Source organism: Alnus glutinosa, chromosome 2, assembly GCF_958979055.1.
Source record: "Alnus glutinosa chromosome 2, dhAlnGlut1.1, whole genome shotgun sequence".
Taxonomy (NCBI): Eukaryota; Viridiplantae; Streptophyta; class Magnoliopsida; order Fagales; family Betulaceae; genus Alnus; species Alnus glutinosa.
This window is the reverse complement of record NC_084887.1, coordinates 36,811,221-36,946,136: the sequence shown is the minus strand read 5'-3', so window position 1 is coordinate 36,946,136 and position 134,916 is coordinate 36,811,221. Positions and strand designations below refer to the sequence as shown.

The 134,916-nt window shown below is 36.4% G+C and overlaps 10 protein-coding genes, 1 long non-coding RNA gene and 2 pseudogenes across 13 annotated transcripts; 6 read left to right on the top strand and 7 right to left on the bottom strand.

Moving 5' to 3' along the window:
• Positions 1–3,564: 3,564 nt before the first annotated feature.
• LOC133861618 (uncharacterized) lies at positions 3,565–5,656 on the bottom strand. Its single transcript, XR_009899045.1, has 3 exons — positions 5,478–5,656; positions 4,523–4,559; positions 3,565–3,717 (listed from the first exon to the last, which is right to left on the bottom strand). It is a non-coding gene; the product is annotated as an uncharacterized LOC133861618 (long non-coding RNA).
• Positions 5,657–13,487: 7,831 nt separating this feature from the next.
• LOC133859906 (chalcone isomerase-like protein 1) lies at positions 13,488–15,617 on the top strand. The gene is made up of 4 exons (XM_062295485.1): positions 13,488–13,707; positions 14,742–14,985; positions 15,102–15,193; positions 15,290–15,617. Exons 1-4 carry the CDS (start codon positions 13,527–13,529, stop codon positions 15,421–15,423), a joined length of 651 nt encoding a protein of 216 aa, XP_062151469.1. The 5' UTR covers positions 13,488–13,526; the 3' UTR covers positions 15,424–15,617.
• Positions 15,618–15,714: 97 nt separating this feature from the next.
• LOC133859905 (putative glucose-6-phosphate 1-epimerase) lies at positions 15,715–19,655 on the bottom strand. 2 transcript variants are annotated; one of them, XM_062295482.1, is made up of 9 exons: positions 19,532–19,655; positions 19,158–19,307; positions 17,972–18,046; positions 17,437–17,493; positions 17,190–17,347; positions 16,928–17,059; positions 16,563–16,665; positions 16,284–16,383; positions 15,715–16,185 (listed from the first exon to the last, which is right to left on the bottom strand). In XM_062295482.1, exons 2-9 carry the CDS (start codon positions 19,248–19,250, stop codon positions 15,968–15,970), a joined length of 936 nt encoding a protein of 311 aa, XP_062151466.1. In that variant the 5' UTR covers positions 19,251–19,307; positions 19,532–19,655; the 3' UTR covers positions 15,715–15,967. The 2 variants fall into 2 exon arrangements, with proteins under 2 accessions (XP_062151466.1, XP_062151467.1); XM_062295483.1 differs by having other exon boundaries at positions 19,429–19,548.
• Positions 19,656–24,986: 5,331 nt separating this feature from the next.
• LOC133859437 (alkane hydroxylase MAH1-like) lies at positions 24,987–26,504 on the bottom strand. Its single transcript, XM_062294844.1, has one exon. The coding sequence runs from the start codon at positions 26,502–26,504 to the stop codon at positions 24,987–24,989; it is 1,518 nt and encodes a 505-aa protein (XP_062150828.1).
• Positions 26,505–27,664: 1,160 nt separating this feature from the next.
• LOC133861200 (pentatricopeptide repeat-containing protein At2g01510, mitochondrial-like) lies at positions 27,665–30,134 on the top strand. The gene is made up of 2 exons (XM_062296925.1): positions 27,665–29,637; positions 29,775–30,134. The coding sequence occupies exons 1-2, from the start codon at positions 27,767–27,769 to the stop codon at positions 29,776–29,778; spliced, it is 1,875 nt and encodes a 624-aa protein (XP_062152909.1). The 5' UTR covers positions 27,665–27,766; the 3' UTR covers positions 29,779–30,134.
• A 2,282-nt stretch (positions 30,135–32,416) lies between these two features.
• Positions 32,417–33,955, top strand: LOC133859755 (alkane hydroxylase MAH1-like; annotated as a pseudogene).
• A 2,693-nt stretch (positions 33,956–36,648) lies between these two features.
• Positions 36,649–38,492, top strand: LOC133859904 (alkane hydroxylase MAH1-like). Its single transcript, XM_062295481.1, has one exon. It carries the CDS (start codon positions 36,752–36,754, stop codon positions 38,270–38,272), a length of 1,521 nt encoding a protein of 506 aa, XP_062151465.1. The 5' UTR covers positions 36,649–36,751; the 3' UTR covers positions 38,273–38,492.
• A 13,304-nt stretch (positions 38,493–51,796) lies between these two features.
• Positions 51,797–53,338, top strand: LOC133859562 (alkane hydroxylase MAH1-like; annotated as a pseudogene).
• A 6,890-nt stretch (positions 53,339–60,228) lies between these two features.
• LOC133859901 (U-box domain-containing protein 7) lies at positions 60,229–62,060 on the top strand. The gene is made up of 2 exons (XM_062295479.1): positions 60,229–60,617; positions 61,148–62,060. Exons 1-2 carry the CDS (start codon positions 60,403–60,405, stop codon positions 61,929–61,931), a joined length of 999 nt encoding a protein of 332 aa, XP_062151463.1. The 5' UTR covers positions 60,229–60,402; the 3' UTR covers positions 61,932–62,060.
• A 233-nt stretch (positions 62,061–62,293) lies between these two features.
• On the bottom strand, positions 62,294–65,651 carry LOC133859900 (altered inheritance of mitochondria protein 32). The gene is made up of 5 exons (XM_062295478.1): positions 65,214–65,651; positions 64,780–64,865; positions 63,923–64,228; positions 63,736–63,819; positions 62,294–63,025 (listed from the first exon to the last, which is right to left on the bottom strand). The coding sequence occupies exons 1-5, from the start codon at positions 65,577–65,579 to the stop codon at positions 62,656–62,658; spliced, it is 1,212 nt and encodes a 403-aa protein (XP_062151462.1). The 5' UTR covers positions 65,580–65,651; the 3' UTR covers positions 62,294–62,655.
• A 4,171-nt stretch (positions 65,652–69,822) lies between these two features.
• LOC133859898 (protein kinase PVPK-1-like) lies at positions 69,823–77,102 on the bottom strand. 2 transcript variants are annotated; one of them, XM_062295476.1, is made up of 3 exons: positions 76,678–77,102; positions 74,822–75,940; positions 69,823–70,905 (listed from the first exon to the last, which is right to left on the bottom strand). In XM_062295476.1, exons 2-3 carry the CDS (start codon positions 75,898–75,900, stop codon positions 70,035–70,037), a joined length of 1,950 nt encoding a protein of 649 aa, XP_062151460.1. In that variant the 5' UTR covers positions 75,901–75,940; positions 76,678–77,102; the 3' UTR covers positions 69,823–70,034. The 2 variants fall into 2 exon arrangements, with proteins under 2 accessions (XP_062151460.1, XP_062151459.1); XM_062295475.1 differs by having other exon boundaries at positions 74,822–75,920; positions 76,678–77,101.
• Positions 77,103–79,893: 2,791 nt separating this feature from the next.
• LOC133859899 (uncharacterized) lies at positions 79,894–84,484 on the bottom strand. Its single transcript, XM_062295477.1, has 4 exons — positions 84,193–84,484; positions 83,978–84,097; positions 81,848–81,932; positions 79,894–80,097 (listed from the first exon to the last, which is right to left on the bottom strand). The coding sequence occupies exons 1-4, from the start codon at positions 84,229–84,231 to the stop codon at positions 79,949–79,951; spliced, it is 393 nt and encodes a 130-aa protein (XP_062151461.1). The 5' UTR covers positions 84,232–84,484; the 3' UTR covers positions 79,894–79,948.
• Positions 84,485–85,220: 736 nt separating this feature from the next.
• LOC133859897 (nuclear pore complex protein GP210) lies at positions 85,221–133,850 on the bottom strand. Its single transcript, XM_062295474.1, has 41 exons — positions 133,414–133,850; positions 132,539–132,804; positions 132,183–132,349; positions 131,861–132,077; positions 122,236–122,582; positions 115,611–115,790; positions 115,260–115,398; positions 115,020–115,168; positions 113,461–113,572; positions 112,781–113,376; positions 112,546–112,669; positions 112,163–112,440; positions 111,120–111,230; positions 110,854–110,916; positions 110,429–110,620; positions 108,456–108,515; positions 108,309–108,377; positions 107,890–108,042; positions 107,671–107,790; positions 107,260–107,379; positions 106,542–106,697; positions 106,407–106,469; positions 106,127–106,260; positions 103,671–104,082; positions 101,384–101,486; positions 101,176–101,288; positions 100,836–100,907; positions 99,590–99,665; positions 98,610–98,717; positions 98,322–98,463; positions 94,412–94,492; positions 94,105–94,321; positions 93,413–93,479; positions 92,762–92,853; positions 90,623–90,683; positions 90,153–90,483; positions 88,204–88,244; positions 87,933–88,096; positions 87,716–87,815; positions 87,454–87,623; positions 85,221–86,245 (listed from the first exon to the last, which is right to left on the bottom strand). The coding sequence occupies exons 1-41, from the start codon at positions 133,596–133,598 to the stop codon at positions 85,721–85,723; spliced, it is 6,876 nt and encodes a 2,291-aa protein (XP_062151458.1). The 5' UTR covers positions 133,599–133,850; the 3' UTR covers positions 85,221–85,720.
• Between the last annotated feature and the right edge of the window lie 1,066 nt (positions 133,851–134,916).

The window sequence follows — 134,916 nt, the reverse complement described above, 5'->3', positions numbered from 1 at the left end:
GGAATTTCTGTTGATAAACACAAAATTCTATTTCTTCTCTATTCGCAGGGTAATTAAGTACCTCATACTGGTTGATGTAGTGATTACATAAGCAATACCAATCCCATATAAGCTGAATTATTGAAGGAAACCACAAAACCTTATATTAAAGGAAACATCAGCATGCATAGATGTTTTTCAAGCCTTTCACATGGCAAGTGTGGGCAGTGCCAGTGACTGCTGCCATCACGTGGCAAGTGTGAGCGGTTCCACTTGCTCTGTTTTTTGTCGATCCTGCATGCACTTGGTTTCTTCTTCATGCATCCACTTTTTTTGTGCTTGTAAACTTCCTATAAACTTCCTTTAGGTCTCTTTTTGGGTCTCTTTTTGTTATTGTGTTTGATGACGAAACTGTACCAGTACCACTTTTTTTCAAATGGTATGATAAAAAAGCAACATTTATGGCTCTTCCAGGTTCTAGTAGCTGGTTTGATTAAACATGTTGATTATAGTTGTGGAAAACTTATAATGACCCAAGCTTCAAGTCAATCTGTTCGTAGTTATACTTTCTGCAATGGAGAAAATGGAGAGAGAGGGATGTGATATTTTCTATTCAAAGAGAGAGACGAGTATGGAAGACTGGAAGAGTAATGGCATTATTGGGTCCCACGCAGAAAAGTCTTTGCTTGCAAAAAAATGACAAGTTCTAATGCAAATGAGGAAAAGAGAAAATGGGCCTTAAAAACTCATCGTTTTGAACACAGGGGCAATTTGGGAACTCTGGGTCTTAAAATGTCATGTGCAACGCACGTGATCTCCTTTCCGTCCAAAGTGACGGACTAAGTGGACAGAAGGTAAATTTTGCCACTCGTTGCCAGGTTCGGGGGATCATATCAAAATTTTGGTACATTAGGGGATATATTGCCAAACCGTGGATAAATCATGAGGGCAAAGTGTCTTTTTTTTTTTTTGTTCATTCTTTAGGTTGTGTCATGTAAACCCCATCTTTAAGATCCCCATTTAGGAAAGTTGATTTTACACCCATTTGATGTAGCTTCGGGGGGTCATATCAAAATTTTGGTAAATTAGGGGATATATTGCCAAACCGTGGATAAATCATGAGGGCAAAGTGTCTTTTTTTTTTTTTCATTCTTTAGGTTGTGTCATGTAAACCCCATCTTTAAGATCCCCATTTAGGAAAGTTGATTTTACATCCATTTGATGTAGCTCTAGATCAAAATGAACTACTATATCACAATGCGAAATTATCTCCACTCATGGCTTGTGAAAGCAATTTTGGATCATCTTTAGGTCTGACGTCAAAATCAAACTCTTGAGGTATACAACATAATCGCTAGAGATTGTTAATCTCCTTATTTATAGGATTTTCTAAATTCTACTTCTTCTGCATTTTGCAAAGTCTAAGTAGATTCAAACTGAACATATTCTTCATGAGTTGAAAATTTAAAAACTGATTGTAGCTCAAACATCCTTCATATGAAGGAGCCGCAGTCAACTCTCGTGTTTCCTTTAAGTAAAACTTTTGAGGATAAACACTCCCACTAGATTCAACATCCTCTATAAATTTTACATTCAACAACTTTAGGATTATATGAAGGATAATAAAACATAAAAACCTTTTAGAGTTTACTGTATAGCCTATAAATGATCTGCTGGCTGTCCTTGAATCTAATTTCCTTAGGCGGGGATTGTAAATCCCATCTTTAGTAAGGCAACCTCATATGTATAAATAATTTAAATTTGACTTCCATCTATTTCATAAAAGGTGTCTTAAGGACAACCTTAAATGGAATCCTATTTAACATATACACAACGGTCTTCAATGTTTTACTCTATAAGGGTAACAACATATTAGTATTACTAATCATTTTCCTTTTATGTGTACCTACCATAATACTCTTTGCCTATATCAGATCTTATGATCTTTATGTTGCTTCTCTTCTTCTTCCTTATAGGTATTGAAAACATTCAATACCTCATACTTATCATTTAGAAGATAGAAATACATAAACCTTATATGATCATTTACTAAAGGAGATAAAAATTTCTCTGACCATTTAGGCAATGAGTATGAAAAGGTCAACATATTTCAATGTATATGATCTCAAGAATCTCAAAAGGCTCTCTTCGACACCTTTAGTGGTTTTGTTGGTATGCTTTCCCTTATGCAGTTCAAACAAGTACCAAAGTCAGTAAATTATTATTTACCGACTTTTATTTTCTGTATGGAAATATATTTAAATCTCCAAAGCTAAAATAAGAGCATTTTTAAATTCACGAAGACTCCACTTTATGTCAACATCAATATGCAGAAATAATTTTGTTTCAAAAGTTGGGATATAGGTCAATTTTAAATAGGCTTTAAATAGACCCTCAACCAATATTCCACCTATTATAAGAAAAATTTCAAGTTAAAAATAAAATCGAAATTTTTAACAAACCAAACTATAAAATAAATTTCTAAAAGATAATGAAATATAAATAATTTTTGAGGTAAAAAGTATAACTGAATTTAAAAAATAACCTATAGATCCTAACAACCTCCAATTATGAAAAACATGTGTTCTGCATTTGTTGACAATGTGGATTGTTAAACCATAACTAATCCACAACATATTTGAATGAATCACTAAAAAGAGATTCACGACATACTAAATATTTGAGATTATCTTTATTTTAAGTTATTTTCCACACTTCATGCAATCTTTATTTATATGCCCTTAATTTTCCTTATTACAGGAGAAATAGGTATCTTAATTGCCATAATACTTTATTGGCATCTTATTCTCATACTTTAACTGTTAAGCATGATTGCATTTATTAGTCATTCCCTTAACATGAGTAACCATGTGAACACTTTATGAATTCTGTCATATTCTTGAACATACATGGTCAGGAGTTTATTTACTAACCAATTATTCTTATGTTTGCCTCAAGATAAAATTCTATATTTAGAAGAGACAATTCAAAAAAAATGAAATAGACCAATAATGACTCAAAATCTCAATCTTTAGAGACTTAAGCTAAGGTATAATATCCTTCATTCCCATAATGAGATTAGAAATACTCAAATGAAAAAACATATCAATATTTTTCCAGTTAGAAAAATATTACCATAAAGTATTGTGTGATGACCTGTTTTTTATTTTTTATTTTATTATATATATATATACACACACACACACAAACATAAAACGAGTCATTACAGTGACACAACTACTTGTCGCTCAGCCAACATATGGTACATATCCCATAATATGTACCTGGTCAATCAGAGTAACGTCTATTTAATTATGAATAAACATGAATAGCAGAAATCACATCATATACATCTATCACAAAGTAATTACAACAAGAGGGATTTAACACCTATCTGTTTAAGTCTTATCAACATAATATTTACATAACAAGAATGGCTTACAAAGAATAAGTGACACATGCGTCATGCCACGCCCCCGTTTTGGGATATAAGGGGAACGCGAACTTGAGCTATAAAACATCTCTATAATTTAAAACATGTACACAATTTCTCAGGAATAGCGCATGGCTATATTTCATTATACATATATAGTAGTTCTTTAGTTATTACATCATATTTTCAGAAATTCAAAATAAATATGCACAATACAAAAGTTAGGCCGGTCTTTATTGATCTATTGCTCGTAGGGGTAGGGTCTATGCCATCCATAACGAAAAGACTCCGGTCTACAGTGTCATCTGAAAAGATTTGGGGAAAAAAGGGGGTGAGTTCGACAACTCAGTAAGGAAAACACAACAATAATAGTGTAATTTTCTTTTCAGGAATTCTAAATAGAATTCAAATAATTTAGCAAGTAAAGAAACAGTAAATTGACATACAATTATATCAAATATAAAATGGTGCATGAATTATTTATGCTACGTGTAAGTTTTAACCACCCTTGGTCCAATATCCGTTAATTAACCATGAGCGGCGCACGTTTGGCTCGTCTCGAAAGACGACTATGAGCCCATCCTGTTGTCACAGGGGAGAGCCGTACCGGGTTGGAAACTTCCCTAGGTGAAGGCCTCCCCGGCCGGTAGCCCACACTTTAGTCCTTCCGTGTGGTTGCCATGCTACCCACATAACACATAGCACATAACACGTAACACATATATGATCCGGATCGTCTATGACATGGTACCGCGGGGGTAAAACTGTGTGCATATAAAACATGTACTATGAAATCATTAACCTTTGCTCATATGGTGCACATATAACACATATATTATGATATCATCAACCTTTGCTCATATGGTGTACATGTAACACATACTATGATATTTTCATCTTTACTCATATGGTGTATATGTATCAAAAATAAACCAAGTATGATCACATGAGATTTCAATCACATGATATAACAAGAGCATATTTATAATGGTAATATAAAAAGACAAGTAATATTAAAAGAGTTGAAAGAGTTTAGAAAATTCTCGACTTTTTCTTTTGAAAGAGTTTTATTAAAACTTTGCCGGGATTTTGAGATAGTGTTTCCCTTACCTGATATCTTCTGAGCAGTATTTTAGCTACCTTCTACCTAAATAAATTGCAAGAAGAAGTTTTAGAGAAATATTCTGAGATTTGAAGCCTGAAACTTAAACTAAGGTATCCTCTCCTTATTATTAATTTTCTTTCATCGATTAATTAAACACACATATATTATTTTTATAACAGATAAACATAATAGCTCTCCAAATATAAATAATGAGTTTTATGTATCAAAATAAATTAATAAAATAATAACTTTATTTTATTCTTATAAAATTCGGACAGAATAACGGCATTAGTATCAATAACATCTAAAATACTTTAAAATATTAGGGCGACGTAATAGCGTTTTGGTAAAAATATTTCTTTTAACTCGGACATCACAACAGCGTGATTTATTATTTAAATACGCCACTTAAAATTCTCTATTTATAAACAACATAAAACACAAAAACATTGGAGTACTTTTAGACTCATAAAACCATAAGCATTTAAAATACTAATAACTTTAAAATCCTGAAATAGGTAAACAAAGCCAAATAATAAACTTACCAAAATTAAAGTAGTATATTTTGTAAAAGGTAGAAAAGGCTTTTTGTTATTCTTTTCCTTTTATTCAATTTTTTACTCATTATATATATATATATATATTTTGGGACACACGTACGGAGAGAAAAAAAAGTCCTTATTCTTTTGTCTTTTATTACTTTTCTTTCCTTATCTATTGAATGTAGAGAGAAGAGCTTGTTCTTGCAAAGTAAGTGAGTAAAAAAAAGACTTACGAGAGAGAGAATAAGTGGGTCCTTTTCTTGTCTTTCTTTTCTTTATTTTATTGCTTCCTTTTTCCCTTAGTTCGTCTCATTACTTGTTTGTTTCTTCTTCTTATCTTTATCTTACACCACCCAATGCACAAGCAAGAAAAAGAGAGAGTCAGTGAAAGAGAGAGGCAAGAGGGAGTGGCTTCTACCTATTTTCTTCTTTTCTCGGTGGACCGAAGGAGAGTGAGGGGGAGACTTCTATTTTTTTGTTCCTGGAAATTGAGAGAAGAGAGTTGCTGCTGTGTACAGAAATGAACGAACCAGAGAGAGAGAGGAGTTCCAGTTTCTGTAGAGAAACAGTGAAGAAGAAGTGCAAGTGATCGAAAGGGCTGCACCTCAATATATATTAGCTTCAATGGTGGAGATTGCATGGATCATACTCATCCAATGGCTGGGGCTGCAAATTGGGCAGCAAGTTGTGATGAAACATGGCAGATTGGGAGAGCTGCACGTGGCGTTGGGTGACCACAGCGAAGGGATAAGGCAACGTCATATGCTGAGGTCCTCTTTGTATTAAATTAAGGCGTGTAAACTGTTTATCATGTATATGTGGGTTGGGCATCTCGTGAAGGTGAAGGCTGGCTGGGTTTTTAAAACATGTGGGCTGATGTATAATGCTTTATATGGGCTGTGCTAGATTCATGGACTGAATTTATAAAGAAATAAAATGGGCCCACAATTGTTAGAAATCAGTTTTCGTCCATAACAGGGGTATTATTTTGCACGGCTGATTTCGTATCTTTAACGAAATTCAAAAATTATGAAATTCGGAGGGTAGCTAAAAGACTTCGAGACAAGCGTTCTGAATTTTGAATCAACCAAAACGGAGTTCGTTTGATCCTATTTTCATTATTCTAAAATTTAAGGTCCGCTTGAACTTTTATTAAACTAAAACAATAAAGGTTCCTTAGTAAATGAATATTTATTTTCATAAATATTCATATTTAAAAAAATACGGGGTGTTACACGTCATAAGCCATATACCAAACCTATAAAATAATGGACACCCGTGGTCCAACAATGAGGACCCGTCGCTGCGAGATAACATTCCAAGTACACTGCTACAAGACCATCAACTATATCGGAGTACCTACAGCCAAAGAAACATCATCTATACGGATGTGGTTGTGGGGGTTTGCCACATCCGTATAGGTGAAATGATAAGTTCACCATCTCAGTACATAATACCGAGACCTCAGTGATATTAAACTGACTGAGTTTTCGCAAAGAACCAACTTTTTCTTTTTTAGTCTTGCGTACACTATAACAGCTATTAATTTTATAAACTTTTGTTTGAAAAACCTCCATAGCTGATATAGCAAACACCGACTAATACAAAACATTTTAGCATACTATGGAGCTGAGATTATACATAGAAGTTCCGTTATTGGAAACAACTATATACATTCTCACCTACTATAATACTTTTGATTAAGTGGCTTATGCTTACATACACACAAGGGCGTTCACATGCACGTAGACCTTAAGTTGGAAAACAATGGCATTTAAATCATGCAACCATCCGATAGAAATATACATAAGCTCTTTTCCATTGAGACTCTTATGCATACTAATACGTTTAACAAAATTACTCATAGTATAAAAACATCACTCATAAAAACAATGCCATACATGCTCATGCAAGTTTTCCTGTATGGGGCTTGCCTCGAGATAGTGAACTGTATGGGGCTTGGCCTGAGGTAGAGAATTGTATGGGGCTTGCCCCGAGGTAGTGAAAGCTTGCAATCACACCCCCATAGAACTTGTCCCTTTGAGATTACCGTTTCCCGTGGGTTGTAAACCTCACTTCGTTCCATGTTCAGCGTTTATATGCTCATGCTTCATGCCTTAAAACAATACATATCTTTTCCAATTCCATGATCATGCTTTAACACATGCTTTCAATAAGATTCCATAAACAGTTTAACACATCAATTCATCAATCAACATTTACGTAATTTAAATCCCAACCACAGCACACATTCATACCCTTTAAATCAATTCGAACACCTTTCATTCATGCATCAATTTCATAAACATCATTGTTATATTTGAACATAATGGGAAACTACTCAAATCATTCCAAAAGCATATAGTCAACATACAGTTGGTTCGAGTATATAAAACAATATAGTATTTGCATTTCTATAACATATTTAAAAGTAGTTTTCTCAGTGAATAGAATACTCACCTTGACTGCATTGGATTCTTGACTCGAACTTCCACTTGATTCTAATCACTTGGACTCTACATTGGAGAACCAATTGAAGTCTCCAATCCGGACACTATCTTGCAAACACTTATGATGTCAGACTATGCTATTAAACTTTATACTCTATGACACAATTACTACCCGCGTGCTCACACGTCGCATTCTCCGCTTCTAAACCTAGCTGGGCACCTTAAACTATTATTAGGTTTACCATTGGTTCTTAGTTCCTATTGTATCTTGTTTATTAACATAAAACATATTTACTCTTTTTACTAGCTTATTTATTATTGTTGCACCTCATTATCTATGTTAACCATTTTTATAGCATGTTGCTTATTTACTAAGTTAACAATATATTTTTAACTCATATACATGTATATGTGTATATATATATATACACATACAATGCTTAAACCTAATCTGATGATACCCATAAATATCATGTGTACACGGATAGGTGAATTAGGTACTTAGTCACCTTATTATCTATTAAGTCTTGTAGTTTGTTTATAAGTGTATTCGGTCCATATATATATATATATATAGACATACATGTATATGATGCTTATTAATGCCAAGCACAACCCCAATACACTTAGGTATTCCATAATACATGGATATGTGCATTAATCATTTAATTGCGTAACAAAATAAATCGCAACCTATTTATGTGTTTCTATAAGCTTACTAACTTATACTTATCATCTTAATGTTATTTGGGTAATTTAAAACTCTTTGTTCTTCTTGTCTTAACCACTATATTTAATACTCACTCTTTATTAATTACTAACCATCTAGGTAGTTTAGATTATAGGACTTTAATCTTATATAGCATACTAATTTAATAACTCTTATTAGTTTATAACCAACTTAGCTCCTACACTAAATCTAAACTGAAGAAATATAATCTAAAGCGAAATGGACCCGATCTCATCCATAGGCAATACAACCAACAACACTTTCCAAAATCACCAATTTCACATACACATACTCAGTCCTTTTCCAAAGAAGATTCAATAACCTTTAGTCTCTATCCAAACAACATTTGGCCTATACAAGGAATCGCCGAATCTAAACTTCAAACCGCAACCCATAGGCAAACTAACCTCAAGATATTAATAATTTCAATTTCCACCAAAGCCCAACATCAATTTATCAATATTCAATGAGAATCAACTCTCAAATATAACATATATCATCCATTCGGCCTAGCTTAGGGAAATACCCATAAAAACCATACAAATCAAACATCAACTCAAAGACATAGCAAAAGTCCCAAAATTAACTCAAACCATATTCAAATGAACTCCTAACTCCTAAGTGAGATACCAATAGATTTTTACAAAATCACATAGGAATACCCATTTATTCCTATATCATTATCAACTAAACTTTACTCCAACCAATACTTTAAAATCCTACCATACACATTAGAGTCAACTTCTCATTTAGTCATAAAAACCCACATCACCCAACAATCCATAACAAGCCAACCTAACTAAAACTACATTATCCAAAAACTAATCCATTCTAGCAAATCAAATACCCATTCGGCTAGCAATCCATGAAAACCCTCATACATAACCCTAATTTCAGACCCAATTAGAATTCCTACAAAACAATTTTATTTCAAGCTTCAAATCCAATGGGTATAATGAAACTACAAAGAAAAGCTTCAAACCGTATCATTCTAGCCTCCATGGATGAAATCATTTAGCAAACAACTCAAAAACTCAACTACAATCTCACAAAAATCGAAACTCATACCCATATAACCTAAAATTCGAATCTAGGAAAATCCCTAATGACCCACATGATTTTTGTGCTTAATACATAATGGGTAACACGAAATTACAAAAGAAAGCTAAAGATTTTACCTCCTAAAGCCCATGGCCGGAATCTTTCCTCCTTTTCTCTTCTCCTTCTATCTCTTTTTTTTTTTTTTTTTTTTCATGGCAGAATCTCTCTCGGTCCACACTGTTTATGCGCCTGAGAGTGAGGAGGGAGAGGAGAAAGAAAAGGGAAAGGAAAGGAAAAGAAAGGAGAAAGGGAGAAGAGGGAGAGTGTGCGTGAAGGAGAGGGAGAAAGAAAGAAAAAGGGAAAAAAAAAAAAGGAATTTTTTTTTTGAAACAAAGATGCTGATTCGATTCATATAACTGAACAGAAAGAACAAACTAGAGCAAAAGCTCTATACAACCAGAGTCCTAGACTCCGAAACAACAATATTTCTAATACAATCCGGGAAACAGTCTACCCAAACATGTTCATGATCATTCTGGATCCCCAACTGTGCAAGCTGATGAGCAGCAGAATTCCCCCCCCCCCCCCCCCTCTTAACATGACAGAACATCAAAAACTGACACGACCGAAGGACATGCTTAATATCTTCCACAATTTGACCATGCATTTTCCATGAAGGATCCGGATGAGTCAAAGCATTTACCACTTGTAGAGAATCTCCTTCCAAAATGATATTATCTAAACCCCGGTCCCTACAAAATTCTGCTGCTCTTAGAGCAGCCATAGATTCAGCAACCACTGGCTCTCCAAAAGAATCCACCGAACAGCTGACAGCATCAAACACCTTCCCGTTAGAATCCCTAACAAGAAACCCAAAACCCATCTTTCGCTTCTTCGAGTCTAAAGCTGCATCACAGTTTAATTTAAACACCCCAGGGGGTGGAGGTCGCCACTAGCCTGCTACTCTCATATCCTGCCCGGTCCTTATATTCCCCAAAGGCTCACAATTCATAATAGCTGTTCGAAAATCAGTAATAAAAGTAGAGGCTAAAAGAATCACAGAATTTGGATGGGTGAACTCACCCCCATGAACCACAATATTGCGTCGAAACCAAATTCTACGAGCAACCTCAACATGCAATTCCACTTCTTCAAGCGAACATCGATCAAACATATATTGGACCACATCTGAAAAATTATCACCTCCCACATTGCTTTTTTGAATTTTACGATCACAAGCCCCCCAAACATCAGAAGCCGAGGGACAATCCCACAAAATATGGCGAACCGTTTCCAACTCAGTTTGACAAAATAAACATAAAGGATCGAGAGCAATACCTTTCTTCTGTAAATTCGATCGTGTGGGAAGAATATTGTGACAAGCTCTCCAAGTGAACATCTTAACTGGATTAGGTACATTCAGCCCCCAAATCAGATTCCATAACTTCTGTAGATCCCCTTGATAAGAGCTCTCCCCAATCATGGACTCATGACGTTCTACCTCCATATGGTACGCACTACGAACCGTAAAAACACCCGTAGAGGTTCCCCTCCACAACAGCAAATCCGGTTGTCCATATTCTTATTTTCTTTTATTAATATCAAAAGATAAGGAGCTTGTTTGATAATCATTTACAAAATTTTCATTTTCATTTTACTTCTCCCAAAAATATCAAATCAAAAACATTCTTATTTTTTTACACTTTTTACATCACATCAATAATTTTTTATTATTATTCAACCAAAAAAACCCACTACAAAACAAAACTTTTTCAATTTTCTATAAAAACATTCTCAAATTTTATATCACATCAATCATTTCTTACTACTATTCAAATAAATATTCTAATTCACAATCACTTACCAAACAAGCTCCTTGTATCTCTCAAGCCCACTACAAAGTGAGACATGGCATTGGATAATATTCTCTTTTATTTTAAGGCTTTATTTTCTATAAAATTACTGCAGTGCCACACCTAATATTTATTATATCTTTTGTTAATTAATATCTAACCCCATTTTTAATCTAACTACAATTTACTCATACAATTAGTTATTTATTACCAGATTACTCATTAGTAGTATTTGGGGTAATTACCTTTTTCCCTTATGAATTACCAACTTTTGCAAAAAGTCTCCCATGAACTACCAACTTGACCAAAATAAAGCATTCAACTACCAAAGTTACACGTTTTTTCTCATTCCATCAGTCAGAGGTGTTAACTTGGACGGTCAACGCCTCATGTGGGCCTGCAAGGGGACGGTTTCCCGTCCCCGTCCCCTGTATATCGCCTCTCCAATTAATGAGATAAATTTCTACACCTACCAATCCATTATCTTCTTGGATACTAATGAAGTGCTCCTCATCCTATCCTCAATGCCCTCTCCCTACAGAAAGTCTTCAGTGTCCTCGTGTTGCAACCACAAGCACTCACTGATACCATCGTAAGAAACCTGTAGCTTTGATATCATGTAAAAAGTTTATGGGCCCATTGACACTGTCAAAAGATGCTTTGAGAGAGGAAGAGACACCGTGTCTTATAAAGTATCAAGGTTATGTATCTCTTGACAATGTGAGACACTTTAACACGCCCCTTCACGTGTGACAACTTTGGCCAAACACATGTTCAACATCAGAAGGAAAATGCCCATCATCGTCCAAGGAACTTGGCTCTGATACCATGTTAAATTACCACTTGTCTTAAAAGCTTAAGCTAATAGAAAGATGTAAATTTAATTACTTAATCAACACTTTAACATTATTTATTAAGAATAATATATTAATATCTAATCTATTATTATATAAAAATTAAAATGAGCCGACTTTGCATTCATGTCGAGGTAGGCCAATTAATGAGATAAATTTCGACACCTACCAATCCACCATCTTCCTGGTACTAATTTAGTGCTCCTCATCCTACCCTCACTGCCTTTTCCCTATATAAAGTCTTTAGTGTCTTCGTGTTGCAACCAAGTACTCATTAATACCATCGCAAGAAACCTGTAGTTCTGATACCATGTGAAAAGTCCATAGGCTCATTAACACTCTCAAAAGATGCCTTGAGAGAGGATAAAACACCATGTCTTATGAAGTATTAAGGTCATGTATCTCTTGGCGATATTGGACACTTTAATACGCCCCTTCACGTGTGACAATTTTGACCAAACACGTGTTCAACATCGGAAGGGAAACGCCCATCATCGTCCAATGAACTTGGCTCTAATACCATGTTAAATCACCATTTGTCCCAAAAACTTTAGCTGATAGGAATAGTTAATCACTTAATTAATACTTTAACATTATTTATTGAGAGTAATATATTAATATCTAATATATTAGGGAAAAATACACATAACCCCCTCAAACTACTACCACATTGTCAATGTCCCCCCAACTACTAATTGTGTCAATGCCCCCCCCTAAACTACCAAAAAATGTTAATGTCCCCCTAATGACAAAAACACCATTCATAAAATTATTAAAATAAAATAAAAACTAAAAAAATTATTTCAAAATATAAAATAACAAAAATTTATACAAAAAAAAAAATTTAAAACTTGTTTTTCTTTTTTTTAAAAAAATTATTTATATAATTTTCAGTTATTTTTTCATTTGTTATTTTTTTTTAAAAAAAATATTTTTTATTTGTTTTTTAATTTAATAAAAAAACTGGTTTATCTTTTATCTTTTTCGTTTTTTTAAAATTGTTTTTATATTTTTCAGCTATTTTTTAATTTTTGTTTTTGTTTTTGTTTTTTAAAAAATCGTTCTTTTTTTTTTTTACATTTTTTTTTTAATTTTTAATTTTTTAGTTGTAGTTATTTTTTAAAAATTTATAAGGACATTTTTGTCTTACTCAAAAAAATTTAGGGTCATTTTTGTCTTTTTGTTGGTCTTAGGATGGACATTGACATTTTTTGGTAGTTTGAAAGGGTACATTAATACAATTAGTAATTTGAAAGATACATTGATAATTGAGTAATAGTTTGAACGGAATATAAGTACTTTTCCCAATATATTATTATATAAAAATTAAAATGAGCCGGCTTTGCATTCATGTCGAGGGAGGCCAATTAATGAGATAAATTTCTACGCCTACCAATCCATCATCTTCCATACTAATTTAGTGCTCCTCATCATACCCTCACTGCCTTCTCCCTATATAAAGTCTTCAGTGTCTTCGTGTTGCAACCACAAGCACTCTCTTTTTTCCTAGTTTCTTTATACAATCTGCTTAATTAGAGAATGGCAACCCAATGCCTTGCTGCTAAGAATGAGAAAGTTACAGAAGAGAAGAGAGTAGTTGAGGTTGAACCCAAGAGTGGGATTTCCTTTCAGGTTAAACTAGATGATGGGAAGCAGTTGGGTTGTGCTGGCTTGAGGAGGAAGCGTGCTCTTGGCATGAATCTCAAGATTTATGGCTTTGGTATTTATTTTTTCTATCAAAACCTCACTTATTTCACATGCAGCTTGTGTTTTAGTCTAGTAGAGTTTGGCTTGCTTCCAATAAAAAATTTACTGGAAATCTTCCGTATAAAAATAAGCGGTGGAGATTGCCTCTAGTGAGAAAATAACTTGAATTCTCCTCCAATCTTTCTTGATTTTTTCAATGGAGGCAGGACAAATTCAGGCACCATAATTCATCTACTTACACAGATATGTCAAAACCTGTAGCAGTGTAAGTAATGCATCATTTGCGTGAGCCCCTGATTTTCAATATGGAAAGCAACTTACTTGGATGTCATAACAATTTGAATAATGGATCTCACACAAAACAAAGTTCCAGTCCGTAAGATGGCAAGATGCCAAAACTTTTTCCTGAGCATATTTTTTCTTTAGAACTTCACCAAATTCCATAGAGAACAATTTTATTTTGAATAGTACTTGTGTAACACCTCGATCTCATATTGGGAAGACAAGTAGCCCACATAGAGTGGGTGATTTATAAAGATGTTCATAAGTGCTAAGTCTCATATTACTTAGTTATTAGGTGAAATTGAGCTTTATAAGAAATTCTAAGAATAACTCCAAATTGATTACTTATTTTTGGGTGATAGCGTAAATGTGACTAATGTTTTTTCTTGGGTTGCTACAAATGGTCACAGAATCACCTAGTAACGCCAGGCTATGTGATACTGGAGCGCTGCATGACATTACCCTGACGAGGATGTCAGGAGTTTAAGAGGGAAAATTTATAACACTCCAGTCCCATATTGGGAAGAGGAATAGCCCACCGAGAGTGGGTGATTTATAAAGATAGTCATGAGTGTTAAGTCTCACATTGTCTAGTTATTAGGTGAAACTGGGTTTTATAAGGAATTCTAGAAAAATTTCAAATTAACTAGTCCTTTTGGAGTGATAGAGCAGATCAAGCTAACTCTTTTTTCTAGATCGTTACAAGTTGCCTCTACTCAGAAATCGTTTACAAGGTCATAAGCCGTGCCATTCTTCAATTTGCAGGGATATATGCAGATAGTGAGAAACTGAAGGATCTTCTGAAGTCAAAGATTGGGAAAGCCCCAGCAAAACCCACAGAGGAAATGTACCAGTTGGTAATCGACAGTGATGTCGGCTTGGTGGTGAGATTGGTGATGGTATATCCTGGCCTTAACATGAGTATGCTTAAAAAGAACCGTGATGATCATCTTGTAGCATCCATAAAAAAACTAGATGGTGACAACAAGAATAAGGAGCTCGCAGACAAGTAACTAGCACAGTCCTTTCCTATCAGTGTCATGTATTCCGAGGAGAAAACCAGAAAAACTTTACCTGAAAGCTTGACTCTTTTTTTTTTTTATTTTTTTTTTCTGTTGATGACAGGGTCCTGGGTCAAGCATCCAGCAGCATTAAGCTACCACCCGGTTCTGTGATGGAGATTTTTCTGCTTCCAGGATATATTATCCAAACAAAAGGTACGAGTAAAGTTGGGAAACTTTATTTTTACTTGTGCCGTATATTCACTATTTAGAGAATTAATGAAATGAAAAAACTGTGTTTGATGGGTGCAGTGCTGGGTGAAGTAGTGAGCCAGGCTGAGGGTGAACTTCTGTGCAGGGCCTACGTACACATGTTTCTGGGAGATGATGCCCTTGACAAAGATGCCAAAGAAAAATTTGGAGCGTATCTGCTTTCTCTCTTCTAATCAGACACTAAACCAAGGTGGTTTAGAGAATAAGGTTTACCTACTAGTGGGCTCTTTGGAGACATCAGATGAAATTTAGATCCCTAGCGAGTGAGAAATTGCTCAATAATATGCATGATAATGAGCATGTGTTCTGGTTTCTACTAGAGGATCCATCTGTCGTAAATGGAACTTGCTGGTTTATTTAGAGATTATTTAGATCCAAATTAAATTACCAAACATTTCTTACTGCATAAACTTGCGTGGTTACATAAACCAATAAACAAATAAATAATGTTAGCTACAACATCATGGAATTAACTTGTTTACTCTTTCATTACCAAGAGGCATTTATCCCAATTACAAAGTGGCAACATACAAAATATTCCTGCTGCTCAACCTTGAGTTAGACCCTGGAATGATATTCTCTCATGTTTTATTTTGAGTTAAATTTAGTGCCAGTCTGGGAATCCTAATTACCACGAACAAGGTAAATACATGAACAAGCAAGTGCATTTTTATTGTACAATAAATAATACAACATTCATTGACTGCATGGATGAGGTCAGTGAAAGCCATGAAGAACCTTCCGAGGGTCCAACTGCCCACTGCAATAGCTTGATGACACGGTCGAGAGTTCTTGATAGCCTGTCCACTCTTCAAAGGGTTTCAACACAATTGGGGTTTCAATAGCACCAGAATCCACACATAACATGGTTTTGTAATCCTCATCCCCAAAATCTGGGAGAGCCTTGGCCTTTTTGTCCCAAGGATTCCAAACAACTGCACACCACAAAGTTTTCAAGATCACAACGAAATAATTTTGATACATTGATGAGATAGAACACTGATGCGAATTTCTTTGCATTAACTATAAAAACCTGCTTCTGGCATGCCGTCTTTCTGCAGTACAAAGGTTCTTTTCTTCTCGTGGTCTATGATAGCAATCTTTGTTGGGGTGGTCAAATAAACTCTGTCAATCTACAGGCGAGCAACAATTTATCCTCAGAGATCATTTGCAAAGGTTTATCAGAGTTCACATGCGAGATTAGCATAAGCTAATTTTAGTTCATTACCTTAAGCACGAGGTCAAATTTAGTTGCATACTACAAATTCACATCCAGAATGAATGGCAAAAGAAAATAAAATAAGGTACATACCTCGCCATCAAAAGTAATAGCATCTGCCTGCTCTGTGAACCTTTGTCTATCCATCAGATTATCCAAGTAATCCAGTGTCTCCAAGCCCTCAACACGCACTTCACTGCAAATAAAAGAGCATCATGCAGTTCCTCTGAAACGGATAGGAAATGAAATATCTACCAAACTCAGCTATTGATAAGGATACACCAAATTACTGGTACCCTATGAGAACGTGGAAGTTCCTATAGGTTAGGATCTTCTTTTGCGTCTCACATAACGGGACATGGTCATTGCATACAAATCAAAACCCCACCAACCCCACTCCTGCAAATATAAACTTTGCTGCATTCAAAACTCTTAGCTTCTACATTTAATAGGCTCACCTGATATCTGAGACTGATAAATAGTTGCGTAGTGCAAACATAAAACAGAAGGCCTTCTTGTCAATATTTCTCACGCGAGAGATCAAAGTTAGCTTTCCTGCGCTGAGAGATACACGGAGCCGCAACTCAAAGCTGCAGAAAGCCACCATGCATAGATTCAAAATCTTAGACTAGTGGTCTATGCCCTTCAACATCAGTCACATCTAATGAAAATGTCTTATAGTTCATCTACAAAAAAGAAGTCGCATAATGCAGAGCGTACCCACGTGGCCAGGTCTTTAGATCCTCTTCTGTGGATTTTAGTATCAGATCTACACATGACTTATTGTTAGCTGGAGGCAAAGGCGAAGGGTCACCATCCAATGACCACAATCTGTTCCTTGCAAATCCATGTTGCTCCAGTGAACCAAGATTTCCAAACTACAACAGGCAATAGCAGCTAAGAATGCCTAATTTTCCAACCAGAAGAAAAGCTAAATTAAGTTTCTGATAGTTTCCTCCTAACCGACCTGTGGAAAGCAGACAGAAATACCTCCCCTGATGGCTTTAGGTGGTTTCCATATAGCCTGCAGAATAGGAGACGCCAACATATAAAATATGAAAAAAAAAAGAGATGAATGGTTCGAACAGTTGCTTTAGCAAAAGTAGAAAACTCAAACAAGGGAAATTCTATTTGAAGCACAATTGCATGATCTTTCAGATAAGTCCAGTATTTCATTCAGTAATAAATAAGAAAAGCATGAATTGCATATGCAGCTAGCATTTAATATAGAATTGAACAAAGACCAAAAGATCATATAGAAAATGAGAAAATTTAGCTTCTAAGTAGTTTTCTTCTTTCTATTAAAGAGTGTTCTGCATGCTCACACAATTAGAATCATTGACGTTGCATTATTTGCTGTCACATTGATAGAGTTGCCTTGTGAATATAAGTTTTTATTCTATTAGTACAATTTTGTTGATTATTTAGCGAGAATGCGCTATTTTTAAATCTAACCAGTGTGTTTCTCATATTAAACGTACAAAATAAAAAAGTTTCTTTACCTTTCTGCTCATAAAAAGCAGTTCATCTCTTCGTTCATTCTTCCAAGACACAACCTGCCCTCCATACAGAAGCACCTGAAACCATTCTATGTCAAACAGTTGATAACTAAAGCTGAGATCACCCTTTTATCATGGTTTAAAAAACACCTGTAACACAAAGTGCTTGATATATCATATATGTTAGAATCATATCTTGGCTCTTAAATTTCTTGATCATTTAAGTGATTTAGATTGCATCATCACCTAACCATGCAATATATAGGTGCAGTTAAACCTTTTGAATTCTGCAAAGTTTGCTATGGTGAGGGCTGACTCTAAATAAAGAATTATACATCTCCATTTATAATCATAAAGTCACAATTTCTGAAAGGATTTAGAAGGATGACTTTTGTTAGAATATATTCTGGCATTTACTGTATATGTCTGATATAATGTATTTGATTTATTCTGTACATTAATTCCAACCTCAGTATTTAGGTCTAAGTTTCCTCACCGTTCTTCCCCAACTTGTACAGAATTATTGAAGGGTTCTTCTCATTGAAGAAAATCATAATGAAATGGAAAATTAAAAACAAAGTGGAATAAAGAGTGAAATTTGAGACAATGATTTACGGTTGATTCGGTGTTACATACCTATATCCATCACTAGGGAAGAGTCCAAAATGGCTATATCTTGCTCTTATTCTCGATGGAATTTACAATACAAAAGACTCATATTTATAGATGAATTGAGGCAGGCAAAGCTAGAGATAAGTATGGCAATTGATTTTATTACCATAAATCTGATAACAATCAATACTCTAAAAGGTAATTATCCTGTTACAGCGCGATATCATAGATTCTAACACACATCAACACAAATATTCTCTTAATTTTAAGTCTAAATCACTATGTATTCACCATTTATGCTATAACTAGCATCGACTCCACCACAAACCACGTTAAATCACAAAATTGTTTCTCTTCTCTTACAATCAATCAACTTCAAAAGCTAATTCAAAAAAAAAAAAAAAAAAAAAAAACTTCAAAAGCATATATAACACACAAATAACAAAAACACCACCTATCTTCCAACTATACCAGTCATAATTTTGCATCCTCTGTATTGTATCATTCATTATCTTGTCAGTTCCACAGCACTAAAGTCAATCAAAAAGGACAGCAAAATAGACGCAATTAAACCAACCTCTGCCGATGACCCAGCTGGCTCAGTTAATATAATCCGGGGCAATCTATTGGCATCGTGAACCATATTTAGTGGCATCTGCCTCGGCCCCATCCTCGCCCTTATGCTACTCGCAAATGGGTTTGCTTTTTTTACTTTCCTCCACTCCAGCTGCACACAAATCAAAGCACCCAGTTTCTCATCTACAACAACCCCAACAACAAAGCAAACATATAGTTCAACAGTACATGCTACGTGTAACCATATGTACGAAATTAAGCAGAATAATTACATCAAACTTGATCTCTGAATACCCTTTTGTCAGAACAAAAAAGAACTAACAAATTTGAGTTCAAATTAAGAGAAAGATAAGATGAAGATATGGGTAAGCTTACGTTCAATGCTAGTATTAATATTATTATAATTGATTATGAAATGTTATCGGCTTCGAGTTTGAAGAAGAAGAAGAAGAACCATCCACACAATATGTATAAATATGTATATATATATATATATATATATACACACATCATAGATTCGATATATATCTAAGAGAGGGACAGGGACAGGGACATGCCTGAAAAGAAGGATATCCAAAGGAAAAGAAAACCCAACTATATTCTATTCCATTACTCTTTCATAGGATGCTCTGGTGGTCGTGTCTCTTTCAGTTAAACGAACTGATCACCTGTGTTTGGGTCCACCTTGTTCACATGGAGCACAAGATTTTTTCCTCATAATTCCCACGTGGCACGTAAACTATGTAAACATGGGACCCGTTATTGAAGGGTCCTACTTGGTGGACCAATTGAAGGAACAATCAATTTGATCCAACAAATTTCAGCTTTTTCATCCACCAATTTTTTTGTATTCGGTGAAGAAATTACAAAAAAATCTTTTTTGTATTAAAATAAGCGGTCAGAATTACAATCAATTTTTGACCGCTCATATTTGCATATAAAATTTTCAATAATTTTTTCACAAGAATCAAGCCAAAGCTCTGTTTGAGGCCTTAGAAGACATTGCTACCTTTGAACCAATCAATTTGATAAAAATCAACGGATTTTTATATTATTTTTAATGGTTTATATTTAATTTTAAGTTTTTTTTATGAGAAAGGGACAATATGAAATTAGATCTGAATTGTTTAAAAACTACAAGAAATATGACGTAATTTTCCTTAAGAGAATCCAAAATCAACCATAAATACTGATAAAAGAACCTCTTTCTTCTTTTTTTTTTACACATAAAATACTAAACGCAAAATTTAGTCTTTTAATTGAGAAATGTTAAAGCATTTACTGTAATCCTTCTCGAATTCTTCTGCGCTGACTTAACACCAATCTTTTAATAAAAAAAATTGCAGCTTGTAACCAATTATTTCTTTATTCAACTTTTCTTTTGTGTTAAGTTAGCATAAAAAAATGAGTAATACTTGGGAGAAGCAGAATTTTCGAATTTCATCCGAAAATTTGGCTTATGAATGGCATTTTTGTAATTATTCTTAAATCTGAAAATTTTGTTAGTGCGTAGTACTGTTCTAAAAATTTTTTTAAAAAAATTACAGTAAATAAATGCTCTAACATCTCCCCTTTTGATTGGACTAGCTTTTTCGTTTCCAATGATTTGGTTCTAAATTTTTGGGAATTCTCGATTGGCTGGGACTTGGTAGTGTACGTAAATAACTGCAGGTGATCAAAAGCCCTACAAATAAAATGCAATTTTTAAGGACCGCTACTAATCAACGGCCCTTATTTAGCGAACGTTTAATCAATATCATTCTTTTTCCCAATATTCCCAGTTGGAATCTCGGCTCTAATCAACCTGAACACTGACTTTTTTTTTTTTTTTTAATTTCTTTCTTATCCTATCTATTTTTATTTTTATTTTTTATAAAAAAGAAAAAGAAAAAGAAAAAGATAATACAATCTGGAGTGCATTTAAAAAACTTGTAGTTAAAATAAAAATAGTAGGCTTTTACCTAAAATTTAGAGGGATCATACTCTTGTGAGGGGCCGAGGGCCCCTCCCTAAAATCAACGTATTATGTGGCAAATGGCAATCGTATAATGGTACGAGTATTATACGCAAGACATTGTGTAATATTTATTTCTTTTATTCTTTCCATGAACTATGATTATAGTTAGGTAGGCTTATTGTCGGTCGTCGCTTCTTGCCGACGAAGAAAAAAAGAACACAACGTACGTGATCCATTGCCCTTCCTTCCCTACTTTCGGTTCCCTAACCTTGTAGGCTTATATGGACCAGAAAATGACCGATGAGTGTACAATGCAAAAAAAAGACTTTATTTATACCGTTTACAGATGAAATATAATTTTAATCGAATCACTTAATTTATGGTGATTTAATGTCATCAAATCTCTAAATTTAAAGTAATATAATCTTTATCAAAAGCAATATAATTCTTACTTTATTTGTTAATGCTTTTTAAAATTTTTTTTTTTTTTTTTGAAAAATATTATGATAGGACATAAAAGTGAATGTAGTTTTGAATGTACTATTAGTCTTTTGTGTTTTTAATTGTTTGTTAATGTTTATGTTTTAAAAATAAGAAAAAAAAAATGTTATCAAATAAAGCCGATTTTTTCCAGATGAAAAAACAATTTTTTTTTTTTTCTAAACATATTACCAAACAAAGTCAATATTATAGCTTTTTACGACTTTAATAATAAGAAAAGGTCGGTCACTACGAGAGGCTTAATTCAATGACACGACCTAAATACCAACTAGTTTATCAAATGTGTCGTGTTAAAATAATTTTTTGTCTTGACTGAAATGACATGATAAAAGGAAAATATATCAACTCTAAGGCCTTAGCCTCAACAATTACGGCATTTTTGTGGAGGATATTGATACGATACCCACAATATTAAAATGCATGCTGAGTTAAAGTTTATTTTATGCTATCTTATTGTTGTTAGTAGTTGAGTAGCAGCAAAGTCTATCTTAATTTCAAATGTCCATCGCTAGTAGGTTAGTAGTTGATACGATAGACAGTGTTATCTTTTATTTCAAAATTGCTAGTGTTATCCTGGCTAGTAGAAGGGGATAGTTATCTCTTAGTGTTATCTTTCAATTAGGACTCATGATGTAATCTTTATTTAAAGAGTTGTCAGTGGATGAATAAAGCATGCAAATTTAATCCCAAACTTTGTGTTTGAAAATGTTTAGGTTCCCTCAGAATCTAAAAGGTCTAGGTTCCCTAAGAATCTAAGGTTTAGGTTCCCTCAGAACCTAACAAATTATCCCGTTGCGTGATCGAGAAATTATTCACGTAACAGATATTCAATCTAGTTTAAACACCCTCAGATCTTATAGTTATTGCACATGTTGAGGCAAAGTTAGTTCGTTGTTTATGGTTTAGCTTGTGTGGCTACCACCCGTGTCGTAAATTATGGTTGGAAGAAATTTTAAATGTAATCTATGGTATTGTTTGTAGGGACTTTTGTATCCTTACACTTTGATCTCCGTTTTTTTGAGGATTTATATAAAAGTCACTTTTATTTTTTTTTAAAAAAAATTCAATTTTTTAAAGGGTATATTATTTAATGCAGTCGTTCTCGTTCACACACAAAATTTTAAGTTTCCAATGCCATTTTCCTTAAATTAAACTTATTCTTTTCGCATTTATTCTGTCCATCTCCCTTATAAAAATCAACAGAATTTTCGATAAATGTATAAAATTTCACATAAGCCTTTTTTTTTTTTTTTTTTGCGCATTCATTTTTGTCATATAAGCACATCCGATCGATCCTCTTTTCTTTTTTTTTTTTTTTCTTTTTTTTTTTTTTTATAAAAAAAAAGGACATAAAAATTGAAAAATAAAAATATTTTCTTTTTTGTTTCTTTTTTTACTTTAAGGTTACATAAATTATAGTAAGAAAAAGAAAAGAAAAGCAGAATAACAATGTGATCAGACGGGAAATAATGATCTTCCTAAATGATATTTACTTGTTACGTAAATTATAATAAGAAGGAATCTTACTTTAGAATTAATATAAGAAAAAAAAATAAAAAGGAAGTTCCACTTTTTTTTAAAAAAAAATATATACGTTTAGATGTTTTGAAAAGAATAATTAATTGTTTAATTTGAAATAGGAATTTGTTCTGCATGTTGGAAGAATAAAAAGATTCTTTCATTTCATCACGTCTGCGTTCAATGGAATATTTGTTCACTAGTTTTCATATCCTCAAATTCAAACAATCAAAGAGTCCATTCGGTAATGGAAGTGAACCTCTCTCTTTTTTCTTCTTCTTCTTTTTGTTTTTGTTTTTGCTTTTATATATATATATATATATATATATATATATATATATATATATATATTGGGAGACAACGTGGGTATTTCATTAAGAAAATGAATAACTATTCATATTCCCTTTCTTTTTTCTTTTTTTTTTTTGGAAGTGGATTTGTAATGAATAGTTATTCATTTGTTTGGTGACAAAAGATATGCCATAATGGAAATTGAATCAAAATTACTAAAAAAAACTCTACATGATTTTTTATTTTTTTCTAAAACTCAAATTAAAAAAAAAAAAAGGAAAAAGAATGAGAAAAAAAACGTTGAATTGCTGTAGCTGGCTGGCCACCCACCACACATCAACGTTTTCAACTCTCTCTCTCTCTCTCTAAAGGGTTGAAAGGTTAAAATTAAAAAAAAAATAATAATAATTTAATTTGAAAAAATGTTATCTATTCCTTTTCGTAATGAGATAATTCTTCGTAATAGAATAATTATTCTCATGAAAATAACTATTAATAGGAGTAAGTCCCTATCAAATAACATAAGAATAATCATTATTCCAAGAGTCTATTATTATGTGAACCAAACTGGCCGGCAATAAATTTTTCCATTGGTTGAAAAACTTTTATTTATGGTTCCCTCGTCCAAAAAGATTAAAAAAAAAAAAAAAAAAAGTGGGGGGGGGGGGGGGGGGGGGGGGAAGAATCTGTAGGGTCCATTAGCTCTATCAAATTTTCCATTTGTCCCATTATAATCTTCTTATTAAGGTATATATCCCTCGAAATATTTTGTTATATCTAAGCTTGTATCACTAGTAATATGAAACAGACGCCAGGCAGATAGCGTAGTAATGGGCCTAATGGCTAATTACTCATGTACTTAAGCAGCTGCCAATGGGCCTAACCCCGACATTGTTCAAATGAAACAAAAATTGAAAAGAAATCACAATTTCTTATAATCGAAACTTTTAAGATAAATAATAGTTTAATATGGTTTCAGAACAGATGCCTAAATTATAAATGATTTATTGTTTCCTTCTAAAATAGTCCTTTTTAGGGACACAGTAAAGATGTAAGCATATTGTAAGAGAAATCGCATAAGGCCCTGTAAATTGTAATATATAACATTATAACGGCCCTAGATCTGCTAACGGGATGACCGAATGGGTGCATGCGAAAGTCTAAGACGACGATTCATTGTAATTAGCTTGAAATTCGGACAATATAACCTACTCGAGACAAGTGGATTTTCTCTCTTAAATTGTCTGAATTTTTATAAATTTCCAAAAGCCTAATTATAATTAATGAATATCAATCGAAATTAAGTCCACACGATCGAGAAAGTTGATTGCAAAAAAAGATGATCATAGGTTCGTGAGCAAATTAATTAAGCCACGTTCTAATATCCTTAACATGCCCCAAAGAGAAATTGGATGCATGGCAGTAAAGTAATAATGTCCAGTCCACACATTTATTTATATCAACAATATATTGTTTTTCCCTTTTGGTCCAGGGATTGGATTACCTAATTAGAGGCAGCTGGCATCTTTATCTTAATTAAACAGAGGCTTAATTAATTGGTCATCAAAGATCTCTTTTGGTGACCCTAACCTTCAAACCATGTTTCATATGAAGTACGACAGAGATGCTCGGTAAAGCAGGATGTCCTTGAACTACTTGAACATGATAATTCCAAATGATGGAGCTTGCAACCATTTTCATTTGAATGAAACTCACGTCCTTACCTAAACAAGTCCTGGGGCCTGCATTAAATGCTATGAACTTGTAAGATGGGACATGCACAATCCTTCCTTGCTCCGAAATCCATCTCTCTGGCTTGAACTCTAAGCAATCTCCGCCCCATATGCTTTCCATCCTTCCCATTGAGTATAGAGAGCATAACATTCTAGTACTTGGACCAATACGGTGGCCGCTTGGGAGAATGTCCGAGTCAATTGCGCACAAATGCTCGAAAGGTATAGGTGGGAAAAGCCGTAAGGACTCACATATTGCTCCCTCGAGATAAACTAGCTTACTTAGCTCCTCCGTACCCCACCTGATCTCCTTCTTAACAAGCAAATGCTCTCTCATCTCTTCTATAATCTTGGCTTCCACTGATGGGTGTGTTGCAACGAGCCATATAAACCAGGTAAGGCCTGAACTTACGGTGTCCCTGCCCGCCGCTATGAGAGAAAATGCCATGTCCCTCAGAAACTTGTTGGATTTTGTAAGACCATCCATTTCTCCTCCTTCATCTTCTTCTATACAAGCTGTCAGCAAGTCGAACTTCGCTTCCTCCACTTTCTGGGTCCTTCTCCGGCTCAGTTCTTCACGCTTGGATGAGATGCATTGGTACACGAATTGATCAAATATTTTACAAGCATTGCTCAGCTTCTTTTCTTCTCCTATTTGAAGCCATCGCTGCAACTTCCAATAACTTTCTGGCACAATGTGTCGGTAAAACACACTTTGTTCCATTTGATCAAACGCTTTTGCATGTGCAACTTCGGGAAAGTAAATCGAAAGGCAGTTTGGATCGAAACCTAAAACCATGAAACAAACATTATCGAAAGTGTAGCGCTGGAAAACATCTTGTAAATCCACCTCAATTCCCATACTTGAGACGTGATCAAGAATCGGAATGAGGCCGCTTTCGACCTTTTCCCGGCAGACTTTCTCCAAGAACAACTCGAACTTTTTGTTCTTTATCATTGACTGAATCAGCTTCCTCTGATATCTCCACGAGTCAGAATCAGCACTGAAAATCCCATCTCCGACAGGTTCAAAAATCTCCCGAAACTTGGGCCCTTTTTCGTAGTTGGAAAAGTTTCTGCTCAAAATGTGATGGACGTTGGTGGGATCACAGGTGAGCACAAAGCCCATGTTGGTGAACCAAGGGCCCTTAAACTCGATAGTCCCCCCGTTATCTTTTAGGAATCGGGTTGCATGCTCGTGGACATCCGATGCATTTCGAAGAAGCCTCGGAAGCATTCCGACAACAGGCCAGTTTTTGAAGGGTGAGTGTTTGTTCCATCTCCATTGGCAAAGGAAAAGGAAGCAGAGAAATGCTACAAGTATCTCTGCGTACCATAGTATGGCCATTGGATCTCTATGAAGCTTTGTCGCTTTATGATTAAGGTCCCAATTAAAGGTGCAAGGCTTGGTTATGATGCGACAAGAAAATTTGGTTGGGGGAGGTGAGTGTTACGACTCTCTCAATTCTGGTTCATGAGGTTGTTGTGACAATATCGATCGTTTAGTTGAGTTCCTAGGAGTTATACATCTCCTCCTTAATTCAGTCCCTCTTCTCTTCTCTTCTCTTCACTGCCGCACTGTTGGATCACGTTTTACCTACGCTAGCTTTCCGTGCCAAACTCTTCTAAATTTGATAGCATTTCTGCCCGGCTCATCCATCTATGACAATATAAGCACTACCAGAGATATGATGTTTATACAATGATGATCCGATTCACAATCTTCATTCTTCCAAACGAACTAATATTTAATGGCATTATGACAATCTCCATCGATTTATGCTTACCATCTCAACTTAAATGTCTCTCTTCCAGCCAAGATATACCTTACCATCTTAACTTTGTTTTATCTAAATTTAATTTAGCCCCGTTGATGTTAAGACCGTAGAAAATAATATATAGATAGACGGTATCTATGCGGATTGGGTAAGATTCAGCTCTATTGCGAACGTGACGACCTTAAAAAATTGTTTGCACCTAAAGAGATTCAAACTTTACACCTGATCACAATTTTCATCAAAGTTTATGATGGAAATTTTTATCACACTTCTTTTCTTTGAATTTTCAGTACCCTCATGCCAATTCTATTCGAAATCAATAATTGATATATGAGTGCTAGTAGGCCTAATTAAACGCAAAGATTAGTAAAAATTGTTCAAGTGTCTATTGCACAAAATATAGTCACCAGCATCTCACACCTTGTAAACAAGGGTGTGCCCGATATAATTGCAAAATTTTAACATTTTTAATCAATATGCAGATGCTGATTCTTTTAAAAGGACCATTCAAAATTAATTGATTTATGATGCAAAACTAAAATTTTAGGTGTAGGGGCAAAATTAAAAACAAAAATTTAATTTTAAAAGGGTTATTTTATTTATTTATTTATTATTATTTTTTTTTAAAAAAAAAAAGGAAACACCTTGATGAAGCCCCCCAAGCCTTAAACAGGCCAGGGTATCGATATATTTTTAAATATGAATTATATATGTTTGTTTAGAAAGTAAATAATAGCTCATCGTACCGCTCACTGCCCGGCCGGTGCCCTCAGAATTCTAAATTTCCACCTTCAATAGCTCTTTGTGAAAAGATCATATCATATATGAATGAATGAGAGCCCTCTTGAACCCAATCAAACACTTTAGCATCATAACCGTTATACGTCGCAACGGTTTTTTGAACTTCAACTTCCTCTGCACCTCCATTTGCACATCCTCTACAGAACCACTGGAACTCATCCAAAGCAAGCCCACCAACCAGATAGCCGCCCTCGGTCTCTCTTTCGGCTTGCCAAAATGCACCAACCTGCGCTCTGTCAAGCAAACCCATGCAAAGGCCTTTGCTTGTGGGATCCAACATGACACAAATTTATCAACCAAAATCGCCATCTTGTATGTTTCATTTGACAATGTTGACGCCGCAAATAGTGTATTCGAGTCTATACCCAACCCATGTAGCTACCTTTGGAATTATATGATAAGGGGATACGCCACTGAGACCCAGTTCGGCCGGTCTTTGGGACTGTACAAGGAGATGATGCAAAAGGGTCTAATACCGGACAAGTTTGCGTTCCCTTTCGTGCTTAAATCTTGTGCAGGGTTGTCCAATTTGGAGCTGGGGAAGTTGGTTCACCAGCACTCGGTTTGTTGTGGGTGCAGCAATGATCTTTTTGTTAATGCTGCTTTGGTCGACATGTATGCGAAGTGTGGCGATGTTGAAACTGCACGGTTGGTATTTGATAAAATGTCCGTGAGGGATTTGGTTTCTTGGACTTCCATGATATCTGGGTATGCCCACAATGGTTATAACAGTGAGACACTTGAGTTTTTCGATTTGATGCGGGGTTCAGGGGTAAAACCCAACAGGGTAAGTCTTTTGAGTGTTTTTCTAGCTTGTGGTAGTCAAGGAGCTTTGAGGAAAGGCGAATGGTTTCATAATTATGTAATCCAAACTGGTTTTCAGTGTGATATCCTGATTGTCACAGCTCTAATGGATATGTATGCGAAGTGTGGGAGTTTGGATTTGGCTCGTAGGTTGTTTGATGAAGAAGCAGGGAAAGACGTTGTTTGCTGGAGTGCTATGATTGCGTGCTATGGAATTCATGGGGATGGAAGGAATGCAGTTGATCTTTTTGATGAAATGGTAAAAGCAGGAGTGAGGCCAAACCATGTGACATTCACCAGCGTCCTTTCAGCTTGCAGTCACTCAGGGTTGCTAGAAGAAGGTAAGAGGTACTTCGAATTGATGAAAGAGGTGTTTTGGATTGCACCGAAACTCAGTCATTTTTCATGTATGGTAGATCTTTTGGGCCGTGCTGGACGACTATATGAAGCAAAAACCCTAATAGAAAATATGCCAGTTAAACCGGATGCAACTATATGGGGATCTTTACTTGGTGCATGCCGAATATATGGAAATCTTGATTTCGCTGAGAGAGTTGCAGATATTCTTTTTCAATTAGACCACCTACAGTCTGGCTATCGTGTTCTACTCTCTAACATCTATGCAGCTAAATCTAAATGGAATAAAGTTGAGATGGTGAGGAATATGATGGCTAGAAGAGGAACCAATAAGATTCAGGGTTTTAGTTTGATCGAGTTTGATAATACAGTTCATAAATTCGGTGTAGGAGACCGGTCTCATCCTCAATCAGATATGATTTATTCTGAGCTTGAGGAGCTGGCTACAAAGATGAAACTCTTGGGTTATGTTCCCTTTACAGATTTTGTCCTTCATGATATCGAAGAGGAAGGAAAAGAAGAAGCTCTTTCTTACCACAGTGAGAGGCTGGCTATTGCATTTGGCCTCATTAACACCAGCCCAGGGACAACAATTCGTGTCACAAAGAATCTAAGGATATGTGGAGATTGTCATAATGCCATTAAGATTATTGCCAAGATTGAAAAGCGGCTCATCATCGTAAGGGACATGCATCGGTTTCACCATTTTGAGGATGGAGCTTGTTCTTGTAGGGATTACTGGTAATCATATACTTATTTCTGGTTGTGCCTAATTATATTGTTGAAGGTGCATGGTTGAGTCCTGCAAGTTTTCTGTCAGTTGCTTAAAGAAACTTAACCCAGAAATGTGAATCCTGATTTATCGTACTCTTCTTTAGGTAAAAGAATGAAATTCAAATACTGACCGAAGAAACGAGATCTATAAACAAGGATGCATGTGGAAGGGAAAAAAACGTAGCAAATATGAAGTTGAAGCAAGTTAGCTGTTCAACTGGCATTAGAAGTGTTTGAAACTAATAGATCTAAAGATGAAGCACAGGTATTAATGCTTCCACATTCGGATTGTGTCATGACGTACTCATGTGATTAATAGTGGAGGAAGTGAGAGGGAATGCTTCCAATAGAATGGTTGTAGCTTGGAGTGTACATGCGGTTGCGAATGTGGTTATTTGCAATATCCGCATCCGCAAAATGCGAAAATCACTTTTAGATATTTGCATCCGAAGCATGTTTTTTTACTAACCGCGTCCGCTTGGTTATTGTGGTTATTAAATGCAATTATTATCTACTATCTGCATATTAGGTGATAGGTCTTTTGGGCCTTCTTTGGGTCTCTATTAGAACCTGTTTTAAACGATTTTGAAAATGATTTAGGCCAATTTTTAGTATTTTTAAACTTGTTTATAAAGCCCTAATCTTTTGAAAATATATTGATTTTACATTACTTTTATCTTTTCGTCCAAGTATTACACGAGAACGCAACACAGCTAACCAAATCAATGTAAACTTAACCTATACCTAATTCAAAACAATGTCTTTTTTGTGAATTTATTAAATATAAATATAAAACACATATTTTATGTAAAGGGTATGCGAATGCGGTTAAAAATTACATCCATGTAGCTTAAAACAGCTATCCGCATCCGCATTTGTGGACAATTATTTTTGCTAACTGCACTCGCATCCGTATATACGGATGCTGGCAGATATTATCCGCCCGCATATACACTCCTAGTTGTGGCGACCCAATTGGTGGAGTCGTCATATTCATCTTGATTTTTGACCAACTCCTAAAAGAGCCGAGGGGACCAGGAAAGACTATATAAAAATAGGATCGCCTACAAAAGTTGAAAGACAGAAAAAACACCAAAGGTAGTATATAGTGAGGCCCGGATTCTGGATTTGGAAGCCCTTCCATACATCAAAAGGGGACACCAAGTGTAGATCCAAAGGTGCAAGGTTGGAGGACAGAGGTTGAGATTTGCTGCATAACAGCAAAAATGGCGATGAAGATGGTGCGTGTAGCCCTCATGCACCGCAACAGTGTGTGGGGAGCATGTGCAGAGATAGGAATTGGCGGAGGGTGGAGGAGGAACTGGCGACGGTGGTGGATGGAAGCGTGCATGGGTGGAAAAAGATGAGAGAGTGCAGTAAATTAATGTGACTTCTAGTACTAAAAAAAAAAACACTAAAGAAAATTATGAAAGGAAGAGCAGAGAGATGGTGAGAGAGGGAAGTATCGGAGACATTTGTTGTATTGACTTTCATGCTCATACTGGCATGCATAAACACTCGACAAATCGCGGAGAAGTTGATCAGATCAGACACCGCATATGTGAATATATTTGATGTGTGCCCCAGTAGAGAATCTTCAACATTTTCAACCTTCTATAATGGCAATGCAGTTGGCTCATTCTGTTCATATATATAAAGGATGACAGTACGTAGTATGTACATTTTGTGATTCCTTTTGCTTTCAAAGCCTTTAGTTCCAACGTACTATAGTGTGTTTAATTTTTACAAGCCATTTCCGAGTAAACTTTTAGTGATCTTTCTTCCCCTCCTTCGATGACTATTAACTCTAAGGGGTTGGCTCAAGTACGCGATAAGGACTTTAGTTTTGGTGGTATTCTTATTAGGTTTAAGATTCGAATCCTCTTTAGTACAAATAATTTTTTTGGGGCCACATCCGCGGTGAAGTCAGAGTCTTATAGTTTATATAGAGTGAGCATTTTGCACATGTTTGTGGGATCGGTTATGAATGCCGAGGATGGACTGGGTTTGCCACTCTGCCCGACAGGAATAAGTATACGAAATAATCTTGCTTTGAAAGAATTATTGTCATAAAAAATAAAATAAATTCTAATAGTCATCGATGACAGAACGGTAGGACCAATTATATTGTACGTAAGAACGGACGAAAATCAATATATATATATATATATAATAAAAATAAAAAACCCGATGAGGAACCACGTTGATGTGCTGTTAGTACTCTAGGTGATACCCCTAACTAAATATTATTATCACTTCAACAGATCGATGCAGCTGGAGAATGAGGCAAAAGATTTTGAAATAAGATGGTCGGAAAGAATCATAGAAATGAAACAAGTTGATGAGCTGTCACCTACTTTTAATGAACTCGATGGGCTGTTACTCTAGGCAAAAGATTTCAAAATTATTTTTGGAATAAGATCGTACGAACGTATATATAAGAATAAAAAGAATTATACAGAATATTTGAAGATTATATTTAGAATAATATATTTTATTTGGTCTACAAATTTAGACAATATATTATTTTAAAAATAATCTTCAAATATTTTTTATAATCCTGTACATTTTTGTGCTGATCGATTTTATTTTGAAAATAATCTCAAAAAATTTTATATTTGATTCTCCTAGCCTGCATCATCAACCATCATCCATCATGCTCTAAGAAAAACGTGCATGCGCGCCTACAAAAGCCATGCACCTTTGGAACCTTAATCACAAAACCACAAAGCTTCATATAGATCCAATGGCCATGCTTTGGTACGCAGAGATACTTGCAGCATTTCTGTGCTTCCTTTTCCTTTGCCATTGGAGATGGAACAAACACTCACCCATCATAAACTGGCCTGTTTTCGGAATGCTTCCGGGGATTCTTCAAAATGCACCGCATGTCCACGAGTTTGCAACTCGAGTTTTAAAACACTATGGGGGGACCTTCGAGTTTAAGGGCCCTTGGTTCACTAACATGGAATATGTGCTCATCAGTGATCCCACCAACATCCATCACATTACGAGCAGAAACTTTTCCAACTATGAAAAAGGGCCAAAGTTCCGGGAGATTTTTGAACCTGTCGGAGATGGGATTTTCAATTCTGATTCTGACTCGTGGAGATATCAGAGGAAGCTGATTCAGTCAATGATAAAGAACCAAAAGTTCGAGATGTTCTTGGAGAAAGTCTCTCGGGGAAAGGTGGAAAGCGGCCTCATTCCGATTCTTGATCACGTCTCAAGTATGGGAATTGAGGTGGATTTACAAGATGTTTTTCAGCGCTACACCTTCGATAATGTTTGCTTCATGGTTTTAGGTTTCGATCCAAATTGCCACTCCATTGAATTTCCCGAAGTTGCACATGCAAAAGCGTTCGATCAAATGGAACAAAGTATCTTTTACCGATACGTTGTGCCAGAAAGTTGCTGGAAGTTGCAGCGATGGCTTCAAATGGAAGAAGAAAAGAAGATGAGCAATGCTTGTAAAATATTTGATCAATTCGTACGTGTACCAATGCATCTCATCCAAGCGTGAAGAACAGAGCAGGAGCGGGAGCGGGGCCCAGAAAGTGGAGGAAGCTAAGTTCGACTTGCTGACAGCTTGTATAGAAGAAGATGAAGGAGGAGAAATGGATGGTTTTACAAAATCCAACAAGTTTCTGAGGGACATGGCATTTTCTCTCATATCGGCAGGCAGAGACACCATAAGTTCAGGCCTTACCTGGTTTATATGGCTTGTTGCAACACACCCATTGGTGGAAGCTAAGATTATAGAAGAGATGAGAGAGCATTTGGTGGTTAACAACGAGATCAAGTGGGATATAGATGAGCAACTAAGTAAGCTTGTTTATCTCCACGGAGCCATATGTGAATCCTTAAGGCTTTTTCCAACTTTACCTTACGTGCATTTGCAAGCAGTTGACTCTGACATTCTCCCAAGCGGCCACCGTATTGGTCCAAGTATGACAATGTTGTACTCTCCGTACTCAATGGGAAGGATGGAAAGCATATGGGGCGAAGATTGCTTAGAGTTCAAGCCAGAGAGATGGATTTCAGAGCAAGGAAGGATTGTGCATGTCCCATCTTACAAGTTCATAGCATTTAATGCAGGCCCCAGGACTTGTTTGGGTAAGGACATGAGTTTCATTCAAATGAAAATAGTTGCAAGCTCCATCATTTGGAATTATCGTGTTCAAGTGGTTGAAGGTCATCCTGTGTTGCCGAAGATCTCTGTCGTACTTCATATGAGACATGGTTTGAAGGTTAGGGTCACCAAAAGAGATCTTTGATGAAGAAGACTGCTTAAGATAAAGATGGCAGCTACCTAATCTGTGCGTACCAAAGTTATCTCTAAATTAGATTAGACTTTATCTATATATCTATCTAGATAGAAGTCTTATCTATTATTTAGAGTTAAGAGTCCGAGTCTTTTTTCTTTTCCTAGTTCAAGTTCTATTCAACTATTTGTAATCATATGTGTGGCTCCACCTCAATGTGTCTTGGTGTTATGTACTTGTTGTAATTTGAACATTTCCCTTATATAAAATATGAAAATCAATAAGAGGATTGTCTAAATTAAATCATGACATGTGGCATTTTCTCCTCCTCCCATGTGTAGCTACTCTGCGTTGCTGTTAGTGAAACGTCGAAGCTTTACTCAAACGTTCAAGTCAGTTTTTTGCAAACAACAAGATAACTGTTTTAATATTTCGTAGATATTGGCATTCTAAGTCAAACGTACACTTTCTTTTGTATTTCGTATATATTGGCATTCCATTTTTAAGGCAATCGCTACATGTGAAAATACCATCAGGCAAGCGATGTGGTTCGTCCAATTTGTTGACAGGCAAGTAAATTTTCCATATATTTGTTGGGTTATATTTGTAAGTTATCAAAATATTCCAGTTGAACCGGATGCAAGTATACGGGGATCGGAATATATGGAAATCTGGATATATCTGAGAGAGTTGCAGATATTCTTTTTCAATTAGACCACCTCCAGATACTTGGTTGCTCATCTATATCCCACTTCGTTCCTTTCCGCGGAGCCAGATACACGTCCCTCGATCCAGCAAATATCAAATAGCATATGTGTTAAATATCAACCTCTTGTGTTTCTAGTCGGTTTATCACTCGATCTTTACCGTCAAATTTGTAGGGGCGTGTTAAAATACAGATCTCATCAATAATGACAAACTAGAGTCATTATAATAATTGAATATTAATTTCATAATATTCATGAAAAAAAATATATATAATTCTCAAATCTTCCACACATGTACTCTAGATAAATATCAGAGAAGAACTTGATGGACACCACAAGTGTGAAAGAGATATCGATCTGATGTGTGGGCCAATAGAGAATCTTCAACATTTTCAACCTCTTCTTTAAGGACAATGCAGTTGGCTCATAGTACTGTTTATGATTGAAAAGGATATGAGGCCCATCACCATTATAATATATATATATCTATAATATGAACGTAATTAATGTCATGTCATGTCATCTTATACATGAGAAAGTACAATGAGATATAAATTTAATTATTTAATATATTTATGTATAGGATAAAACTTCAATTTAATATGTAAAATGTAATACTTGAAATATTTTGTTGAATGGATAAATGACCGACAATATTCAAATTCACGAGGACTTTAATTTGATTACTATATCATGTTAAATAAGTAAGAAAACTTTTGAACATAAGGTAAGAAGTTGCCCATTTAACTAACAAATGTACTTTAAAGTTAGCACAAACAACAAACAAGAAACTTTCAAAACTTTTTAGCTTTAAAGAGAAATTAAAAGAAAATGCAAATCGTCAATAATGCTGGAAAAATTCCAATCCGTAAATAAGTTAGGGCTTTTAATGGCAATTAAGAAAGATAGTTTGAGCATCGATCACCTTCAATAATCACGGAATTACACCCACAAGATGTTGCAAGATATATGCAGCAGGTGCTTCACGGGCCTCACCAATATTGGAGGCATCAGAGGTTTGGATACGCTTTGTCACAGCTTCAGCAATGTTTCCCTCTGCATTATTGACTATTGAGAGCATATATACCCATTACTTTTTTGCATTTGTCCCTATTTAAATGCCCTCACAATCTCTTGTGATTTGAGTCTTACACTGAAATCGAAAGAGGGAGGTGCCTGACTCCTGCTGATACCCCTTACTAAGTGTTATTATCATCACCTCAACCTCTGGAAACATATATACATAAACCCATAGAATTAGGATTTTATCAAATTATTTGTCTGAATTTGACAGAAGTTGAGCAGGTAATTTGACAGAAGTTGAGCAGGTAATTGTAAGAAATAACCTATGAAACCCACTACTCAACTTTTTTATTTGGTTAAATGGGTCTTATAAATAGTCTCCCACAATCAAGCAAAAAAATGCCTTGAGAGGATCCTAATCCCAAGCGGATGACTAAGCAAAAAACAAAGGCCTTGAGGTCCCAGCAATTCCTTGGAATTAAGGGGTGCGCTCGCAATTCCAAGGAAACGGTTTGCATAAAGTACGTAGTATCAGTAATAAAATAATAAAAGAACAGAAAAGTAAATAAATAAATGTGATCGCTTGTGACAACGTAAATTTTGTGTTCTTTTATATATGATTGTTTCTTTATCTTTCTTCTACTTTATTCTTTTTCGTATCTCACAAATCTTGAAATTAAAATAGGATAAATTAATTTCTAAACACTAACTATAGTGTTTTTTACATGTCATTCCTCGTAAACTTTTAGTGATGATTTTTCTTTCTTCACCTCCTTTAGACTAGCTATATGCATGTAAAAATTAGAAAAATAGGACAAAATAGAATGATATTTGGTGTTAATAAACATGCAAGAGTAAGACAATCATAGACATGTCATTCAACCGTGCGACAGAGGAAAAAACAAAAGATATCGCTAACCTCCCAACTAAATGTTGGTGTCTCGTAAATTAAACCTCTTGACATCGAGAGATGGAGATTGCGAGAGATATAGAACCCACTTGCTCCAAAGATATAGAAGTACTAGAACCCAACTTGCTCCAAGCAGATAGCTAGGCTCCAAAAACACAAAGCTTCAAACAGCTCCGATGGCCATACTTGGGTACGCAGAGATACTTGTAGCCTTTTTTTGCTTCCTTTTTCTTTGGCATTGGAGATGGAACAGAGACTCTCCCATCATAAACTGGCCGGTCGTCGGAATGCTTCCGGCGCTTCTTCGAAATGCGTCGAATGTCCACGAGTTCGTAACCCATGCTCTCAAACATTACGGGGGAACTTTCGAGTTTAAGGGCCCTTGGTTCACTAACATGAACTTTGTGATCACCAGTGATCCCATGAACATCCACCAAATTATGAGCAGAAACTTTTCGAACTACACTAAAGGGCCCGAGTTTCGGGAGATTTTCGAACCTCTGGGAGATGGGATTTTCAATTCTGATTCCGACTCGTGGAAGCACCAGAGGAAGCTGATTCATTCGTTGATAAAAAACAGCCAGTTCGAGTTGTTCTTGAAGCAAGTTGTGCAGGACAAGGTGGAAAAGGGCCTCGTTCCTGTTCTCGATCGCGTCTCTAGTCTTGGAATCGAGGTGAATTTACAAGATGTTTTTCAGCGGTTCACTTTTGATAACATTTGCTTGATGGTTTTGGGTTTTGATACAAACTGCCTCTCAATTGAATTCCCGAACGTTGCGTATGAAAAGGCGTTTGATCAAATAGAGGAGAGCGTCTTTTCCCGACACATAGTCCCAGAAAGCATCTGGAAGTTGCAGAGATGGCTTCAACTCGGAGAAGAGAAGAAGCTAAGCAAGGCCTGGAAAGTTCTCGATCAATTTGTGTACAACTGCATCTCATCCAAGCGTGAAGAACTAAGCAAAGACACGACCCAGAAATCAAAGGAAGCAAACTTCGACTTACTCACAGCTTATATAGAGCAAGATGGAGGAGCAGAAACGGTCGGTTTCACAAAATTTTCCAACAAGTTCTTAAGGGACGCGGCATTCAATCTCATGCTGGCAGGTAGGGATACCGTAAGCGCAGGCCTCACCTGGTTGCTATGGCTTGTTGCCACGCACCCATCAGTGGAAGCTAAGATTGTGGAAGAGATCAGAGACCATTTGCTCGTTAACAACGAGATCAAGTGGGGTATAGACGAGCTAAACAAGCTTGTTTATCTCCACGGAGCCATATGTGAGTCGTTACGGCTTTTCCCATCTGTACCTTTCGAACACAAGTACGCAGTTCAATCCGACATTCTTCCCAGCGGCCACCGTATTAGCCCAAGTACGAGACTGTTGTACTCTGCATACACAATGGGAAGGATGGAAGGTATATGGGGCGGAGATTGCTTGGAGTTCAAGCCAGAGAGATGGATATCGGAGCAAGGAAGAATCGTGCATGTACCATCTTACAAGTTCATAGCATTTAATGCAGGTCCAAGGACTTGTTTGGGTAAGGACATGAGTTTCATTCAAATGAAAATAGTTGCAAGCTCTATCATTTGGAATTATCGTGTTCAAGTAGTTGAAGGTCATCCCGTTTTGCCGAGCATCTCCATTATACTCCATATGAAACATGGTTTGAAGGTTAGGGTCACCAGAAGAGATCTTTGATGAAGAAGAGTACTGTTTAATTTATGAGGAAGATCTCAGCTAGCTTTGTCTGTTATCCAATCCCTGGACCCCATGGGAAAAATAATTGATGGGAGAAATAAATGCGTGGACATTATTGCTCATGAAATTGAATTTTTCTTTTGTGGCTTAGAGGTTTCTCGAGATCCAAATTTTTAGGATATGTACAAATTTGTCAACGTCAATAAATTTTGAAGCATAACGCAATAAATTTAAGTGGGGGCATTTTTATTATATTTAAATATTAATTAAATAATTTTAATTTTAATTTTTATATTAATTAAACTTTTATGTTCAATTTTTTTTAATCCCTCGGTGATAATCTTTTCCGTGACATTGTCAATTAATTTTAAGTAGGATTTTATCAATTGTAAATTTGAAAAATTTCTTTTGGCTGAAGTAATTGTAACAAGTATTGCTAATTAATAAAATTATGTAAGTGATACATGCGTTTTGAAAAAATAATGTAGTCTATTTATATATCTTGCTTTTTTATTGGGGAAATTATCATCCCCTAGGCAAATGAGCCAATATTCGAACCAGGACCCAGTTGATCTTGTTGGCCCAACTTGACCCGCTCAGTAACTAAGATTTAACAGAATCCTATAACACATTGAAGGCTATATTTGAAACACATAGGATAAGATACATGATTCAAATATCCTATGAAGAGTAAGTGTCTCACTCTCCCGCTCAACCTCTATCTCATCCCACTAAGGGTCCATGACATGAAGGTGAAACAATGCGGTTGATAACTATGTGCCTATAAATTGGCTGCTATCCAAAGCACAAAATGGACTCTGAATAGTGAAAATATACTCTCTAAAATTGTCCACTGACTTAGGCATCGAAGATGGGACGTCGGGAGACCCTCCCTCTGACGTTTTGTTTGTTCTTTCCTTGCAGATTATAAAAAACACGACGAATCAAAGGTCCACACATCACCAAACTGAAAACTGTTCTTACACTCTTATTAAATCATTTTTATCACTTTCAATTGATAACTGTATCTTTTATCATAACCTGGCCTGTCGGGGGGAATGCTTCCTGGGGCTTCTTCTTAACGCACAGCATGACAGCATGCATTTCCACGAGTATGCAACCGGCCGGCTTCTAAAACATTATTGGAGCACTTTCGAGTTTAAGGGCACCTTGCTTCACTAAGTTGAATTTAGTCATGATCACCGGCGATCCCACGAACATCAACCGTACATCTTGAGCATGCAGAAGCTTTTTCAACTGGCCGGAGAGATGGGATTTTCAGTGCTGATTCTGACTCGTGGAAGTACAAGAGGAAGCTGCTTCGGTCAATAATTTGGCAGGAAAAACAAGCATGAGTTAGAAGACATGTCAATATTCAACGGTGCCGTGCCGTAGAGGAAAAAACAAAAGAAGGAAACGTAGGTCCGTTTAGATTTGCGATTCTAAAAAGTGCGATTTAAAATAATGATTTTAAAATGTGCGATTGAAAAATATGATTTTTAAAAATGCAATTAAACATTTGAAAAAATCCCAATTTAGTCTTTAAAATTATGCGTTTTCAAAAAAGTATCATCTTACCTGCGACTTAAAAAAGCTGATTTTCTATGATTTCAAATCACAATTTTTAAAAACGCAGTTCCAAACATACGAGTTATGTTCTACGATTTAGTTTAAAATCGCACTTATTATCTACGAAATCGCAATCTCAAACGCACCCATATATGGTATGCTAAAAATAAATATCCCACCTAAATGTTGTTGCCTCCTTATACATTTTACGATTAAGATTTTATATAATTTCATCTAACTATATATGTGATGTTAAAATATTAAATGGAGAGTTGCCCACTTAAACTAGCTACTCATCCACAAAGTATGGCGATTTATAAGATAAGAGCAGATTACAAACTCAAAATATTAAATGCAATCTTCAAATTAAACAAGCTACTCAGCCACAAAGTAGGCTATGACTATTTATAAGATGAATGTAGATTATGAACCAAAATTATTAAATGGATAACCGCCCACTTAAACCAACTAAGCCACAGAGTAGGGTCATTTATACAATTAGAGCAGAATACGAACCAAAAATATTAAATGGATAACTGCCCACTTAAACCAACTACCCAGTCACAATATAAGAGAAGATTATGAAATTAATCAAAATATTAAATGGAGAGCCACCCACTTAAACCAACTACTCGATCAGCCATAAAGTAGGGCTATTTATAAGAGTAGAACTGAATATAAACAAAAAATATTAAATGGAAAACCGCTTGCTTAAACCAGCTACTCAGCGACAAATATGGCTATTTATAATATTAAAGCAAATTATGAGCCCAAAATATTAAATAGAGAGCCACCCACTTAAACTAGCTACTCAGACACGAAGAGAGTTATTTATAAAATAATAGCATATTATGAATCCAAAATATTAAATAAAGTGCCACCCACTTAAACCAAATATTCAACCACAAGTCCTAAGGGGTAGCTCAATCGGCTGGGGACCACGCCTCATGAAGCGAAGGTCACTAGTTCAAATCTCTCCTCCCCCTCTTATGTGGACATGTTAAAAAAGAAAAAAAAAAAAAAAAAATTCAACCACAAAGTAGGGCTAGTTATAAGATTCACTACAAAAAAAAAAAAGGGTATTTATGGACGGTTTTTTTTTAGACTGTTTCTAAAACCGTCTAAAAAATAAAATTTGAAGACAGTTTTCTCGAAACCGTCTGTAAAAAATTTATTATGGACGGTTTGATTAAACCGTCTATAAAATTACAGACGGTTTTATAAAAACTGTCTCTAAATTTTTAGACCCTTTTTTTTTAAACCGTCTGTAAATATTATTTCCAGACGGTTTAGTTAAAACCGTCTGAAATTTTATGGACGGTTTTTACCAAACCGTCTAGAAAAAATTTTCACATGCCATGTCATCGATCCGCGTGATACCCCCTTATTTCACCACATCCATCCGATTTCTTTCTCAACCAAAATACAACCGTCCAATTAAAACCTTCACGCACACTGTATTCTTAAAACCATTGATCTCTTCTCTCTCTCTAGCTCTCTCTCTCTCTCTCTCTCTCTCTCTCTCTCTCTCTCTCTCTCTCTCGTTCTTCTTCTTCCTCCAGCCCAATCCCAAAATTTCTCGTCTCTCTCTGTCTCGCTATCTTACTAATCTTTCTTCTTTTGTTGTTTGTGTTTTCTTTCTTTTTTTTTTTTTTTTTTCCAGAAGACGACGACCCACCCCACTGCAACATGACTCGGTCGCCGGTGACGGAGATCTAGGCGTCGAGGTCTCGCCGGGGGGGTGGTTTTGACGTCGTGGTGACGGAGATCAAGGCTTCAAACTCCGATCCGCTCCAGGCCAGAGTTTTGGAAGATCAGGTTCGATCTTCCACTTTTTCTCCCCTTTTGAACTCTCTTGGAACTGTGTGTTGGCCAGATTTTAATTTTGGGTTGGATTTCATGGGAGGAGGAAGGGGAAGATTTCGCCGGTCCTTGAAGAAGTTTCCGACGAAGGAGAAAAAAAAAAAAAAAATGTTTCCGGCAAGGGCCAGAAACAGAGCATCGCCAGCGATGGGAAAAAAAAAAAAAACACAGTTAACGCCGGAAACGAGAAAAATTCTAGACGTATTTAGACATTCTGGACAATCCTAGCTGAAATATTAACATATATATATATATATATATAAAAGAAATAAATCAAGTCATTAGACAAAAAAAAAATAATAAAATAAAATAAGTCTGGACGGTTTTTCCCAAACCGTCCAGAAAAAAAGTTTACCGACTTTATATATTGGACGGTTTAAAACCGTCCAGAAAAAACCGTATGAAATTGATTTCAGACGGTTTTTTTTGTATTTAAACCGTCCAGAATTTGGTTTTTTTTTGTAGTGATTAGAGCATAATATGAACCAAAAATATTAAATGGAGAACCACCCACTTAAACCAACTACTTAGCCACAAATTTGCTATTTATAATATTAGAGCAAATTATGAACCCAACATATTAAAAGGAGAGCCGCCCACTTAAACTAGCTACTCAGCCACAAAGTATGGCTATTTATAAGATAAGAGTAGATTATGAACCAAAAATATTGAATGGAGAACCGCCTGCTTAAACCAGCTACTGAGCCACAAATTTGGGCCATTTATAAGATAAGAGTAGATTATGAACCAAAAATATTAAATGGAGAGCTGCTCACGTAAACAAGCTACTCAGCCACAAAGTAGGGTTATTTATAAGATAAGAGCAGATTATAAACCCAAAATATTAAACAAAGACATGCCCACTTTTTTTTTTTTTTTTTTTTTTATATATCAAAATAGAATCTCATTGATAGAAAAGAGCTAAACTTACTCTGCTACAATAACATAGGAGGAGGGCACATCTCCCTCCAGGCTAGTGAATCATTACAAGACAAAGCAAATTTTGCTAACAAATGCTCTCCTGTATTGGCCATTCACTTAATTAACATGTCTAACCTCTATAGTATTGAACCTGTGAAATAAAGTTTTTGTATCATCAATTAGAATCCCTTACAGCTCCAATCCGGCCCAGTCTTTGTCAGTACTGAAACTACCTCCAGGGAGTACTCTCGCTCAAAAATCATATTTTGAAATCCCCACTCACTACTAAGACCTAAGGCTTCTCCTATCGACGGCTCCGCGCACAAGAAATGGAAAATGCCTTGTAGATGCTACCACCACCTGCCCATTTGAATGAGAGGTGCCCACTAGCTTAAACCAACTACTCAGCCACATAGTAGGGTTATTTATACTATTAGCGCATAATATGAACCAAAAGTTTAAAGAACCAAAAATATTAAATTTATAACCGCCCACTTAAACCAACTACTCAGCCACAAATAGGGCTATTTATACTATTAGAGCACATTATGAACCCAAAATATTAAATGGATAGCGGCCTATTTAAACTAGCTACTCAACCACAAAGTATGACTATTTATATGATACGAATATAATAGATTATGAACCAAAAATATTAAATGGAGAACCGCATGCTTAAACCAACTACTGAGCAACAAAGTTTGGTCATTTATAAGATAAGAGTAGACTATGAACCAAAAATATTAAATACAGAGCTACTGACCCACATAAACCAACTACACAGCTACAAAGTATGGCTATTTATAAGATTAGAGTAGAATATGAACCAAAAATATTAAATTAATAACCGCCCACTTAAACCAACTACATACTCAGCCACAAATATGGCTTTTATATTATTAGAGCAAATTATGAACCCAAAATATTAAATAGATAGTAGAGTTGTCATCACTAATAATGTTTAAAATGGTCACTAAAAATACCTCCCACGAGATGACTTGTCGTTAATAATATGGGCTGGTCAAGATATTAAATAATTATATTTTTAGTGATGATATTGATAAGGGTTAAATACAATTCACTCCCCCGAAGTTGTCACCCATATTCACTCTTGCCTCCAATCTCTAAAAAATTATAATGTGCCCCAACGAAGTTTCCCGACTTTTCAATGTCACCATTCCATTACCCTTTTCCATCATTCCAAACGGAATGTGCATCATGTGCGTGGCACGTGATTTTTTAGATGCTAATGTCTCCATTTTACCCTCATTTTATACCAATCAATTACCGAATTACCCTTAAAAAATAGACAAATAGACCACGCCGGAGACACCAGAGCACGCCGACGACAACTAGACCACGCAAACAATTGACCTTCAACCATTTCATGCATTTTACCCTCTGTTTGATTTTGGTCAGATGGATTTCAGATGTATATGATACTAGGAAAAACCCGAATTTTGGTAGAAATCCCAAGGAAACACTCACAAATCCTCGAATTTCCTCGGCTAATACACAAATCCACACGATCCCTTACGGCGATTTTGGACGGTCTCCTATGTTCTGGCCCTGATCGATTTCAGGGACTTCTGAAACAACACCGCCAAAACGTCCATCTTTTGTTGTTGAATCGATATTTCTCTATCGTAGATCAATTGCGACGACTCAAGATTTGTCCTCACAGTGTCCCCCCCCCCCCCTTGGGTCTCTTAGAGACACTGTCAATTTTAACCAATGATGACACTTCCGTTTATTCGATTGAAGAGTTACTAGCTAGCGAGGATTTTGGGTTACGTGGTGAATTTGGCAGAGGTTAATTGGAAAGTATAGGTGACGGACGCAGCGATTACAATGCCACCATGTTTTGGGCAAGCGGAGCGGAGAGGGTGCTTCAAGCGGCGGAATGGGCTGGTCTGAGTTATCGGGGTGGATGACGAGGCCTTGAGAGAGGTCTTGGAGGCCAAAGTTGAGGCTCTCGCGACTAAACTTCCGGCAAGTGGACTCGTGCCCCCAACTCGTAGGATCAAACCGAGACTAAGCCCCAATGAGTCGCCGTCAACGTTGAAAATTCCGCGACCGAGAAGGTCATCAAGGGCATGAACGTGTATAGTCTCAGTTGGTGAATTCCGAAGAAGATGCGTAGACCAATCAGAAGAATAAACGACGACGTTTTTGAGTGAGGGTAAAATGGAGACATCAACACCTAAAAAGTCATGTGACAAGCACGCGATGCACATTCCGTTTGGTTTGACGGAAAAGGCTAATGGAATGGCAACATTGAAAAATCGGAAAACTTTGTAGGGGAACATTGCAATTTTTTAAAGATTGGAAGCAAGATAAAAAACATGTGACAACTTTAAGGAGGTGAATTGTATTTAACTCTATTAACAATCATCACTAATAGTCTAATATTAGCGACCGCAATTGTCGTCGTTAGCCATTTTTGTTATTAGCAACTAGTGGCGAAGCCAGATAATTGTGATTAGAGGTAGGGGTGGTCAAAAACCAGTAGACCTACCCCGCCCTGCCTCGAAAATCCAGGTTTTTAGTTGTTTTTTTGTGGGTAGGAGTCCAAAAACGGTAGACCCGTGCAAGGCTGGTTGTAGGTTGGGGTTTTTTAAAACCCCGAGGACTCGCCCCACATGAAGAAAATTGTAAAACAAAAAACCCCTTACTTGCATAAGTTCAAAACCCTAGAGCCGCCCCTCTTCATTTTTTCATTCTTTTCTTCCTAGTTCCTACCCTTTAGCCCTAACGCTGCAACTTGCACCCCGTCCTTGTCCTCCGTCCCCGTCCTTCGTCCCCATCCTCCGTCTTCCGTCTTCCGTCTTCCGTCTTCCGTCTTCCGTCCTTCGTCATCCATCCTCTTCTCTTCATTTTGGTAATGACAGGTACTGGTCGCCGGTCGGAATCGGAGGATCTCTCATTCGCTTGTCCTTGTCGTCGATTGGGATCTCTCATTCGTTTGGTCGTCTATGGGATTCTAGAACGTCGAGAGCAAATCTCTCTTCATCTTCCTCTTCTTCACCCAAACTCACCTCTACCCCGCTGAACCCACACCTCCTCCCCGCGTCCCCCCCTCCCCACACAAACCCACCCTAGTATGGATTCCCCTTCTTTTATGCGGGTTGCGGGTGAGAAATTCACAACCCGCAAGGGTGCGAGGCAGGGGCAAAATGAGGGGCCATATATACAAAATACATAACATTATCTCTTAGACTTTTACTCTTTCCACATAAAAATGAGGGGCCAAATAATCGATTGTTCATTTGCACTAGCAATTTATCATTTTGTTTGAAGAAAATTATTTGACATGTGTTATATATACAAAATACATAACATTATCTCTTAGACTTTTACTCTTTCCACGTAAAAATTTTATTTCCATAATTCTATTGCCTATAATTAGATATATTTATTTACATAATTTTGTTGATTTTCATAGGAACAATTCCGAACAAAACTAAAACAACCAAACAAGAAGAAATTTACTACAAGTCTACAACTTTAAAAGTCAAAATTAGGCACTTATGAGTTATGTACAATAATATTTTTTTTTAAAAAAAAAAAAAAACTTAAAAGATTAAACTCACATTAGAATGAGATTAATAATAAGGAATGACAAAACCTTACCTTTGTTTTTAACAAATTAGTCACATCCCACAAATGCTTTGTTTGAGAATTAGGTAATCTAATATTATGAATTACTACTTCAAAACAATTTAAATAAGATTATAAAGGGAGTCAAATTACCTTTAGAGTAATTAATAAATAAAAATAAATTTTGCTAAAGATTTCATATACTTCATACCGGTGACAATATATGGGCATTGATTCTTGAACTTCTTTATCTTATAAGAATAGAGAACTAAGAAGAATGAAGAGAAAGTTAGTTATAAAAACTGAGAAAGTATATATAACAAAAAAAATTGACAAAGAAAAAAAGAAAAAAAAAAACCCTAATATCGATCTCTAAATAACTTGTCAAATTATGAACTGAAAAATAAATTAAAAAATTAGAACAACCCAGTCACCCAAACCCTAAAAGCAATTACCATAATAGTTGTCGCACAATGGCTACCTCTCTAGTCTCCATGGCGTGCACTTCTTCAGTCTTGTCTTGGTAACTTGTTAATTCTACAAAGTGACAAAGAGTTAAAGACATTTTTCAACACATTTTTCACTTCTTCCAAAAAAATCAAATAAAAAACATTTTAACTTTTTTTTACACTTTTTACATCACATCAATAATTTTTTATACTATTTATATAAAAAAAATTTACTACTATTAGAATATACGGAAAATATCTTGTGGCCATCAATAAATGTTCTTGACGTTTCTAGGCGTCCTTCACGTTTTCTACGACTATTTTATAATTTCAGTTGTCCACATGTCGCTTCCCGCTTTTAAAATTGCTATCAGTCTCTTCCACGCCTTCAACGTAGCCACATCTGAAAATAATAATAATAATAATAATAAAAAAAAAATTAAAAAAAATTAAAAAATCTAAAATCAGGTCTGCAAGGTCTAGATCTAATGATCTGGGGAAGATCCACTGCCGACGACAGCCGCACGTGCCTCCACATGCCCCTCGAGCACACTGTCTGTACTGTCAACGTGCCTCCATATTCGGCCAATTGCCTCTGTGACAACACCAATCAACAAATCAAGAGCTGCCCAGTCCAAAATCGCAGATCCTAGCCTCATCGAAGTATCAACGCTCCTCCACGCGCCGCTCGCTTCTTCTGCCCTACCATTCACTCACCGCCATGTTCAGTTGATTGTCTATGTGACCACGCCAATCGGCAGATCCGACGCCGACGGTTCTAGATCAGCCTTGATATCCCCCATTTGATGCTTCACGCGCGTATAGAAAATCCAGGAACTCCTCCCACGCGCCTCCAGTCCATCGATCGAGTTCAACCCGTTATCCATTCAAATCAAACCGGATCTCCACGGAAAGCGGCCCACCACTATCAACCTGAACCAACGGGTTAGACCTAGTTCCTCCACCCGGTTCAGCCGACCAGGCCAACCGGATCGAATTCCCTCCCGGGTCCAGTTCCAGGATCCGATTCAAACCCGGACCAACAGGATTTCAGGTCGGTTCTCTGTTCGGGTTTCAGGCCTCATAAGACCCAGCCTAGAAGTTAGACTCAGTTCCTCCTCCACATTTGCTAAACCGGCCCAAATTCGTCAACCCAGCCCATCGGGTTAGACTTGATTCACTTAATTTTGGTTCTGACCATATTTAATGGTCCATGGGTTTTGGTCTATTTGTAGCCCAATTAAACTGGCCTAATTGCCTATTCTATTAGGCTCCATTCTCAGCCCAATTCAAGGACCAAGCATTCACTGCGACCAGTAGCCACCACCATCCGCTGCCGGCCGCCAGAAGCTGCCGTCCTCTACCGCCTGCCGCCACTCTCCGACAACTTTTCTGGCGACTTTTCCAGCGAACTCAAAAAAAAAAAAAAAAAAAAAACCCTCTTTTGGATTGCATGAGAGAGAAAAAAAAATAAAAAATTTTCATTGTTCGGTCTATAACCTATGTCCACAAGGTAAAGTTCAAAGAGCTATATTGTGCTCTTATTAACTTAATTGTCTACAATTCAAATGTCCCTATTTATAGGGTTTGGAGTAAACACTTGATTACAATTTACCGTAAACAGATAATATTACAATATTAACCAAATATGGAATATACATAAAATATATTATATTTTTTTGTATATTCTAACAACTATAAAACAAAACATTTTCACTTTTTTATTAAATATTTTTAAATTTTATATCACACCAATCACTTTTTATTACTATTCAAATAAATATTTTATTACACAATTACTTATCAAATATCTATGTATTTCTTTTACTTCTTTGTTTTATTTTTTTAAGCATAGAGCACTTCTTGCCTTCCACTTTCACCACACGATTGACAGATTGAGACGTTTTTTTTTTTCTTCATTTGCTATTTAATGATGATGTAGAGTTCTTGACACAATGACAGTAGTAGTGGGCTGAGGCGCTGAGCATGGACCATAGAAGAATGGAGAAAAAATAATTTCTACAGGAAAAATGTTAGAATAATAACTAGTGGACAACTTGTGCACCAGTAGTGCACCAATAATTTTCCATTTCTACGTACGCAGTCTTACACTTACAGAGTTACAGAAAGAAAAACAAGGAAAAGGCAGTGGGGCTAGGACTGGAAAGAGGTGGGCTGTAGGGTAGGGGCTATAATTTATTTGTTATTTTTTATTTTTTTTCAGCAAGTGTCGTGGTCCTGGCCTTGCTGGCCTAGGAATTGCTCTGCCACTATTGGCAACTACAATACACGTCGCAAATAAGCCAAATTCCGTCGCTATTGCTTTTCCATATGAAAAAAAGTAAAAAACCATCACTTCACTATTAGGGATACACATTCTTGTGTGACGACCACAAAATATCGTTGCTAATAATCACTTATTAGCGATGGCTTTTAGATCGTGTCTAAAAAAAATAGTTTTTAAAGATAATTTTTCCTGTAGTGTTGACGCTCAAGTAAACCAGTTACTCAGCCACAGAGTAAGGCTATTTATAAAATAAAAATAAATTATGAACACAAAATAATAAATGAAGAGCCGCCCATTTAAACCAACGTACTACTCGATCTGCAACAAAGTAGGCTAGGGTTATTTATATGATAAAATATGACTATGAACAGCCCATTTAAACTAGCTAATCAATCAACCACAAAGTAAAGCTATTTATAAGATAAAAGCAGATTATGAACCAAAAATATTAGATGGAGGGGCGCCTGCGGTGGGCGTGCCTCTTTATGCTTGCCAAAGCTTACATGATGTTATACTTAGCTTTGAGAGCTAATAAAGTTGGGTGTAATTAGCGTAGAGTCAAAATTTTGGTTCACAATGAACAAGATTAAATGATAGAGTTGAAAAAAAAAAATTAATTCAAATACTAAAGAATATAACTAACTAAATAAATAATTCAATAAAAGTGTTCGTTTAAGATTCAACTAGGGCTCAATATAATCATGATGCTCCATAATTTAAGGTAACTACTATATATTTCGTACAATATATATATATACACACACTTAATAAAGACACACATTAATTAATTTAAAGGGAAAAATATAAAAATGTTTTCTGATCTAACAACCGATTTTAGAATAACCTTCTAAATTTTCAAATAAACTAAAGTGACTCATCAAACTACCAAATTAAAGTGTGCCAAAAATGCCATTTTTTTTGAAATATTCTTATAATACCCTTATTCTCTTAAAAACTATTTTTTTTTTTAAAATAAAGAAATTTTAAAAAAATTATTAACATAAAAATATAAAGTTAAAGAAATCAAAAAATTAAAAAATTTAAATTTTTTAATTAAAAAATAGAAAAAAAACAAGAAGAAAACGAATGGCAGTTTTAATTTCTTTAACTTTTTTGTTTTATATTATATATGTAACGGCATCTATCAAGTATTTTGACGAAATTTGACTATAATGACTAAATTGTTATTTAATTTTTTGCTTACCTTGATTTGAATTATTTTTTATTTCGCAGTGAGCAATTTGTAATATTTAGGCCAACTACATGGCGGATTGATTTTGCTTTTATCTTTTTTATCTTTTTTTTTTTTTAAAAAAAAAAAAAAAAAGTTTTTTATTATTATTATTTTTTTAAAGTTTTTAATAGAATAAGAGTATTATAAGAATATTTCGATAAAAGTGGCCTTTTTGACACACTTTGATAGTTTAATAGGTCAAATTAGTATACTTGAAAATTATGGGACTTTTCTAAAATCGTCTATTAGTTTAGGGGGCTTTTTTTTTTTTTTTTTTTTTTTTATATTTTTTCATAATTTAAAAGACAAGGTGATAATCTCCTGCTCCTGCACCCACTAGTGATGATATGTTTTTTATTTGTCTTGTTTTCTGGTTGATTCCTGAGAAATGGTTAAAAGCTTAACATGTTAATATTCGACAAGTTTTAAATACTTTTACTAAACTTATTTTTCTTCAGATCGATAATCATTGGGATGCCATGGTTTTAGTTTTTGGTCATATAAACTATATACAAAATTGCTTGCATATTTAAAATAGATTTCACTGCTCATCTTAGAATATTAATGAGATATAATATATATGTCAATTATCTTCTATAATTTTCCTATTCTCGAAAGAAGTTTGAATAGTACAATACTTAATCACACATAGAGAGAACAAAATATTGTTGCATTATGTTTCTATAACATTTCTCAAGAGCTAACTATAGGCTAGGGACATGCATAAATCAGGTTATTTGGGTCCATCAATAATAGCTTACCACATCAGACTGGAACACTAAAACATAACCCAAATGAGAAAACAGGGTTAATTAGTTGTTTGTTCTTTGTTCGGTTTTTTGGTTGATGGGTTTGGTGTGTGGGACCAGGTATTTTTAGCTTAAAGTATTCTTGTATTCCACTCTGATGCGACAAGTTACTATTGGAGGGCTAAAAAACATGTTTTATGCCAGGTCCAGAAGTTAAACTCTTTTTCGAATAGCATTGATAATTAAATGTATCCACAAAGAGTAGCTAAAAATTGTTCATCTCTGTCTCTGCATGCATGGCTCAAGCAACATATGCTAAAAGCTTGATATGAATTAATTGTTATATATAAGTGAATAATATTTATTAGAGAAAAATACAAAATCAGTCATTTTGTTTCACTGATTTAATTGCAATAAGCTTTATGTGGTTTTAATTAAAATATTTTGAGAGCTTCGTGTGCTATATGCAAAAACAACAAATTAGTAAGAGGTGGTTGGGGTGGTCGCGAGCCACCCCAAGTTGTCACCCCCTCGATCTTCGAGCTTCTCTTTTTAATAAAATTAATTTAGTATTTAGTTTTTTTATTATATATATATATATATATATATATATATATATATATATATATATATATATATATATATATATATATATATGAGTGAATTTAAGGAGCTCCGTTCTCCTTTCAAAAAAAAAAAAAAAAAAAATTTGCTTGCTAGCTGCATCAGCATGGACCCAGCTAGCCATTACCCAGTCGTCCGTCTTAAAGAGCCACTAAATATAATCATCATGATGAACCCAAAAGATCGAATAGAAAACGATCCTCACAAAACCACAAAGCTTCATAGAGATCCAATGTCCATACTTTGGTACGCTGAGATTCTTGTAGCGTTTCTCTGCTTCCTTTTCCTTTGGCAATTATGGACATGGAACAAACACTCACCCTTCAAAAACTGGCCTGTTTTCAAAATGCTGAGGCTTCTTCAAAATGCATCGCATTTCCACGCGCACGCAACCCAATCACTAATAGATAAAGGGGGGACTATCATGTATAAGGGCCCTCGGTTCACTAACATGGCCTATTTGCTCACTAGTGATCCCACCAACATCAATCACATTTTGAGCAAAAACTTTTCCAACTACGAAAAAGGGCTCAAGTTCCGGGAGATTTTTGAAGTTTTCGGAGATGGGATTTTCGGAGCTGATTCTGACTCATGGAGATATCAGAGAAAGCTGATTCACTCAATGATAAAAAACAAAAAGTTCAAGTTGATCTTGCAGAAAGTCTCCCGGGGAAAGGTGGAAAGCAGCCTAATTCCGATCCTTGATCACGTCTCAAGTATGGGAATTGCATTGAGATAGATTTACAAGATGTTTTTCAGCGCTACACCTTCGATAATGTTTGCTTCATGGTTTTAGGTTTCGATCCAAATTGCCTTTCCATTGACTTTCCTGAAGTTGCACATGCAAAAGCGTTTGATCAAATGGAACAAAGTGTGTTTTACCGACACATTGTGCCAGAAAGCTATTGGAAGTTACAGCGATGGCTTCAAATAGGAGAAGAAAAGAAGCTAAGCAATGCTTGTAAAATATTTGATCAATTCGTGTACCAATGCATTTCATCCAAGCGTGAAGAACTGAGTCAGAGCAGGACCCAGAAAGTGGAGGAAGCTAAGTTCGACTTGCTGACAGCTTGTATAGAAGAAGATGAAGGAGGAGAAATGGGTGGTCATTCAAAATCCAACAAGTTTCTGAGGGACATAGCCTTTGCTCTCATATCGGCGGGCAGGGATACCATAAGTTCAGGCCTTACCTGGTTTCTATGGCTTGTTTGCAACACACCCATTGGTGGAAGCCAAGATTATAGAAGAGATGAGAGAGCATTTGCTAGTTAACAACGAGATCAAGTGGGATATAGATGAGCAACGACTAAGTAAGCTAGTTTATCTCCACGGAGCCATATGTGAGTCCTTACGACTTTTTCCACCCCTACCTTTCGAGCATTTGTGCGCAATTGACTCTGACATTCTCCCAAGCGGCCACCGTATTGGTCCAGGTATGAGATTGTTTTACTCTCCATACTCAATGGGAAGGATGGAAAGCGTTTGGGGCGAAGATTGCTTAGAGTTCAAGCCAGAGAGATGGATATCGGAGCAAGGAAGGATTGTGCATATTGTACCATCATACAAGTTCATAGCATTTAATGCAGGCCCACGGACTTGTTTGGGTAAGGACATGAGTTTCTTTCAAATGAAAATAGTTGCAAGCTCCATCATTTGGAATTATCGTGTTCAAGTGGTACGGTTGAAGGTCGTCCTGTTTTGCCGAAGATCTCTGTTGTACTTCATATGAGACATGGTTTGAAGGTTAGGGTCACCAAAAGAGATCTTTGATGAAGAAGACTACTGCTTAAGATAAAGATGCCGGCTACCTAATATTAATATGTAATCCAATCCCTGAAGTACGTACAATAAGAGAAAAATAGTTTGAGATAAATGTGATTTCCAGTCGATCCATTTAAGCTTATACATATTTTTTTTTTTCTAAAGTTGAATTTGTCTTTGAGGGTTAGTGGTTTATCAAGATCCAAATTTGTAGGATATGTAAAAATTTGCTCTTGTGAAGAACTCCTCGCAATCGAATTTCACATGCACTGACAGAACTCTTTTTGGCCGGACCTTATCCACTAATTGGTCGTCCGATCCCTTTAGCCGATCGATCTACGGGGGTTTGAGATCCTGCAATAGTACTAGCTAGCAAGGGTACGTATTATATATGTGGAATAGGATCCTAACTAGGAGCCGGTTAGTTGAAGAATGAGGAGCAAAATTGTCAATATGTTGAGACAATTTTGTCCCTCGATCATTTTTCAAATAACCGGCTGAAATGGAGAGATCCTTCTCCGTATTAGGTAGGGTGTATATATTGTAAATGAATGATCGAACTAAATAGATTATTTTTTAAACAAAAAAAAAAAAAAAAAATTGGATGAATTATAAGCATTTCATTGAAGAAAACACATAGTGCAATACACTCTAGCTATAAGCTAGATACAAGTGTCAAGCTGCAACACAACAACACAACAGCTAGCTCAACCAGAAAGAGCTAACCCAACATGACTCTCCAACCAACATTACAAACAACTTTGTAGGAAACAACTTTCCAGCAAACACAAGAAACTAGAGCAATATTCCTTGCTTCAACCTAGCTAAAACCGGCAAACGTACAGTCACACAATTACGTGACCATCAAGGCGAGAAATCGACACCACAAAGAGGCAATCTCCACACATCACCGAAAATACTCTCAAGCAGATTCCATCTTCTGCATATTTCTGCATTCTCCTTAATTACTTCTCAATAATCTACCTCTATCCAAGATTCTTATTCTACCATCCTAGCTAGTAGATTTGCCGAACAAGTTGCTCCTCATGCAGTACGAATAAATATGGTTGCCATGCCGAGTTCGATAGATCACGATTGTTTGATTAAGATCTTCCGATCTGAGCCGCTTAATTGCGGAGCTTCTCATCTTCATCATTCTCTACAATTCTTTCCAGTTAGTTTCCAATTTTTTATTCCAATACACCCTTAAAACAAATCGTCACTTTTGCTTTGTCATCGCAATTCATATTATATTCTCGATCAAGCATTCAGAAATCAGAATTCATCCTGCATCGATCACATACGGCTTTTTTTTTTTCTTTTTTCTTTTTTTAATTTATATTGGGATATTTTTGTCTTATTGATAGGGATACATTACAAATTTTTGATAGTTTAGAGAGAATATTAATGCAATTTTTAATTCGGAAGCATTGCAAATTAAGTGTTAATTTGACGATGGTATATATATATATATATATAGTTTTCCCTGAATATTCATGTCCTCTAGTAATTATTTCGAATAAGTGGGATAATAGAAAAATATTTTCAAGAATTTATCTTCCTTAGAAAAATCTGACCATAGCTTACTTTTTTTTTTCCTAATTGAATAAGGAAATGGTTACAAAAGAGGATCATACTAACTCCTGATCTGAATGAAAGAATGAGTAGATGATCCTAAAAATAAAAATGGGGGTGAGCTCCCCAACAATAAACCTAATAAAAATTAAAACAATACAGAAATAATTACAAAAGATAGGAAATTGGTCAAACAAGTGACCCGATTTTTTCAAGAGGCAACACAAGGTGGTTACAAAAGCAAAATGTGCACATATTAAGGCGAACATATCTAATCCACCACTTGAAACCAGCAACAACCATTGAAAAGAGGCTAAAGCCGAATATTTACTGTTGTATTCCGATGTAGCTTATTTTACTTTCCGGCAACCAACTATTCTATATATTAAGACCTTTTTGACTAGTATAGGAGTTTTGCTTGGGCCAGTGTGGCAAACTAATCCTTTACAAATTGGTCTTCGGTTTTGGACTAGTTGGAATTTTGATCTCATGTAATAAATTAATTTGTTCTAATACATACATGGCAATAGGACAGTTCATGTAAGAGCTTGTTCAGACTCTACTTACTTAGGCAAGTGCCGAGATAGTTTGGGTCCTACTTATTCAAGTTGTTCGACAAGTAAGGTCTAAACAAACTCTCACATGAGACTGTTCTGTTATAACATAGGACAAGCCAAACCCAAGTGTTTTTGCTCTAACCCTACTTTCAATTAAACCCAAACCCTAAAAACACATACCCAAAAAAAAAAAAAGAAAAAGAAAGACAAACAGATATACCTTTTCTTTTAAGCCAAGTATGCATGTGATATAAATTTTTTATTATTATTAGTAGACAACGTGCCTATTCTTTTATCATGAATTGCGCTAAATTAAAGTTGATAGCATTATTGCAGGTTGTTAAAATTATGGCAGGTATTAATTTGACCACAATTTCATACTTTAGTAATAATCCCACTTAAAGTTGACTATCTTAGTTTATTCAAGAACCTTTAGAATGGATTTTAATTAGGTTAGAAAATAAAAATATCAAATTAAAAAAAAATTTGAACAAAACTCATTGTGCCAAGAAAAGAAAGAGAAAACTCTTGGTTAAATTCTAAAAAAAAAAATGGAAATATAAAAGGGCAAATGCACTAACACCTTATAGTTTAATGATATTCTACTAAGGAGAGTACCTCTTCAATTTTTTATTATCTTTTCAACCACACCTCTAATAATATAGAATTGTTCTAGTAAGATCTCTCAATCCATTTGTGTTTAATGATCGGAATGATCACGTGACGTGCACTTAATCGATCTATTGACCAATAAAACCATATCATATCAATATTTTTACCTCTTCTTTCATACTATCTTCTAACATGCTAAATAACATATGTCAATCTGTAAGAATTACCTACAAATCAGTTCTGTAGCTAATTTACGAGGTTAAGAATTCAAACAAACTTTATTTTTTGAAAAGAATGATTTGGATAGTAATCAAATATTGGGTCCCAAAAAAAAAAAGGTGAGGAGAAAAATGGAAAAGGAAAAGAAGTGGATCGGAGCATTCAAATGATCACGTACCATGCCAACGGGGAATCATGATGAAAGTTTGTGGCCGCCCGGGAAGCATCCGTAAAGGCAATGCCGCCGTATAGCGGCCGCCAAAGCAAAGTAGCTAGTGAGATTCCTTTAAAGGTCCCCGTGGATATAATTTTAATTTATTTATAATTATATATATACTTCAATTCTTTTGGCCGAAAGATGTTCCATGCTTATCCCAAAGTCATGTACTTTGGGAATGAAAATTGAGAGATACGTTATCCATGCTTCAGATTTTCGCACAATTTGTCAGCTTTGGCTCACGAGGGCTGCAGAGCCAGCAATCTCAACCAGGGTAACAGGAATAACAATTACCATTGTTAATTATATATGTGGATAGTTTTCTTTAAAAATCCTATGTCCTTCTTCCTCCGAATACGATCCCTTGCAATTTGGAACAATGAGACTCACTTGTTCGGACAACTATTCGAGCAGGTAAGCCCGTTATGGTAAGTGGGCTCATTAGCTAGGAGACTCTAAAAATTACATACCTGCTCAAGAGGATCCCAATCATCTTCTCCATTGTATATGTATTGAAAAGCGAGATTATTAATTTATATGAACCTACTTGAAACCTGCATAAGTTTCACATAGATGTAAGTACCATTGGAAATATTAATTAGATTATTAAATTTATCATTTTTTGTTATATTAAACTTTTAGCATAATTGGTGATTTAACAATAAAATACCCATATATCGGAATAACAATAAAGGAGACACATTAAAAGAGGCTGATGGCAAATTTTTGAATTTTGTTGGGACATTGCAAAAGCCATAGCAATTGGAGAGTGGGGGTTAATTAGTGAAGTTTCTAAAGACAAAAGATTTAAATCCCTTTTATATATCATCAGGCCTACATATATAAGAAAGTTTCAAACCCAAAGTTTAAATATTTCTCTATTTCAATATAAATAAAATTCATAATTATAAACATTCCAAAAAATAAACAAAATTTTTTTTATGAATTCAAAATAAAACAAAATCTTTCACTTAATTGGTGTGATACCTATTATATTTCAATACAAATAAAATTCATATAATTATGAACATTCAAAAAAAAAAAAATCTTTTATGAATACAAAATAAAACAAATCTTTCATTCAACATTTAACACAATCAAATAAATCCTCTCACATGCATTTGGTTCAATACTTAATTATCTATTTAGTGTTTCCAAAGAGTTTATGTCCATTTTCTGCATAATAATCAAATAAAATTTTGCCTTATTTTGCTTTCAAATGCCGAAAAAGCACTTCCCAAAAATGCATAAAAATTCGAATAAATCACTTAATCGGGAAAAAAAAAATTCTCGTAAAACATATATTCAAATGAAGAACAACTCAACCAAAATTTCACAAACAAAACATAAACATATTCATATTCAGATCTCAATCCAAAACCAGTTTTCGGATCATGTCTAGTACAAAGAAATTTTCTCGAGAAACAAATATGCATAAAAATAATCAATTCATAGCTATGGAAAATTTATGCATAGAAGCATGCACAAACACAGAGAAACATCTACACAACGAAATTTTAGAATAAATAGAAACCCTAATCTGAATCAATGTCAAATTTAGCCTCCATAGAATTACCAAAAAAAAAAAAAAAAAAGAGAAAAAAGAACAGAAAATTCTTTACTTAATTCAAGCTAGCGATAGTAAACTGTACCTATAGTAATAATAAAATCTCATTAAGAACGTTGTATAGTTGTTCTACGATTTTTTCTAAACTCAAAGATACATTTAAGCAACAAAAATTTTAGATAAAATAAATTAAATCCGTCAAATTCAACTTCCACTAAATCACCAAAAAAATAAAAGTGCTTCAAAAATTTTTTTATTATTTTCTTCAAACAAAATTATTTGCTCGCTATATACGGGATTCTATAGGAAATTAGGAACCATATATATATACAGGATTCTATATAAGATCTTTTTATTCCATTAACATATAGCTCTTGATTCTATATACTACGATTTTTTCTATATATGATTTCTTTTTTAAAAATAAAAATAAAATAAAAAATCCTATATATAGTTTTTTTATATACGGGATTCTATATATGGGGTTTTTTAAGTAACATATTAACACAAATAAATCTTGATTCTTTCTATATATGTGTGTTTTTTTTTAGAGATCTATATATGTGTTTTCAAGTAAACTATTAACATATATTAAATATATAGACCGGTTTTGTTTTACTTAAAGAACTAGTTTAGTACTTAAAGGACCGGTTCACTCACTAAAAATTATGGGTTCACGCCACAGGCCGCAATTCACAGCCTATGTGGAAGGATTTTTTATATATATATATATGATGTGAATTGTCCCTAGAATTATGCTTATTCTATTTCAAAATAAACTATTTTTTTCTTATTGGCATAATAATTGAGCAAAACTTATCAATTTTGTAAAACCGAGGACATTTTTAAACTAAATTTTAAGGAATACTGTTTGTCACTTAAGACTTATCGCATGACAAATTCTATGATAATTTACTAAGTCACCGACTTACACAGTTACTTTTTCACCTGTGAAATACTTTGGTGTGTTGCATATTAGTAGGTTTGACGGACCATTGGGTTAGAGCATTTTGTTGGGCTGAAGATGCTAAGCAATGGACTCAATTAGTCAAGTTTGCACAACATAATCAAATGATGTTGATTATTGTAGTTATATTTCATTGGAAGTTTTGTGTTTATATTGGCTAATAGTGAATAAAATTATCGAAATTAGTTTAGTTTGACTTGATCATTATTATTCCGATTTTCGTTATATTTTATTCTAATAGTTAGTGTTTAAGGTAATAAATTCAACTAATTACGAGTTCCTTAGTATTGAATCACTACGAGTAACAATCTAAATTAATTATTTTACACCGAACCACTCCCAAATGGCCCGTGGCGGTTCGGCCACCCCCTTTGGCCAAAGGCTATAACCTCCTCTCTTTTTTTCTTTTTTCATTTTTTTTTTCGAATTTATAAGAGTATTTTTTTTCTTATTAAAAGAATTTTTAAAGTGATAATTTAATGGGCATATGTACTTTTACCAATATATAAAGGGATAATTGCATCACTGGTCCTTTGGGTTGGCCTAAATTACAAATCACTCCATGTGGTACAAAAAGTTTATGGAGGGTCCCTGTGGTAAACTAAAATTACGAATCATTCTCTGAACTCGTTTTTCGTCCACCAAGTTAACATATTCCATTAGTTTGTTATGTCATACTTAGTAGGAAATCGACATGTGACCACTCCAGGCCTAGGGGAGGCTGTGCGCCACCCTCAGAACGTGGTCAGGCCACCCCCGACAACCACCCCTTCGCTATTTTCTATTTTTTTTTAAAAAAAAAATTATTTTTAAGTTTTATTTGTTTATATTTTTTTATTGTAATGGACACATGTCAATTTCTTATTGGATATGACGTGACAAACTAATCGAATCTGTTAATTTAATGGACGAAAACGGATTCAGGAAGTGATTCGTAATTATAATTTACTACTGGAACCCTAGCCTCTATAAACCTTTTGTACTACAAAGAGTGATTTGTAATTTAGGTTAATCCTAAGAACTAATGATGCAATTATCCCTTATATAAACCTGCCATTCGATCGTTTAAAAAAAAAAAAAAAACCTGCCATAAAGCATAAAGAGCTTGCTTCTATAAAATTAAAGGAAAGTTAAAGATTCATTCTTAGGGATCGTTATTGTATTTCCAAATCAGACATTCACAAAAAAGCTGACCAAAGAATGGGAAGTTGCTTCTAAGTGAAACAATGAATTTTGATACCCACAAAAGCCAAAGATTGCATCTTCAAGCAACCAATCCCAATACCAACATTATCACCTCTACAAAAGGAATTTACTTGTACAAGTTTGGAGAGCCCGAGAGAGATCGAGCTTTCTCTAATGGAGGAAGTGGTGATAGAAAACCTTTTCAATGGTGACACAGAAGCGCAGGTTCAAGCAGCTAGAGACCTTAGTAAACTTAGCAGTAAGCAGAGGCACAAGTTGGCTGAAAGAGGTGTCACGGCGCCTTTGATTTTGATGCTTCAGTCGCAAGATTACGACGCCATTGAAGCTGCTCTGTTTGCTCTGCTCAGTCTTGCCTTCGGCAGTGAACGGTTTGTCTATTCATTCTAAAATAGTGTCAATTTTCCAAACTATGTTCATAGATATAAAATCTTTAATATAATTATCACCATTGTAACAAATAAATAATTTTTTTTTTTTTTGTGTGGGGTTAAATCATTGCTTATCACAAGAAAAGTTTCATTTAATTAATATTAGCCGAACGAATGAAATATTTAATTGAATTGAAATATAAATTAAGGAGATAGGGTTTGAACTTCAAATTTATATTCTGATGTCGTGTTAAATTACTATTTATTTTAAAAAATTAAGCTAATAAAAAAAAAGAACTAAATTGCATCATTTAATTAATATTCTAATATTTTTTACTTAAAACTGTTTGTTTGATTGATTGATGGGACCAGAAAAGATGATCCTGTACTAATAATTGCCATTGGTGTACAAAAATGATGATTCTGTACCAACATTGACGTACAAAACACATCGATGAAATTGTTGTACAAATTTTTTTAATATTATTTACTTGGGGGAATTATGAAATTAATTTCCACTAATTTTACAGAAACAAGATCCGGATCATGAGATCTGGGGCTATACCAGTCTTGCTAGGCCTCCTTCAATGCCAAAGTGAGGCACTGATTGAGCTCACAATAGCAGCCATGTTGATCCTCTCCTCCTGCACAGCAAACAAGCTAGCAATCGCATCTCATGGAGCGATCCAACTCTTGGTGGAATTTCTCAATATGAGTGGCAGCAGCATCAGCATCAGCGTGCAAGCCAAGCTCGATGCAATAGCCACACTCCACAATCTCTCAACTTGTCAACAGATCATTCCTTCAATGGTCTCTTCTGGGGTCTTATTTTCCTTGCTTCAACTCATCCACGGCTCCGAAAAATCATCCGAGTTGGTCGAAAAGGTAATGGGGCTGCTGGAGAACGTCGTTTCCTTGTCAGAGAGTGCCCTTTGTGAAGCTGCTGGCACGGGTGGTGCCATTCGTGCATTGGTCGAGACCATTGAGGATGGTTCCCTGCAATGCAAAGAGCATGCGGTGGGGATTCTCCTCCTCATATGCCAGAGCTGTAGGGAAAGATACAGAGGAGTTATTTTAAGGGAAGGAGTGATGCCAGGGCTGCTTCAGTTGAGTGTAGATGGGACGTGGAGGGCTAAAACTATGGCTACACAGCTGCTGTTGCTTTTGAGGGATTGCCCAAGCTACGGTTCAAGAAATAAACAATCAAAAAATGAGCTTATAGAGCAGATTATGCAAGAAATTGATGCGGGAGAGAGCGTCGAGGGGACGACGCTGAGGCTGTTGGAGGAGATGATTGCAAAGCTTAGTACATGACATCATATAATTTTTCCTTCTAAAGCATAGAAGTCGTGGTTTCTAGGTGATGGGATTAGTCATTTTGACAAGGATATTTGTATGTGTATATAGGATTGGTTCGGGATTATTCAGCTAATTTTTGTCCAATCTTTGTTCTTTCACTAACAACGCCTCCTCCTTGTTCCCCGTGTTTTTGGTTCTGACGGTTGAAAGGGGCAAGATAAATACATTGACAAACAAATCAGAACACAAAAAACAGAAAACTCCCCCAACGCATACTAACAAGCTAGGAAGAAATTTTGCTTAGGCTTGACCATATTCCCGGAAGGGAGTATTCATCCCTGATGAATCTTTACATTTGTCATATGCACTACCCCATATTCAAAACTGTGATCTAATTAAATATTCCAATAAAATCAGAGAATCATCTCCAGTACATTTTAAGCAAGCAACTAATAAGAAACTCCAGTATCAAAAAGCCCAGTCACCAAGAGTAATGAAACAACAATTTCGGTTGGGCAGAATCAATTACAAGGGGATACAAATTTCTTCATCTTTAATCGGCTAAAACTTTTAGTCATTCAGTCCACCTGCTAAGCAGAACATATACCCTATAGTTTTCCCTCCCTGCAACATACATTGTTCAGGGGATTATTTTAAAGATGTTATCACATCTCCCTACAAAAAACCAGGGTCTACAGACCCACAAACAAACTTGAACGCATGGATAATATTGCATATTTCACCCAGACCTCCTATAAAAGCTATAGGCCACGGCAACTGTTGCAACTGCTCCGACCACAGCAGCGGCTGTGAGAACATCACTTTGCTCCCATGATCCTATCCAGCTTGACACTTTGCCCACCCCATTCTTTTCATTCACTCCTATGGTTTCTTTCAGCTTCTTTTCTTCATTCACACTGCTCTGCTCCAAACTTGTGTCTTTGCAACAAGTAAACCCATTACCAACCTGGCAACAGCCGGCCACATTATCCTTAGTACTCTCAGTGTTGTTTTCTTTGTGCTTCTTCTTGCTTTTCTTCACATCCCCATTAGGAAGCTTCTGTTCATCCGCTTTTCCACCTTCCTCGGTAGCTGCCCCCATTTGCCCTCTGCAATTAATTATTGTTACTTTTATGTTCATATATAGTTCAGAATAATGCCAAAGATTGAAAGATTGATCACCAATTGGCAACTATAAAGATAAACAGGGTGATTCTCATTAACAGCAAATGTAAGAAAAACCTTCCTTTTTTGACAAGTACAAACATAAGAAACCTCCAAAAGACTTTTTCTTTTTCTGTTATCTTTCAAAAATTAAAAGAACCACGCACAATTACAAAAATAATAATAAAACGCGTCCAGAACTTCAACAGGGCCTTTTCACAAGGTATGGTAAAGACACATAGAAGCAAGGAACCAAAATTAAGGCTAAACTTTGACTGTCAGAATCAGAGTCGAAGCAAGAAATTTAAACAGATTTAATGGACTACATTGCAAGTGGTAAGGGCCTTGGTCTAGGTGATAATATAGGTAATAATTGAAGTTAACTTCAATTTCTTGATGATAATCCAGGTAATAATTCAGGATCAACCACAATGCAAGTTGACATACTGAATAACATATGTTCACACCCAAGACTAGAAATTTCATCCATCCACACATTTCACATATTGATAAAACCAACATCATTCTTGATAAACAATTCATAAATCTAGTATCTGATACAAGTACTAATTTTTGATCTGTAGAATTGACAACAAAAAAACATCAAATGAACATTTCACGAAAAAAGAACATGCAAAACCACAAAAGGACAAACCTCCAAAGCCGTTCTATGATCTCTCCCTTTCCAATATGCTGATCAAGCAATGCAGGCACATCATCAGGAGTAACATAGCCATACCTATCATCATTAATGAGAAATGTTTAATACTACCTAAACAAATTATATGAAATATTTTATCAATTTGCAGAATAACAAGAAGCAGCTATGAATTGGATCTTACCAATGACCCATAATCTTCCCATCTGGATCCGGGCTGTAGATAATCACATTCCCAGCATACTTGTGCCCCCCAATATGTGAGCATGGATTAACGAAAACCTGATCTTTTAATCCTCGCAACTCAATCTCCTCATTAAGCTTTTCAATGAGAACAGGTCCACAAACACCACACCTCCGATCACGACTACCATGAGAGCACACAAAAACATGAGAACCAGCCAACACCTCCTGCTCTCCAGAAGCCCATGCTTTACCGTTAACAAGAACATCCTCGACAAAGCTATCCATTTCCGAGTCCTTCAAACCCCTTCAATAGTGAAAATAAAACTCAGACTCAACAAAGAAATTAAAAAATAAAAATAAAAACAACTCATTTTGACAGCACAATCACAAACCAAATGAAAACTTCTGTAATTTATAAAATTCAAATTTTGCACTATCATAGAATCTGGTAATTACCACAACATTGGACTCAAGGAAGAAATAAACAAACAATGAATCCCGTAATTTAATCATATATCATTACCACTATGAAAAACAGAACCGGGGTCCATAGTAAAGCTGTAGGTTAATCCTATCTTAAACTCTAACAACTCGTCCTTATCCAATCTATCCTCTGAAAATTAATAGAATCTTGCGCTTGCCCAAGCACAATTTCAACAAACAAAACCCTGACCCTTGTAAGTTGTAACATAGCTATATCAAATTATTTACAATAAAAACTGCCCAACTCAAGTAAATGAAACAAAACCTCTCGAAATGAAACCCTAGAACAAGAAACTTAACCACATCTGTCATTTCAAGGAAAATTAGCAAAACCACAACCAGAAGAAATCCTATTTAACCCTCGCGATTTACCTGTACTTGATCATATCCGGGAAAATCAACACGTCTCCTTCAGAAAAGTCAGTCCCCTCGCGCCCCTCGCATATTGTCAGGTTCGTCTGCCATTTCCAAAAACCAAAACACAAGTCAACGAAACTCCCATCGAATCCGAATCTCAAAACTCGCAGCAAAATCACAATTACCGTTATCATTAACCGATCAATCTGAGTTTTACATTATAATCCGAGTTCTCGATATAGCAAAATCACAATTAGCACAAACGATTAATCGATCAATCCAAGTTTCAGATTAAAATCCGCGTCTCTTAAAACTCGCAGCAAAATCACAATTACTCCAAACGTCAACCGATTAATCCGAGTTCTAAATCTTAATCCGGAACTTAAATCGCAGCAAAAATCATAATTACTGCAATGATTAACCGATTTTTTTACAGCGATAAAGCTGACCTTGAGAGCCATATCATTCTTGCGAGCCTTGAAAGCCGCATAGAGAAGCTTAGGGAGCGGATCGGACTCGGGGCCCTCGACACGCGACGGCCAGGCCTCGGGGCTCTTGTAACAGAGGAACACGTGGCGGTCGTACGCGCCAATGGTGCCGGACAGGCTCTCCTTGTACATCTCCGGCCGCCGGAATCCGTACTTCTCTTCGTCGTCGTCGTTGTGGCCGTTGCCGAGGGTCGAGAGGTCGTCGGAGGCCATGGTGGAAGCTAGGGTTACGGTTAGGGTTCGAGCCCGAGAGAGTGGGAATGTGAGAGAGGCTATGGGGAAGATCGCAGCGGAAATGAGAGAACGAGAAGTGTGCCCAATGCGCATATGGGGATTGGGGACTGTGTGGGTGCCGGTGACGTTGGGGATTTTGGGCTGTGGGATGGGTTTGGATGGTGATGGTTGCTTGGGCCGAAAGATTGAAGCGCGGAAGGGGCGTGTAGTGCACGCGCTATTTGTAGATGGATCATTGAATGAAGTTATCGTGTGGTCGTGGACTCGTGGGTGAGAAAAGGAAAACTCTATTAGAAATGAAATGTTATGACCATCCTTTTTATTCTTCTAAAATTGACGTAATTTGTTTTTTTAAAATAATTATTGAATTAGATAATTTTTTATTTTAATTTATTAAATTGATATGTGTTTAAAATGTATAAAATATATGAAAAAATTACATATTTTATTAAAAATACATGTAATTTTTTAAATGCTTAATTAAAGAAAAACTTTGTTCAAAGTAAAATAGCTTGTGCTGTGTCATGCCTTCTAAGTAGGGCTTACAATCTTTTGACACGATCCGTGATTTGTGAATTCAACATAAAATTATCAAGTTAATGTTGAAAGGTTTGACCTATTTGATTAAATTGGTCGGATTATGGTTGACATTTATAATTTTATATTAATATCTTGTTACGACTCGAACCCGATATGAAATATTTAAGATTGTCAATTTTTTATATGACTCGTGAACTCAACACGAAATTAACAGGTTAGGATTGAAAATTTTTACCAGTTAAATTAAATTGGACAAGTTATAGTTGACATGTACAATTTTATATATATATATTTCGACACAATCTAAATCCGACACGCGAACACAAATTGTCATCCATATTTTTAAGGAGATTTCAATATTAGATAAATTGATATTATTACATATTCATCAATAGAATTAGTATTTGATGTCTTTTCTGTTTGCAAATTGCTGATTAAATAAGTAATAATGTTATACACTTTCTGATTTAATGAAGGACCCGTTTTGTCTTAAAAAAATCTATAGATTCCTTATTTTATATCATCATGCTCGATAACGATATAGTGAAGTGTTTATTACATAAATAGTTCTTTTATTGTCGCTATTAAGAATTCACTCTATCCTACTTAAAATAAAAAAAATAAAAAATCACCCCACATCTTGAGAAAAAAGTAAACGTTAATAAAAATAAAAATAATATTTATTATACAACTCTTATACAACTCTAACAACTTTTTTTAGAGATCAACTATTAAATATTTATGATTCACATGTTGAAAAATAAATCTAATAATTTATCAAAAAAATAATAATAATTAAAATTGTATAAAAATTATATAAAAATTGTGAAAAAAATATTACTTTAAAAATAATTTTGACAAAAGCCAAATAATGTGTGTAGACTATCCTTAAACCAAGTACTATACGTTGCTTTTTCTTTTTTTCGTTTGTTTTTTTTTAAAGCAACAAGGTACGTTGCTTGACAAGCAATGAGACGTGACTTTTGGCTTAGAAGAAAGAAAAATGATACGTGACTTTAATTGGGTTATATATACGTAGGTGTGATATGTACAAGCTAGGTGATGCCTTAAGTTGAATAAGGTATAGATAGGGGCTCAATAAATCCTTTTTTTTTTTTTTTTTTTGAAAAAAAACATAGAGAAGAAGAGAAAGGTATAAAGGGCTTAAGAGTTTGCATACACAAGTGGAAAGAAAGCATATGTATTAGGTTTATCATCAAACGGAATCAAGATTTTTCACAGCAGATGAACCAAAATATTAATGAACTATTTTAAGTTCCCTCATTTAAATCATGGTGTCATTGTCATGGCCACGCTATGTAATGCTCAAATATCACATTAAGTTATAACCTTACTCTGATACCATTTGTAACGATACACACAAGAAAAACGCTAGTTACATATGCATTATCATTCCAAAAAGACTAATTAAGTTGCAATTGAAACTCTCTAAAATCGCTTATAAAACTCAATTTCACATAATGAAGAATCAATGTGGAACTTAACATTAAAGAGCTCATTTATAATTCATTCACTCTAAATAAAATTAATCATCTTCCCAATATGAAATTGAAGTGTCTAATTTGTATAAGGTATAACCTTAACTCCTCAATGCCTTCTTAGAAAAAGGTTGCACTTTTTGGCTATGATGTGATCCAAGTGGCCATGACTTTTTCTTTTTCTTTTAATTTCTAATTTTTAATATCATATAGTATCATGATAGCAATCGGTTGAACTGCAACATAGATTATGCTTAGGAACGGTTACATAAAGTTTTCTTTTAAATTGAATTAGATAAAAAAAATCTTCAAATTTAATTTATTAAATCAACATATATTTTTAGAACATATAATGTACAATGCATGTGAGAATCAAATACTCTATAACAATTTATTATAATGAAATAGAATTAGAGTTTTTTTTTTTTTCAACTCAATTTGGAGTAAAAACATTTTATCCTTATTTTTAGGTCACATTCATCCTTTTCCTAAGTTTTCTTCTTGAATTAACTTACTTAATAATAATAATAATAATAATAAATAAATAAATAACGTTAGTAGACAGAAAGGCACTACATTAGCCGCCAAAATGTTCTCATTCACACACGAGATACCCTTTATTGCCGCGTACTTGATTGTTATTTGTATCTCTCTCTATCTTTCGCGTACAAGGAAGGCTCAGTGAATGGAAGCGCGTGTAAGTACAAGTAGCGGCGAACCCGTTAGATTTATATACTTTTTTTGGGGGTTTGCTGAAGTGGCCAGCCATGATTGGTTCTTCACTAACCTTTATGAAACAGACGGTAACTTTCGTCACTGCTCGTTAATCATTGGTTCAAGTCAATCCTCCGTTTTTTGGGCATCTTACATCATTCATTTGCAACGTGTAAACTAAACTTTAGTTGATTAATAGAAAATAATTAATTTCCTAATATAAGAGCACTGTTTGGTTACAGAGAAAATGAGGGAACAAGAGGAAGAATTTTAATTTTGGGTCTAAAAGAAGAAATAAATTGAAATTTGGGCCTAATAAAAAAAGAGATCTAGACCAAATCAAATGCTAGTTATTGAGCACTTAAAAACCGTTAGCCCGTGAAATATTAATTATATAACAGCATGTTTAGTATAAGAGTAAAAGTAATGTTAAAAATTATATTTTTATTTTATAATTATTCTATAATGCTAATATGACAGTCTCAACCAACACACGGATTAGTTCTTGTTAAAAAGAAAAGAAAAGAAATCAATAGTTGATTAGTATTGCTAGGTTAGCATTGTGAGATAAAAACGTGACATATAACATTTCTCTAGCATAAATAAATAATCTAAATTATAAAGAAAAATGCTTAAAATATTATAACTTTTATTATAATTTTATTACAAATTAACATGACAGTCTCCATAAGGACCACATTGTTAATAATTAACGTAGTAAGTGTTCCAACAATAATGTAACGCAATTACCATGTACCAGTTACCACCGGTGGCAGGAGTAGGAACCCACTTTTTAAAGGGCACTTTGTGTGTAGTATTTTGCAGATGCTGATTGCTGACGCATGCTCTTACGAATAGGAATTCTAGGTGGGCCTTGGGTGGACTTACAGTTGTAGGAGCCCAACAAAATTTCTTTGAATCACAGGCAACCACTCACTCACGTCAGGTGTACCCATCAAAGTCGTATAAAAAACCATGATTTGACGCATTTTAGCATCCAAATCAAGGTTACTTTCCTCCTAAAGAATGCAGCAAATAAATCAAACTCTCTAATAGCTTAACTGTAATTTTAATTACGTTAATATAAATTTTTGGGTAATTTTTTTTTTTTTTTTTTTGGCAAGTTGGTTTTCGGTTGTGAAGGAAGAATTAGCAGTTCGTAGAGTAGGAAATTGAATAAATTACAGTTTTGTGACCGAGTCATATAAGAGGCAACTTGAGGAGGGCTGCTACACGTAGAAGACAAGGTTCACGAAGTCACCCACCTGAGAATAACGGGTCGTTGAGACGTCGGTTGTGAAGCGTGGTCGTATGTTACGATCATAATTCCTTAAGTGTTATACATCGGTTAAGTACAATTTTAACCTTGTATAAGAAAACTCTTTAGCATCTTCTTCTTACAAGTCAATTTTAAAGAAGAAATGTCCACATTACCCATAAATATAGTGTAGGGCTTTCTAAAGAGAATGAACACACCTCCGGCTCCGGAGCTAGATTTTCAATTTCAATGGAAAAACATACTTGCAAAGTAGGTATTTGTCAATCTGAAAAATTGGCCACAAAAATTAAACAGAAGCAACAGGTGTAATAAAGAAAGATCGGCGACTTCATTCCTCATTTTTTATGCCTTTGCTTTTCTTCCTCGCTGATGTTTTATCATGTGCCTAGCACTAGGGAGAAGTTACAAGTGCCATTGAAAGGAATTACAAATTTGTATCTTTTTGCAATGGAAAGAAACCATTGAGGCACAATACAAACGAGGTGGTTCTCAAAGAAAGAAAAATGGATACAAGAATCAAAAGAAATCAATCTCTAGATAATTACCTGAAGGCTTCACATCAACACCAGGCACCTCAGTTGTGGGTGCTTTTGGCACATCTGTTCTTGTAGGGAAGTCCATAACAACCTGTCTTGGCACCTCTGGTGGACTTGTACAGCGAATAAGAGCCCAATTCACACTTTGAAAGAAGGGATGCTGTTTAACTTCTGTAGCACCACGCCTATAAGCAAGACGATGCTGTGGCTCTTTCACAAGCAGACCCCTGATCAAGTCCCTGGCAGCAAAGCTCACGGAAGGTGACTCTGGAAATCTCAAGGGTTGGCCAACCACGTTAAATAGAGTAGCTCGGTTCCCTGCTCCCTTGAATGGTGTTTTACCAAACAAAAGCTCATAAAGAAATATCCCAAATGTCCACCAATCTACAGCACTACCATGGCCTTCACCTTTAATGATTTCAGGAGCCAAGTACTCATGCGTACCAACAAAAGACATTGATCGAGCATTTGTGGGTTCGGCCATGAGCTCAGGGAGAGGGGACACTTGATGGCATGTTTCATTCTTTGGCTTGTTCTTTTTTTCCTTCTTGGTCTTGCTTGAAAAGAAGCGGGGTGCAAAACATGCAGGTTGGATGCAATCTGGCTGGATTACACAAGTTGGCTCTATACAGGAAGGTTGAACGCAGTATCCCGAGTTTTTTGTCTCCAAGCTTGAGTTTGAGGATCTCACCAGAGTTGGGCAGACAGCACATCTTAGAGAGAGGTCAAAATCTGAAAGCATTATGTGTCCATCTTCCCTCACCAACACGTTTTCGGGTTTAAGGTCTCTGTAAATGATCCCAAGCATGTGCAAGTACTCCAGAGCAAGAAGAACTTCAGCCACATAAAACCTGCAGGGTGGCGTTAGAGATTAATGGGCTGAAACTACAATCAGGGTTACCTAATCATTTTGTTTAACTGTAAGTTCTATTATATTGCATACAACATTGCCCCTTTATCTTAGTTCATATGTCATATTTTGTGATTTCTATAAGACTCTGCATAAAGGAGACCTCATACCTACCAAAATATCAAACTGGGACAAACGAAAATCCTACCACAAATACTTTTCGACTCTTCCTTTTTTCTCCACCACCCACCCTGCCCCGGGGGGCGTGGTATTAGTTGAGTGCAATGTCAATGATGCACAAACTTAGCTTATATTTGCTGGATGATTCTGAACTTTTATAGCAGAACGACAATTGAGGACTTTAATATATGTTGACTTGTGAAACATACTAATAATAATATAACAATTCTTTTTTTTATAAGTAATCAAAATTTATTAAAAACCAAAGGGTGCACCCAAGTACACCGGAAGTATACAAGAGAAACACCTAATCAAAAAAATAAAAAAGATCTAAAGAGTCCTGAAAATTAGATATATGAAAACAATCATAAGCAGCCATCCATTGGCAGGCAGTTCTCCGCCACCATCCTCTCACGATCTTCAAAGCTTCAATCATGTCTTTCTCTCCAAATACACCACATCATGCATTGCCGAATCATCTTCCAAACAGCTTCGCTTTGAGGACTGATAAACTGCCCTCTCCAACAAGCAAGAGATCTCTCACTCAATGAGACATGACTTAAGCTAAACTGAACAAGCCAAAGATAAAATTCCATAAGGCACTAGTTGTTTTGCAATGAAGTAAAAGGTAGTCCACAGTTTCCTCACTTTTCATTTCTTTTTTTGATAAGTAAGTTTCCTCACTTTTCTTACACAAGCAACACCAATTTACCACAATAATATTCCACTTCCTCAAGTTATCCAAAGTAAGGATCTTACCCAAAGCGGTCGACCAAGCAAAGAAAGCCACTCTCAAATGGCCCTATTTCGGCAAATACACCTTCAAGGGAAATGGTTGTTGTCATGGGGGATTAAAACATTATAGAGCAATCTTACATCAAACAACCCTTTCTTGGAGGGGTTCCAACAAAGCTTGTCTACACGGTCATATTTCAATCTGATGGAATACAACTGATCGAAGAACAAAGTAAAAAATTCCAACTCCTAATCATGTGCCGCTCTTACTAAATTAACGTTTCACTGATAAAAGCCATTAAGGAACTGAAGATGATCTACCACGAAAGCATACCTTAAGCAAGCAATGCTAAACAACTCCGGAAACGCTTTCTTAAGGGGATGCTCCCCACACCATATATCATGCTAAAAACTGATCTTGAGCCTTCACTCACCTCAAATATAGTAAAGTTAGAAAACTCCTCCCAACCTCTCCTAATGAACTTCCAGAGACCCACCCCATAACACCCCACCCATTTACTCTATTAGAGCACCACCTGCCCCACTGACTCCCATGTTTGAAGTCCACTATCAATCTCCATAAAACCTACCTATAAGAGCTTAGTTGAGCATGAGCAAATTTCAAAACCCCAAACCCCCCCCTCAAAAATCGGAGAACACAACTTAGACTAGCTTACCATATGAAATTTAATCCCATCACCCATACCTCCCCACAAGAAATCCTGTTGTGACTTCTCAATTTGGTTTGCAACGTTAGCCTGGAGGGAAAATAGAGACATGAAGTAGGTAGGCAAGTTAGAAGGGTAGAAGGTACTTCAAATTTGAGAATGTGTGGCTTAAATATGAGATTTTTGTCGATAGGGTGAAACAGTGGTGGAATTCTTAAATGTGTGGCTTTGAAAAATGATTTACGAAGCTGGAATGAGGAGTTGTTTGGCAATATAGAGAGGTAGAAAAAGCTTATTTTGGAAGAGTTATGAGGTCTTGATCTTGTTGAAGAAAAGTGCCTTACGTGACGAGGAGAGAGCAAGGAAGACAAAAGTTATACGTGATTTGGCGAGGTTCGCTCTCATGGAGGAAAAGAGTTGGAGGCAGAAATCTAGGGCATTGTGGCTAAGGGAGGGGGACAAGTGCACGAAGTTTTTTCACTGAATGACCAACTCTTATAGAAGATATAACATCTCTTTTAGGGAACAAAAGTCAAAAACATCATCCAAAAGTCCTTTGCCTTCCCTCGAGCAGACTCCATCAACAAAAGAAGGGGGATTTACTGACCCCCAAATGCAAATGCAAACCCAGATGCCACCTGCCTAGTCACAATCTATCCCATTGGTGCAAACACAACATAATTTCCAACTATACCCCTCAAGGGTGAGGACGATGCCAGAAGCTTCCTCAGTCCCTCAAGCATCTCCACATACGACCTGGTCCCCACCTCCTCCACCGGAGACTTCAACAACGGCACCGACTCACTACCGCCCAAACCCAACAACGAACACTTGTCGTTACATCTCCTAGCTGACCCACCAGCATGCGACAATTGTTTCTTTTTAAAAAAAGAGCCATCTGCAACTCAGAGGCGAAGGACATCCATCCTATACCACCCCTACCTTTAGACACAATGATAAAGCCCTTCCGTCTACCTCCACCGTACCGCCACAACCAAGAACCGCCCATGCTTATTCGATCAACGCTAGGTGAGGAGAACTGGAATTCCAACTCCGGAGCGTCTCTAGAACACCTTCGCCCACTCCTCTAGGACCAAATCATCTATGCTGGCTAACAACCAAGAAATATTGGCTTTGCCCAAGTTGATTGATCGAACGATACCCTTGCTCCTTTCAATAATCCGTAAAATTGAAAACCCACCCTCCACCACCAACTCAAACAATTTGGACTCAATACAACACTGCCTCGACAGCCCCATAACAAAATAGACAAACCCACCCTTTCCTTACATCTATGATCTCAACTTATTTCTAGAAGAATTTTGGGGTTTAGATTTTGAAAACCCTAAAATAAAAAGAAAAAGTATATATAGTATAAAACTTCAGTTGGGTCAGTATAGGTCAAATTTTACATCCAAAAGCAAAACCTGACCCAACTTATACTTTGCCACATGTATAGACAAGCCAACCTTCATATGATGACATTGCGAAAGGAAGGCAGGAGTTGAGTTAATGCAAAAAGATTGGCACCCAAGAATTAAAATAACTTAGGGCAAAATCATAAAATGAGCACTACTTATGAATGCCAAAATCAGCATGATGAAGAAAAGGGAAGGGGAATTGAGTTTGAAAGAGATCATAAAAAAGGTTGAAGTAGTTGAAAAAAAAAAGGTGTAATACCAACTTCATGCAGGTGGGAACCAGGGGAGAAGATAGAAAGCCGGATTGGACTGAGATTATTTTTGGGGAGGGGCACCACTAGTAAAGTCACCAAAATAACCTATAAACTTTTAATAAAATTACAAGAAAATCTACGAAAAAAAAGTTGTTTTTCTCAAAGATTTTGCATGACCCACTAGACACAAATGATTAGTATTATTTTTTTGATAAGTACAAATGATTAGTATTATCAAGTTAGTGTTTGCAGCTCTAAAGCCAAAAGTATCACATCTCTCCAAGGTTTCTATAGTCAAAGATGATGCCTCTTAACATAGCCAGCCAAACTATGAGAACGAGTCTTTTTACACCACTGAAGTCTGGTGCAAAGTCCACTGAGATATTTCGGTATTATTTAAAATAAAAACAACATGAAAAGAGAGTCTACTGAGACATTAGGTTCGAGAAAGGCAGTGTTAACTGGAATTGGACTCATTAATTTTCCTGCATAATGTTAAGAGAACCAACAAATTTTTTTTCTCACTACTAGTATTAGTATAAATATAATTGTTGTAATGGTAAGGCATTAGACTGTTGACAGTTTGTATAAATTCAAATGCATTGTGTTAGTCATTAGAGCAACAGGGAAAGGAAAAGGAGGAGAAAATAATTCCTAACCTGGCAGAATGCTCTGGAAAATACTTCCCAGGTTGTCTTTGCCTTAGTGCATGCAGGTCTCCACCAGGACAGAACTCCATTACCAAGCAAGAGAACTTCTCTGTCTCAAAATGTGAATACAATGTTGGTAGGAATGGATGATCCAAAGATTGCAGTATTTCTCTTTCCGTCTGAGCTCTCAGAAGTTTCTTGCGACTTGCCAGAGCTGCTTTATCCATCACCTTCATGGCAAAATAAGTTTTAGTGCCAGTCAACTCTGATAGATAAACACTGCCTATGTCTCCACATCCCAGTCTCCTCAACAATCTAAAATGTTTCATTTCCAACATCCCATCACGAGATCGAACGACTTGAATGGCTTCCCATCTTACATCATTTGCCTTGTGGGGCTTGTACATAGCACTGCTTAAACTACTGGAGCTGCTCTCATCGCTAATGTCACTGCCAGTGCTGCCTCTATAGATGCTGGTCTTCCTGCTCTCGACGAAATCGCAAGAATTAGTAACTTCGCCACTTTCACCAGACTTCTCAATGCTGCTTGTACATTCACTAACTTCCGTATTTGTGAAACTCTGTTTGGCTTCCGAATACAGGGTGGCTGCATAGAGACTGTTCTGAGGACTTGGATATAAGGTTACTGCTGACTGAGATGTTAAGTGGCTGCTTACTTGTGCGGCACCTCCATTAATGGGATTCTTGATAGAAGATTTCATTTTCACAGCAGAAACCTTCTCCTCATGAGAAGTTTCAACTGCTTTACAATGAACATCATTGGGGCCAGCATATTCGAATTTCCCCTTATCTGAGTTGTAAAAGCGATTCACCGTACTGGGAGATTCTTCTTGGGCTGCCTTGTAGGAAGGCTTTTGATTAATCACATAGCCATTTGGAAGGCTGGTCGTCTTCATGCCATTATTATGAGCAGTATCATAGGAATTGGAAGAAGCCACTTCATTTCTAGTTTGTTTTGGAGATGCAGGACGAGAGGAGCGAGGAGTCCCAGATCTTGGAGGGTTGTTGCCTATTGCCAAATTCTGAGTCTTTGATAAAGAATTAACTCCATCAGTACGTGACTCCATTCAGCAATTTCACACAGGCACTGTCACACGAGAATCCAGACTAAGCACAGTGATTTTGTGAGATGTAGCCGTTGAAATGATAACTGATAAACCCCCCCTCATGCAGATATTATGTCAAAGCCATTAATTACGAAATCTTCTGACTTAAATGGCTTTCTAAATTTTGAAACAAGGAAAAGCTGTTTTTATGACCATGTGGTTGAAACAAAGGCATGAATTTGAATAACCCTGTATGCAAATTCAAATAAATACAAACTTGACAGGATTTCCGGAGACCCATTACACAAAAATTCCATACCATTAATGAAAATCCCCAAGATTGCGGAGAAAACAAGAAACCTATAGCTGACCTGAGAAAAAAACAAGATAACCCATACCTGACTCGAGAATCAAGATATTGAACGTAATTAATACACAAATTATGTCAAAAGCATAAAAAAGTCAATAGTATCACATGAAGACCCAAGAAAAATTACATTGCTTTAACACTCCAACGCCGCCATCAAGAAGCTTCCCAATAACCTAAATATGCCCCTTTTGGTTGCTGGGAAAATGAAGTAAAAGAAAAGAAACTAGAATTTTGACAAAACAATCAAGCTCCAAGTTTGATTGTTTGGCAACGAAGAAAACCAACACCTCCATTCATTTGGAGCAAAATACAAATAACTAGACTTTCCCTTCTTTTTCTTTCCCTATAATCTCTCCGCAACTAAACAAGCATCAAAGCAAGAAAACCCACAATCAAAGAACCAAAAAAGAAAGTCATAAAGGGTATACCTGATCAGAGAAGAGAGGGTACAATGCAGAGCAAGCAATCCTTCATGACAGTTGGAACACTCAGAGAGAACCCAAAACCTTTACAAAGAAAGTGAAACAACCTTTGGTGGGTAGTGGGGGGGGGTGTCTTTCTGTTCCTCTGAAGTGGTGCTTCAGATCCGATCGAAACGAGGGAGAGAGAGAGAGAGATAGAGAGGGAGCAATAGTAATCCTAATCACAACAACAAGAACAATAATTTTCTTGGAAAAGTTTATTTCCGTTATTTTTCGTCGCGTTGTTATATGGGCTTTTGCGGGAGACAGGATAATAAGAGTAATCCAAAGCCAACTTCACAAGCAAAGCAAAGCAAAGTGAAGGCAATAGATATTAGAAAAGGCCTCTTCCATCTTTGGATATTCATATTCCCCCTCCAACAAAACCCTCTTCCACTATTTTATTCTTCTTTGTTTTCATCAAAATTGTGTCTGTAAACTGTAAAGGGGTGCTCACCTCACTTCTGATTCATGGGGCGCGCCACTCCTCCTTTTTATTTTATTTATTTATATATATATATATATATAATATTTTTATCTCATCTTATTTTTAATTTTTGTTTTTAAAAAAAAATTGATTCAATGATGGATTAAGACAACTACGTCCATATTATTAAATAAAAATATAATTTCTAACATTACTCTTATTCATCACGCTCATGGGAGAACATAAACAAAAGAGTAATGCTATAAACTATATTTTTATCTTATAATGTTGAGTCATAGCTAACCTTTGGATGAGTCATTAAAAAAAAAAAAAAATCGATGGTTGGTTGTGACTTTCACGTCAGCATTGTGGGATAAAAATAGAGTAATGTCAGAAACTACATTTTTAATCCACAATGCAGACACCTTAGTTCAAACAGACACTTTTAAAAATGTAAATTCTAGCATTACCATTAATCTAAATATAATACGCATAAAAGAGATGGGTTTTTTTTTTTTACCCATCTATTTTATTGCTTATCTTAAATGAGATTTTATTTAGGATAAAATTTTCCTTCAAATTGGGTTGGACGAATCATATATATTTTGTTAATCATATTAAAAATGTACGTGAGAATTATATATTCTAAAAACATCTCTCAATCTGAAAAGATTCTTCCAATCCAATTTTTTTTTTTTTTTTAAAAAAATCTCTTTATTTATGGCAAGTGTTTATGCTAAGTGAATCGATAAGCATCTCATAGACAATATTACGTGGTATAATTACACTATACGTAATTCTATTGTTGTATATGAAATAGACACAGCTGCATATCAATTGCACAATAATATTGATATGTCCAGCATTTTCTTTTTTCTTTTTCTTTTTTTGTTTGATCATGGGAGTTCAATGGGCCAATTAAATCAAAATGGAAATTTGAGAATTTTTTTTTTTTTTAAAAAAAATCAAATAATAATAGCGTGGCTGTGTTAACAATGGTAATTCTCTTTTTTGTTAAACGCTTTCTTCTTCAAGTGAAGACAAGACTCGAAAAAAAAAAAAAAAAAAAAAAAAGTAAGAAATCAACCCCAACATGAAAGAAGAGAGCCAAAAAGGGGAAGTTAAAAGATTAACACAAATTTTTGTCTTCTACGATGCTTTCTCCTTATTTGATAAGGGTGTCAAGTTTTGCTCTTTCGGTCGTTGCCACATTAGTCAAATCCAATGTTTTTGGACAACACTAGAAAGACGCCTCTTTCTCAATTGAGCCACAAGGCGGCTTTCTTGTTAATTTATTTTCTTTTTCATTTTTTTATTATTATTATTTTTTTTTTAAAAAAAAAACAACGTAAAACATTCCTAATTATTTTAACATTTATGTCACACTAAAATACTCTTTTAAATAAAAACATAAAAAAAGCACTCAAACTTATTTGAAAACATTTAATGCACTGAAAATTTACTTAAAGAATTAATACATAACAGCATTGAATTAATTGAGAGCGAGTGTGTTCGTTAAAAAAAAAAAAAAAAAAAATTGTAAAATGTCTCTCATTTAAAAGTGTGTTTGAAGAAAATAATGGTTAAAAAGGTTAAAAGAAAATTAGCGTTTTTCAAGCTTCAAACATAAAGGTACATTTTTAAAAGCACGCGATTTTAATAATTCAACCTCAATTTTATCATTTTCTTCTTTAACTAATTAAGCTTTGAAATCACTTATTTATTTATTTTTTTTTTTTAAAAAAAAACATTCTCCCATGCACTTTTTTCATCGGCTAGTGGGACGAAATTCATATTTCCCGTAGTTTATCACTTTATTGTAAAACTTCGATGGTAATTAATAGTAATCACATGGGGGTTAAGCCACCGCACCCAATACCATTAACTTCGTTCGCGGGAAAGAAGGAGGTGTCACATGCGCGCACGTGAACCTGACCACGAGCACGTGGACGGCTGTCATGCTCGGCGCATGATTCTATCCTACGCCTAGAGTGAGCTAAACCCCCATCTATCAAAAATGGTGGACGTGTCTGTGGGGTCCATTCCATTGCTATAATGATTCGAGGTGCCCATATCAATGTTTAAAAACTTTTTTATTACGAGGAGGCGCCCAGACACGTGGGGCCGGAGTGCCACTCTGGCGGGTCCTACACCGCTTGCACTTGGGTTCGAGTGGGACCCAAGTGGGGACCATTTTATGTAGCGCAGAGGGTAGACACGAAGGGAATACGGTAGTTGAGTAGTCTTCATGATGGTGAGCACATAAAATAATAAAAATATATGGCTTTCCCTTCTATTGAGACTAAGGTAGCGGGGCTCATCATGTGGGCACCACTAACATTTTTCTTCGATTGATAATTTATCATTTTGTTTTTTTTAATAGATACTTTCAAAGAAACAAGCAACAACAAAACAAACTAGAATAAAATGAGATACTTATTGATATTGACATGATTAATTTAATTTGGGTCTGGCATTAATTATTTTTTAAAATAATTTTTTCTTTTACTTTTATGTATTTGGAACTGCCAGAAAATTTTGGTCCAACAAAAAATACTTTCGATTGGTCCAAAAAAACAAAACTAATAGAGCGTACAATACTTTTTATTTTATTTTTAGTATATATATATATATATATAAATTTATAAAACGAGAAATCCTTTTAAAATAGGATCAATTCATATGCCCACTCATGTTGAATAAATCTCAAACCTATACAAAGAGTTTCCTCCACACAAATAGAGTAATACTCGCCTGTGACCGGGCCTTAAAAAGTTATTTGCACTCAATTAATAGAAGTGATGTCTTTCCTCACTGCATGCCCTCATTCTTTCTCAAGTTCAGCCGCCATGGCTGCCTCATTCTCACCAGTACCCATAAACACCATTGCAACCACCACCAACCCCACCGGTCCCATTGCCGCCACAACCACCAATCCTCTTGGCCCACCCCTTGCGGACCTGCGGTCCCATGAAAAAAAAATTCATTAAATTTAAACATAAAGATTAAAGTTTAAAAAAATTGAATAATAAAAAATATCTAGAAAATTTTAACCAAATGATCCAATAAGAGGGGTGATTAAGAGGAGAGGGACATCCAAGTGGGACCGGTCGGCAGAGGGCATGTTTCCAACTGTCCCAGCGCAGGCTTTACAACTTGACTCGCGTGATTATTAGGTGGAGCTCAGACCAGGATGTCCCGAATTGTAGTGACAAGTGTCACCAATCAGCAAAGCATGTTTCATCAAATCTTTTTCAGTGTGCAATGTAAAGCTATCATTTTCTCTAGCTATCCATGATTTTAATCTCGCTAGGCACTCACCTTCATGTTTCCTGTCTTCCTAGGATCAAGTGCAAAGCCCCGAGATCTTGGTAACTTTAGCATGAAGAATACTAGGCTTGATTTGTGACCCAAGGATCCGTGTAGATTTGTGGTTTTAAGCTGTGTGAATTAAAAAATAACAATTTTAAAATATTTAAGAGATTGATAAAATTGAGATTTGATTTTTAAAATTGCAGTTTAATATTTAAAAAATAGTGTTTAAAAATGCACACATTGCCTGCAATTTAAAAACGTATAATTTTCTACGTTTTTCAAACTGTAATTTTTTAAAAACGCTTTCTTAAATAATAACTTTTCAGAGACTGATATGTTTTTGAAAGTGACATCAATCGAAGAACAAAGAGTGACTGACTCAACGTATATAAAATTGTGAGTGCACAATTTTTATTATAAGTTTCTTATAATATGACATAATAATACACATGACATTTATCATGTAAGTTATTAAAATGTGAGCCGTCACGTGATAGTTTATATGACACTTATCATGTTTTACAAATTGAAATGACAATCTACATGATACTTACCGGTTACCACGTCAGCCACACGACGGCGATATACATAACACTCATTTCTATAAAATGTGAATTTGTTCGTCATTTAGAATTGCAAGAATTATAGCTCATTGCATTTCAAGTATAAAAGGGGTTCGAGTCTTATCAAGTCAGAAGTTTGAATTCCTAGAAAGATAGATATGGTGTCACTTTAGCCCAAAAGTTAGGCGAGAAAAAGGATAGGTTGAGGTGGTGGGTGGTGATCTAATAACTAAATGATAAAGTTTTCTTTAAATTGGATTGTAGAAATTTCATTTACTTTATCTATTAAATTGCATTTTGGACAAATATTAGTTTAATAAACTGGGTTAAAAAACTCCTCCAAACCAATTTGAAAATAACGTTGTCCGTAACTAAACAAACTAAAAGAAAGTACAAGTCAAATATACAAAATGAAAAACCATAGAGGTTCAATAAATTACAGATGTACAGGAAAGTAGTGACATTTTCATCCATATCAATGTGTGGAAAAGGTATAGTAATTTTGCACATAATTAAAGGGATCCTGATCCCAATCCCGTATAATAAAACCGTCTTAAAAGAAATAATAATTTTGCACATAAAACTGATACAACTAAAGGAATCCCACTGCAATAGGACAACTATATTGTAAGGGATCTAACTAAAGCATTACGATACAGTTAAACAATGCGGTCCCTATACAGTTTAGTGACTCGAGGCCTACTAAAAATAAATGGAACACATTCAGAAAGTAGACATTAAGATTGTTCTAGTAAACTTTCTAAATATAAATTCAAGATGTATCTCCCTGTGGACAAAACGTCAAGCCTCTTCTCGCTTGGTTCATACTTACCCTTGCGAAGCTGGTACCGATGAGTTACAGCTGAAATAGTGTAGGTTTGGTCTTCTATTGTTACACTCTCTCCACACTGCAAGTTCTGCAACAAACAAGATGCAATGGAAATGGACAGTTAAACACAGATACCCTGGTTGCAAAATTTTGTCTAGCTGTATCTAAATTCACAAGTTATGCTGGGCCTACAGATCCAGGAATGAATCAACAAGATCTACATTGACAACATGACAGACAGAACATCAAACTTTTTGTTTTGGGTGTAAATAGAATTTGTGGGAAAGGTCTATTCTAGTGTTCTGCCCTCTGGATTTGTGTAGAATGGCACTTGAACTTTTTTAGATTATAAATTAAATGATTAAATTAACCATTTTTCTGTTAGTTTAAGCTTTTGAGATAAGTGATGATTTAACATGGTATCAGTTTATCAGAGCCAAATGTCATGAATTCGAACATTTTTTCTGTCATTCACCTTTCATTTTAATTAAATATTTCACGTATTGGGCATCATTAATTCAGAGGGAGTTTGAACCCACACGTGAGGGAGAGTGTTGATTAAATATTTCCCATTAATTTAAACTTTTAGAATAAATTGTGATTTAACAAACCTCACAATTGATTAAGAAAATTTGATGCTATATGGGACCATCTCTCTTCCCTATAGCATGTTCTGGCATTGAAGCATTAAGGTTGAAAGAAATCTTAATGACCCCAATGCGCATATCCCTCAAACTATTTCACAATACGCAAACAATGATGTCCAAGAATTTTCTCTATCCTAATCCAAATATTTCTCTATCTCTGCCTCTGGGATGGCCCCAGTCCCCAGCCAGGCAGCCATGGAAGTGCACATGGCATAAAAGGAATATTTGCTTGACCATGCTTGAGCAACAATGCTTCTTTATCACTTAGTTGCATGCAATATTTTTTGTCCTGAACCACGTTTCTTGCAATAATTCCAAACCCCATTTCTTTGTTTCATTTATATGTAATTTAACTCTGATTCCAATAATGCTTGGCCTATTTTGGAATGTAATAGTTTACTAACTTTTATTTTGGCCATGAAATTATTCTTTTTGTATAAGGATGCTATCATGCTCTAAATGCCTATTAGATGTCAATCTATATATTTTACCAATTGCTTGTTCTTTACTCCTGATCTGGCTTCTAAAGTTAATTGATGCCTCACATTCTTCATTAACCTAATTCGTGCCTGGTCATGAATTTTGCTGAATTTATAAGATACTGCCTACTTATAAGACATCCAACAAGGCCTAACACATTGGTCAAAAAAAAAACAAGGCCTTACATATCAGATACAGGTTGTTATTTCGCTACATACAAAATAATGAAGGTAAGTTTTACTGTCACTAAGGTTAATGCTATATATCTATTAAATCAGCCAAGCCAACATTTTTCATGCTTCCTTATTGTCCTCTATTACATTACTACTACGACCATTGTAGCGATCAAAGAAAAACGTTAATCACATCTACGCTATCACTTCAAAATGGCTATTCAAGTTAAATTGTGAGCTCCTTAGAATCGTTTATAAAGGAACCAATGTAGAACTAACATTCATAAATGCCTTTATAATCCACCCATTCTATGTGGGTTATTCATCATCTTAATGTAAGCCTGAGGTATTACAACCATACTACATTTATATGTCTAGAGTGCTGCTAGGGGTACTATAACTTTTATTACAAGTTTTCTTACAAACTGTCTTGACAGTTTATAATGATTAAGCTAAAAATTTGAGTTGTCATTTTACCAACTATGAACTATCAAGCCAGTTTGTAAAAGCATTGTAGTAAATGCTGTATCCAAGCATTTTCGATAATACTATACCATATTTGTTTGATGTATTTCCAAACTAAACACTTCAATTCGCAGAAAATAAACGATAAAAAAAAAGAAAAAAAAAGGATTTATTATATGCCATGTAAAATAATAAAAACCATTTCCAAGCTGTCAGTCTAAAATTAATTGACCATTTCCAGTGCAATTAAAAGTGCCACTTTGATTATGCAGTAGGTAAAGGAATCTAAACGAACAACAAAAAGAAAAAGATAATTATAGACCAAAGTCGAAAAAGAAAAAAGAAAAAAGGTGGAAAACGGTGCGTACGGAGGGGAAGCAACGAATGCCAAGGCTCTTGGGCGGAGGCGTAATTTCGATGACTTTGTAGGGGTGGTAGTTGTCTCGGTTTCTCTCTTTCTTTCTGCAGAAAACTTGGAGGGCCGGTCTCTAATTTCAAAACACACAGAATAAAAATTGAGTACCGGTAAATTCAAGAAAAATATATAAGAGAGAAAAAAAAGAAGAAAAAAGGACGAAAATACCTCAGAATTAATTGCCGAGTTCCACGACACCATTGCCATTCTCTCTCTCTTGGTCGCCCTTTCTGTGTGGCTGATTTGGAGGAGAAGAAACAGGGAAAGCCAAAAAAATAGAAGATCTTTTTTTTTTCTTCTGGACAGGAAAAGGTAAACAACAACAAAATGTTTATTTTTGGAACTTTTTTTCTTAACAGGGTTGGCCCATGGGCTTCAGGCTGGCCGACCCAATTTCAGTTTCAAGCCTAGAATTGACATCCCCGGCCCGATCCTTGGAAATTTTTTCTGTTCACGAACAGACTTTTTTCTTTTTAGTTTGGCTTGCTTCCTTGAAGAAATCACTAAATATCTCCTATGAAAAAATAAACAACAAAGATTGCAAAATTTGACAAGAAATCCGTCACTTTTTCACGGGAGAGAATCTCCACAGTTTATTTTGTGATTTTTATTTTTTTTTTTAATTTAATTTTTTATTTTGCAGGCAAGCCAAATTCCTTTTTTTTTTTTTTTTCTGAGGATATTTGTTTTTTTGGATAATTTTTCACTAATCTGAATTGAAAGAAATCGTTCAAACTCAATCTCTTAAGCTAACACCTGTCCTTAAAGCACGAGATTTTCATATGTATTTTCTTTTTACAAAAAATGCAAAAAGTATCGAATATTTTACCAAGAGATGGGTACCAAAATGATGTGAAACTTATTCATTAGTACTCGTAGCATATCTTTTTATTAATTACTTTGATCATTTCCAATGAATAAACTCTAATAATCTAAGGGCACTATCATTTCAGTTCAGTGACATGAAAATGTGTATATAGCATTACTAATTTCAGCAAAAACTGTGGTTTTAAGTATCATCTTGTTGGTCTAGTTTTAGAATATTAGATCCCAAGCCTGACATGAGACATTCTTCTGTGGTCTATCAAGTGCTTGGTATGCCCTCCATGTCCCTCATATTATACTAAGCAGTTATAATCTTTCTACAGCTTCCATTACAGGCATCATGTAGTCAGGGTTGCAATCTAACAATCATATGCAGAAAAGAAAAATTCTGAATTAAATAAAAGCAGCAAACCCATTAGATCATTACAAGTTACACAACCAGGTAAACAGTCACCTGTGTAAACGCAGAACTGAGATGATACACTAAACTGAAAAGAAATAAATTGTGTGCTTCCTTAAGGGGCAAGAATTGGCCTACTAAAGAAAATGAGTCGACAAGAAGTTCGAAGACTAATTGCCACTTGTGTCTTCAGGTACCCCTTTTAAGGACCAGTGCGAATACAATCATCTGCACAATTTGCAGAGATCAAACCACCAAGTAAAGTCCGATTTTTATATCTTTTACTCCTTGTACATAAGGGTAAACATTCAAATGATAAAAAAAAACGTACGAAGCACCTCCTTGATAAAACAAAGAATCTGAAAACATAGGCCAACAAACTTGAAACTCAATGCTACAAACTGAGACAACTTCGCATTTGCCCGTACACTTATAATCCTAAAAATTCCTCCTTGAACGACCTTCTAACTTCTACCTTGCATAAGGATGATATCGGCCACTTCCGGCACCACCATACCCGCCTCTACTACCATAGAAGGAGCCACTACCCCCTCCATAGCCGCTACCAAGGCTGGCATCATAGCCACTTGCATAACCACCAGCCGCACTGCCACCACTACCATATGCCCCGTAACTCTCACCAGGTCCACCATAACCGCCTCCTATATCATAACCTCTGCTAAAGCCTCCTCCATACCTACCTGAGTATCCTAGGTAGGAGTCTTCCCTGTAGGCCCCCATACCACCACCAACACCATATCCTCCATAACCACCAAATTCACTTCCACCGTAAGCACTGTTCCTGCCACCATAGGGCGCACCAGACCTATAACCACCACCACTGCCACCACCACCGCCACCACTGAAATTACCTTCTCCAAATCCACCATAGCCGTCTCTGAACCCACCACCAAATGAGGGCCTAGAACCATTATAACGCTTGGACGGGGCAGGTGGTGGGTTTGGCTTCTTTGGCTCTGCCTTCTTGATCTCCACCTACAAGAAAGATACATCATACGTGGACCTAAATCAAAATACTTTGTAATTAATTAAGGTTGTGTTTAGTAAGACGAAAAGTGTAACCTTAGTGGAATTTATGAGAACAATTTCTTATTCTACAAGTGGGCACTAAAGTAAGCCACCGCTAGTGCTAATTTCTATGGAAAATGCTTCATTAACAGTATCCATCACATCAAGAAACAAAAAAAGAAGAAGAAAAGCCTACCAAAACAACATTGTTGGTGTCAAATCAAAATCATGCGTATAGAACTCTATGGAACTCCACCCAAAAGTACAAGGCTTTTGCTGAGTACCCAAAAAAATAATTGTGCACCGGTATGGATAAAACATGATACCTTGACAACAAATATATGTTATGAAGTTGACTAACAATTAATTATTCGGGAAAACTTCACTTATAACCCCTGATCTTTCATAAGTTTTGAAAAAATGTACTCATACTTTGAAAATATCAATTTAGGATATCCATTTTTCATTTTTTTTTTTCAATTTCAACTTTCTGTTAGAATTTTCCATTTAATTTTATTAAAATTTCCAAAATACCTGTGTTTATTTTTTTAAAAAAATTTATAAAAATTTTCAAAGATTCAGGCATGAGTATTATTGCAAATTCCATTAAATTATAACCAATACTTCAATCCTAGCAATTATTTTCGTTTTTTCCTGAAAAAAAAGGGGGTATTTTGGAAATTTTGATAGGATTTAACGAAAAATTCTAACAAAATGTTGAAAGTAAAAAAAATTGAAAGATGAATACCCTAAATTGACACTTTTTAAAATTTGGGTACATTTTTTCAAAACTAATGAAAGACCAATGGTTATAAGTGAAGTTTTCCTTAATTATTAATAAATCAAAGTACTTCTTGAGAAACCAACGCGGTTTGGCACACAACTAACAATTTACAATATCTCCGTTTAGATGTTAGTTTCGGTATTGCCTCACAGTGGACATATATATATACAGTTCTCTGAAAATGTTTAGAAGTTCTCTGCAAACTCTATCTGAGGTGTTTATAGGCAAAAAATTGTATTTGAGTAAGAATTAATAATCTACTAACCAATAATTCGGGTATTCCCTAGCTAGTAGTTATACGGAGGATGGTCATAGAAATAGGGAAATCATCTTTAAGAAAAATTTAAAGAAGGAAATTAAAAGCGTCCATTCCAGTGGGCACTAAGCTCACCTGAGCTCCTGCAAGCTCCAGTCTGTTACCCTTGGCCAAGAGATCATCAACTGCTTGCTCTGTGTCAAAGGTAATAAATCCAAAGCCACGTGAACGACTTGTGGAGTGGTCCCGCATGATCTGGTGTTCCCTGACCTCTCCAAATTGTGAAAAGAAGTCCCTGAACTCATCTGCCCATTTGCCAAAAACACATAGCCTCGTTACAATTGAATAACAAACCTTATTGTTGCAAACAGTAACAATAAAACAAAAGAAACATCACCTTCATTCACCGTTGTAGGAATTCCCCCCACAAAAATCTTCTTCGTCTTGAAATCCCTAGAACCCATAGCTCCCTTCGGAATAGTCCGCTTAATTTCCACCTACACAAGGGGTTCCAAAACCACACCAAACACCAATAGACCATGTCAACAACTGAATTACACAAAGAGAAAACTTATAGCCTAGCTTAATATCCGCTATTGAACACAAAACCTTACTTGTTTCCCATTAATAATATGAGTTTCCTCAATGACTTGATCAACCACAGAGGGATCTGCATAAGTCACAAACCCGAATCCACGAGGCTGCCCGGTCTTCCGGTCCTTCATTATAACGGAATCAATAATTTCACCGTATTTACCGAAATGTTTGACGAATTGAGCTGCATAGGAGACAATTCCAATCAAAAGCGCAAAAACGATTAAAACCCATACAAGTCCCACTAAAATTAACAAATACCAAAGAATCAGCACACTGTAAAGAACTAACCATCAGTTGTCTCTCGCGCTAAACCCCCTATAAAGATTTTTCTGCAAAAAATTTACGCCGCAAATCGGGCAAAAATCACAAACAGATCAAACACACAAATCCTCTACAACTTCTAGCAAAATTGAAAAATCATTTCCTTTCTTTTACTTCCATTTCATTATTCCTAAGAATTAAAGGGAAATAAAATAAATGAAGCAGCAGAGACAGTTACTAAGTTTTCCAAGATTTGACTAATTTTTCTTCTCTTGCAATTTCTTAGCAACCAAACAGAGCTAAAAAGAAATTTACGAAAAAAATAAAGAGAGAGAGAGAGAGAGAGAGAGAGAGAGAGAGAGAGAGAGAGAGAGAGGGAGAGTTACCCGGCGCTGGCACCGTCGCCGCTGTGAGGCTGAGACTTGTCGTCCTCTTCTCTGAGGTCGGAGGACTTGACGTCGTCAGCTTCTCCGTCGAAGACAGTTTCGTTGGTTTGCGTGTCCATGGGCTCTGAACTCGACGGGAGTCTATCGGCGTTGAGCGGTGAGTACTGAGAGGAGATGGTGAGGAAGATGAAGAAGAGAGAAAATGTTGAGCCCTAGATGTTGTTTTTAGTACGAAAAGCCCTAAAACCCCTTTTATGGCATTTGGGCGTTGTGATTGGCTGGAAAGGAGTGGTTATAGTGGTCTTGGGGACACCATTGTAGCAGCTCCTCTGTCTCTTTACGATGGGCCGTCTGGCATGAAAAGCCCAGCCCATAAATAAAAGAGTTTGGCATTAAGTTAAGCCCCCGTATTGACGTAAAATGTTTTTTTGAAAATAATTTCGATAATGTTATTAATGAAAAATAAGGAAAAAATACACGTAACTCCCTTAAACTACCACCTTATTGTTAATATCTCCTTCAAACTATCAATTGTGTCAATCTCCTCCCTAAACTACCGAAAAATGTCAATGTCCTTCTAATAATAAAAATACCCATTCATAAAATTATTATTATTTTTTTTAATTTTATAAGAAAAACTTTAAAATAATTTAAAATAACAAAAAGTTATAAAATAAAAAAAACTAAAAAACAGATAAAAAATAATAACAGTTTTTTTTTTTTTTTTTTTTTTTTCGTTTAATTGTTTATATATATAATTTTCAATTATTTTTTCGTTCGTTTGTTTTTTATTTTTTATTTGGTTTTGGCCCTTTCATGTGTTCCGCGGCCAATGAGATTTAAGTTTTTTTCTTTGTATATTTGTGTGTATTGTAGTAGTTTCTAATGCAACATGCTCTTATTTTAGATCCAAACATGGTTTATAAAAGCTATTTTATAACTCACAATGTGTGCCCTTACTTAGATCAAGCAGGGGTTGTCTAGGTACTCTTTTAGTAGCTGTGATCTGTAATGGTCTAAGTCTGTTGGGTGGAAAAAACTCTACTCCTGTGCCTCTAACTTAGTTTATTAAGAAATCATTATAACCCTGAACATTAGACCATTTGGTTTATTTTAATATATTGGAAGGCACCTTTGAACCAAAATAAAAAAAAAAAAAAAAAAAGTCTCAAATACATTGGCCAAATTATGGCAGTTCATTGTTTTTATTTTTACTTTTGGGTGGACTCATTACCTTAGTCGCTAGTGCGGAGTTCAAACAAATAGTGAGGAACTGTCAAAATCCATCTCTTATTAAGGAAATAATCACCAACGATGGTTTTTTTTTTTTTTTTTTTTTTCATAAAAAAAGAAAAAAAGAAAAAAAAGTACAGCATCAGCTTCTAGCATAATCCGAGAATCCAAGTCCATTGCTTTCATGAAAAAGAAAAAAAGAAGCAGATCATTGGATTCCTAACTGGTATAATACAACAAAATTTTGTTAGGCAAAACGCCAGGTTACTACATGAATTTACCTGATCCTCCGAGAGTCGCCCCATCTAATCTGACCCTAGCAGGCCATAAAGCTATAATGTGTTCTGTAGATTAAACCTCCTCCTTCCCTCTTGCCTATAGTATGGAGTTTCATCTATTGTTCTTCTCACATAGTCAACGAAAGGCTTAGGTGTTTGAGGAGACTGTTCGTTCGGAACAACAGCACTTCTACGATCGGGAGTCGCGGGTGCCGGGGTACCTGGAGGAGGAAGTGGAGTGGATGGCTGATATCTATTGGGCCTGTCCAAGTAACATCTGAAGATGGCCACTGTCAACACCAACAGCGCAAAGCAGCCAACTACGCTTGCCCAAAGGGTTTTATTTATTGTAGTTCCTGATGCTGCTTTTTGGATGGGCTCGTAGTCAAGATCTATATACACTCTCTGACCTGTAAAAAAGAATAATAAAGATGAAAATTTGATCCTGTAAGAAATACACTCTCCATCTATATCTCTCAGAGATGCACTCTCTGGATTGCTGAAAGGAGTAGTGAAGTTGTATTAGGATTCAGGACTAAGAAGGCTCACCACTGGCTGGGAGTGTGATGATGATTTTATCCGCGAACCTCACGTCTCTTAGCACTTTGATCTGAAGACATGGAGAAGAGAGATGATCAGTATAGAGTACTAAATAACAGCTTTTAGAGATGAACCCGGTGCCAGGGACGGAGCCAGACATTTTAATGGGAGGGGCCAAATAAATTTTTTTCTTTAGTAGGGGTTAAAGTATGAATATATATTAAGGCAAATTTTAAGTAAATTAAACATAACCCAATTTTGATATTTTTATTATTCCCTTCAAATTTAAAATTAATAAGCAAAATTGAAAAGAGTTTTTTAGAAAAGAAGAAAAAGTAAAGAAAAAGATTCAGAAAATAAAAAATAAATAAAATAAATAAAAAAAAAGATCTCAGTTTCTGTACTAAAATTGAGAAATTTGAACTAGATGAATTGTGAGTTTCTCGGCGTTCTCGCAAAACTTTACTTGAAACTAACATTTTCTTGCTCCTTTTATTAGAACAACCCACTCTAACTAACATAATAGCCCACTAACTGTTATACAAAACACACTATATTCTACACAAAACACATTATGCTAAACACAACACAACAAATGAAATGCATATCTTCTAGACTTTTCTAATGTTATCTAGTTATATTGAAATGAATCTCCATTTTACGTTATCTTTGACCACACATCCTTAGGAAATTGAACTTTGTCATGCGTGCGACTCCTCGAATCCACATCTGTCTTCTTCCAATGCACTGATTTATTAAACCATTTTTATTTACTTTGAACAAAATCTCTACAACTTTATAAAGCTCATTCCATTGTTACCATTCTCAGACATGCATGTCCGTTGCTACCCGTGAAATATTAAAAGAATTTTTTTTTACAATGAAGCGATCGTTCCAAATGAGATGAAACTAGTTGAAAAGATGATAAAATGGAAGGGGCCAAGGAGCCACAAAAATTTCTTACTATGGGCCAATAGGCAAAAAAAACCTTAATTTTTTTATTTTTATTTTTATTTTTTATTTTACCTTAAGTTTTTTTTCCTCAAGAGTTGGGGGGGGCCATGGCCCCCACCGCCCCCCCCTCTCCGTCATTGCCCGGTGCACTAAGTATTATTATTTGCTTAGCTAGAAGTCGGCTGCAAATCAAGAGGGGTGTTAGGATTTTGGAAAATGATATCATCTGCATTTCTGCATATTTTACTACAGATAGTGTTCCTGAGGTTGATATACACATTATTGACCCATTCCCTAATAGCTTCAACTTTGGAATTGATGGTCATTAACATTGTATAAAAGTTTTGTTTGATTCTTGAATCTTGCGTTTTAATCATGAGAGCTACCAATTGTTTCAGTTTTTTTTTTTTTCAAATAACTTTCAGTTTCAGTTTTGGTGTTATTTCTGTCAAGGTTCTACATGCCAAAGGCACACAAGCGAACAAGCCCACAGTTGAAATGCCAGTCAGGAAGGCTCTTGGAAGGTTAGGAAGGACAGGGTTTATTGGGCTGGCCAGCCCATGAATGGGGTGCTTGAGTTGGTGTTTGTGATCTTTTCATATATATTGCTGGCGCGCTTCCTAATAGCCCAAGTTTTTTAAATTGATTATAGCTACCACTGTATCAATTTCAAGTTTAACTCCGTCCTTTTTATTCTCTCACAATAAAAACGGATTTTTGCTCTGCAAGAACTCCATTCCAAATGAAGGATTTTACCTTCAAGTATTACAAAGAACACATGGAACCATTTTTTTTCTACAAGCCATCAAACATTCAAACGCCTTCTATAAAATTCAACTTGACTAGCATTAAATTATCAGTTGTCCCTAAAATTTAAGTTGATAGGAAATGGTAAATTTAATTATTTAATTATTTAATAAATATTATAACACTCGTAACGTGTGGGGCTCAAATTCCTCCTCAACAAATGAGATCTAACACTCAGAATATTTAACTGAAAATATAGAGTAGAATGTAAAGGCAAGGTTCAAATTTAGGACATATGCTCTAACACCAAGTTAAATCATCTTATGTTCCTAAAGTTTAAGCTACTAGGCAATGGTAAATTTAATAATTTAATCAATACTCTCACAACCAGTAAATAATTTTCAAATTAACTTGCATTATAAGTAATCACATTAAATGAAGTCTCACCTCATACTGTGCACGTCCACTGATCCCAGATTCTTCTCTATAGATGGGGCTGATCATCATCAGATCATGCTTGTGCCAGTGGATTTCGACATCTAAAATGAAACAATAACAACCAATGAAGTCAGTGCCGCACTAATTACCATATACCGGTCATTGAAAAACACAAATATTAACGACTTCCATTTTATAGGTTATTGAAATTCATATACATGTATATTAGATTTGTTGAACAAATAATGTGAATGGTGCAAATAGATATGTATGATGCAAACATGTCATTAAGAATAAATAATTATTGAAATACATAAATCATACACAGATTTGCAGTAACAAGAATTGATCTCAACAATAAAGATGGCAAGTAAGGAAAGTCCCCTAAAATCTAACCCAGACTACCCAGTACAAGAGTAAATTAAATTTCTTGAAAAAATAATATGAATGGTGCACAAAAGGGGATACACTCAATAACCCAGCTCATCAGTTGTGATGAGTTTCAAAACTGAAATTTGTAAGTTCAAAATCAACAAACAGTGTTTCATGGAAGAGGGAGAGAATGAAAACCCACCTCCATTAGCAAGTTAGAGCTCACACCATGTTATGAAGACCATGTCTAACACACACACACACACTGCAAAATGTCTACCATTATACCTGTATTCCCCAAGATGGTTATGATTGTCTTGTTAGAGTCTGGTGTCAGATTCAACCGCATCAAATTCTGAAACATTAAGAAATTTGCAATATCATACACTATTAAAATTGAGTTGGTTTAATATTAGGGATAATATTCCAAACCTGTGTGTTTTTTCGTATTTTACGTTTTAGACCTTTAGTTTTTAATTTGGCCAATTTAATACATGAGCTTATGAAGATTTAAATCTAAGACCTCTAGCTATTTCTTCCTCAATTAAATACAAAAAATGACTTAAAAACCCAATTATTATTATTATTTTAAAAAACCAAACAGTGTGGCTTGCGGCCACCTCCTCTATGACCCCCAATTTTATTTTATTTTAATAACTTTTCAATTCTTTAATGGGAAGCAAATAATAGTATTTTCATATCAATCTTTTTATTTATTTGAAAAAAAAAAGAAGAAAAGAAAGAAAGAAGAAGAGGGAAAATGGCTAGAGGCTATATAGTCATGAAGCTATTAGGGGGTAGGGCATCAGTCATCTAAAGTGATTGGATGCTGAATTAAGGTTCCAGTCTCAATTTTTATTCTTCCCAAAGACAATAAGATGTAAGTTATAGCTCGGCTATAGGTGAACCAGGATGCCCCGATAAAAATAAAAAATAAAAATAAAAAGGATGTAAGCTGCTAGAAATGACTATATCATTACCTTGCCCATCTCCAATACCGAAAACCCTCCAATAAAAAGAGCAGATGCAGAGCCAGAGACATAATTAGCTTCTCTCAATGAAGCAATTATGGAAACCGATATATCTGGTCTCATGTCTTTTGACCTGGGTCTAGAGTGTACCAAATGCTCTGGCGAGTAAGGGAAAAAGAGGCAATATGAGCTACCGGTGTCAAGATCCGTCCATGGCTTTGCATACCTTCAAGCCCACAGATAGAAATCAATATTAACTGATGAAAATATTATTCAGTAGATTTGCAGCCAGAAAAGACAAGAATATGAAACATACCCAACAAAAGGAGGGTCCACAATACAGTCATATGGGACTTCCTTCCTGTTTCCAATCGCTCCAAACTTGTCACATGCATTACTTTTGAAGAAAAAGAGAAACAAAGAAAGGCATTAACAAAGTACCGTCATTTATACGCACCCATTTCCAAAAGAATGCTAGCAAAAATGAAAATCAAATCTTTACAACATTATAAAGTACACAACATTATTAATGACAAAGTTGAAAGGTGGTCGAGCCATAAGCATCAAGATAATAATATATTTTCCAAAGCATCTCCAAATTTGCACGTCAATAATCACAAAATAAAAATATAATTTGAGTATTGAACTAACATCATCGATATAAAGTTGTTAAGTTATTTCAAGCAATGAATGAGTCTACTACTAGCATATGCACACACTAATGTCAATTTTCATCAAGAAGCATTGTGGAAATTATTATATTACCACTTGTCCCAAAAGCTTAAACTGATAGAAAATGGTTAATTCAATCATTTAATTTTTATTCGAACACTCATCTCACGCGTGGGCTCAAACTCTTCCTTAATTAGAGAGACTCAACACGTGGAATATTTAACTGAAATTGAGGGTGAACTATGAAGTCAGAATTCGAACTCAGGACCTCTACTCTGATATCAAGATGAAAGATAGAAATGAAGAATTCTTATTATTTCTCAATACCTCAATGATGCATCTAAACTTGTTTATATAAAGAAGCAACACACTCTAATATGAAATTAAAACAAATGAGAACGTGTATGGAAAGGAACTCAAATCATATCAGCTGCATATCTTTAACAGAAATGCAAACTGGAGTTGAGGTGGTATAACCACTTATTTTTTTTTTTTGATAAGTAAAATTTTATAGAAAAGCGTAAGGCGCCCCTATGTACACAGGAAGTATACACAAGAGAGCCAAAGTTGACCCGAAAAAATCCGAACAAAAACCCACGGAAAGCCCCCACGACAAAACCTAGAAACTTGAATAACACCCAAAAGACAACCCACAAAAGAACCCAAGCAACGCACCCAAAAAAACCAAGAAAAACCTAGAAACTGAAGAATCACCAGCGAACAACCCACAAGAACCCCCAAGGCATACAACCCTACGACCTAATGGCCTTGACTTTCCTACACCTCGAAGAAGCTTTAATGTCACCGTAATTGACGGAACTTTGTATATTTCGAAGCTCCCTCTGACTTTCGTGTTTCTTACGCTCTATATTTTGCCTCATATTTCAATGAGCCTCTGTCTCTGTTCCTCAGTCACCCCCGGATACATCTCAGAGATACTCTCCCAAAGCTCTGCCTCCTTTTTCCAAGCCTCCTTCTCCCAATTCTGGTCGCAAACAAAAGGCGGATCCTTCACCTCTGAAGGCTCTGAAACTGCTTATTACTACCCACACAAAATAAGATGCAACTATTAAAGGAAAGGAATTAATTTCTTAGAGGGTGGCTTTCTTTGTTTGGACAGCGACGATAGGGAGATTATTGACCTTGGATAATCTAAGAAAAAAGCAAAGTCATAATAATGGATTGTTGTTGCATGTGTAAGAAGAGTGGAGAATCTATTGATCATTTGTATTGCGAAGTAGCTAGAGACTTGTGGGCTTCGATTTTTCGTCTTTTCGGGATTGAGTGGGTAATGTCCCAATGGGTGGTGGAGTTATTGGCGAGTTGAAGAGGCCAGTTTGGTAGTCATCACAACTTAAGAAGCCTGGAGGATGGCCCCCCTTTGTGTGATGTGGTGCATCTGAAGAGAATGCAACTCTCGAAACTTTGGAAAATGTGTGAGAACAGTGGCAGAGTAAAAAGATTTTATCTTCAAAACCCTTTATGGGTGGATGATTGCTACACATAGGTCTCATTTTTCTAATTTTCTGGAATTTTTGAATTTGTGTTCTTTCTCCTCCCCCTAAGCAGGTGTCTCTCTTGTATACTCCATGTATACTTGAATTGCTTCCTTTGAGCTTTCTTATAAGATTTAATTACTTATAAAAAAATAAAAATAAAAATGAATAAATTTCACAAATTACTTGCAAAATACTATCTTTTACATTAAAGTACATCTGCCACATTTTCAAAATTGTTTTTAGGTCATAGAAAGATGCATATGATGGCACAAAAAATGCATCACTTTTGGCAACAGATATGTATTGGTCCTACATACATGTACACATAATAGATTTCAGATTTCTTTCTTTCTTTTTTTCATTAATGTAATAGCCACTACAAGGGAGTGTGTGTGAGAGATTAACCCACTCTTTTCTCTTTCTTTCTTTCTTCTTTTTTTTTTTAATAATATTTTATTAAAATACGCAAATTCCTCATACCCAAAGTGTATACAAGAGAACTAAAGCTCTAACTACTACTTCAATTTAGAAAACAAATCAGATCTATCAAATTCCCTGAGGGAAAGTTAGGAACATTAACAATAGCCCAATCTAGAAGAGGTCTCAAAAATGAGGATTTAAGAAGAAGCACATTGGTCTCGCTATCCACAAAGAGCTAATGATTTCTTTCTCCCCAAATGCTCCACATTAAAGAGGCGGGAATAACTTTCTAGATAGTTTCTCTAGGATGTTCTCGCCCAAAAAATTTCCAACAATGGTGAAGTAGAAGAATGTTACCAGGCATGGCCCAAGAGACCCCAAAACTGTTAAGAACTAAGTGCCAGATGTCAGCGGCATACGCACAATCAAGGAGAAGATGATTAATAGTTTACTCATCCTTCTTACAAAGGCAACACCGGTTAATAAACTAGAACCCTCGCCTTTTAAGATTGTCCATCGTGAGGATTCTACCCAAAGTTGTTGCCCATAAGAAGAAAGCAATGTGAGGAGGGGTCTTCACCTTCCAAATGCTTTTCCAAGGGAATGAACTATGCTCGCCTGAATGTAACATAGTATAGTTAACTCTTAACTGCAAAACCATGGCAGCTTGCGTCCATACATGCTATCCATTACTCCAAGAAGGGAATTCACAGAGTATAAAAGAGAAAGAAAAGAATCTAGAGATTCACTTTCCCAATCATGAGCATCTCGAATGAAGCTAAGATTCCAAAGGCTGTGGGAATTGGAGCGATCCAGTGATTAAACCCAGACTCTAATCTTATTTAACTTACTCCCATGAGTTGACAAGGCATTAGTTTTTTCATCAAGCATAATGAAGCATTACTTGCTTTGCAAATTTTCAGAAGTCACAACAGGTTTACTGAGGGAGGAAAAATGAAAAAGAAAAGAAATTCATAGTGGGTTCTAATTGGGTGCCTGAAGTACCGAACCCTGATCACAGGAAGAATTATATTTCTTTATGTGTTCAAAACCTAAACATATCATAATATTGGTCTTCCCAAGTACTTTAAATTTTATTTGAACTATGTTAATATAATACATCAACCAGAGTTTCACGAAGTAAACTTGTGCAGCATCAACCCAGGTTCCACAAAGCCATCACTAAAGGTTTTTTATATTTCATCTCCATTGGCATAGGACTGGCTTATTTACAAACCATGACTTGCGGGACATTGTCTACTATTGAAATTGGCATGTTGGATACCTGAGGACATGAAATTTAAGTCCACCAGTATCCCACATGCATTCTGATATTTGTAAAAGCACCTTCATTTACCTATTAAATGAGGAGAATTATAAGGGTACTAAGAATTTCTAAATTTTGTCTAGAAACATAAGAAATTTTTATTTTCCTGATGGTTTTTACCAAGTATTATTCTTCTCCAAGCAAACGGAAAACTCAAAAGACACACACACACACACATATAAGTCAACATTATAGATCTACTAAGACACCTATATAGCCGTGACTATGTATGTGTCTCAATTATTGGTCCAATATCCCATTCCCATATCAAAGCACAGGGGTAGTCATCCACAACTCAGTTTACAAACCTGAACTTCACAGAGAAGTTATATCCTTTTGTGGGGAAAGGAACATTTGTCAGCATCTCTTTTGGAGCATCCACAGAAATAATAACACCCGTCAGCACTGTACCCGTAGTTCGCAGTTCCAAACTTGAACCCTTGAAAATAACTGTTCACAGGTAACAAGTTCCCACAGTGAAAAAGGCTACCATCATTTATTCAGCGGAACTCATAGAAGCATAGAGAGAAGATATCTCACATTAAATTAGTTGGGACCAGCAGCTTCAACAAAGTTAAAAGGTTTTTATTCATTACCTTGGGTTGAACCTTCCCCAACTGCTTCAGCTATTCCAGATAGCGTGTCCACAGATATAATACTTGCATTAGCAGTAAACCACCGGCCAGAAACTTGATCATTTAAACCTACCATATTAAATGCAGTAATATTAAACTAAACAATGCAACATTAACTGCTAGAAAAAAAGAAAGAAAGATTAGAAGGAAAGGTTACTTTGTGCTCAAAGTAAATCCATGGATATTTGGAAACGGATTTCACAAGAGAAAATAAATATATGATTATTTGTCGTCAATACATGAGAAACGCTATGATACAAGAAAATACTAGAATGTCCATTATACTTCATAAAGAAAGCTATGCTAAGAATCTGCATTCATTTCATACAGTATCTGCCACCCTAGGACACAAGTACTCCACCCCTCGAGTAGCACATGCATTTGGCACATATATATTTTCATACAATGAATCTATATCCATAGAACCTAAATATATCCATCCATTCGAGAGAACAATAGATAACATCTCAAATGCATAACAGTATGTGACGAAAAGATGTAGAGAAAAGTCGGGCAGATTTCAAAAGAAATTTGAGTTGAGAACTGTTTATTTATAACTGCTTCCGGTTCCTTATGTGTGCATGTGCTTATACATGGTTTTGTGCAATAGTCCCAGGGGTTTCAAAAGGTTCCCATAGAACATGAACCCAAAAGTCCCAAATTCCAAGCTGCCTGGAGTGGACTGAACAATGTTAAGATAATTAGATAAGGTTCTTGAACATAAACCCAAAGGTCCCATATTCCAAGCATTAATAGTTTAGAGTAAATGACGTTTAAAGTAATAGTATTATCATTTACAGCTATGAAGTGCTTGAAGAAGAATGCTACAGACACTGAAATTGCATATTATTAGCAACTTGACGACAGATCTCACAAGAAGATACAATAACTGTAAATTAGTCGTGAATAATATGAAACAGAAGTATGTTCACCCTGGGTACCTTCTATGCTGAAGTTAAGAAAACCTCCTTTGTGCAGGACTGGGGTTTGAGGGTGTATATGAGCACCAACTGAAATCTGGAGAAATTAACTGATCTTAAACTCCAAATAGGACTAGTGAAAAACAAAAGCGGGAATCAAAGAAGAAAGTAAGAAAGTAAAATGCATATAGGGCTTACTTTTCCATTTTATGATGAGAACCATTATTTGGTTAGTAAATAAGGCTTATTTCTGACATCAGTCTTAGGGAGTTGCTATGAGGATTTACTAGAAACCAATAATTGGTATCCTATGATGATTGACCTAAACAATGTATTAGGTGTGGCTATGCTGCAAACGAGCTGAGCCTCAGGCTCCCATACAAACTCGAGTCAAGCTAATTAACTTGGCCCATGAGGGATCAGCAAAGCTCAGGTCTGGGCTGATCTTAATCTTTTGGTAATGAGCTCGATTTCAGCTCAAGTTATGCTTGGTACATTTAACAGTGATTAACTATATATATGAGTGAGTGGAGGGTCAATGACCAAAAAATATGATTTTTAGGTCATCTTAAGAACTTGATTAATAAAAGAAACTCAAAAATTTCTAGGTATACTCAAAAACATAAAACAATAGCCTGCTAAGTAGAATTACATTTTTATTTTCCAAATCCATCTTAATCAAGCCCATTAAGCTGTGAGGTAAATTATTAAGCCTTAGGCTCAGCTTCTCCAACAAACAAGCATAAAAACAAAACTCAAGCTTGGTTCAGTATTGAATAAGCCAAGCCAAGCCAAGCCAAGCCAAGCCAAGTGCTAGCTGTTCATGAGCAGATGAGTTCATTTACAGCTCTAGGTGTGGCCCATCTAGTTGTAGTCTCAGACCAACTATACATGGGTCATTTATTCAGTAATGGTTGAATAAAAACTGAGATCTCCTTTTATAGTAAAAGTAACAGGCAAAAAATTGTGGAAAGAGAAAATTCGAAATAATAGTCGGCAACATTCCATTTAAGATCTAAAATAACTTTGAATCATAAAGGTAAGCATGCTTGAGTGTTTAAGCATGAAAGAATCAACCCCTTTCCACAGTATTAATACCAAACATATTTTGATGAAAAAAAAAAAAATTCAAGCCCTTTATGAAGTTTTTCTGCAGAGCTTAGCTTTTAAGCATTAGGCAAGAGATGTACGATTTACAGTGGATAGCAATTAATCACTTCTTTAGCACAGACATTCATGGGTTGTTGAAGAAAAGGATAGTACATACCAGCATATAGTCTGACTTCAGCGGTGAACCACTCATTGATACTCGCACAAGAGCTCTACCATGCCGTATTGCCTTCAACAAATATTTGTACCATGAGTTACATTTAAATGATATGGCCAGGAATAAATTCAATTACTAAGATAAGTATTGTCGTTTGTTCATCAATTACTGAAATAAGTATTGTTGTTTGTTCATCCAGATGTGATTTACCAAATGAACAACTTTACATTATTAAAATCAATGAGAAAGAAAACAAAATTGTAAAAGCAATTCCTCTCCAGTAGCTCGCTCCTGGAAGCTTGGACTATTGAAACTTAAAAGTTTATCTAATAGCACATACCTTGAGATGAATATTTCCGTCTTCATAAAGTGTATTGTTTATGGAAACAACATCTTGATAGTTTGTTTCAGCATAAAAGAGAATTGCGTGATATGCTTCATAAAAAGGATTTCCTGGTCGACAGCAAAATCACAAGCAGACTGATTAGGACTTAAATCCAAAAGATATAATTGCCAATTAACATTTAATATCACTGAAACTTTACTACCTAGAGCATCATAGCAGCTTATTGGAAGTTTAAGATCAGCACCAACTGCAAGATTGATCACATGAAAAGGGAACTCCCTTTTTGTTATCCTTATTTGAGCCACCTGGTCAAAATGCAGAGACATTGGGCTATTGAGCTCTGAAATTATAAACAAAGTTGTCAAGGTAGTAGACTCAAGTGCCAATGAGAGTAAGATGAGGGAAAGGTACAAGACACAACCCAAGACATCATACATAATTGCCAAAAGCTAAAAAGTCACTACATTTTCAACAAATAGTATGCACTCTACATGCATGTACCACCTTAAGAAATGATAGCAGATAGCATTAGCTGACACATGTCAATTGCTTTCCTTATGATGTCATAGAAAAGAAATGGTTAGTTACTGCAAATGTTAAAACTGGGCAGGGCCTATCTGTTTGGGTTAAAATTAGTTTTATTTTTTAATTTTTTTAATTTTTATAAGTAAATTTAGTATTATTGAAAGCATAAGGCGCTCCTAAGTACACTGGAAGTATACAAAATGAAACACCAAACTAGGAATAGAAAAATGAACAAGGAAATCAACAAAGATTTCCAAACTTCAATTTGAATGCACATATTTGACATATTGAATGACACATACACTTCAATTTGATCCAAACTATCAAGGAATTGGAGAACTTCCGTACATATAACACTGCAATGCAAATGGAGCCTTGTTCTCACATTCTGTGCTAGAATTTTTTTTTATTTTTATTTTTTTATAATTAAATGATTAAATTTAATCTTTCTTATCAGTTTTAAGTTTTTGAGATAAGTGGTGATTTAACATAATATCAGAGTAAAGGTCCTGAGTTTGAGCCTTGTCTCTATCATTCACCTCTCATTTGTATTAAATATTCCACATGAGGCTTTGTAGAGCTTGGTGTTAGAGACTAAATATGACAGCTTAAGGGGAGAATGGTGTTCCAAGGAGGTAATAGGGCCATTTGGAGTGCGCATCTGGAAATATATGAGGGGGTGGGAAACTTTCTCAAATTTATTAGATTTTTGAGGTGGGTGATGAGTCTAAGGTCAGTTTTTGGCATGACGTGTAGTGTGAGGAACAATCATTGAAGATATCTTATTCGGATATGTTTAGTATTGCACGTTGTAAGGACGTGTGGGTAGCGGATCCCACGCAGCTCCAAAATGGAAGTATTAATTGGAATATAATTTTTACTAGACCTTTATAGGATTGGGAGGTGGAGTCGGTTCCTCTTTCTTTGAGTAAGGCAAGGAGATGTGGATAGAATTTGTTGGATCCCTTCTAAGAGGCACAAGTTTGAAATGAAGTCGTTTTATAGTGTTAACCATATATATGGGTTCCTTGTTTCCTTGGAAGTGTATTTGGAGAGTTGAGGCACCTTCGAGAGTGATATTCTTTGTGTGGACGGAGGCATTAGGAAAAATATTGACGTTGGATAATCTGAAGAAGCGGAACATCATTGTGGGATTGGTGTTATATGTGCAAGAAGAGTGGGGAGTCTATCGATCACCTTCTTCATTGTGAAGTAGCAAGAGATTTATGGAGCTCACTATTTAATTTGTTTGGTTAATTGGGTTAAGCCTAAAAGGGTGAGAGAGTTGTTGATGAGTTGAGGAGATCAAGTGGGGCCTCGTGACATTTTAGAAATGTGGAGGTTGGCTCCTTTATGTTAAATGTTGTGTATTTGAAGAGAGCATAATGCACGAAGCTTTGAAGATAGAATAACTTCGGTGGTAGAGTTGAAAAAGATTATATTCAACTCCCTTTACACATGGATAGCAACTCATAATAGTTTTTTTTTCTTCTTCTAGTTTTTCTCTTATATACTTCCCATTTACCAGAATTGTGCCCTTATACGCTTATCAATGAGATCCAATATATATATATATATATATATATATATATATATATATATATATATATATATATATATATAAGGAAAGGGAGGGGAAGGAAGAGTTTAAGTCCACACGTAAGGGAAAATGTTATAATATCAATTAAATGACTAAATTTACCCTTTCTTATCAGGTCAAGATTTTGGGATAAATGGTGATTTAACACTATGATGTGGAGGTTAGACAAATCAAACACTTGAGACACAAACATGGACCCCACACTCATACCAGAATCATGGAACATTTTTCTTTTTTCCCTCTTATGCAAGAGGAGCCCATGCAAATTAGGTATCAACAACACAGATATGGAGAAACATATTTGAAGTAATATAGCCTACATCCAGCACCAATAATCAGCCCTACATAAATCAAATATTCATACCTCAGCAACCCGGACACAAGATGCAATCTCAATTCTTCCTGTTGTGCGATCTTTTGCCTGAATGCATGCAAGATTGTTGCTGTCTGTTGTCTTTATCCTAGCCCCATGAATGGAAATTGAATCTTTCTGCAGAGGCTCCTTTTCACCACAATATCTTAATAGAGAATATACAATAGTTCCCTTCAGACTCTGACTATCCCATTGGCCATATGATTCTGAAGATGAAGGCAATAGATTTGTTGTAGTATAATGGGGAGGAAGAACCCAGGTTATCGGAACTCCAAGAGCAAGAGGGAGATCAGGCACCACCAATAATGATACAGATGCACTATAGAACCTTGACCCTGAATTAGAACCAGGAGATATAAAATCACATGAGAATGTGACATTGACGTTTGTCCTGCCTGCAGATCTGGAATAGAGTAATAATGGCATATTAGAAAAACTTTAGGTAATTAAGATTTGTCTTAGAATAGACAGAAAGCAGATGTAGCCACACCACAAGAGGTTAAGATGAGAAGATATTAGAAGCACAAACAATCATTAGCACATTACGGTTATAAAACCAGAAATTACAAAATCTTCGTAAGTAATATTTACTGGAGACTGCCAACTGAAAATAAGGTTACAAGCAAGTGCCTAAATCTAGTCATGAAAAGAAAAGCTGAGGAACCTCTTTTGGCTTCAAAACTTCTGCCAAAACAGCACAGCTCCATAAATCTCTCAGCCCTCTGTTGTTAACACAGCAAAATTACGGCCCCAAATTTTCCTAGATCTAGCAATTCTTTTCACAAGTCCTAGATTGCAACAAGAAGAATGAAAAAACAAACAACAAGACTGCAATTAGGCTCAAATGTATCTGGTAGTTAGAATAGGTACTGACATTCCTTCTGGTGGGTACTGATCACCATCAGCCAGCTGCATACATCACTACCACACTACACTGCTGGTGTCAGTAACCAGCTGGAAACTGAATCTTCCATAATCCAAAGACATACCAAGTAGTTCGACTAAAATGTTTTTCCAAAGAAAAATGATTAAACAGACATATATGGAGAAGAAAGTAATTGCCTGAAAGCACTCTGTTCTCTCCTTCCATCTGTTAATGTTTCTTAAAGGAGAAAAAAGCAATACACGTATCTCAACAATAATAACAAAGATCCAGAGAAACATTACTCCAACACAAACGCCTACCAGTCCTTGAGGATTGCAGTTGAAGACTTCGATATGATGCCTAGAATGAAACCACAGTACAAAAAATTCCCCTTATTTAAACTCTCTGCACTCCCAAAAGAATTTCCTTTGACAATCAATTTACCATCCACCCTCAAGATAAGCTTCATGAAACAAGGAGCCTAAGAGAATCCCATGAAATGGAACTATAAGCCAGGCGTAAAAAAGAATTCCTAAAATAACAAAAATGATGCTTCTTAGTGAAGGAAAAGTGGTTAATACACAAATTGTACAGATGGCATAAGTTTTGGGTCAGTTATTGGTGAACCCAAAACATTTTCATATGATTTCAGATAGTTAAGATGACACAAGATATATTTACCCAAACAAAAAAAAGATTGCATGAGAAATTAATCAAATGCAATCATCCTTTTAATGTGATAAATCACCAATTGTCCCAAAGGTTTAAGTTGATAGGAAATAATGAATTTAATCATTTAATTAAAAACTAATACTCCCCCTCACGAATGGACTTAAACTCTCCCATAACAAGTGAGACTCTAACACATGAAATATTTAGTTGAAATGAAAAGTAAATTATAAAGCCTATTGTTTCTTCTCCACTGCAACGTGGCTTCTGTCTTGTGGAATTCTCTCTTCAGCCGTTTCGGGATGTCTTGGGTTATGCCTAGACAGGTTATTGACTTGCTTGCATGTTGGTGGTCATCTGGTAGATCAAGGAGTGTTGCTGTTTGGAAAATGACGCCTATTTTGTATCTTTTGGTGCTTAGGGTGGGAAAGAAACAATAGGAGTTTTGAAGACTTGGAAAGATCCTTAGAAGAGATCATTTCTTTGCTCTATCACTCTTTGTATTGTTGGACTTCGGCTTATGTCCATCCTTTTGTATATTTCTTTTTCTGACTTCTTCACTCGCTTTTCTATTTCTAGATAGGTGTTTTCCCCGTATACTACTAGTGTACTATGGGGCGCCTTATGCTTTTTATATAAAATTGATTTCTTATCTATCAAAAAATTATAGAGCCAAGGTTCGAACTCAAAACCATTATTTTGATACCATGTTGAATCATCAATTATTCTAAAAGCTTAACCTTATAGGAAATGGTAAATTTAATCATTTAATTAATATTCAAAGAAGATGAAATATGTTAATTCACGGTTCAAGAACAATTGCTTTGTCAGTTCAATGCAAACATTTTCAGCATAAATTATGACGCATAACATGGAGAACACAAAATCCATTGTTGTAGAAACTCTAGTTTACCTTCCATACAAAACCTTGATAAAACCAAGCTCTTTCTCATCCAAATAACTAGTGACTTGAACTTCTTTTGAACTAGCTAGTGGAGATTCATACTTCTCACCATGTAAATGCTCTGACAAGTGGAAACTTAACACCTAAGCAGGTAAAAGAAAAAAGAAAAAAAAAAGAAAAGAAATAGTCATTCCTCCCAAACAATGAATACACAATATCACTGATAAACACAGCTAAATGACCAGGTGGAAAATTCACAAGGAGTAGTTAAACACAGAACTTATCCAACCTTTTCATCTTCTACAGTCCACTGATAATTTTTGCAGAGCTCATAAAAAGAAAACAAATCCCCCTGATAACACACAGAAGTCAATCAGTATTCTTATAAGAGAAAGGTCAATTATTGTTGGTTTTCAATTCTTACCTCAGGACACACAGGATATATTGGCATCTCACGGCCAATACCAAGCTGTTCACTTTGTACGTTCAAAATCATTACAGAAGGAATTCCTACTTTAACACTGCCATATGCTTGACAAATCACAGTATCTCCTTTGCCAAAAAATGTGGCAAGAACAGTCTGCTCATAGCAACAAATGCACTGGATTAGAGGAATGCATTACATCTGCACTATATGCAGTAGAGACGTAAATAAGATATACTAAGGAAAAAATATATATACCTATAAAAAATAAAAAAAATTAAAATTAAATTAAAATTAAAATTAAAATTAAAAAAAAAAAAAAAAAAAAAAAGAATAAATTTGTACAGGCAACATCTTCCAGTCTTGATTAGATAAAGCCAATGGTGAATAGGTTCAGGAGGAACAGAACCACCCCTCCTGAGACCCTCATTTATAAGGGTGACCCTGTTTACTACTAGTATAATTTTCAAAATATGTTCATCTGGCTTCATAATAACCCAAAAACATTTATCCATTTATGAGAAACCAGATCCATGCCCTGAATATGCAGCTGACTGCAAATTATAGGATCTGTTTCTTTAAGAAAATCAAATGTCTCACCGCTAAAAGAAACTTTAAAATCTAGAACAGTAATAAACACTAGTGTTACGTAATCAAGGCAAAAAAGTAGCTAAACAAAATACTTGACAGTAAGCATTGGCAGGGCATCATATCTTACAATATTGCCGGGTGAATTTGCAGACAATCGTCCCGAAGATCTCTGAATTGTTGCAATCCCATCATCCATACTAGCATACTCGACATGTACACCGATGGTTGGACCTCCTTCAACCGTAAGCTAAGCATATAAAAATAGAATGTCCTCAAACCAAAAAGAAATGTAAAAACAGCAATGCACACAAATACACACACACAAATACATAGAAAATACACATGATAGTGTCTGCGTGTGTAGAAGGTGTAAGCTAATAAAGGACTTCCAAAGTCAATGGAGAAGGCAGAATGATGACATCTTAGCATCCACCGTATCAACTAATGAATTTCTATTTATCTTAGCATTTCCAACAAAAGCTTACATCCAATAAGAACAAGGAATAAGCAAGCAAATAGTAGTATTTCCAGAGCATACCACATATGATGCACCTGGTGCCAGGAAAATATCAGGAGGGTGAATTGTCGGTGGTGCATAAACTTCTATCTTTATGGGTTGACTCAAAACTTCATGTCCAGATTGCTGAGAAGCACTGACCTGTTATCAAGTATTATATTTAAACTCGCATAGCCCCAAATTCTCGACAGAGAAATCTGACAATGAGCACTAATTCACATAGATCAACAGTGAACTTACATAAAGAGTTGTAATCCCAAGATGTGCACCCATAATTTTAAAATTTGGCGCGTTCACTTTCACATATCCATCACGAGGACTTGACGTGTCATCGATGTCTATGAGCTCAATTATATGCTCCTCAATATGCACATGAATATTCATGTAAGCAAACTGCATCACAAGTTCCCAATCACTGAGGTTATTATCTAGAACAGATAAGAAAAACCATGACTCACACACAAACAAAACCTTTTTGAGGATGGAAAGGATCAAGGTCAAGAATATCGATAAAACAACAGGCTCTATTTTCCACAAGCAAATCACTGCAACTTTCTAGTAGATGTGTCCCGCTAAATTCAGTTTAAAAGGGTTTGGAGTAAAAGAAAATTTGAAATACATAGGTCCCCTGAAAGAGAGTGAAAAAAAGACATTCAAACCTGAGAAGAGTCAAAAGTACTTCCGTCATTAATCCCAGCCATTATGTTGATAGTTTGAGAGCTTCCTTCCTGAAAATATCAAGATAGCTTGTAATCAATGCCTGCAGCCCAGCTTATAAGAAAAATACATCAACAGGAAAGACGAACCATAAGGCTTATCTCCTCTTGTGACGTAATCTTAATCCAGTCAATATCAGCAACTTGAACCTGCAAAACATATATACATATCCATGGAAACCACACACAAGTGGATCAGGAATTTGAACATGGAAGATGAAGGCTATCATAACCAGTATAAACAATAACAGAAAGAGGAGAAAAACAACAGCTCACAACACCCTTGTGGTTTGCCCGTAAATCACAAGGCAGGAATCTTGAAGTTTGAGTGTGTGAACTTCACTCCCCCCAACCAACAGCCACTAAATCTCATAGACTATTGCCGCCGCCACCTGTACTCTCTCTAAAATCTTTCCCCAAATGATTTCATTTTTATAAATTTTTAATTGCTCCAAAATTTTACAGGTTGAATTAATCAGATTCAATTTTTCTTGTTCTATATCAGAGAATCCAGCCACTCAAAACAAATCTGCTTTTATGTCCACTTTCCTTAAATGTGCCTGGGCTTTTTGGATTTGCCCAGACACTTTCTCCCTACCTCCCTCCCTCCCTCCCTCTTTAAGAAAACAATGGAGCACTCAATCTCTCTCTGTTCTATTCACTTTCCTTTTCGTCTTTTCTCTCTCCCACAAATTCATAGGCAATCTTCAGATCATAAAGTTGTATCTGCATTCTGCGCTTGGAGTGCTGGATTTGTTGAATGGTTGGGACACTTCGCAGGGTCGTGGTCAAGTTCAGCAAATTTGAAAGCAGGTTCCTTTGTGTGTTATGTGGAGACTTTGGCGTGAGAGGAATGTAAGGCTTTTTGAAGACGTGGAATTACCGGTTTTGGAATTGTGTCGAAATGTGCGGGTCTCGGCTCATAGCCCGAGTCGTATTATGATTGCTGAGTTTTTACATTCATGTTCTTTTGTTTCTTCTGATTATGGGCACTGTTGTATATTTCTTGTATCCTAGGGTTGCGCCCCTTTGCTTTTTAATGAGGTTTTATTACTTATCGAAAAAAAAAAATTAGTTGATTAGATAGTTTATATATATAAGTAATAAACCAATCTCATTGAAAGTGAAAGGTGCATTCGTTTCCCAAAGATGACCTCAATATCATTGATCCGTGTCGCCTTAACATGGGCGCTATGGCAACCACTGAAAGTGAAGGCCTTGCTGGCCTTGTCTTAGGCATGGCAGTGCTGGTTCTGCCCCAATTCACCATCCATGACCACATGGATGACAACCACGAAAGTAAAACAAATTGATGACAAGATGGTTTGGCAATTTCATTTATTTGTATTGTTCAATTGGTGAGAAAGTCTGGGAAATAGGAGAGGAAATTTGGGTCTTAATTTTACTTTAATCTGGGTAGAAATCAGTCCTTGAAATTACAAATTTTGAACTTTGATAAATTATTTTTCACTATGATTTACAGGCAATTTTTCAAACCTGAATGATTGGTTCTATGATTGTTTTATTTACTGTTATGGTTTTCCAAACATATATTTTTCTTTTGTTTTTGTTCTCTCCTAACTTTGCCGGTTAAGATGAGAGCTCCAAATTTCTTTCATTTTTTGGTTATTGGACTGGATTCAATTGTTTGTCTGAGTATTTTTTTAGGGTTGCAGGTGATTGATTTTGGAATTTTTTGTGCAGTGACTGGGTCATTTCATGGGGGGCTTGTTAGCCCCTCTGCAATCATATCCAGCTCACAAGAATACGATCCAAAAACTCTTTTCAGTACTTCTGTTTGGGGCTAATAAATCTTCACTGATAATTTTAATGGACATCAGGGGATTTAATAATGCCTCTGTGAATCAGGTTGGGAATATCTCTTTCCACCATAAATTCTACTCGAACAAACTCTCATCAACAGTAGAAATTAGACTGAGGAGTCGGTTCAGGTGGAAAAGGCAAGAACTAAATTATAATAAAAAATTAAAAATTAAAAAAAACCGACTGAGCAGTTTCTTCAGCAAACATGCAGAAAGAAGAGAGGGGAAGAAAAGAATTACCACAGCAGAAGCTGAAATTGGAGGAGCAAGCCCAATATCACGAACTGTCACAAGTGCATTACCCAACGCTTTTGGAGAAAGCATCACTTGTAAGCATTGTAAGCCCGGTGGGTGTGGAACAATTTCTACTACCCGAGAATCATTCACAACAGGATCCAAGAAACAGCTTCCGCCAATAATTGACAAATTTAACTGAAATAAGGTAATAATTGCATTGTTTAACAGTTATATATAGCACTTGGAATATAACTAGGTTACTCTAATGTATGACTAGGTTACTCTAATGTATTGAATTTACAATATATATAGTAGCGTGCCTCCTCTTTCTATATGATATTTTCATGCAAACTTCACAACACTATTAATGCATTTTTATTTGAAATCAGGCTAAAATAGTAACTAAGAACATTAGGATTAGAGTCTACCTTAGCGTCAGGATTGAAAAATAACAAGTTGAACTCCGGTTTGACACTAATAGTAGAAACAAGCTGCATATTAGAACAAATCTGAAGGTAAGAACCAAACTTTGGAAGACAAAGTAACAAATAGAACAGCATGCCTACTAGAATACACAATTAAAAGAATAAAAAAACAGGGATAACAAACTCCAACACGAATCTTATGAAATTAATGCAGGGAAAAGATAATACATAAGCTTCTCTTTGAGAAAAGAAAATACAAAACTTCACACCTGTAATCGTATTGCATCTGTAAGAACATTCTCTGAACTTTCTGGCAGTTGAGCAGAATAATGATTAGTCACACCATCAAGGAAACCAATAACGGTAGCACGAACTATGCACTGAAAAGCAAAGCATTTAACATCTCAGCTTAGAATCAACATTATAATTTACTCATCATAACATTGAAAATATAAAAAATTGTATTTTGCTAAATTGAAGCACAACTAAAAACTATAGTCTAGATGTCAAAAGGCTATCTAGGCATAATAGATCATAATTTAGATCCAATATCTACAGATAACACAACTAATCTAATAAAATGATAGCAGAAATTAAATAATCAGATAATTAGTACTGAAGAGCAATCATGGACTAGGAAGAATTCCTAATTCTGTGACCTGCATGACTTCTAAGCAAAAAATGTCAAATAGTTGTGATAACTGTACTTAGGGGCGCCTTACCCTTTCAATGATGTTAGTCAGATACAGATAGCATATATTTGATACAGCATATATTTAGCCATAATTATAGCTGTAGATATTCTGTAATTAGTCGTATTGATTATAGTTGCCTTATTTGGTCTCCTAGATTGCTGTAATTGCTAATATTCAGCCTTGTAATTACCGATTCAATTTCTATATAATACGGTAACCCTAGCAATGAGAGGTATTCAGTCCAATTGACAAATAAGACTTGATTTACTTATTAAAAAAAAACTGCACTACTGTGCCATCATCATCCCATAAAGCAAAAGATTTGCCCTTAAAAGCCTTTATTTTCAGAGCATAGATATAGTGTTCCATATTATGAATATTATAATTCTAAGGTCACAGAAATCAGGCATGCTGTGCGCTACTGACAAGGTTTCAGAAATTGAAATAAGAAACCAATGCTTTATCCATAGAACCTAAAAAACTAGATATGTGGCTGCAACCTTTTCCTAATCATCTACTAGAGTACAATCTTAAACCAAAATTGTTAATGAACAGCTAAAGGGCATAATAACATGATATGGCAATATGAAGATGAACCATTAAATTTTAGGCAGTACCAGTCCTGATTCATTTTGCAAGACCAAAAACCTCTCCCAACTGCATTTAGACCTATCTGAATCAAAAGCGTCATCCCAGTGAGCTAGCCCATTACAACTGCTTAGTTCCCACCTCAAACAAAGAGAAGATGAATTTGCAAAAGCTTCTCCAGAGTTACTAATGCCAACTGCAGCTATTCGAACAGTTCGTCCATTTGCCACAGTAATAGGAATAACTTGAATTCGCTCGGGATTGCGGTCAGCTTGAATTGCAATCCTTATAACATCACACTTGTTTACTTAACATTGGCATCAATTCACCCAGAAACATAAAAAGTTAATTTCATGGAATATTAAAGTAAAGTGGGTGCAAGCAACTTTGATATAAAGGAAATAATTTGTACCGGGTTCATCAGCTATTAGTGCAATTGAAGAAGGATAGCTACACGAAAGTAACGACAGAACTTCTGCTATTGCCGGCAGAGGATGGTCATCCCCATCCAAATTACCACGTTTGAAAACAAGTTTCTGTGTCATTTTAAAACATAAAGAAACAAGAAAAGACAATACATCATGACTTTGAGATTTAGAGAGAGAGCCATATTAAACATAGAGCAAGGAGAGAATACAGGAGCTTACAAAGTTTCCCAGAGTTTGACATAAAACTCTGTACACACTTCTGTTCTTCCCAGATACCTGATGCACAAGATCTCCATTTTTAATGTGATTGTGCCCTTCATCCAAAATTTCCACAGTTTCAATAAAGTCAACACCTTTGCCCCACTGTTCAGGTCCACCAAGAAGCAAGATATCTAAATGTGTTCCAGGAACAAGATATAACTTATCCAAATTTTCCAATAGATTATCGGCTTCTGCTTGAGCCAAATCAAACCAATAACCACCAAATTGGCTTCCATCCCTAGCCTGACAAGCGATAAGTGGTGGGTACGCTGCAATACGTGAAGATGCTTTTAAGACAATAGGCCCATGTAAAGAGTTATCAACGTGGTGATAATCTTTCGACAGAGTGGCATGCAACATAGCTCGACCAGGACCAGAAGCATAAACATAGGTCCAAGAGCACGGAGGACCACTTAAAGATGCAATGTGCCCGACATTTTCTAGCATGCCTAAGACAGGTTTCTCCACTGTAACATTGACGATAATGAAAGACTCGCGTCCAGCTTTCCACTTAATAAAGGATCTAAAAGCATCACATCTATAAAAATAGGCACCTGCAGTTGACAAATCAACTTTAACAAAGAGTTAAACCAGCAACAAAAAAGGCAAGTTCAGATAGTTTCAGTATATGGCATTACCACTAGATGCTTTCATTGTCACTGCAGCTTCAAGATGTGATCCCACAACAGTCTCAACAGGGAAGCTATGAAGCATAACCATAGATGAGGGGATGGAAACTTCAATCACCACCTATCAGTAATTATTTAGCATTATGAGTACAAGAAAGTGTTAACAAAAGGGTGGAAGGGAGTAAAAGAGATAAGAGCCATGCAGAGATTGCATACATCTAGAAAAACAAACATATTAAAACTTTGTGCACAGAAAACAAAAGGTGTAAAGGAACACCAGTGTTTAAGGTATGTCCCTTGTGCGAGTGCACCAGCTTATAAGATTTTCTCAGCATTTTTAGACACATCAAGCACAATCGTAAGCGAACTCTTACAACATTATTCATGAGAAAACTCCCCATTAGTTACCTGCAGAATGATCTCACTAACATCTTCACAAAATAATGCCGCATGGATTTCTGCTCAATAGGAAAAAAGAAAAAGAAAAATCTATATTTTTCAAAGCCACAGTCACATGGCTTGTAAATGCTTTCTTGTCAAGTTATCATAAATACTTCATGGAAGATGGTGGAAAGAACTCGTCCAATGTCAGAAAGATAATTAGTAGGAATTAGTGGATTCTAATGGACCTGCAAAATTACTGATCTCGTCACAGATGCAGAGAGGCAATAATTCTTCAATGTTTGGCCTACTAACACATAAGTCCTTACAAATAAAAATTAATTAATTTTCTAAAAATTAAAAAATAAAAAACCTCTCCTGTGCCAATCAATAGCTCTAGCTCAAATGCAACCTCCTCCCCCTTATGAAAATAGAGTGGAGAGTAAGGTCGTGCACTCAAAACCCACTGGATGCATGTGTAACTTACCAATCAGAAAATTGAAAATGAAAAAAGGCTCTTGCTAACCCTTTGAAAGCTATTTCTTTTAATTAGTGACTGCTCATTCTGAGGCTTTGGATATGAAAATATATAAAAATAAAATAAATAAAAAGTGCATACATAGTAAATTTTGTTCAAGAATAAAACGATTTTGAAATCCTAAGGAAATGGAAGTCTAACTAAGCAGCTGTAAAGCTCATCCTCATGCTACCAGAATTAAAAGAACACTGTTCGCGGTAAATGTAAGAATGAAGAAGCAGTAACTTTGCTTTTTACACCATATATTGCTTTTTTACATGTAGAAATAGAGTCCAAGGTAAGAGAAGATATAATAATACAAAATATGAAAAGAAAACATATCTTAGTAACAGTACAATCTTGAAACTTCCAAGAAAAAAAACTAACCAATAATTAATTAACTAGTTTCATGTCTTACATTTTTAAATTTACCTTCAACTTTGAGCACTTCAGAAATAAGATTTATTACTAAATACATGCAATAAGTATATAATCTAGGTTTATAATGAACTCCACATTTTGAGATTCAACTTCCTGTCATAAACTCCATATTGGAAGTATTTATTGCATGCATACGGAATTTCAAGTATATCTAAAAGCAAAACTTGTAAACCAAAGAAACTCATCAGGAACAAGATAAGTACCACTGTGACCACGGTATAAACATTACCTCATCATAATTCAATGCATCAAAAACAGATAGCACTTTAACAGTAGCTTTACCAGGCTTCTTGGCCTGGACAACCCCTGAAGCAGATACTGATACAGTAGTTGTGTCTGAGGAAAACCATTTATAGTCACTAGATGCCTTTGCACAACCTACACAATCTCATAGAAATCAGAGCTGATCAACAATGTCAGTAGCAAGTTAAGCAATTTACAAAAGCTCAGCAGGTAGAAAACTACCAACCTCCTGTAACCTTTAGCTCCACCTCCTGATAAACAGCAGGGGCCCAGGGAAGGAGAATGCTTTGTGTTATACCACTTCTTTGATCCAAACTAAACTTTACTTGATCACAAACCATGACCTCCTGCACAACCTTGAGAACCTGAAAGGGAATATAATCAGCAAAGACAAGTAAAATGTTACTTGAAGATTACTTCCTTAACAACTAGGCACCCCATCCACAATTCAAAAGGAGAAAGAGGAGCAAGAAAAAAAAGAAATTAACAGACAACAGATGCATGACAAAGGAAAAAAGAAAAAGAAAAATAAGCTTAAAATAAAAGCACAAAATAATGAACTAATACAAGGTGCCACCTCTTTTTTTTCTTGATGCCCACTAAGATATGTCAAAGAAGCTGTCAATTTTCCTAGTCCCTGTGAAGTTGCTTTCAAGATTCTAGAATTCCCCCAGCCATGTTTGACTGCAATATCATCTGACACCATGAAAGTTCTCCAGTACTCAGACTGGTTATCGTACAACTTAACATCGTCACTCTGCAATGCAAGGAAGGAATTTCTGAGGGGAAGACAGACAAGAAAATAATGAACTAATTGATGTAACAGAGTAAAGTGAATAAATTTTAATGAGTCGAAAAGGCCAAATGGTAACCCGCATATTATCCACAGATGGAGCAAAGAAAAATGTAAAAACAAATAGTAAAATAAGGTAAATCAAACAAGAAAGCAGAAAATGCAATTACAACATTTTGACACATAAAACTGACAAAATCTTAAAAAAACTATAAACATTGTGGAAATGCAAAAACAAAAGAAATTTTAGAATAAATAAAAATCAAGAATATAAAGAACACAGTATAAACAAAACATGAAGGGCTTCGGAATTTGTAACACCCAGGAAAAATTAAAGGATGCAAATAATAATAGAGTATTAAGAATAATAAAATATATGTATCGGTCATGACAAGGTTAAATGTGGTTAGAGCTAAAGGTGTCAAAAATCTAAAATTGAAAATAAGGCTCAACACTTGAAAAAATTTAGAAGGAACCAACCATTCTGTTCGACCGGCAGGTGACCTCGTTTGAATGGAGACCGGTGACACATGGCAGCATGAGGCAAGCGCAAGAAAACGAATGGTTAGGATCGAATCTAAGAGATTGCATTCAACCGGCGTAACGTGTCATTCGACCGGAGAGAATCTCCATGTGTCAACCCGCGACTGAGTGATAGAAGAAGATCAACGGTCCAAATCTCTTCAAGTGCCAAAATGACTAATGGGATGAGTGTTTTAATGCTCAACGTTAGATTGCATTCAAACGGTGGAACGTGTCATTCAACCGGGGAGTTTCTCTACATGTCAATCATTGTGCGGTGAGACGTGACACTGACGCGACATGAATTTATTGTAGCTAACTTAATGCCAGATCGAACGGTGGTATATCCCGTTTGACCGGTAGTGCACGGTAACGAAATTTCTGCCTATTTAAAGAGACAAACGTTGAAGGCAAAAGCTTATTTTTCTTCCACTCATTTTAAACGATCATTTAAGAGGTTTTGTGAGGGTTATTTAGGGTTTTTGAGTGTAGAAAGTGAGAGAATTGTGAAGGAGCTTGGAGGACAGCTAGAGGTATACTTCCTTTACTCTCATTATGATTTCACTAAGTTTGTAGATATTGATATATGCATTGAGGATATTGGGAAATTATTATTTTTTTGAAAAGTAAAGTATATTTCAAAAAAAGCGCAGAGGGGCGCAACCCAAAGTACGCAGGATGTATACATTTTGAGTTAACCAAATCAGTCTCACAATCTTCAAAACTGTGTGGATTATGTTCCTTCCATAGACACCAAATCAAACACAACGGAGCTATTCTCCTAATCGGCACCAACAACCGATTGCCCCTTTGCCCCCTCCAACTCCCCAACACCTTTTTCACTAGTCACGACATTACCCACACAACACCAAACAGCTGCAATATCGTATTCCACAATTCTGTAGCAACCATACATTGTAGGAGCAAATGATCAATGGACTCTCCACAAGTCTTACACATATAGCACCACTCCATCACAATAATATTCTTCTTGCGTAAATTATCCAAAATTAGAATTTTTCCTAACGTCGTTGTCCATACAAAGAAAGCCACTCTCAAAGGAACCTTAACTTTCCAAATACTCTTCCAAGGAAAAGAAGAGTGTATAGGACTAGATAATACCTTATACTAAGACTTCACTTCAAATGATTTCCTTCGCGCTGGAATCTAACAAATTTCATCATCTCCTTCACACCTTACTTTAAGAGAACACAACATCTCTAAAAATCTAGAAACCACTTCCACCTCCCAATCATGTACAGGTTGAGTAAACAAAATATTCCACAGAATGTTACCATTTTGTCTCTACATATTCTCCTCCACCCATGTATCCTTACCACACGCAATAGTAAACAATTCTGGAAAAAGAAGCTTGAAAGGTAGATCCCCACACCACACATCATGCCAAAACAAGATTCGAGAACCATCTCCGACCTCATATCTCACATGAGCTGCAAAAGCATCCCAACCCCTCCTAATAAATTTTGCATACTCCCACTCCAATAGAATTCCCAACCTCCTTTGAGCACCAACCACCCCTCATACTCCCATATTTAATATCCACCACCTTTCTTCAAAGAGCATTCATTTCCATGGCAAACCGCCGTAGCCACTTACCCAGCAAAGCTCTATTAAACTGGATCATATTTCTCACTCCTAACCCCCCCCTCCCCTAAACCTTCGATGAACAAATCGTAGACCAATTAACCAAGTAGAATTTATTACAATAGTAGATAGAAGTTTTAAAGTATTATTGTTGTTATTGCAGGAGTATTGGGAAGAAGAGAGAGAGAGAGAGAGAGAGAGAGAGAGAGAGAGAGAGAGAGAGAGAGAGAGAGAGAGAGAGAGAGAGGACAAATAGGGTTACCAGGAAAAAATGGGATTTTTAACGTAAAAATTTGAATATATTAGCTGCATTTTGAGCTAGGAAAGGTTATATGGCGTAAAAAGTGGTTTCGGAATAATGAGAATGGGTTATACGAAATTGCACATTATCATTCAATCGGCTAGCAACCGAGACAGTATCTAAGAGCTACGGTCGAATGGAGGCTGAAAACCAAAGAGCCCCAGTCGGACTGCGGTCACAGTTTGTTCAAGCGAGATTGTCTAGAAATGAAAGGTTGAGGCTTTTTAAAGAGGAAAAGAGGACCATTAGGGTTCAAGAATATTTTTGGATTCTAAATAAACCTAGAGTCTAACGCATAGTCATAACATGGATGCAAACAAACGCGAACTTAAATAAGAGTATAAGCAAAAAGACAAGTAAAACATCTTAACCAAGCTCAACTTAAATGTTTTACATGTCATAAACTTATATGCATAATTTACTCATGACTCTGAGCCCTGTAATCTGAATATGTTTATGTATGAACTGTATACTACAGTGAGTTTTCCATTGTCTAAGTGGAAATTTCATGTAAAAGGAATTTGAAAGCAGCGGTTTTAAGAGAAAAATTGATTTCTGGAAATGGAATGACTGGTTTTGAAAGATTGGAATTTCTGATTTCTGAAAATGTTTTTGTCTGGAATGACCCAATGTTAAGAGGGGCTTAAACACTTGATTCATGATCCTGTTAGTGGGGGTTAAACACTTATATAATGACCCAGAATTGAGTGGGGGTTAAAAAATTACATAACAACCTACTGTTGAGCGAGAGTTAAACGCTTGACCCATGATACTGTGAGTAGGGGTTAAACACTTACACCATGACCCAATGTTAAGCAGTGGTTAAATGCTTAAGTTTAACCCATGATCCTGTGGGGATCATGTGTGTGTGGGGTGGGGGCGGGGGGTTTAACATTTACACCATGACCCAATGTTAAGGGGGGTTAAACAGTTACACCATCACTCAATGTTAAGCGGGGGTTAAACGCTTGACCCATGATTCTGTAAGTGGGGCTTAAACACTATATCTGTTTTGTATGTATGATTATTATTTTGTACCATACATATGTTTATGAATCTGCTTTACGCTCTAAAATGTTTTGATTTAACTGATGTTTACATTATTATCTGATATCAACTCTGATTCTACGAGTATTTGTTATCTAAAATCTATTATGAAAGAAAGGTCTCTCTCAAAAGATCGAAATGTTTTTACATTGACGCTTTCCGTTAAAGCTCGTTGATACACACCAATATTTTGAAAACCCTGCATTAGTTTTGGAAAGTCGTTTTAATGTTTGAAAACCATTTTTAAAAGAAAATGAGAGAGAGAGAGAGAGAAGAGAGAAAGGCTAGCATCACATACAAACTTGGATGGATAGCTTTTACTTATTGAGCCATGGACTCACTGTTTTGTTTTCCACCTGTAAAATTGTTGATACGGTCGATGTGGGCAAGGAAGAGCCTATCTAAACCTGGACTATTTCCCTTAGAGTCTGCATGGGATTCTAGCTTTTGAAGTATGGCTAAGTTTTGTGGAAATCAGTCGTAAGGAATAAGTTGCCTCCTATGGTGTTCTTGTAAGGAGACAATGTTTTTTTGTCTTCATATATGTAATGACTTTATTATATAAATGAAGTTTATTCATTTTAAAGCTCGGGTGTCCAGATTATATTTTGTGAGGGTGAGTTTGTGGTTTCAAAAAGGAAGAGGAAAAAAGAAAAGAAAAGAAAAGATGCAATTTCTGCTGTGCGAACCAAAGATTACTGTAGTAGAGCCACGTGGACCATGTGGTTATTCTGCTTATCGACTTATTATTTATGTCCGCATTACAGAATTGATTCCCATAGCACTTCCTAGAAAATTTAGTTCAGCCTTTTACCTTTATCTGTTATTTCTAATTCTTAAGATATAAGAAATATATAATTTGGAGGAGGTGATTCCCTACCAAGTAATTGTTATTGGCAGATAAGACCACCTTGCAGATGCAGTTATCCAACGAAACTATATAAAGGAGAAAATACCCGCTAGAAAACAAACATTTTGGTACTATCTCTTTAGTACTTCTAGACTACAAAGAGGAGAAGGCTTAACCTTTTGCAATACACCAACATGGTTCAAAATTGAAATTTAGAACATCTTAATTCTGCAAAACTATTTCATTTTTTTGGGGACCCACGAACAAAGCTAACTGGACTTGATAATCAATCCAATGGCTTCTGTAAACCCCTAACAATTTTATTTTTTGATAAGTAAAAAATTCATTAAAAAGAGCATAGAGGCGCAACCCTAGTACACATGAAGTATACATAAGTGCCCCTAATTAGAGGAAAGAAACGAACAAGAAAGTAAAAAATCAGCAAACGACATACTACCCGGACTATGCGCCGACACCCAAAGATATAACATATGAATCACATTTCTACAAAGAGCCCCAACCGGTACCTCCACATCCTCAAAAAGCCTAGAATTTCTCTCATGCCAAAAGCCCCACAAAACACATAAAGGAACCTGCTTCCAAATACGGTTAACAGTACCACGACCCAACAAAGTACCCCACCCACTCAATAAATCCAAGACACTACTAGGCATAACCCACTCCACCCCAAACAAGCTATAAAAAGAACTCCAAACAACTCGAACCACGTCACAATGAAGAAGAATGTGATCAACAGATTCCCCATGCTTCTTACACATAACACACCACCCTATCAACCTCTCCATGTTGAACCCGAATAGAGTATAACAGTTCATAGAAGGACATTACCATCTCCACCTCCCAATCCTGAGCATAGTGCGTAAAGAGAACATTACAATGAGCCACGCCTCCTACCACCGACAAGTTATCCACCACCCAAGCATCAGGAGAACGCGCAATAGTGTACAAAGCTGGATAACAGAGCTTGAGAGGCCTATCCCCACACCAAACAACATGCCAAAAGCGAATATGAGACCCGTCACCCACCTCAAAACCCAAATACTTGGCAACATTATCCCACCCCCTTCGAATAAACTTCCAAACACTAACACTATAAGGCCCCGTCACCGGTAGTGAACACCAACCTCCCCTCACACTCCCACACTTCACCTCAATCACCGATCTCCACAAAGCATCGCGCTACTGAGAAAACTTCCAAACCCATTTCCCCAATAAGGCTTGACTAAAATAATAACATTGCGAACTCCCAGTCTACCAGCCTTGATTGGAGTACAAACCCGATGCCAATTTACTAAATGCAATTTAGTCTCATCCTCCATACCACTCCACAGAAACTCCCTTTGGAGCCGCTCCAGCTTCTTAGCTACACTCACAGAATAAGGAACATAGATAAATAATAAGTAGGAATGCTAGAGAGAGTACTGTGAATCAATGTCACCCTACAACCCTTGGATAAATAAAGTTTTTTCCAACTAGCCAACCTTCGTTCCACCTTCTCAATAACCCCATTCCAAATAAAAATAGATTTAAACGGCGCCCCCAACAGCATACCCAAATAAGTCATCGGCAGAGACCCAATTCTACAACCCAGAATATGTGCCAAAGACTCCACATCTTCCACCTCGCCAATAGGGACCAATTCGGATTTGCCTAAATTAATCCTCAACCCTGATACCGCTTCGAAACATACGAAGGTACACCTCAAATTTCGAACTTGCTCGGCCTGTGCTCCACAAAAGATTAAGGTATCATCCGCAAACAGCAAATGATTCACCACTAAAGCTTCATTATCCCTAATGCCCACCGAGAAACATGACAGCAAGCCTTGGAGCATAGACGCATTCAACATTCTGCTAAGCGCTTCCCTAACAAATTATTTCTTTGATAGGTATATTACATAGATATATACCAGATAAAACCATATTACTTTTCCAGTCTCATGTAAAATTTGGAAGGCCAATTAACATAGGCATTGTAAAAGGAAAATCCTACAAGCTACTCATGTATGTTGTGACTTTCATGCATAATATTAAAGAGGTGAAACTAGAAGATGCATGACTTACCTTTGTAATGTAGATTTCTTGTGCACTAGGTCCTCGTGAGAAAACCTTCATTTGTATGAGATATTGACGGCCCGAAACAACATACCAACGTGCCACAGGCGGAATTACTTCTGCTTCTTCATGAGGATCACCAGAAGCAGAAAACGAAGCAATGTATAAACGTAAATTATCTGGTACGACAACGTTAAGTGATGAAACTTGTATGTGTCCAGCAACCCTTGTATCTTCAACCACAACAGTTGTTGCCCCTAAGCCCAGTGCATTTGTTAATCCCATCATAGAGTCCACTTGAGCAACTGAAGAGTTTGAAACAGACCATCGATGATGTGGAGATGGTAAAGCGACCACTGAAATTCCAGGAAAACAATGGTAAGGCCATTGAAAATATGCTGATAATGAAGCATTATGTAGTCACTCCATGCAATTCTACGTAAGAGGCAAATACCAGTACAACATTAAAGAATCAATGTAACACAACTTTTTTTGATAAGTAGAATCAATGTAACACAACTAAAAACATAAAGCTCTAAACTAAACCAATATCCAACAACAATCCCTGAAAACCTCTATACATGCATAATGCCAAAACTATTGAATATTGAGTCACAGCTAAAGAAACTTAAGTAGAAGAAACCTGATCTGAAACTAGTTCTTCAATCAAGGGTACATCCAACTTTCAGTGAAACCAAGGTAAAAAGACTCAAAGCCCACACTAGTTTACTGCTACAGTGACAACCCCACACACAATATAATTCCCAGAAGAGTTTTGGTTGTTCTTGTTAAGATGCTTGGAAATCAAAGGTCATCAATAATCATCCATCTGGAGAGAGAGAGAGAGAGAGAGAGATCTTACAGCAAGAGATGAAGTCGTTCACCCAACTCTTCTACCCCTGAGGAAACAAAAAACTAGATCCGGGGCAAGTGAACCAAGGCCCTGGCTCAGCAACTCCAAAGAAGAGAGGGGAGGGACCAGTGAAGAAGGTACTAGGCTCTGGCTAATAGTATCCCGATTACTTCTTACTTCTTACTAGTGCTCTGCTGCAATGACATGAACATGAAGGGCATAAGGGCTTTGAGGGATGGATAGACGATTTCTGGTGGAGGCAAAAGCGTTTGTCTTCTCGGTTATTGAAGGGGCGTCAGTGCTAAGGGTGGAAGAAAAGCGGAAATTTTATTCCGGTGCGGTAATCCTGAGCAACCAGTGCATCGAATGGCTGGTTTCGACTATGGAGGTGCTGATGGGTGGTCATGGTCTGTCTGACTTTGTCAAATCGTTCAGGGAGGGGGCGAAGGTGACGATAGTTCGTATTGGAGGTAACAATAATGGCCAGTTTGTGGAGGCAGCGGTCTATGGGGTGGGCGTTCAGAGAGGGTTTCTTCGTATTCCTGAGGGGCGGGGTGGATGGGGTTGGCTCAAGTTTCTTAGTGAGCTGCATAAGGCTTTAGAATTTTTTGGTTCTTCGGTAGGGTGCGGGTTCGGTGTTTCCTCGCCGGATGAGAAGTTAAGGGGAAAGAAGGTGGGGGTTGGCTTGGGAAAGGCAGCGGGACCACTGTCTTTCACGGAGGCGGTTCGCTCGACGCCAACCATCCCTGCGTTTGGTGGTCGGAATCTGGTCTTGCTGGAGGAGGTGGCCTGGTGCGAGGAGGAGCAGTTCCCGATTAAGGAGCGGTCTTGCGAGATTGTCCGGCAGGCGGTGGACTGTTCAGCCTGGGAGAAAAGCCTTTTGGATCCGGTGGGTAAAGACCACTGTGGCGATGGCTCCAATTTTCGAAAAGGCAGAGAGTGCAGTACAAGGGACTGCGACGTCTCAGTCTGCAGAAAGATCCTCGAACAGGTTGGAGTTTGGCTGGATTGGGTGAGTGGGTCTAACGTGGGCTGGAGCAAGATTTCTTCTGCTGGGCTGAAACTGGGCCGATGCAGGATCTCTTCAGCTGTGCTTAGAAGGCCACACTGCAGGGATGGTTCTAGGAAGTTGGGCTTTAAGCCCAATCCCAAGAAGGCTAAGAGGCTTTCCCTGGATCAGGTTTGTGGTCTCGACAAAGCGAGGTTAGACTCTGGAATGTCGGGCTTGGGCTCTTCGGCGCCGGAAGCCTTGGACGGGTCGACTTCTACTCTTCCGGTGTTCAAGTCAGGCTCGTTGTAGATGGGGGGTTCTTCTCCGATGGAGAATCCGGCTTGCTCCGCTCAACCTGGTTTGGCACGGCAAGATGGGTCTAGGTTGGAGGTGAAGACGACGACTGACATGGGTGGAGGGTTGTCGGATTCTGGAGAGTTCTCCAGCGCAAGTCCTAGCTTGTGCACGGCGGTGGTTGAAGATCCTTTTGCCTCAGTGTGTGCGGCGAAGCCCAACCTACGAGCGGAAGTGTCTGTTTGTGACTTAACCCTGTGTCTGCTTGGGGGGTTGGATTCGAACTCTAAAGGATTTGAGTTTCCCTCTTTGGGGGCGGATGCGTTGGGAGAGAGGTTTCGTTTGTCTCTTCCGGTGATGGCGGACAGTGGGGCTCCCATTTACCCGTCCGAAACAAAATCAGTCATGAGGTATCAACGGAAATCGAAGGCAAAAGCGAGTAAGTTGGATATTTCCCTGATTGATGAGGCAGTGACAGCTTTGAGTTCGCCGATGACGCAGTTTGGGTACTTCTTCTCAGGCTATGGACGGGTTTGTGGCTCAGAACCTGCCGATGCCAAGTGGGGGAGTGGGGCTTCGACGCGGGTTCCTTCTCCCGAGAGTTCCCTCCCCCTTGAGCGGCTGCAAATCGATGACCATTGACAAGGGTGAGACTCTCAACTCAATTGGCTTGATCCAATCTCAGGAGTGGCCGGTAGGGTTTAGCCCTTCTGGGGAGATTGTTCTGTGGGATCAGGGAGAGGAAGGTGACTTTCCTCACCCATTGGGCGTTATTCCTCCCGACTTACATTTGGAGTGGGAGTCGGATGGTGTTGAGGATGAAGATTCGGCCCTGGCTTTGTTGGATGCCATTGAGGAAGATTTTCATCAGGGTAGTATGGGGAAGCGGTATAAGATCAAAGGAAGGAGAGAACTGCAGAATTTGAAGAGCTCCATAAACTACGACGGTGCGAGTGTGCCTTCTAGGAGTAGAAGAGGAAAGGCTCAGGTTCTGTAGTTTGTGGGTTGTTTGTGGGCTACGGGTGGTGGTTCCTGTGGGTTTTTGGGTGGGTTTCTTGTGTGTTCCTTGAGGGTTGGGTTGGGGTTCTTTGTTCTTGTAGGTTTAGGTTCTCGTGGGTTTGTTTGGTGGGCTTCTTTCTTTCTTTTTTTGGGATGTTTTTTTTCGATTTCCAGCTTTGCGTTTTCTCTTGTATACTGTCGGTGTACTAAGGGGCGCCTGACGCTTTTAATAAAGTCAGTTTATTACTTATAAAAAAAAAACAAGCCAATTAAATAGTCACTTCTAGCTAGTACTATTTAGAGTTCAAAATTTTATCACATCAAGATTAAGACTGTTCATCAGGTGTGTCCCTCATCTAGTCTCCCTCCTCTAGTTTACTTTACGATATCAGGACTCAAGATTCATATAATTTTTGCATATTTCAGATATGAGATGCTCCTTCTTTTTTTTTTTTTGATAAGTAAGAATTCATTAAAAAGCGCAGACGAGCGCAACCCTAGTACACAGGAAGTATACAAAGGAGCCCCTAATTAGAGGACCGAAACGAACAAGAAAGTAAAAAATCAGCGTACGGCATACTACCCAAGCTATGCGCCGACACCCAAAGATATAACATATTAAGCACATTTCTACAAAGAGCCCCAACCTGAACCTCCACATCCTCAAAAAGCCTAGAATTTCTCACGCCACAAGCCCCACAAAACACAAAGAGGAACCTGCTTCCAAATATGGTGAACAGGACCACGACCCAGCAAAGTGCCCCAAGCACTCAATAAATCCAAGACACTACTAGGCATAACCCACTCCACCCCAAACAAACTATAAAAGAAACTCCAAACAACCCGAGCCACGTCACAATGGAGAAGAAGGTGATCAACGGATTCCCCATGCTTTCTACACATAACACACCACTCAACCACCACAATACCACGCCTTCGTAAGTTGTCATGAGTTAAAATCTTTCCTAAAGCTGCTGTCCATACAAAGAACGCAACCCGCTTCGGAGCTTTAACACGCCATATACCCTTCTAAGGAAAAGAAGCCGCCTCGTGACAAACTAAAGCTTTATAGAAAGTCTTCACTTTCCAGGGTCTATTCAGAAAAGGCTTCCTAGATTGTGTTCTGATCATTTCCCTATCCTCCTGGATTGTGGTGGCATTCAATGGGGTTCCAGACCGTTCAAGTTTGAGAATATGTGGTTGAAGGCTGAAGGGTTTGTGGATAGGGTTCGGCTTTGGTGGGAGTCTTATCGCTTCCAGGGTTCTCCTAGCTTCATCTTCACTCAAAAGCTTAAGGCCTTAAAGGTTGATCTCAAAAGATGGAATGAACAGGAGTTCGGCAATGTGGAGTTTCGCAAAAAATTGCACATGGAAGAGTTATGTACTCTTGATAGGTTGGAGGAACAACAAGGTCTATCTTCTGAAGAAAAGGAGAGGAAATGTGCGGTCATAAGAGACCTGGAGAACTCTATCTTGCAGGAAGAGATTAGTTGGAGACAGAAGTCTAGGGTTCTGTGGCTGAAAGAGGGTGATAAATGCACTAAATTCTTTCACCGAATTGCTAACTCGAACAGGAGGTCTAATTCCATAGAGTCGCTCTCCATCAATGGCTCTGTTTCTTCCGACCAGCAGGTTATCAGAGAACATGTGGCTCAATTCTATGAGTCTCTCTTTACAGAACCTTTCCCATGGAGACCTAGAATGGATAATATTGCTTTCGAAACCTTGGATGCAGCTGAGGCCTCTTCTTTAGAACTTCCTTTCGAGGAGATGGAGGTCTTAGAGGTGGTGAAAAGCATGAATCGAGACAAGGCACCTGGTCCAGATGGGTTTTCTCTTGCGTTTTTCCAAGATTGCTGGGATGTGATCAAGACAGATCTTATGAGGGTTTTCTGGGACTTTCACTCTCAAAGCAAGTTTGTCAAAAGTGTTAACGCCACTTTTATTGCCTTAATTCCGAAGAAGTCTGGGGCTGTGGATCTAAAGGACTTTCGTCCTATCAGTCTTGTTAGTGGTGTGTACAAGATCATTGCAAAAGTCCTTGCAAATAGACTTAAAAAGGTGGTGGAGAAGATTATATCATCCCCTCAAAATGCTTTTGTGAAAGGCAGGCAAATTCTTGATTCAGTTCTTATTGCCAATGAGTGCTTGGATAGTCGAATCAAATCTGGGGAACCAGGGTTACTTTGTAAGTTGGATGTTGAGAAGGCCTACGACCACGTTAACTGGGATTTCTTACTGTATATGTTGAGAAGATGTGGCTTTGGGGAGAGATGGTGCTCCTGGATAGCGCACTGTATTTCTACGGTGCGATTCTCTGTGCTGGTGAATGGCTCCCCAACCGGTTTTTTCAGTAGCTCTCGTGGCCTTAGACAGGGTGACCCTCTGTCACCACTTTTGTTCGTCATTGTGATGGAGGCTCTTAGTAAGTTCTTCTTCGCTACTGTTCAAAAGGGCTACCTTTCAGGGTTCTCTGTGGGTTCTGGCAACAGCGAAGCTATTAACATTTCTCACCTATTGTTCGCAGACGATACTTTAGTCTTTTGCGGGGCTAATTCTGATCATCTTCATTATCTTCGTATGCTTCTTATTTCTTTTGAAGCTGTGTCAGGATTGAAGATTAATCTGGCCAAATCTGTTATGGTTCCTGTGGGTGAGGTGGATAATATGGACGGTCTGGCTAACATATTGGGCTGTGGAGTGTCCTCTCTTCCTATAAAGTATCTTGGTCTTCCGTTGGGAGCTCCTTTCAAGGCTAAGTCATGTTGGGATGAAGTTGTAGGGAAGATTGAGAGGCGGTTGGCTAGCTGGAAGCGGTTGTATTTGTCGAAGGGGGGTAGGGTTACCCTTATAAAGAGTACTCTCTCCAACCTTCCTACATATTTTCTCTCTCTATTTCCTATTCCCTCCAGTGTTGCTAGTCGCATTGAGAAGCTGCATCGTGACTTTTTGTGGGGTGGCATAGGCGACGAATTCAAATACCACTTGGTCAGTTGGTCCAAGGTTTGTCATCCTACTTCTGAAGGTGGTTTGGGCATACGAAACTTGAGAACTTTCAACAAGGCGCTGTTAGGGAAGTGGTTGTGGCGTTATGCTTATGAGAGAGAAGCTCTGTGGAAATCCGTGGTGGATGCGAAGTATGGCTCTACTAGGGCTGGTTGGTGTTCCTTAGATCCCCTTGGGTCTCATGGTGTGGGGAGTTGGAAGAACATTAGGAAGGGGTGGAGCTTGTTTTGTAGATATACCAGACTTATCTTGGGCAATGGGTTGAGGATTCGTTTTTGGGATGATGTTTGGTGTGGAGAGATGTCCCTCAAGGAAGCCTTTCCAGTTCTATATGATATAGCTTGTGTCAAGGATTCTTTGGTAGAAGACCATTTGGTAGTGGTAAGTGGTTCCTATCAGTGGGATGTCAGATTTTTCCGTGATGTTCACGATTGGGAGGTGGACGTTATGGCTTCCTTTTTCTCCTTACTGTATTCATCCAAGGTGGCTCAAGATGGGGGGGACCGGCTTTGGTGGACCCTCTCTCGCAAAGGGTCTTTTGATGTTAGATCATTCTATAAGGCTCTTGCCTGCAAAGAAGCTTCTTTTTTCCCCTGGAAAAGTATTTGGCGGACCAAGGCCCCATTGAAAGTGGCCTTCTTTGCTTGGACGGCAGCGTTAGGGAGAATCCTCACCTTGGACAATCTCAGAAAGAAGCGTGTCATTGTGATTGATAGATGCTGCATGTGTAAAATGACCGGGGAGACTGTGGATCATCTTCTCCTTCATTGCGAGGTTGCACGCGCTCTTTGGTACGTCATCCTTAGCCGGTTCGGTCTGTATTGGGTGATGCCTTCTCGGGTGATAGACTTATTTGCATGTTGGTGGTCGGGGGGACGGTCCCGTAGTGCGGTCGTGTGGAAGATGACTCATTGTTGTCTTATGTGGTGCTTGTGGACGGAACGCAACGATAGACAGTTTGAGGACAAAGAAAGAACCATAGAGGAGCTCATTTCCTTTTTTCTTCATTCTTTGTACTCCTGGACGGCTGCGTATTTAGCACCTCTAGAGATTAGTTATAACGATTTCCTTGTATTGCTTTCTTCTTCTTCTTCTTAATTGTCTCTCTTGTATACCCCCTGTATACTTGATTGCGCTTTGCGTTTTTCTAATAAAATTCTCTTCTTACTTATCAAAAAAAAAAAATTCCTCCTCTTGGAAAGAATCCACACCGCCCTATCAACCTCCCCATGCCGAACCCAAGTAGAGCATAACTGTTCGAAGAAGGACATCACCATCTCCAACTCCCAATCCTGAGCATTGCATGTAAAGAGAACATTTCAATGAGCCACACCTCCTACCATAGACAAATTATCCACCACCCAAGCATCAGGAGAACGCGCAATAGTATACAAAGTTGGAAAACAGAGCTTGAGAGGCCTGTCCCCACACCATAAATCATGCCAGAAGCGAATATGGGACCCATCACCCACCTCAAAACGCAAAAACTTAGCAACATTATCCCACCCCCTTCGAATAAACTTCCAAACACTGACACCATAAGGCCCCGTCACCGGTAAAGAACACCAACCTCCCCTCACACTCCCATACTTCACCTCAATCACTGATCTCCACAAAGCATCGCACTCCTGAGAAAACCTCCAGATCCACTTCCCCAATAAGGCTTGATTAAAATTAATAACATTACAAACTCCCAGTCCACCAGCCTAGATTGGAGAACAAATACGATGCCAATTGACTAAATGAAATTTAATCTCATCACCCATACCATTCCAGAGAAAATTCCTTTGAAGCCGCTCCAGTTTTTTAGCTACACTCACAGGAATAGGGAACAAAGATAAATAATAAGAAGGAATGCTGGAAAGAGTATTGTGAATCAACGTCACCCTACCACCCTTGGATAAATAAAGTTTCTTCCAACTAGCCAGCCTTCGTTCCACCTTCTCAATAACCCCATTCCAAATAGAAATAGATTTGAAAGACACCCCAACGACATACCCAAATAAGTCATCGGCAGAGACCCAATTCTACACCCCAGAATATGTGCCAAAGACTCCACATCTTCCACCTCGCCAATAAGGACCAATTCGGATTTGCCTAAATTGATCCTCAACCCTGACACCGCTTCGAAACATAACAAGGCACACCTCAAATTTCGAACGTGCTCGGCCTGTGCTCCACAAAAAATTAAGGTATCATCCGCAAACAGCCCACTGAGAAGCCTGACAGCAAACCTTGACGCATAGACGCATACAACATCCTGCTAAACGCTTCCATAACCACCACAAACAGCAAAGGAGAAAGAGGATCACCTTGCCTAATCCCCCGCGAGCTCTGAAAGAAACCAGAAGGGGTACCATTAACCAAAATGGAAAATTTTACTGTGGAAATGCAACATTTAATCCATTCCCTCCACCTATCCCCAAACCCACATCTCTGAAGCATGTAAAGAAGGAAATCCCAATTCACGTGATCATAAGCTTTCTCCAAATCCAGTTTGCACAATAACCCGGCCTCCCCTGATCGCATTTGGCTATCCAAACATTCATTGGCTATAAGAACTGAATCCAAGATTTACCTTCCACCAATAAAAGCATTCTGAGAGCTCGAAATAATTTTTCCCAACACTAATTTGAGCCTGTTAGTAAGGACCTTAGAAATAATTTTATAGACCCCTCCCACCAAACTAATAGGCCTAAAATCTTTAACCTCCAACATATCTGCCTTCTTGGGAATTAGGGAAATAAAAGTTGCATTCAAGCTCCTCTCAAACTGGTGACTATTATGAAATTCCGAAAAAACCACCATAATATATTTTTTGAGAACCCCCCAACATTGCTAAAAGAACGCCATTGAAAAACCATCTGGACCCGGAGCCTTATCCCCGTTCATCTCCCGCACCACCTCCCACACCTCCTGCTCCTCAAAACCTCGTTCTAACCAGAGACACTCATCCGCATCAATGGAGAAGAAAGAAATCCCATCCACCCTAGGCCGCCACGAATTCTGCTCGGTGTACAGAGAGTCATAATAATTCACAATATCTTTACTTCCTGCTCCTTTTTTTACATGAAGTAAAACATTCATCAAAGCCCCTAGATGACTACAACCCAAATCACATGTGTGTGTGCACGTTTTATATGACACTGCCTCAAAAATGTAACACATCAAGAAACTCTAGGAGGAAAAAAAAAAAATAGTTAATCTTGAGGAATTGTTGAAACAAACTTACAGTTTCCTATTTCTGCACTAGATACTTGCCAGAGGTAACTTTTGGAATTTCAATAAATAAATTATGCTTCCTATTGCACCCCCTATATTGGTATCCAGCATCTATTATTCATATAATCAAAAGCTAATATTATGAAAAGAAAAAGTTTCATATCACACGGCCCATCATTCTGTTAGGCGGTCATAAAAAATTGAGGGCATACTGACACAAACATAAAATGTGCTTTTAGAAAATTATTACAAGGGTTCTAGAAAGGAACCTTGAGGAGTATTCTCACGGATAACTTTAAGTGTATAATGAACAGTAGCACCAATGAGGACAAAAACAGGTGAGGGAGGATCAAGAGACATGGCTTCTGCTACAGTAAGAGTAATCCTATCAGCCATGTGCTTTAATCCAGGCTCAAGCAAATGCACAGCAACAATCTCCTGGCCAATTTCAATTCCCTTTACAACAAATGAATCTGAATATACACCCTGCATCACATTAAAAAAAAAAAAAAAATAGTTGGTTTTAAACATAGAAGTATATAAGAAAGCATATCGCCAATGCTCATTCACATTCACTAGCAGCATACATACACTATCTTCAAGTTTTATTTGGATATCTAAGTCGCCGCACAATCCACCGCAGTCGCTTAGGGGAGAATCCTTCAAAGGAACGTGGGCAAGATGATGAGACAATCCATCAGTTTCAGGCATCAGGTGCCACATGAACTGTAAGCCCACCAGTGACGAGAAATCATTTTCTGCAAAAGAGGATAAATTGAATTAAATTTTAGAACCAGGCCAAATTATATTCAAGAAAGAATAAGCAACCAAATTTAGAGAGAAAAAGCCATTCAACCCCCAAAAGCAGCTAAAAATGATAGACAAAGGTGTTGTCCACATATATCAAACACCAAAGTACTAAATACAGTAATTAGTTCCAAAAGTACCTTCACTATCAAAGGCGCGGACCCGAAGGGTAGCAAGCCCATCTAAGTCAAGCTTGATAGAATTATGAAATATCTGAATCCTAGAGAAATTGTCGATAAAAACTTTGCAACGAATTACAGTCCCAGTGTGCACATCAGCAGCATAAACTGCAGTCTCCTTTCGACCACTGTAAGGAGCAATCGATCTCAACCGTGCGCTCGTCGAGCAGTGACTACTTGAATTATACTCGGGTTGCAACGATAGAATATCATGATGATCCCAGGACCTATATATATATATATATTTAAAATAAAAATAAAAATGTAAAATGCTTCAACATTTTGAATATCAAACAAAATGCACATTGATATAGAACAAAAGAGAAGAAGAAAGCAACTTCTCCACTACGGGTTTCGCATTTCTTTAATACTATCATTTCTAAATGAAGCTCAATGTTACGATCCAAAGTATCTTATATGGCTTAAGTACAAGCTTAACGGTGTGTGTATATAAGCTCTTGAAAACCCTTCCCTTGCAAGCCAGTTTTGTGAGTTCTACTCGAGGTTTATATCACACTTGAAAACCGTCTTGCAAGTGCTCAAGAGCTTATATACACACAGTTAAACTTGAACTTAAAGCCAGGTAGGAGTGTAGGACACTTAGGATCATAACACTCAACTAACCAGAATACTTGGATTCAGCTCGGTTCAGTGGAGGTTCATCTTTTCTTAGGTCGTAGCATTCATGATTTTAAACAGCTCTTTTCTTTTCCTACATTTTCTCGGCAGCCAAACAGAGCTCGTAGGTTTATCAAGACCATCCACGTTTAATAAATACAAGCTCAATGCATCAAAACACACACACACACACACACACATATAGAGTGTGTGCTTACCATTTGAAGCAACCATCACTTCCTTGAAGCCTGTACTCCACAGGATGAGTCATTTTGGGGGGCAAGAGTATATTAACATCGGCGATGTGCGGACCAGACGGCGAGTACGACGTCGTTGGGTCCAAGACTAGTAGAAGAAGAAGAAGAGCTAGCGGTAGAGCGAAGTACAACATATTCGAGTACATTGAGCTCACCACTACTTGGCATAGTAGTAGTGGCAGGTGAAGATCGAGTGAGTAGCTGAGAGCTTTTGAATTTGAACTGAGAAATAATCAGGGTTTAGGGTTTTGGAAAGTAGTGAAAAGGGCACAAGAGTGATGGGAACTGGGAAGTAGCGGGAGACGCGGCGAGGCCTGATTGGTGCTGAGGTGGAGAGTGGCGTCGGATTAGTTTTGTTTACTCAACACTTGGCGGAGATTCTAGGCCTCCCACGAGCTTCGGGGGGGTGTGACTTTTGAGAAATATTTCGTGTCATTCTTCTGTCTTAAGCTTTTTTAAAAGTCCTTCACATTTCACTCATTTTAGCATCAAGTCACGTGTTTTTTTTTAAAAAAATAAAATAAAATAAAGTAACTTAAATGAGTTTGAAAAATAATATTATTTGAATAAAAAATATGTTTGGGCTTGTTTAGCAACCACTCTCAATTTTTTTATTTAAAAAAATCAATTTTAAAATATTCCACTTTTTATATCACATTAATTATTTTTTAAATCACATCAATTACTTTTTAGGATAATGCTAAAATTACAACAAATGTACTACAAGTACACAACTCCAAAACACATTGGAGTAGGACTCATAGTGCATGTATCACAACCCTACTTTTTAACAACATTTTTCACTTTTACTTATAAAAAAATTCAAAATTTATTTATACTTTATATCACATCAATCACTCATTATTATAATAATAAAAAAAATTAAAAAAACTCTCAATTCAAAAACCTTTACCAAACACACCAGACATTGAGAAATTATAAAATTACAACCCTTGCACAACTATCATACAACCCCAAGACATATTTAGTGGGATCTACACACATGAGTCCCACCCAATATGTCTGATTTGGTCGGTACACCACCTACCTCTCTTTTTTTATTTCTTATATTTTTAGTTTTAATGATCAGTTGATGTATGACCACCTTTCATTTAGAGATTTGATGTACATCTTACTCTCGTGCTTTTTCCATTCTCTCATTTCTTTTTTTTAAATTACCATTAGATTTGTACGGTCCATACGAAACTCACATGAACCTCATTTCTCTTTCATTTATCCACGCGTTTGAGGCATGCTAAAACTATTTATCCACCGTATTCATCAAAAAAAAAATTATCCACCTTTCATTTCATCCCAAATGACACGTAGAGACAAAAGAGTGTATGTTACTGTTGCGGCGTAAACACTTTTCCTTCTTAAAACAATTTAAATAAAATGAATTTGTTTTGTTAAAATCACCAGGAAATTATTGTTCTCTATGTTCTTTTCATTAGGGGTTCCTTG

What these genes read in the sequence shown, in the direction of transcription:
- LOC133859437 (XM_062294844.1), bottom strand. Translation starts at nt 26,504, where the DNA reads ATGGCCATACTATGGTACGCAGAGATACTTGTAGCATTTCTCTGCTTC.
- LOC133859904 (XM_062295481.1), top strand. Translation starts at nt 36,752, where the DNA reads ATGGCCATACTTGGGTACGCAGAGATACTTGTAGCCTTTTTTTGCTTC.
- LOC133859900 (XM_062295478.1), bottom strand. Translation starts at nt 65,579, where the DNA reads ATGCGCATTGGGCACACTTCTCGTTCTCTCATTTCCGCTGCGATCTTC. An exon ending in CCGGATATGATCAAGTACAG is followed by an intron (nt 64,229 to 64,779) that starts GTAAATCGCGAG and finishes TCACTATTGAAG; the next exon opens with GGGTTTGAAGGACTCGGAAA. An exon ending in ATCATAGAACGGCTTTGGAG is followed by an intron (nt 63,026 to 63,735) that starts GTTTGTCCTTTT and finishes AATTAATTGCAG; the next exon opens with AGGGCAAATGGGGGCAGCTA.
- LOC133861200 (XM_062296925.1), top strand. Translation starts at nt 27,767, where the DNA reads ATGAGAGCCCTCTTGAACCCAATCAAACACTTTAGCATCATAACCGTT.
- LOC133859897 (XM_062295474.1), bottom strand. Translation starts at nt 133,598, where the DNA reads ATGTACTCGAATATGTTGTACTTCGCTCTACCGCTAGCTCTTCTTCTT. An exon ending in CCGTGAGAATACTCCTCAAG is followed by an intron (nt 122,583 to 131,860) that starts GTTCCTTTCTAG and finishes CTGGAATTTCAG; the next exon opens with TGGTCGCTTTACCATCTCCA. An exon ending in CAATTTCAGCTTCTGCTGTG is followed by an intron (nt 108,516 to 110,428) that starts GTAATTCTTTTC and finishes TATGTTTTGCAG; the next exon opens with GTTCAAGTTGCTGATATTGA.
- LOC133859901 (XM_062295479.1), top strand. Translation starts at nt 60,403, where the DNA reads ATGGAGGAAGTGGTGATAGAAAACCTTTTCAATGGTGACACAGAAGCG. An exon ending in CTTGCCTTCGGCAGTGAACG is followed by an intron (nt 60,618 to 61,147) that starts GTTTGTCTATTC and finishes CTAATTTTACAG; the next exon opens with AAACAAGATCCGGATCATGA.
- LOC133859898 (XM_062295476.1), bottom strand. Translation starts at nt 75,900, where the DNA reads ATGGAGTCACGTACTGATGGAGTTAATTCTTTATCAAAGACTCAGAAT. An exon ending in TTTCCAGAGCATTCTGCCAG is followed by an intron (nt 70,906 to 74,821) that starts GTTAGGAATTAT and finishes GCCACCCTGCAG; the next exon opens with GTTTTATGTGGCTGAAGTTC.
- LOC133859906 (XM_062295485.1), top strand. Translation starts at nt 13,527, where the DNA reads ATGGCAACCCAATGCCTTGCTGCTAAGAATGAGAAAGTTACAGAAGAG. An exon ending in TCTCAAGATTTATGGCTTTG is followed by an intron (nt 13,708 to 14,741) that starts GTATTTATTTTT and finishes TTCAATTTGCAG; the next exon opens with GGATATATGCAGATAGTGAG. An exon ending in ATATATTATCCAAACAAAAG is followed by an intron (nt 15,194 to 15,289) that starts GTACGAGTAAAG and finishes TGATGGGTGCAG; the next exon opens with TGCTGGGTGAAGTAGTGAGC.
- LOC133859905 (XM_062295482.1), bottom strand. Translation starts at nt 19,250, where the DNA reads ATGGGGCCGAGGCAGATGCCACTAAATATGGTTCACGATGCCAATAGA. An exon ending in TGCTTTTTATGAGCAGAAAG is followed by an intron (nt 17,494 to 17,971) that starts GTAAAGAAACTT and finishes CCTATTCTGCAG; the next exon opens with GCTATATGGAAACCACCTAA. An exon ending in CTAAAGACCTGGCCACGTGG is followed by an intron (nt 17,060 to 17,189) that starts GTACGCTCTGCA and finishes GGCTTTCTGCAG; the next exon opens with CTTTGAGTTGCGGCTCCGTG.
- LOC133859899 (XM_062295477.1), bottom strand. Translation starts at nt 84,231, where the DNA reads ATGGCAATGGTGTCGTGGAACTCGGCAATTAATTCTGAG. An exon ending in ACTCGGCAATTAATTCTGAG is followed by an intron (nt 84,098 to 84,192) that starts GTATTTTCGTCC and finishes TTTTGAAATTAG; the next exon opens with AGACCGGCCCTCCAAGTTTT. An exon ending in TCGGTACCAGCTTCGCAAGG is followed by an intron (nt 80,098 to 81,847) that starts GTAAGTATGAAC and finishes ATGGGACCGCAG; the next exon opens with GTCCGCAAGGGGTGGGCCAA.